Source organism: Patagioenas fasciata, chromosome 1 (genome assembly GCF_037038585.1).
Source record: "Patagioenas fasciata isolate bPatFas1 chromosome 1, bPatFas1.hap1, whole genome shotgun sequence".
Lineage (NCBI taxonomy): Eukaryota > Metazoa > Chordata > Aves > Columbiformes > Columbidae > Patagioenas > Patagioenas fasciata.
In genome coordinates this window covers 128,977,705-129,107,511 of record NC_092520.1, presented here as the reverse complement: position 1 = coordinate 129,107,511, position 129,807 = coordinate 128,977,705, and the positions used below count along the sequence as shown (strand labels likewise).

General features: G+C 42.8%; 3 protein-coding genes across 5 annotated transcripts; 2 read left to right on the top strand and 1 right to left on the bottom strand.

The window, feature by feature from the left end:
- Positions 1-11,100: 11,100 nt before the first annotated feature.
- On the top strand, positions 11,101-54,627 carry CLCN1 (chloride voltage-gated channel 1). The gene is made up of 23 exons (XM_071814855.1): positions 11,101-11,229; positions 17,316-17,463; positions 17,951-18,082; positions 20,022-20,150; positions 20,254-20,387; positions 20,761-20,838; positions 25,548-25,626; positions 28,284-28,409; positions 34,885-34,969; positions 38,117-38,218; positions 40,075-40,159; positions 40,576-40,725; positions 42,954-43,023; positions 44,588-44,698; positions 44,825-45,038; positions 45,775-45,908; positions 46,417-46,643; positions 46,765-46,870; positions 48,590-48,672; positions 49,426-49,464; positions 50,116-50,220; positions 52,126-52,212; positions 52,684-54,627. The coding sequence occupies exons 1-23, from the start codon at positions 11,170-11,172 to the stop codon at positions 53,074-53,076; spliced, it is 2,877 nt and encodes a 958-aa protein (XP_071670956.1). The 5' UTR covers positions 11,101-11,169; the 3' UTR covers positions 53,077-54,627.
- Positions 54,628-66,568: 11,941 nt separating this feature from the next.
- On the bottom strand, positions 66,569-116,013 carry FAM131B (family with sequence similarity 131 member B). 3 transcript variants are annotated; one of them, XM_065849773.2, is made up of 7 exons: positions 115,885-116,013; positions 74,419-74,528; positions 72,906-72,941; positions 70,393-70,486; positions 69,595-69,792; positions 69,131-69,274; positions 66,569-68,699 (listed from the first exon to the last, which is right to left on the bottom strand). In XM_065849773.2, the coding sequence occupies exons 2-7, from the start codon at positions 74,470-74,472 to the stop codon at positions 68,155-68,157; spliced, it is 1,071 nt and encodes a 356-aa protein (XP_065705845.1). In that variant the 5' UTR covers positions 74,473-74,528; positions 115,885-116,013; the 3' UTR covers positions 66,569-68,154. The 3 variants fall into 3 exon arrangements, with proteins under 3 accessions (XP_065705845.1, XP_065705832.1, XP_071670918.1); XM_065849760.2 differs by lacking the exon at positions 115,885-116,013 and adding an exon at positions 98,906-99,664; XM_071814817.1 differs by lacking the exons at positions 72,906-72,941; positions 74,419-74,528; positions 115,885-116,013 and adding an exon at positions 72,713-72,885.
- Positions 115,928-128,196, top strand: ZYX (zyxin). Its single transcript, XM_065849748.2, is given in 11 exon segments — positions 115,928-116,129; positions 116,132-116,158; positions 119,795-120,055; positions 123,047-123,237; positions 124,279-124,371; positions 124,669-125,163; positions 125,464-125,605; positions 125,690-125,859; positions 126,012-126,190; positions 126,452-126,572; positions 126,989-128,196. Coding segments are annotated over 11 exon segments (1,977 nt in total). The 5' UTR covers positions 115,928-115,942; the 3' UTR covers positions 127,100-128,196.
- The last annotated feature ends 1,611 nt before the right edge of the window (positions 128,197-129,807 follow it).

The window sequence follows — 129,807 nt, the reverse complement described above, 5'->3', positions numbered from 1 at the left end:
GGAACAGAATATGACTCTGATACAGATAGGCAAAAATTTAGTTACAGCCCAGACCAAGGGCAGTGTCTGAACAAGATGCCACAAATACTCTCAGTGATTTTTGCTGACTCTGAATACCAAATAATGCACATGAGCAAGACTGTGAGCAATGATATTAAACATGGCATCAAAAATCCGTAATTTCTCTGAGTTAGCAGCTTCTAGAACTTAATTCAGTTCTCAGGTTAAAGGAAAGTTAGAAGAGTTCCCATGATTTATCCTCTGCACCTTCTTTTTCATTGGCCTGTTATCCCTCTACCACTCCTGACTTTGGTCAATAGTTTCTAATGTCGATCTACAGCCCTTCCCTGTATTTCTGTTTCAGGTTTAATATTTTTAGATGGTGTGGACATTAAATGTTAGTTCTGGGACACAATACCATTTGTGGAACACTTTCTGCACTTTCTTCTGTTGACTTATCTTGTCCTGGGCTTGAAACACTAGGTTACCCGTCTCTTTGACATCTGAAGATTATTGCTTCTGCATGCCCCTGGGGTACTTTTTACACCTTTTTCCCCTTGTGACAGTCAAAATTGGCTCCTGCTGGTAAGTATACAGCAGCTTTAGTTTAATGAGTTCCACAGAGGAAATACTTTATGCAACCTGCATGCCAAAGTGTGACCCAGTACTTCAATCTGGATGCACTTGCTCGATACAGTTCTTCCCCCAACACTTGGCTACAAGACAAAGCAGGGGGCTGGTTAAAGAGGGAGTCCAGTGAATGTCATGTTGACTCTGACTATCATCCTTCTATCAGTAGCCAGTGATAAAAAGAAAGGTTATTGTCACAAAGGAATTGCTTTACCCTCATTTGTGATGGATTTATTATTCTGGCTGCCAAGAGAATGACTATTTTCCCACTGTTTACCTTCATCTTTATCTCATATTACTACCGAGGATTGTTTTATGGGAAACAGGCAAGACCCTAACTATGCAGGAGAGTTAGATGGCATTGTATGGGTATCTGCATTTGGATGGGAAAAGGAGAAGGAAAACAGGAAGCTTAGTCAAAACCGTACAAGATTTACTAGTATAACTTTGATAGTAAGTAAGGTATTTAAAAATCTCTAACTGTAGTGATAACGCATCTGTGCTACAACTTTTATATTGACATCATTCGTCTCAGTTAGCTGAGACGGGCCAGGACACACTAGTACAGTCAGCAACTAGTACTCATCAGCCATGGAGTTCATATAAGCAGTTTATAGCATTTTCTCTAATAATGGTGAACGTCTGAAATGTAAGCAAGACCCAAGTGCTACTGAGAAAAGGTTTATGGTTACTTATGTCTCTGCTGCAATCAGAAAAGATGGTCCCTTTCCTCATTTCTAGGTATATTCCTGACCCCTTGTTTTCTAACATCCATGTGGCCATGTGTCAGCTGGAATGGAGACCTCAGCTGGCTGAAAATTATTATTTTGTTGCATCACACTTCTTGATTACTAGTTCCAATACCTAACAAATTAGGATTATCCTTTTCAACCAGTCTGCTCCTTAAGTCCTCTAAACCAGTAGTGTGATAACCCTGTCAGAGAGATCAATACATTCTAGGGCCTCAAATAAGTGACTTTTCAAGCATTTGAAAGTTGAGCATAGAAAATAAATTATTTCCTTGCATACCTCTAATTCTAGCCATGGCCTCCTTGAGATATCTGTCCATACTCAAGGTCCCTTCTTCTTGCCCAACCCCAGCTAAAGTATATCCCTAACATGTCCTTGAAATCTTCCCTTTTCATCTCAGTCCAAATAATTTTGCTTCATAAGCCAGGCCTCCTCCTAAACTTTTCAGGTGTGACCACATCTTTTCCTAGTCCATCATGACTTATATAAGAGGCAACATTCTTCTCTTGAAATTAACCAAGTCCAATACAAAACTAACACAGCCTGTGCCAGCCCAGTTCCACACAGCTCACCACTGCCTTTTCTTTCCATCCTTGTGATGTCAGTCATGCTGCTGTGTAATTGCATGATTGACAGTGCAATTATTAATGTCACCTGTCTAACAAGCAATCTACAGGGAGAAGGGGAAGAAAGGCACTGCCTACCATCTCTCAAGGATGGTTTTAGCTGACAACAAAATGCAGGTCATGTTGCAGGTGACGTACTAGGGAACATTCACCATTTGGAATTGGAGTTCATTATGTAGATGAGCACTTTCCCAGAGAGCCTAGAATAATAACAAATTCACAAGATTAGAAGCATCCCTAAAATGTTTTGATCATTAGGGATGAATCTGTATTTCCTAGATGTTCTCTTCTGCTAAAAATGTCTTTAAGCTGATGACTTCGGAGAATGTTTGTGATGCAACATCATTCTCCTAAAAAAAATAGGAAATCCACTTAACACACTTAATTGAGTGTTTGCTAGTTCTTATTGACTTTAGCTGCTTTTGGATGCTTAATGCAGTTATTAAAAGTGTTCTGCCTCTCAGCAGTCTAGTTTCACTTTTATTTTTTAAATTTTATTTTCATTTAATTTTGATACTTGTTTACACACTGTGTATATTCGATTTGCCCTCAGTTTGTTCTAAGACAAGACAATCAGATCTCTACCCCAGCAGTAAGACACTTCTTCCTTTGGAAAGCTATTGAGCATATTTAAGGAAGAAATTATTTAACAGAGGCTACAGGGTGCTGTAGAGTAGAGAGTGAGTGAGGGGACTGAGGGTTACAATTTAAGAAGAGGGGCAGCTGTAGGGGAGGAGCTGTCCAAGCTGTGAAGGTGCAGAAACAATCTCCTGGGCAATGGAGTGTAAGCACAAAATTTTAGCACCTCAGAAGGTCATCAAGTTAATTGCAACCGAGGTGGCAGTGGGTGGGGGAGAGTTGTGTGTAAACTGTGTATTTCTGTGCTTCCTGACGTACATGCTTGAAGTTTTCTCTGCTTAAAAGTCAAATAATCATATTTTTATTCTAGTAAAGGCTGTTCTATTTTGAGTTTTGAAGCCTGTGTGTCCTGACCAGAGAGGTCACCAGGACATCTAGTCAGATCTACTTTAAAGTTCTGGGTGATTTGGAATCCATTTATAAAACCTAATTTTGCTGTCTTCTCTTTAAACTGATTTGCTGTGTCTTGCTCTTGCTGCTGTTTTCTTTCCTTTTTTTAAAATTTATTTTATTTTTTAAGTTCTCTCTGCTTGTTCTTCTTGCTCTCAGTTCCACACTGTGTCCATACTCTGATGTAAGATAAGACGACCTCAAACTAACAAGCATCAACATAGATGTGGCTTTGTTTCTTTTAATTTTGGGGTGAATACACAAAGTGTTCTGTGCAGACTGTCACAGTTGGGTTGTTTCTGGAGTAGAGACATAACCCTGCCCCTTTAAAGCTCATTTATTTTTTGCCAAGTCATGGTATATCATAATGTCATATCACGTCATACCACAATGTCATCATGTCATATTATGACCTGTTCAAGCTTTCTTCCAAGTTCATCTATTTCAATATCTGCTTCAATTTCTCCTTTGTGTCCCTGAGTTCCTGTTAAGTATTTATCTGCTTTCAGTTGTGAGATCTGTTTTTTTTTTCTATCCTGCCTCTCCTCTGGTAACATCATCATCTCCCTACATGTTATCAAAAGCTGATGATTCTGAAAATGTGCCCTGTTTCTGTCAATTCTGCTCTATTCAGTCTAGTATTACTCAGTACATGTCTTTTTTAATATCATCATGTTATCTTGTTATTTCTCCATGATGAAAGCCCTTTTCCTTTCTACTTTGTACTGTGAATTCTACAATTCTTCCAAGTGTTCTCTGAGAGTTCTGTGTCATCCTCTCCCCATATTCAGCCTTACTTGCAATGGTCTCTTGCACAACTTCAATTTCTGTCTTTTGCTACTGTTCAAGCTTTAGTCCACAGTCTATTTCTTTCTTTCACTATAAAAGCCATCTTTTCTCCCAGTCTCTCCCCCTCTTCCCTTCCTTGCCTTTTCACAGCATTCTTTCTCTCCCAAAGCTCCAATTGCCTCCTGTAGCTCTTTGAAGCCTCCATGGCTATCTTGCCTAAGAAAATGTCCCATTCAAACACCTTGTTCTCATCTAGAAGACACTGCCTTATGTCTACTGAAGTATTTTTCCTGCCTTTTTACTCTTTTTTTTCCTCTATCTTAATCTATTGCTTGAGGCAAAGTACACTTGCTGTGACTTCTTCCTGTCCTGCATCTCATCCCCTCATGCCCTTCTGCGCTTGCTTTGTCTCTTACCACCTCTGTGTTTCTTTTATAACCTCTGCTACTAAGTGGTCCTCCTTTTGTCACCTTTCTCCTCTTCCTTCTTCAAAACTCCCTTCTTCCCTTTCACCTTTACAGTTTCTTTTGTCTCATAGCTTATCTTTTATATTATCTCCTTCAGAGCCTTATGGATCCCTTGGACTGGATTCTCTTAAGCACACTCTTTTCTTTATTCTTACACAGCTGCTTTTGTATCCTGCGTGCATGGATCTGAGTAACAATAACTCCATGTCCACAAATTCAACTCCTTTCAGTCTGGGGTGGTAGAGGGCTCTGCATCACCATCTGCTATAATGTCTGTGTATGCAGTAGTGGCAGCAGTTGAAAAATATATATCTTTCATTCCAGTGGAGGCTGCAGCCTGGTGGTGGGCCATAAGGTTTGAATAGTGACGTCATGAAGTGGTCTAGGTCTTTCAGAAGGAATCTGCTAGAGAAACTAACAAAAATAATTTCTAGTATAAGCAGAAGGCTCAGAAGTCAGTATGATGTCTAATAATTGCGTGGGCAGGGCACAGGGAACAACATTAAGCTTGTCAGTGTTGACCAACAGCATGGGGATTTCAGGTGACAAATCTCCTCAGATAAGACCATGAGAGAAGTGTGAGTCTTCAGTCATCCCTCCTCCCATACTGTCAGAGCTTTCACTATAAAAGCAGTAGGATGAAAAGGCTAGGAATTACATTTCTGCATCCTGAAAGGCATTCAGGAGAAAAAACCACAAAGGCAGAGAAAGGGAGGCCTGAGAGAAAACTGTGAAGAGGGACATAGATGGCTGACTGCAGAAGAGACCCGTCTTGGGTGAGAGCTCTTCTGACTTCTATTCCTTTCTTTTTCCTCACCTAAAACCCTAATTTCGGTGGTAGCTGTAGTTTAATCCGTTGTGAAGATGTCCTGCTTGAAGGAAGTACCACAGAAACACACTTTGGAGTCACCATAAAGGCTGTAATGTGCAAAGAAAAAACTGGTGTATGAGCAGGTTGTATACCTTTCCTCTTGTGTGCTGTGGGGCAGTCTAGAAACTTTTGTGAGTCCTTTCAAGAGGTTTAGGTGCACCTGAGGATTTAAGCCATTCATACGGGTCATCTCTGTTTGTGACTAGTGCAAGATGTTTATTATGTCATCTTCTTTTTTTACATCTTCCTCCACTTCAGTGCTAGTCTCCTGAGTCTGTTGATAACTTGTCAAGTAACAGCAGTACTGCATTGCTGTGTCCTGGAAGAAGGGCAGACCCAGGCCTTGGTTGTAGAAAGCAGGACAGATGAGCAATAAAGAAAACATATGAAGCAGAACTGTGGGAGAAAATTACAGGAAAAGTTATAAGGGAGATTTGACAGCAGTTGCTGGGCAACAGCAATGCAGAAAGGCAGATCTTTCCAACTTGTGTTCAGTATTGTGTACTTTTGAGGCTCTACTGCTCTGAAAATATGGACAAGACAATGGGTAGACCTGGAACAATACTTTTCATTGGGTCAGCTGTTTCAGCTGGCAAAAGTGGACAAGCGGTTGTGTTCACAAGTTCTTCTTTGAGACTGAAATAGAAGCAGTAGATCTCAAAGCAAGTACAAGTTGAGAGTAGCTGCTTTGAATTTAGCAAGACTACTGTCAGTGAGACTGTGACAAGAGATTGTTGGTACCTTGTGGAATAGACGGGATGTTAACAGTGCCCAGAGAGTTGACCAATTGCTTTTCTCCCAAGGGAAAGAGGGAGAGTGTTGATTCATAAGCTGTGGAGCATGATAAGGTTAGTGTTCAGCAAACAGAAAATAATGTGACATAAATCTAGTATCTCTATAGATGACATATATTTATTTTCTCATGTACTGTAATGGTGAATTTCAGTTCTCTGTCTTTTCCTTGGTAGACAATATCTGGGTACAGAGATCAGAGGTAGAGAGATTGTTTGATGGGAAGTGGTCTCCCATCGGGAACTAGATAAATGCTAGGTCCTTAGCTGCAGATATCCTTAAAGCTAGGTCTTTGGAATGTACACATGTACCACTGTGTGCATAGTGATCGTTCAGTTTCCTGTGTATACTCATCAGTCAACCATTTGGCACACTGGATGAGGTGTATCACATTGTAAAGTACAAGTGAGCGTGCAGGGATAAAGGTTTCTTGTTTGAGTAGCATCTAGAGCCATTTGGTGAATGTCAGCCTTGGGGTCCTTCGTGTTTTTTGATGAGGTAAGTGCAGGGCCAGTCTGGAGGCTGAGAGTGACAGTGCTTAGAAAAGTCATTTCAGGGTAGGATCATCTTATTTTAGCCTTTAATTATATAATTTTTTTCCAAGGAAATTCCAGAACAGCAACATACAAGACAGACAGTAGATTTTGGTTAGCTGGCAGTAGGGGGTTCTTTTTTCAGTGAAGCAATTTCTGATGTGCTTTTCTTGTGCCTCTTAAAAAACGAGAGCTAGAAGAGTGCACATTTGAGTAAAGGTTCCCATTAGCTTTTTCCAGTGGCTGCGAGTGTTCTCCTCCAGTAAACATAATAGTAACTGAAGATCTGGTGCTGTATTACTGCTTTGATGTTTGCTGGGACTTAGTGTGGTTGGTCTTTAGGTTTTCTATATATAATGTACATTTGTATTCTATACAGGTTTTTTAAATATTTTATAAACTATATAGTATGTGGTACACATCATTTTTTATGCAAACCACAGTGACATTAGTCTTCCAAAAATATCTCAATAGGCTGGGTGCAATTAATGCCTTTATGATAGAAATCTATGAGGGTATCCAAATGTTCTCCTCTGATTTCCTAGACACGATCATGCAGAAACTCTTCTTTAAGGTGGTTCATTACAAATTTTGTCCTACTGAGGTGCCACAGTCTTCCTTCAGGAAACATTTCTTATTGACAGTAAAGTGAGTGGTGGTGAGAATGAAACAGATTACAGAATTGTTGGGGTTGGAAGGGACCTCTGGAGATCATCTACTCCAACCCACCTGCTAAATCAGGTTCATCTAGAGTAGATTGCACAGGAATGTGTCCAGGTGGGTCTTGAATGTCTCCATAGAAGGAGGCTCCACAGCCTCTCTGAGCAGCCTGTTCCAGTGCTCTGTCACCCTCAACAGAAAGAAGTTTCTCCTTGTATTCAGATGGAACCTCCTGTGCTTCAGTCTGTGCCCATTGCCCCTCATCCTATCACTGGGCACCATTGAACGGAGTCTGGTCCCATCCTCTTGACACCCACCCTTGAGATATTTATAAACGTTGATGAGATCCCCTCTCAGCCTTCTCTTCTCCAGACCAAACAGACCCAGCTCTCTCCTCATAAGAAAGATGCTCCAGGATCCTAATCATCTTTGCAGCCTGCTGCTGAACTCCATAATTCCTTGTCCTTCTTAAACTGGGGAGCCCAGAACTGGATGCAGTACTCCAGATGCGGCCTCACCAGGGCAGAGGAGAGGGGGAGAATAACCTGGACCTGCTGATCACAATTTTCTTAATGCACCCCAGGATACCATTGACCTTCTTGGCCACAAGAGCACATTGATGTCAACCTGTTGTCCACCAAAACTCCCAAGCCCTTCTCTGCAGTGCTGCTTTCCAGCAGGTCCACCCCTAACCTGTACTGGTGCCGAGTGTTATTCCTCCCCAGGTGCAGGACCCTACACTTGCCCTTAAATGATGAGCCCAAATGTTTTGAGGCAGCACTGATATTGCTGTTGTAAATATTCAGAGCTTGCCTGGCATGCCACCAGATGTAGTTTGCACATACTAACAATATCCATATGGATATTAATGCGAATGGATATCCATACAGATATTATTAGCAGAAATTCTGGAGGAGATTGGAAGGTGGTTTATGGAGGAAGTTAAGTGTGTCTTCACCTTGGAGACTTTCTCTTACCTCACTGTCGAGGACCATGCAGACTGAGAAAAGACAAAACGAGCCTCCAAAAGAAATGTTTTCCGGGGGTCTGCAAAATGAAGTAATGAAGCTACTGTTCTGGACCCAAGGGCTCTCTCTCTCCTCCATCCTGCCTGCAAATCTCTTATTCTGCAGCATAAGAAGCCTGGAAACCATTACTCTGGGGAGGTGATTGTGTATAAGAGGAGGAAGAGCGAGCAGCTGTGACTGTGTTTGAGGCATGTGGAATCTTCTAGAACTCACCGCTCTTCATTAATAGCCATCAACAGATAAATGGTTACAGGCAGCACACTGACAGTACTGGGAGGTGTCTCTAGACCATGTTGCTGGAACATACTTCTGATTACTGCCACTGGCTGGTAGCTCACTGGTGTTGGCTGAGCTCACTGCTTCTTTGCATGGCTGAGAAATAAGTGACTGAGTAGAGAGGAGAAGCTGTTGAATACTCCAGCCCGTGGAAAAGTGAGCATAAAGAAGAATAAATTTCTGCATATACCCATAATTGAATACCCACAGAGCAGTTTGGTAACATTCGTCAAAAGTATAAAGTGTTCCCCGTAAGGGTACATGGAAAGGCTGAGATCATGCTCAGAAGGTACAGGGATGCCTGCCTTCTCCATTAGGGCTTGCTGCTTCTCTCGTGGACCATGGACTTAGAAAAAATGTCTTGAGAATCTGAGTCTGCACCCATCTTGCTCTACATCACCACCATTGTTCCTGGCATCTTTATGATTGTCAGTTAGTCTTTTGGACACCTGGTGTCTGGAAAGAGAACAAGTAAGGCCACTGAATTCTGCTCTTATTACAAATATGGCTTGCTCAGGATGGGGAGGTGTGGGGAAAAAAAAAATCCTGGATAATAATTTCAGCTTCCTCCTGTCTGCTTTCTGTTTCTGTACCTCTAGCTCTGTCTGTCTAACTGCTGCCTTTCCTCCTACCCCCTCCCCCTTCCCTCTTCTTCAGGAGTTCCCCTCTTGCCCACACCTGATATTCAATCCCGTCAGTTAGTGCCTTTTGCTGAGATCAGAGATGGCACTGGGGAATCATGTGGCAAAAGTTGCTATAAATATAGTTAAACCTTGCAATCGCTGCCTTTGAGCAGGAAGGAGAGAAAGTGAGAGAAGCACAAGGACGAGAAGGAGAAAGAAGAGGAAAAGGAGGGACAGAGATGGAGTACAGAAACAGGACAAGTCAGAGTAGTCTGAGAAGAGAAAGAAAGGAAGGAGGGAGCAGAAGAAAGTGCAGAGGCCATGCTCTTAGGCAAAACATGAGGTGGTTCTAGGTAGAGGCACAGAGCAGCAGCTCCTTTACAACTGAGCATGAGGAAGAGTAGAGGCATAGAGACCTCAGAGACCATGACAGAGGAATCCAGATTGAAGTCAGCTTGCGGGGGATGGCGGAGGGAGGCACCACAATATGACTGTGTCTGCTTTGAGAAACGCACCTGTTACAGGATACCTTTGGAGCCAGGACGCAAGGCCCAGGGGACAGAGGATGACCTGCACTACCTGGAGAACTCCATCAGACACCCACTGGTAGCACTGGACAACTGGGACATTTGTGGCAGCATAGGTCTCCTTTGGATCACACAAGCTCTTCGGGCTCCCAAAATGGTGCTGGTAGAGCACATATCCTGGTCCATTCCAAATCCTAACAACTCTCCCCTTCATTTGCTGACTCCCAGATCAGGCATTGATGTTCAGATTTGTACTTACATCCAGAAGTGGTATCAGCATTTCAAGTCAGGCATCATTTTTACCTGCCATGGACACAAAGAGAGTTAGGGCAAGCTGGGATGGAGAAAATCAACCAGACAAGTAATGTATTTGTAATAGCAAAGAGAAACTGCAACTGCCTTCAGGTGCATAGTAATGTCAAGTAGAGCAGAAGAGTGAATAAAACCAAAGAGAAGAGTGATGTATATAAATGGGTATCTATCTGCACAGTTGTACAGGTGCAGAGCTCTGTTCTGATTTTCTCTGACCAAAAAAGCACTTCATAGTCATAGACTCATACATGTGTATTGATATTTCTGGTAACTCTTGGGGAAGCTTTAAAGTAAGGGATTTTCTAACCCTTAAACTTGACCTGACTCTTTCTCTCTTTCATACAAGCAGTGATTCAGAAAAATATCTGGGGCATAGATGTACTCTGGTTATGGCTTCTTGTTCTACTATCCTCTGTATCTCCTCTGCCTCCTCTTCTGGGACAGTCTCCTGTAAAGAGCAGGTTTTATAGCAGGATTCCTGGTGTCTTATTTCCTACCACTCTGCTCAGACTAAGCTGATGTAAGTGGGCTTTAGAGCAATGAAGGATCCAGTCAAAAGACAAGGGAGAGAGCATGTGAATGTGAAATTCATACAAAGTGGATGTTCCTCCTTACGCGAATGAAAGTCCCCTTACATGAATACGTAAATGAATGATTGTGGGATGAGGGAGGGGATATATTAGTCATCTCCTGAAGACTTTTGTGATTTAGTGATAGGAAAAAAGCCACATTTGTCACCAAGAAAAGCTCTTCCAGTAGATAAGCATCCCAATGAGGATTATAATATGTGCCATATTGCAAAATATTAGAGAATCAGTTCTACGGTCATATTCAGGAATTTCTCTTCTGAAACTGTCTCAAATGTCTGAGAGTCTGCAAATGTTTCCTACACTAAACTCTTCCAAAACCTGGCTTATTTGGAAGCAGCAGCCCAAACGGTACAGTGTCCGGACAGAAGTTTGACAGGAGCAGTTCATGCTTTATGTACACTGACGCAACGCAATGCTTGGGCTGCAGCAGTCACGCCAACGGAGGGGGTGGCACGAGGTGTGACGGGATGAAGAGCTACGTGCACCCCCCTGAAACTGAGCCCCGCCGCGACTCAGCCTTCGAGTCGCCGCCTGGTGCCGAGCGCCACCCCTGCAGCCCGGCCCCGGGCGGGCGGCGGCCGAAGTAGAGGCGGGAAGGAGACGTCCCGCCCGTGGGTCGCGCCCGAGTCCCCGGCTGTCCCTGAGTGGGTGTCACGGCTCCGCTGGATGGCACATGCCTGGCCCGTGGGGCGCGAGTGGAGCAACGCTGAGGGTGGGAGAGCTGGGGTGGGTTAAGGAAATGCACCTTGTGCTACATGAACCTTTAGTGAGCTGGGGGCAGGGGGGAACGGCGGGATGCAAACTGCTTCTCCAGTAAACCACATCCATGCACATAAAATTCCCGATTCACAGGTATCCGCCCGATTTGCTAGTCCCACGTGTCTGAAATCACTCTCACAAGCAGGCCTAAGTGACACAGCGTGGCAATACAACCCACTTCCATGCTCTTGCTGCCTGGCACTGGAGTGTCTTTGTCCTCTGCTCCAGAGGCATGCTGGCCAGTGCACATAGATAGACAACCTTGCACACAAACAAACAGGCCACCAAATACATTCCCGTGTATTTCTTCAGGCAATGTCCTCAAGCAAGCATGCATTTGTGAACACAATTTACAATCTATAAAGCAGAAAACCGTATCTATAGATTTACTGAAAATATGCTCCAGAAATACTTTTACATAATCACATACACATGTGCATGTATGCTTACATGTGAAACTTTGTATGCAGACATATTCTGGCAAAACTAGGCTTGCTGTGCATATGTATATTTTGCTAGCCATTCATGCACATGCAGATAAAGCATAAATACTCATGCTAATGTACATTTGTACAAGCATACACACATTATTAGCATGAAAAACAACCTGCTGCACATTTCAATTAAGAGTAATCATTCAGATTTCTTTCCCCACTGTCATGTGAAAAAAAAAACAGTTGGCAGAAAGAATTTTTATTTTGTTGTGCCCTTTTCTTTTGCTAGCTGTTGCCTTCTGTTTCATGTGTAGGTTGGAAGCTATTTCAGACTGGTTTTGTGATCTGATTGGGCCCAAGAACAGTGAAATCTTGGTCTTCAGCCTGGGACCTTCAAATAATTGATGGTCAAAAACCACACAGCAGTTAATAGATAATAAGATAGTGATAGTAGTAGGATAAAAATAGTAATATATACATAATTTTGGACAATTAAGAAAACAGTAGATATATGGTAGATGATGTAATATACGTTGTTAAAAATATACAGTCTGATACTCTGTAGGATTTTGTATTGTTTTCTTTCTGCATGAGAAAGCAGCTCCAGCTGGTCAAGTATTTAGAAGCTGTGTCGTTCATGACTACAGAATAGGTGTTCATGGTAGATAGTTCACTCAGCAATACACAGATGGGTTTAGTGGGAGGGGTGTCCAATAAGTAATTAGGCAATGAAGTAATATAGAATAACAGGCCCACAAAAATACATCAGTGGTAGATACCTCTGGAAGTCTCTAGCCCAAGCTGATTCCAAAGCTAGGTCAGGTTGGCCAGTGCCTCATCCAGGCACATTCTCAACACTTGCCAGACTGAAGGTTCCACAGACCCTCTGGGCACCTGTTCCTGTGTTGAACTACCCTCAAGAGGGGGTGGATGAGGACATATTTTCCTTTTGTATGGACTTTCCTTTCTTGCAAGTTACACCTTTTTCCTTTTGTTCTTCACTGTGTCCCTCCAAGCAGTCTCACTCTGATTTTTCTCTCCAACCCCCACTTCCTTCAGATAGTGGGCCCACCGCTAGATCTCCCCTTTGCTTTCTGTTCTTCAGGAAGAACTACTATTTTGTTGCTGCCACCTGCCCCTCACATGTGCCTCATTGGCTCTGTGCCTGAGCAGTTGAGCCTAGACTTTTTACTGACATTTAAATTTACTTATGAAATGAGTTTTGGGAGGTTTCATCTTTGAGACCAAATAGGACCACTCTTTTGTATTCCATAAACAACAACAACAATAATAACAACAACAAAAGAACAACAAAAAACAACAACAAAAAACCCCACAAAACTTAAGGAAGATAATTTCAGGAATAGAAGGATGGTTACAAGGCAGGAATGAGAGGGATGAGCAGTACAGCCTGAAGTTGCCTCAATGGCCACAAGCACCAGATTAAAAACAATATGGACTGGCAGTACCGGGGAAAGGGATTTCAGGACTGGAATATGCTGTGAAGAACATATTGTTCAGTCTGAATGTCATGGGAAATAGCTTAGGCTTTGGACTGTGAGAGGAGGGCAGTTTTATGCAGGTGCTGAGCTCTCAAAATAGCTCCCAGAAGAGTCTTGAAATTATGGTGCTGTACATATTTTGTCACTGAGATTCTGTGCAGCTCAAGCCATGAGACTTCCTCGTCTTTTTTGGAAAGACAAACCCTGCTGGTTTACAGTTAAACATTAATAAATGCTTCCTCCCTGAAAATGAACTTTACCCTTGTTGTGCTTTCTCTTGGAATGTTTTTTTGGGTTCCTTACCTCCCCACCCCTTTAGTGGTATTTATAGCTTCAGCTGGTTTTTGCACCATTGTCATGTTCTCTCTCATCATTTAGCCAAGTTAGGTATGATAGTACCTTTTCTGGCTCAACCCTTTAGGTGGTATTTGATATCTTTTAAAATTTTCTCTAGTTCCAGTTTTTCTGGTGCTCAGAAACCCTGTGTTCCTTGCAATAGAGAGGGAGCATCAAAAGAAGGAACAGTCTAAACCCCGCTGTGTTATATTTTTAGTTTTACTCGTCTTCTAATAGAGTGGATATTTCTTGCCTAAACTAATTTAGCTTTAAGGTCATCCTCAGATTTCTGGATTTTTTCTCTGTCCCGCAATCTCCTACCATTTTAAATAGTGTCAGAGTCCTGGAGAAGAAAAGCATGTGTATGAAGCTTTTTTAGCGAGTTGAGACTAACTTCTTCTCCAGGACTGAACTTCCATTTTTCTGTCCAGAGAATATTTCCCTTTTTATCACTTCCTGAGTACACCATTTTCCAGACAGATAGAAGTGAACTAGGATACTGTATGAGGTCTTTTAGCAGTCATACTATTATACTGTCTTGCTCTTCTACCTGGACAGATGGAAGACTCTAATTTGAACATCATACTTGGCACAGGTTTGAGTTTGTAGTTTGGATTAAGCTGTATTTGATATAAATCCATCTCTGGTGATGAAAAGGCAAGGACATATTAGCTGAGGTGATGTAAAGATACATTTGTCTAAGATCTGCCAGTACTTGGCATTTCTGGCTTGAAGCAGAGAAAAAAAAAAAAAAAGTGGTCTGCTATTTAGGACTGGATTCTGGATGTGACAGCTTACCTTGTATATGAAGTTCTTCAGCCTGATGTTTCACTCTCCTCTCTCTATTATGGGGGTCAGAGCATGGCCATTCCTTGCTGCAAAATGTCTGCACTGCTTAATTTGCCTAGAGTGTTGATAATCATGTGGTTCATAATTACATTAATTTTGTCAGCTTCCAATATAGTGATGAATGGAAGAATACTGTCAGACAGGATCAATTTGTTTAAGAGACAGCAGGTAAGCCGTTATTAAAAGCCTAGATGTGTGTACTGTGAGGAAAAAAAAAAAACTAGGGTTTTTGAAGGGAGCTCTCACATACGGTCCAAGTGTCTCTTGAGGAATATATGCAAATAAATAAACTACCTAGGACCTTCAGTCATATTTATTATGTGGAAACAGGTGCTCAAAGAAGCTGGGGAATCTCCACCCTTGGAGATGTTTAGGAGTTGTCTGGACAACGTCTTGAGACGTCTGATCTGTCTTTGGAGATCACATGCTGTGAGCAGAAGCTTGGACTAGAAACCTTCAGAGGTGCCTTCCAGTGTTAATCTTTTTGTGAGATTCTGAATCTATTTGATTTCAAAGGAAGAGGAACAACATCTCCTGTGTCAATTTGAAAGAAGACACAAAGCTGTCAAATAGAAATGTCTCCTAAGCACATTAGTGCTTTATCTCTTTCATATATCCTGTCATTCTCCACCTGAAGTGTTTGATTTTGCTGATAAAAGCATTGCTCATTCTCCTCCTGCCACTCAGAACATCTTAGAGAAGCAGATCTACTGCTGAGGAGGAAGGAGAGGGCCACCTTCTCATAGGTGGGAAGTGCCAAGGTCACAGACCATACATCAGCTGATAACCTGACATCAAGTAGAGTCAAAGCTGTTTCACTGAGGGACATGTGAGGAGGAGAGGCTTATATTCTGCTTCTCAAATGCACACAGTCCCCACCTGTACTCTGAAAGAGTGAGATAGGATAGCTGCTCTTCATGGAATCTGATAAACCAATGCAGGGGCACAGTCAAGATCTTTCAAGCTCCCGTGAGGTCTTTTTGTTGACAAGACAGCACAACTGCCAAGTTTACTACAAATTCATGTATGAAATGCCATTAGTAAGCACATGTAGCTAGGTGTGAATTGTATGTAACCAATTGCATTTCAAGATTAGTGTCTGAAGACAAAGACTAGATTAGGTAGGCAGAAAATTCAGAGAAACTGGAGATCCGTGAGGACTTAACCTGATGACTTAGGTAGATAATGGGAGGAGCTGTGCAGTACCCTGTGGTATCTCTGAGCTGGTGCTGATTCTTTTCCTCCACAGGCACCATCGATATCTGCGTACCCTGTTAAGCATTCCTTGTCAGCAGGAGGAACAGGTGCAGGACATTCCTGCAGCCTGTTTGACAGTGTAATACCTCTTGAAACCTTCAGAGATGTTTTACAGTACTGCTGAAATCTATGAAACAGCCCTGAGGGTGGTAGCCTCATGTGAACTATTTTGACCTTCTTTTGTACCTCCAGAAAGTCTGCTCAGTCTCTTCAGACTACAGCCAGCTTTTTCCCCCTGTACTCAGGGCTGATGAGGCCACACCTTGAATACTGTGTTCAGTTTTGGGCTCCTCACAACAAGAAAAACATTAAGGTGCTGTCCTTCAGAGAAGGACAACAAAGCTGGTGAGAGGTCTGGAGCACAAGTCTGATGAGGAGCGGCTGAGGGAACTGGGGCTGTTTAGCCTTGAGAAAGGAGACTCAGGGGACACCTTATTGCTGTCTACAACTATCTGAAAAGAGGTTGTAGCATGGAGGGTGTTGGTCTCTTCTCCCAAGTAACAAGTGATAGGATGAGAAGAAATGGCCTCAAGTTGTGCCAGGGGAGGTTTACGTTGGATATTAGGAAAAAATTCCTCATGGAAAAGGTTGTCAGACATTGCAATAGGCTGCCCAGGGAAGTGGTAGAGTCACCATCCCTGGAGGTGTTTAAAAGATGCATAAATGAGGTTCATAGGGACATGGTCTAGTGCTAGATTTAGGTTATGGTTGGACTTGATGGTCTTGAGGTTCTCTTCCAAACAAAATGATTCTATGATTCTCATGATGTTAAAAAGAAATTAATATTCTGTGATCCTGCCTTGTATCCTCAAAAAAGAGATTAAACGATTTTGGAAAAATGGCAGGAGTAAACCAGAAGGGAAAAAGGAAAAAAAAATATGAGCTGCATTTGTCTAAGAGTTTCTGTGTCTTTGTCTTCCTGCTTGGGTACGTTTGGGTCTGCATCTTGGACTGATAGTAGAACTGCCTTTTCATAGAATCATGGAATGTCCTGAGTTGGAAAGGACCCACAAGGATCCTCGAGTCCAACTGTTATCCCTGCATAGGACAACTCCACAGTTCACACCATGTGTCTGAGGGTGTTGTCCAGTCTCTTCTTCAATACTGTCAGGCTTGGGGCTGTGACTGCCTGGCTCGGGAGCCTGTTTCAGTGCTCCACCACCCTCTGGGTGAAGAGCCTTTTCCTAATGTCCAACCTCAATCTCCCCCGGCACATATTCCTGCCATTCACTTGGGTTTTGTCATTGGTCACTAAAGAGAAGAGTTCAGTGCCTGCCCTTCCACCTCCCCTTGTGAGGAAGCTGTAGACTGCGATGAGGTCTCCTCTTAGCCTTATCTTCTCTAGGCTGAACAAAGCAAGTGATTTTAGCTGCTCCTCATATGGCTTCATCTCCAAACCCTTCACCAACTTTGTAGCCCTCTTCTGGACACTCTCTTGTAGCGTAATATCTTTTTTATACTGTGACACCCAGAACTGCACACAGTGCTCCAGGTGAGGCCACACCAGTGCAGAGCAGAACGGGGCAATCACCTCCCTTGCCCAGCTGGAAATGCTGTGCTTGATGCACCCCAGGACATGGTTGGCCCTCTTGGTTCTTTCATCTTTAATGTTATTTGGGAAGTAGCATTTACCTTACCTTTTCCTTTTGATCTCTCTTTCTTTCTGTTCCTCTAGCTTTATGGCCAATACACAGAACAGATAACAGCACAGAAAGAAGCAGCAAAACTACTGAATGAGAAGCAGGCCCACCAGAATAATGAAAGATCCCTGAAACGTGAGAGTCAAGTAGAGATCAAAGAGGAGCACTATTCCAAATGTCAAGGTAGGGACAATTTATCTTTCATCCTGGGACTAGATATTGGATAGGCCAGCTAGAGAGATGGAATTTAAACAAGGAAAAAGACAAAAGAATTGTGATTGGAAGGAAGGAAGGAAGGAAGGAAGGAAGGAAGGAAGGAAGGAAGGAAGGGAGGGAGGGAGGAAAGGAAGAAGGAAAAGGAACCACAGCAGGTTGAAAAGGCTTCTTTATGTGAGTTTTCATCCAAGATCTGTTTGGTAAAAAAAGACCAGTCCCAAGTTAGTATTTTTTTCTACAACAGATCTCTGTAACAGGAGGAAAAGGACTTTCTTGGGTCAGATTTTTGCTGCTAGTGCACAAGATGTGTTTGAGTACCAGTCCTGCAACATGAAGACCATGATGCTTCCAAATAAATTCTTATTGTAGTCAGTTCTCAGCATAGGAGAGGAGAGGCAGGCAAAGGCTTCATCTATGTTCTCTCAGTTTTTCTGGTTCACTCTTCCCTCCACAGACTGTGCTAGACACATCCAGAAATATGTTACCAAGAAGCTTGGAGAAGACTGGATTTTCTTGGTTCTGTTGGGTCTGGTCATGGCGTTGGTGAGCTGGGGAATGGATTATGCCAGTGCGAAGAGCCTGCAGGGTGGGTCTCCTTCAGGTGTTGCAAAAGCACACCATAAATTATATGACTGTTTTACAAAGCCTGGTGACCGATGTTCCTCCTCCTTAAGGATCAATGTCTCATCCTCACCCCTCACTGCCTACAAAGTTTGAGGCACTTGCAACATGGTAGAGAAAAGGTTAACTAGGGAGAAATTCTTTAAAAGGGTGGCAGGGACAAGTTTGGAAGTAGTGGGCAGAAATGAAGTATATGTGTATGATAAGTCAAAGACAAACTGTTAATTTGTTATTTTCCGTCCTGCTCCCTTGAATAGGTAGGGCACAGGGAAGTGGTACTGTGGTCCTTCCTGCTATACTGTTTCCCAACCCCCGCAGGAATATTAAGCACATGGGAATGGGCAGGGAAAAGGGCTCTAAGATGCCTTCCTGACACTATTTCTGCTTTTTACCTCATTATTGTTCTTTCCAATTTTTATTTATTCAATGCCCTGCAGTTTCCTGCTAGCTGGCCACATAGTGCTCTCTCCTTTGGCTCTTTTCACGAAGATCTCCTAATTAGTGTCTTAAATCTCTTCCCTGCATTTTTCCTGTGGTCCCTCTCCTCTTTGTCAGCTGTAATAACTACAAGATCTTTCAGTCACCTTGCCATTCATCTCAGTGCACACTCACACACACAACATGGCCCACATCCCGTTAACTGCACAGTTCCTTTGTCCTGGCCCTCAGTGTCCCAGTCTTGGTCTGTACACACACACCAATCCTTTCCTCTTAGTGCTCTTGGCTGCTGATGTCCACCAGACACTGCAGTTCCTGAGTTCCTCCCAATACCCTTTCAGCCCAGTGTTCCTCCCTCTAGAGCTTCCCCATCTACCGGGCATCTGATCCAGCCTGCCAGTCTCAGAGAGCCCCTGTCCTATATCTTCCCGGCAGGTAAGCCTCATGCTGTGTCGGGAGCCAGCTCAGGCAAAGAAGATGAACTGCACAGGAGCTGCAGTTCAGTTTGGATTCTCAGCAGCTCCTGTGCTGTTGTACCTGGCTGAGCAATGGTACCACTGATGTCTTAACAGTTGGCACATCTTCCTGGATGCTGCTGCTCTAAAAGGCAAATCATAATCAGAGTTTTTAAGCAAGGTGTTACAAAGGAACAATTTTTCATGTGACCGAAATGGAGAAGAGGGCTATTGGTGGCCCAGTCTTTTTGTCATAGAATAGTTTGGGTTGGAAGGGACCTTCAAGGGTCATCTAGTCCAATCCGCCTGCAATGAGCAGGGACGTCTTCAGGTTGCTCAGAGCCCCGTCCAGCCTGACCTGGAATGTCTCCAGGGACAGGGCATCTACCACCTCTCTGGGCAACCTGGGTCAGTGTTTCACCACCCTTAGTGTAAAAAATTTCTTCCTCATATGTAGCCTGAATCTCCCCTCCTTTAGTTTAAAACCATTAGCTTTTGCCCTATCACAACAGGCCCTACTAAAAAGTCCATCCCCACCTTTCTTGTAGGCCCCCTTTAAAAAGGCTGCAAAAAGATCTCCCTGGAGCCTTCTCTTCTGCAGGCTGAGCAACCCCAAATCTCTCAGCCTGTCCTCATAGGAAAGGTGTTCCATCCTCTGATCATTTTAGTGGCCTACTCTGGCCCTCAGGCTGCCAATGAAAAGATCCTGTACAGTGATTCATCCTCACAACTGCATGTAACATGTCTCTTCATATGCCACATTTGGGCAGAGGTATTAGTAGTGTCTAAGAACAGAGAGCCACTCCTATCCATTCCCACAGAATGCCTGTTTTATTTGGGAACTCGTACTCAAAGTGTAACAAGGCTTGTCCTAGAAAATGGGGACTATAGGATAGCATTTCTCAGGGAGATTTAGAATGGGCAGGTTTAGCAAGTGTGTGTGTTTGATGTCTACCAACCTGTTTGGAGCAGCTATGGTTACTGACAACTTCTTTCTTTGTCTGCCTACAGCCTACAAGTGGATGTACAGAGAGCTGCACCCAAATGTTCCTCTGCAGTATCTGGCATGGGTCACATACCCACTTGTTCTTATTCTGTTTGCGGCCATTTTCTGCCACCTCGTGTCTCCACAGGCTGTTGGTGAGGGCAGAAGGCATGGCAAGATCTGTTTCTGTCTGTCTCTTTTTTCTTCTTTCATTTGCCTGCAGGTTTTGTTCACCCCCTGCTCTGCTGTTGTTTTCAGGGTCTGGGATCCCAGAGCTCAAGACCATTATGAGGGGAGTGGTCCTCAAGGAATATCTCACTCTCAAAGCTTTTGTGGCCAAAGTTGTTGGCCTCACAGCTGGGCTTGGAAGCGGCATGCCTGTGGGGAAAGAGGTAAATATTGCTGTTTTCATGTGCAGTTATGGCCAGGGTCTGTGAGGTAGGAGGAGTGGTCTGTAGAATAAGGGTCTGTAAGTGTTTTATTTCTTTTGCCACTATTCCTCTTCTCAAAGCTCTGCTTTTTCCAGCAACACTTGTCTACCATTGGCCATTTTTCTTCCACCTTGAAGAGCTTGATACAGAAAATATCAAATAACTCAAGTCAAATAGTCTTTGACAAGGAAAAAAAAAACAAAAAAAAAAAAAAAGGAAAATTGGAGGACTGGCTAAGATGGCCAAAGAGAAATTATGAGATCTTCAATGGCTAAATTGTTGTCAGTAACCAGAGGGTAACCCTCACTGATTTCCTCCTCCTCTTCTCTTGCAGGGTCCTTTTGTGCATATTGCCAGTATCTGTGCTGCGGTACTCAGCAAGTTCATGTCGATCTTCTGTGGTGTGTATGAGGTAAGTAACATGTCTCTGCATGCAACTCTTCCACAGGTTGAACTCCTAAGACACATAAGATAGTATTGGTAGGCCACAATACACAGAGGAAACATACGGATTGAAGTTCACTGTACTGCTATAGAGCAGTAAAATACAAGCCAAAGAAAACAGTAGTGGGAAGCCAAATATATAGACAAAAAACTGTGCAGGACCCTACCAATTACATAGAGGCTGGTTAGAATTATGCATTTGACAAGTTTTCAATCTCATGATGCTGATATCTGTGCACTGTGATCATTGTATAAAAAAGTAGCTGCAGATGGAAATCTATTTGTCTTTAGGCCAAATTCATACAGCATTGCTAATTATAGACATTGACACTGTCTCTAGGCTTTTGCTGTCGCAGAACAGCCTCTGCAGGCTGATCACTGTATTGACTAGTTGTATAAAGAAATCTATTAACTGCATATGTAGCTAAATGTAGAAACTGCTTTACATACAGGCTCTTAGTAGAAACTGGCTCTGTAATACAGCAATGGGAGGCACTGTTCTACTTGAGTAGATCCTGTCAGTGCATAAGGACCAGATGTCACTGCTGAAGACCAGATGACAGTACTAAAGACTGCATTAAAGTGTGTAAAGCCTGCTATTTGTAATAGCAGTGGTTGACTCTGCGGCTGGCTGTTGCTTTGTTTCATTGTTCTGGATCCTAACCCCCTGGCTTTGCTCCCTCTAACCCCAGCATGCCCTTCTCTGGCTGCACTCTGTTCCAGAATGTGCATAGGCAGTTCGACCTCCTGATGGCAGCTTGCGCAGTTGGAGTTGGATGTTGCTTCGGGGCTCCTCTTGGAGGCAAGTGTCTTCCTATACATGACATTTAATGTAGAACTCATTTGGCCTCTTGCTGTGAGATTTTCTGCTCTCAGAAAAGGTTCTCCACAGGTACCTCTCCCCTCTTAGCAGCATGATTTCTTTCTTTGCACATGTAGCTAGTGGCAGAGAAAGGAAATGTTATAGGAAAAATTACACCTATTAATGTGTTGATTTCTTATGGTGCGGCATGTTCAGGCGCTGCTCGCCACAGACATTGTTCAACCTGGAGAGCACCAACGGCTGTCCAGAAAATCAATAAGGATCAAATAGAGAACAGAAGTTAAAAAAAAAAAAAAACTTCATGTAAGAAGTAGCAACATCTAAGGGCAGGAGATGATGGCAAATATGACAGGAAGTAATAATGTGGACAGGAAACTACTATATAAATACTTCATCAGTGGAGTGGAGAATGGAAATATCAGTTTGTGAAGTTTTGGGCTCCCCATACAAGAGAGATTAGAAGGTCCAGTAAGGTAGTTGGCAGGTTAGAATAATGGCATATGAGGAGAAGCTGAGGCAGCTGAGTTTGCCCAGCCTAAAGGAGAAAAGACTAAAGGGGGATGGTCTAACCGATGTCATCAACCTAAAGGGGGATTTTAGTGAAGATTGATCCGGGCTCTCTTCAGAGTAACACCAGTGCAAGACGCAATGGGCACAACTTGCAACAACAGCAATTCTCACTTTGTGTAAGGAAAATATGTTCAGCTTTCCCAAGGGTGGTTCAGGACTGGCACAGAGGTCCAGAGGGACCAGGGAATCTCTACCCTTGGAGACATTCAGGACTCACCTGGACAAGAACCTGATCTAGCCTTGGAATTGGCACAAGTCTGAGCAGGGAGTTGGAGACACTTGCAGTAGTCTCTTCCAACTTTTCTATGATCCCAGTGTGAGGAGAAACATGGAAGTTTATCGCCGCCTCCCCCCCGCATTTGTACCAGTCTGATTCATAGAATTTCCTTAAGCAGCACATATACAAAGGGCACACAGTAAATTCTTCCTAAAACAGTGGCAATATATTCATAAGTAATTTGTCTTAAAATGTTATCCATTCTTTGTTGTGCCTTCTTTTCACTTTCTGCTCATGCACTGCCCTGAACCTCTCTCTGTGGTTGTTGTGCCTAGAAGTATAAGGAGTTTTTGAAATTAGATGTTTTTTCTAAGTTTGCTTTATTTCTTTCATGCACTAATTTCCAGTTAGTCTTCAAATGGATGAGTTAGCTGACAAATGCAACACGGTCTTGCATCAACAATTATGATCTTTACTCTGGTTTGCTGTTAAACAAAAGGAAGGAACATAGTTTGTCACCTACAGATTAGAAGTTCTTCAGTTGGTAACTTGAGAAAAAATGTGCCAGGAAGAAAATCAGGCTTAGCAAGAGAGAGGCTGAGAGCTATGTATGTGTGGGCAATATAGGAAGTTGGAGGCAGCCTGAGCTGAAGCCTAAAGTTTCAAGGCAAAACTTACAAGTCTGCCAGAAACCTTGAGAGAAAGCAGTTTCAGAATGAAGGATTAGACCACAGTCAGGTGAAACAGGTAATATGCAGGAGAATGGTATTTCTCGTAATGGTTAAAACAAAAACAAACAAACAAAACCAACCAAAAAACAAATAAACAAACAAAACCTGACCAAACAGACCAAAAAAAACACCAAACCACCGAAAAACCTCCCATGACACAGTCCACAATTCTTGTTTCTTTCTCTGTACCTGGAATTAATATAGTCTTAGAGACTGCAGGACACATTATACATAGTTCACTAGGCAAAGTTAAAGAGAACACTAAAGGGGTACTGGTCTAATTGCTGTCTTCTGTAGGTAAAGGAGATGTTAGAGAGGCAAACCAGATGCACTCTTACCAGAGAACAGTGAAAGGACAAGAGACAACAGGCACAACTTGCAACGAGGGAAATAGAAAAAATAGAAAAAAGCTCTCCCTTTGCCTCAGAGGTGGTTTGGGGTAGGCACAGGTGTCAAAAGACACCGAGGAATTTCCACCCTTGGAGGTGCTCAGAGCTCAGCTAGCACCCTGATTCTGAGCACCCTGATCTAGCCTTGAAGTTAGCCCAGCTCTGAGCAGAGAGTTAAAAAAGAAGCATTCAGAGGTACCTTCCAGACTAAAACTTGCTGTGATTCTGTGATAACACTGTAGTATGGGAACAAACTGAAAGTTATAATAGCTTTTGTAGCCCTACTTGAGTTATGGATTCACACCAAATTGCTGAATGTGCTTTCCATCACCTGGGAGTCACGTAATCTTCAGCTGACCTCAGACCAGGATTTAGTTTGTGACCTCGCATCATATTGGCCATGGTGTATAACTTCCTGGTGTTGTTGCTGGTGAACACCACCCTGTGTATTAATAAGAAGCCTTCAAAATGGATTTGAGAAGCCAGTTTAGCCTTTGACAAGCAAAAGGTGCTCAGCCTACTTTTTCTGAGTGCACTCTGGTACTGTTGTTCTTCTGTTTGTTTTGATCTATCTGGCTACTCCTATGCTGCTACACAGCATCAGCACTCTGACTCAGTGGTGAATCCTAGGAGATACCATATGACACAGGCTTTTCTCAGGGGTTGCTATAGGTCTCTCTATCTCATACTGCTCTTCAACATCATCCCATCAGGCTTTGCACCTTCAAACAACTCTAATTGCCTCTTGCCATACTGCAGGCTATGCAGCATGTACTCAGTTTCAAGCTGTCAGTCACCATGCTGATGGGCTATAACACAACCCTCCCACTATTCTAGATGCTTTGAACTGAACCCCATCCCTGTTCTGGACATGATTAGGTCTTAAGGCTATAGAGGTACTGATAGGGCCCAGAAGTTAGCTAGGACAAAGCTGTGGATAAGGACACATTGTTCTGGGTCCGTTGGGTAGTGCAGAGACAGCATTAAGACACCTTTTGATGGAAGCTCTATCAAACACCTGCTCAGGTAAACAGGAATTCATTACATTTTGGCTTTAGAATTCAGCCTGGCTGCTCGGATTCCCACCATAATACAGGGCCACCCTTTCTCAAAACTCTCATAGAAGATCTAACAGGCTACTTAGGGAACATGTGTTAGTATAATAGAAAGGACCAAATACACTGGCTTTTACCACTGATGTGTTATACACTACCTAGGATTTAGATAAATAAAAATAAAGTAAAATAAAATAAATCAAATCAAATCAATCTCACCTTTCACCATTCTCAGGCACTTCAAGACCAAATCTTCGAGAAAGAGTGGAAGAGCATTTTCTCCCTTTCAACAGCTCTATGTCTTCCAAAACTGTCTCGGGAGAGACTCTACCTTCAATTTCCCTTTATTATAATAATTGTTTTCACCAGGACAGCACAATGCTTTACTAGGTGATCTGTTATCCACTCACCTACCTGGAGTGACAGGACCTTCAGCACCTGTCCGCACTTGGATCTGGACATGCATGTGCCTTGTGCACACAGGCTTACAGGTGTTTTTTTTGAGGCACTCACTGGTACATGTGCATCCTGAAATTCCCTGCCAAAGTAGACGAGATGAAGTAAACCAGGCTTATGTACTCTCCACCCTCTGGAGGATTTTTTCTTTTACAGTGATAGAAGTGTGCATGTTTCAATGAAATATGAAATGCTGCCTTCTCCACATGCCTTGGAGATGTGATTCCAGGTATATGCCTGTCTTGTGCCAGGTCTTGGCTTCTGAATATTTTGAAACCATCCAGAAGAGAGAAGTAAGATAAATATAGCTATAACTCTGAGATTAGTGATAAAACTGGGTGACAGCATGTGGCCCTGCCTGCCAATTCTGTTACTTACTCTCTGCTTTCTTTCCTTCTTTCCTCTGTTTGTCTGTCTCTGTCTCTTTCACCAGTAGCAGCCATATTATTATACGGATGTCCTGACTGTGGGTTGCGCTGTGGGGGTCGGCTGCTGCTTTGGGACACCACTTGGAGGCAAGTGGCTGTTCTGTTTCCTTTTTCTCAGGTACCTAAATCCTCTCCTGCCTAGTCCTCTTCTCCAATTCTCCTTTCCTGTGCTGTATTTTTGATCTCTCACCTACTTTGAACAAATAAGCTTACCTTTAGTGTTACCAACCTCCCCAGCATCTCTGACACAATCTTTTTTCCACATGTTGTCAGCCTTCTAGAGGCAGGAGGGGAAGACTTTCTAGAACGGTGGTCTCCAAACCAGGGTGTGCATACCCCAGGGAGTGTGCAAGATGATCTATTGGGCTGCGAGAATGAAATATTGGATTTTTTTAAAATTAAAACAAAAAAAGATTTACTAATATTCAGTATACATATTGGCAGTGATGCCCTTACTCAGTCCTTATGTTGGTTGGCCACTTGTCACATGAGGTGTCCTGGTTATACAATTGTTCACAATGCAGAGGGTTGACTCATTTGCTCACTTTCAGCATATCACAATGTATTGTAATCCATGTGTGCTGTCTTAAGTGGATTTATGGATTATATTATCTAATGTTAACTAAACTAAGCCTCACAAAAAGGACAAGTGGATTAAAAAGATTCCTGAAAAGAGACTGCAGATTAGAGATAATACTAATAAATGCAAGCACAGATGAAAGACAAGAAAATGGCAGAGCTGACACTTCTCCTACTACAGGCTATTAATCAGCCTCAATATGAGGTACAAACAATGACCAGCTAATAGGTCTGACAAGAAGTTGGCCAAAAAAAATTATCAGAGGCTATTTTAAATATGGATTTACATCCGCTATTGTTAATGACGAACTTTACCTTAAGTATATATTGTGCTTTGAGAAATTAGATAATGATGGTATGAAGCCATGCAAATTAGCAAGATGTTTAAAAATCCAGAACATGAAGACAAACCTCTACAATTTTTTCAGTGATGTTCCAAACTATGTTATACTCAATCCAAAATTCTACTGAACTTAATGATAAATGTTTAGGAGCCTCCTTTGAGGTTTCTCACTTCATAGTAGAAAACAAGAAGCCACATACTGCTGGGAAAACACGTACGCAGAGAGCAATATCCAACAAACTAACATGCATTCCTTCATCAGCAAATACTGTTGGAAGATGCATAGAAAGCATTGCTGAAGATTCTAGGAACAAGTATCAGTACGAATTACGCAGTTTGAGAGGCTTGCTATGCAGCTGGATGAAAGTACTGCTGTTTCTAACGTGACAGTTTATCATATTTGCTAGATTCTGTTTTGATAGTAAAATGCATGAAGAACTACCTTCTGTGAGCCACAAAAGGAAAGATCTACCAGAGAAGCTGTATTCTCAACAGTAAATTACTTCTTTAATAAAAACATTTTATGGAAAAGCTGTGCAAATGTAATGATGGCTGGAGCAGCTGCTTTGAGTAAGAAAAGGATTGCTTGGTAAGGTTAGATAGGTAGCACTACACCTGGAATGCATTCACTGTGTTGTTTGTAGGCAAGATATTGCAGCAAAGAATGGGAGCCAGAAACACATGAAGTGCTACAGGACCTCATTAATTTGATTAATTTCATAAAAACAAGACTTTGAAATGGTAGAATCTTTACAATACTTCATAATGACATGGAAAGTGACCATAAAAATCCTTTGTACCATACAGTTATTAACTGGTTATCTCATGGCAATGGGCTTTTAAAAGAGTTGTTGAATTTAAAGACCAGTTACGCATTTTTCTTTTACAAAAAGACAAGTGTTCTGAATTTGCTGATTTTTTCTGTGAGGATGAGCGTCTGTCAGTAGCATGCTACCTAGCAGTTACTGTAGAAAAAAAAAGTGGAAGAAATGTTCTAACAGTGGGTGAGAAAGGAAATGCTTTTCAAAAGAAACTTGTGGAGACTTTGCGAATTTGTTACCAAATACAATGTGTGTCACTTACAGAAACTCTCATATGTGTATACTTAGAAAACTCAGAAACAGAAATTTCTAATCTGTTTAAAAATCTTCCAGATTAAGAGTTTCAGTGGGTTATGAACTCATTTGTTAAATATATAAAAATTCAAAACTTTGTGATTAGTTTGCAAGAACAACTGATTGACATCAGGGAAGATGGAAATTTACTATCCAAATTTCAACAAAGATCTTTGTATAAGTGGTGGATGCAATTGACAAAATAGTATCATGATTTAGTCAGCACAGCCAACGGTGCATTTCTTGCATTTGGATCTGTGTATCTTTGTGAGATATCTTTTTTGGCTACAACAGCCATTGAGACCAAGTATCAAAATAAATTCACCATAGGACCAGAACTTTGAATCACTGTATCACAAAGTGTTATGCCAAGATTTTGAAAAATAAAGGATATGAATATTTTAGCGAGAACAAAAGAAAAATCTTGTTCAATTAATATTTATTTATATTGTGTATTTCATCCTTTTAAAATTTCTAATTTTTGTGTATGTTTTATATTGTACATAATATATTAGTACAGTAGTGCATGCATATTTTAAAAAAATAAATATGCATATATTGGGGGGTATGTACTCAAAAATCTTTTATTGGTAGAGGTGTGTGATCAAAGAAGTGTGGAGATTGCTGCTCTAGAACACTATTTAGAAGCTTTTCTCATGCGTCTAATATTACTCTGTTTTTCACTTTACTCCTCTGACTCTTTCTAGGGGTCCTTTTCAGCATTGAGGTCACTTCCACTTACTTTGCTGTGCGCAATTATTGGAGAGGTTTCTTTGCAGCTACCTTTAGTGCCTTCATTTTCAGGGTTCTTGCTGTTTGGAACAAGGATGCAGGTAAGCTAAGAGCCATTCCTACTCTCTTTGTACAAAAATTGCTCTATTAGTTTATTATTTTCCATCTTCTGCAAAACCACAACTTTGTATGATGTTTGAAACTTCTGCCGTGACATGTGACTTCCAGCAGTACAGAAAGAAAGAGAAAGGGAAGTATCTTACATCATCAATTGTATAACCCAACCTACTCCTAGGTGTCATGGGAATATGGCTGAAAAATGACTGAATACAAGTCAAGGCAAGTAAGGGTGCCTCTGAGATAGGATTTTTGCCTCTACTCAGCATAATATCAAGGCTGCATCCAATCACAGAGGATGTAATACATACTGCAGTGTATGTAGCTGTGATCTGCTGGAAATGCGATGGTCTGCTTTGGTAATCTCTTGACTAGAAGCATGAAAACCAAACAGTCTAGTAAACTGAGATGATAAAATGAATAGGAGGCTACAGGTTTAGTAGGATCTGACTGAAGGTCCTGAAAAAATAACTCTCCCAAGTAACCAAAAATCATGAGTGCAACATTTGTTCAGGCAGAAATAGCACAGGATGAGCTTGTTCAGGAGAGCATTTCAGATACTGTGGGAATGGAGTTCTAGCTGATGCAGAAGGCTGCCATTTCTTTGTAAACTTCTTACTTCTAATGTCTTTATATTTTATTCTTACAGTTATATCTATTTTATTGATCTGAGCTCCATGCGGATAGTTCCCTTACTTAAAACTGCTATAACTTGTGTCTCTCTTGATTTCACGGGGTGGGATGTTTTTTTTGTGCTTGGCCTGAACATTCTCTTGAATATAGAAAGTGACTACACTTTCTGCTTGAATGTAAAACGTGACTACATCTTTGTTTGTGAAACACTACCTCATATTGAGAGGTATTCAATTACCAGATCTGTCACAAAAAACCACATATTTCTGTTCTTTCTACAAAAGACTATAAGAAAATCAAAGACAGACGACAGGAGATAATCTATCCTTCACTTTATCTACTTTAGCTCCCCTGCTGATCTCCCAGATAGTTAGAAATTAGCTTAAACCTGAACATCTTAATTACTGTCCCTTCTTCAAAATCATCCAGACAGCTTTAATACCCACATTAATGGGTCCTTACATTCTGCTTCATTAACTGTCTGGGTTAAAAAGTTCCATGGACCAACTGTTTATGTAAATGTGTTCCTTTTCATATTTGTGAGTTTTCTTTGTCCGTGTTGCCAGTCTTCTTGTCCTTGTATTAAAGAACTAGAAACTTTTGTCTAGCTAAGTCATTAATTATTTTATTATTTTTTTATCATGACTGTTCTTATTTTTTGTGTCTTTTCTTGCTCATTTGCTTCTGAAGGTTACAAGCCTGGTCTTTTCAGTCTTTGTTCTTGCAAGGGTTTTTTTAGGCACCCTCTCTGATGTCTCTCTAACGGCTTGTCGATTCCCAAAAGTGACACACTCATTAGATAAGCAGGTGTCTTTGCGCTAGTTTCATGTATAGCTACTCTTGTCACCCCGTAAGAAAGCCTTTGTATGGCTACTCTTGTCACCCAGTAAGAAAGCCTTTGTATGAGGCAGGTTACTGTACTTGAAAATGGAAAAAACTGCTTCCCTTCATGTGCATTATGCTCATCTACATGTAATGTTCCTATGCAATGTGTAAACTTTTGCAAACTAATACATAATATGTGAACTAACTTTTCTGCTTAGGCAAGAATTTGCCATCTTCTTCCAGAATATTTTTGAGATAAAATGATCAGAGTTCCAAGCAGGTGTGTCTATTGTATGGATCTGTTGGAAGGCATTACAACATTACAATGCAATACTGTGCATTATGATGCAATTTTTATGTAGATTTTGCACATTTCCAACAGCTGCAGTTAGGAAAAATGTAAAAAGACCATTTTCTTAGAGCTGTCTACACTGACTGAGATCTCTTTCTTGAAATACTATTGTTAAATTATATTCCTTTCTAAAGTATGAGGCCTATATCTAGCGGAGTGCCTCAGGGGTCAGTACTGGGGCTTGTATTATTCAATATATTCATCAATGATTTGGACGAGGGAATAGAGTGTACTATCAGCAAGTTTGCCGATGACACCAAGCTGGGAGGAGTGGCTGACACGCGAGGAGGCTGTGCTGCCATCCAGCGTGACCTGGACAGGCTGGAGAGTTGGGCGGGGAAAAATTTAATGGAATATAACAAGGGAAAGTGTAGAGTCTTGCATCTGGGCAGGAACAACCCCAGGTCCCAGTATAAGCTGGGGAATGACCTATTAGAGAGCAGTGTAGGGGAAAGGGACCTGGGGGTCCTGGTGGACAGAAGGATGACCATGAGCCAGCACTGTGCCCTTGTGGCCAGGAAGGCCAATGGCATCCTGGGGTGTATTAGAAGTGAGGTGGCTAGCAGGTCAAGAGAGGTTCTCCTTCCCCTCTACTCTGCCCTGGTGAGACCGCATCTGGAATATTGTGTCCAGTTCTGGGCCCCTCAGTTCAAGAAGGACAAGGAACTGCTGGAGAGAGTCCAGCACAGGGCAACAAAGATGATTAAGGGAGTGGAGCATCTCACTTACGAGGAAAGGCTGAGGGAGCTGGGTCTCTTTACCTTGGAGAAGAGGAGGCTGAGAGGTGACCTTATTAACGTTTACAGATATGTAAAGGGTGAGTGTCACAAGGATGGAGCCAGGCTCTTCTCAGTGACATCCGACAGTAGGACAAGAGGTAGTGGGTTCAAACTGGAACACAAGAGGTTCCACTTAAATTTGAGAAGAAACTTCTTCTCAGTGAGGGTGACAGAGCACTGGAACAGGCTGCCCAGGGAGGTTGTGGAGTCTCCTACTCTGAAGACATTCAGAACCTGCCTGGACACATTCCTGTGTAGCCTCATCTAGGTGTTCCTGCTCTGGCAGGGGGATGGGACTAGATGATCTTTGAGGTCCCTTCCAATCCCTAACATTCTCTGATTCTGTGATGCTGTATCAATAATCTTTCCCCCCTGCAAAGTAAGAATTCATCAACACGAAATATTGCCTTTCTTATGCAGTCCTTTCTGCTTCCAGCCAAGGTAAACTGCGTAAGTATCATGTGCAGATTTTGCTGTCTTCCACAGAAAATACTCAATCATAGAACCATAGGAAGATTTCATTTGGAAGAGACCCTGGAGCTCTCTGCTCCAAATTCTCTGGGCATCTGTTCCAGAGCTGAACCACCTTCCCAAAAAGAAGCATTTGCTCACTATATGTAGACAAAATTCCTTTGCTGGAAGTTGTGCCCATTTCCTCTTTTTCTTTCATTGTGTGTTTACAACTTCTTCCTGAGATAGGGGAGACTGCTGTTACAAGCCCCTTAGGCCGTCTCATTAGCAGGCTGAGTAGACCTGGTTCCTGCAGCATCTGCCTTTGTTCATGCCCTGGACCATCCTAGGGTTCGCCATTGGACTGTCTCCGTTTTTTTGAGATTTCATTTGTACTGGGTTTTCTAGATGTGTCTTCTTCTAGTGCTATATAGAAGGAAATAACCACCACTCCCAACCAGCTGATTGTGCCTTTGCTAATGTGGCTCAGTATATGTTTAGCTTTTGTTGCTGCAAGGGCACATATTAAGCATCGTTTCCACTAGGACCCACTGGCATAAGAGCAGAGCTTTTCCTGTTCAAAAGGCCCCCAGGCTGTACTGACATACCTGCCATTCCAGGGGCAGGACTAAATATTTGTCTTTGTTGAATTTATTATGTTCATACTGGTCAATTTCTCCAGTTTGTAGAAGCCACTCAGTGAAGCCCTCAAGGTGACAAACCACCCCTTCTCTCCCTCCCCAGCTGAATATGGTCACTGATGACTGAGTTTCATCCTATCATCTAGGATCTTGATGCAGATGTTAAACAGAAGCAGCCTCAATATTGACCTCTGAAGAAATAATTCAATACCACAGAGGTCCAAGACAACAATTAGCAACTCCTGCAACATGTGTACTATGACATGTATCATTACATGTATGACATGATAAACTCACTTTTTTTCTCTCTCTACACTGGCTTCTGATCCATGGTAATATTTTCCCTTTTGTTGTTTGATCAGTGGACTTCTGCACAAGGCTCCACAGCTTCATGTGGAACCTCTTAATAATCTAAATAAATACCATTACCTTTAATCTGGTTTTACTGTTTTGTTAAAAATCCTCCATATCACGAAGTTTTTATTCATTTGAATGATCTTTCTGGGTTTCCTCCTTGGCTTTGAAGTTCAAAATAGGTACTTCCAGAGTTGTACTTTCTTTAACCTACATGTATTTTACCAGTTCGCCAGGTGCTACTGCACATCTCTCTTTGCACTTCACCACATTGCTCCACAACCTTTTTAAACACCTATGCTACCCATTGGTCCCCCTCCAGTCCCTGGAAGCCCTGATGCTCATTAGAGAAGGTAAATTAATTTTTTAAATGGCTCATTCTTAATTTGCCTCAGATCTTGATGCCTTTTAAGTCCACAGCTTGTTTAACACCTCTTTTACTGTCGTTTTTTACCTCCAGGCTGCATCATTGCTACCAGTATGTAGCAGGTAGGGAAGCAATGACATCAGAGTAGACAGATGCAAAGAAGTTGTATAGGATCTCACCAAAATTCTTTTCTTTCTTAGACCCACAAAACCTTGCTGGCTTCTGGATACTGATGGCTTTACATCATTATCGGTACTTTCCAAATAACATCTACCCCACTGTGACTGGCTGCTGCAACTTGGGCCCCTGTTTGCTAATAATGTAAGACTGGAACTCTGCAATTTGCAGGATTTCTGTTTTACCATGTCCAGAGCCTTCATGTTATTTGCCATAATGTTTTACACCTCCTTCTGCTCCTTCTGATTGCTTCTACACATGGTGCAGTGTTAAAGTTCAAAGCTTTTTAAAGCAGACTTTCCCATTAACTATACTTTCTCATTTCCTTTTACTTCTTTTAGCTTTCACCTTGTAAGAGTGGGACAGATACTATAAACTTGTAAAGTTTGTAGCCAGTGGAGAAAAAAAGGCTTAGCTATTCAGTTTCAGGATGGCTTTGTCACTCAGGAAAGATGATGAAGATAGGTGGGATGAATCTTTCTGTAGAACTCTTTCTGTCTTGTGGAAGTAGAGATTTGAACCTAGAAAGACTCAGACTAAGTTCTGCGACTGTTTCCCTTTGCTCTGATCATCTATGCTGCTCTGCAGCAAAACTCTTTGAAAGTGAGCCCACTATACATCTGGTGTCACTGTCATTTAGTGGCTTGGACTGTTTCCTAAAGCTAAGCTGAGCTTGGGCTGCTCTAACAAAAAAAAGAGGACATCCTTCTTTTGACCATCTTCTGTCTCTGACTGTTCTTCTATGTGTCACTTGTACCATCTCTTTCTTTGTTGGACCCCTCCATTAAACTCACTTCCCTGGCAGAGGACTAATCCAGGAGAAGTGCAGATAGGTTTTCTGGTAGGTTTTAATGAGGTGAGAGAACTAAGTGAAGGCTTTGACACAGGTCGGAGTGGGCCTGATGGGAGGGAAAAGCAGTGCAGCTGCGAGGGATGGAATGGGATGAAGAGGCAGGGAGTAAGATCTTCCCATTTTGGATAGTAGCATGTGGCTTAGCTATCTTAGGTAATGTGACCCACAGACATCTGGCTAAATTATTGTTCTACACCCCGTCCTGGCTGATCGATTAAAAAGTAATTAATGGCTCCTGTAATTATCATATAATACCAGATCTTTACTGCTTCTTTTCTTTCCTCATAGTGCAAATAATTCCTTCATCCAGGGCAAGCTGGAATTTATATCCATCCTCATTCAGCTGTATTTCCACTCTGCACTAGATTGCTAATTCGTACTTCACCTGTTGGCATACGTTTACTTTTTACACACAGTTAGGTACATCCAGGTAAAAGCAGAACAGGTTTCAACATCTGAGTCATTTTAGCAGTGCAACACTACCTGGAGAGGTGAGCTGAAGAAGATAGGGCCTAGCTGATCTTTTGCATCTCTGATTTCTAGGACTTTCACTCTTTTGGTACCAGTCGAAAGTTTTGCAGATCTAAGTTCAGAGAGGATCTGAGTTTTGTTTCTAGAAGGCAATCACAACTGTGCATGACACAGCTTCTCCAGATATGTAAGCACAGCCTGCCTTAGCAAAAGGGTGTTCAGAGTCAGTGAGTATAGTGGGAAGCGTTTTTCTTTCTAGAGAATGGATGGTAGAAGAAAATAAAACCCTTTAAAAATCTGTGATTGTAGCTAAAAATTAGGTATACATTCTCTAAAAACAAACCTATGCCACCTGGAGTGCTAGAGCTGCAAGTGCTGAAAAATAGGCACTGCTAAAATCAGAGCAGTTTGCCAATCTGTAATATTGTATATAATGTCACAAAACCACACAGGAGCATGTATAAACTAGTTCCTCTGTCCCTGTGCCAAGCTTTCATGGCATGTAACTTCTCACTTCATTACTCCCTTTCTTCCTTTACCTCTTTCTTCTCTCACAGTTACGATCACAGCCTTGTTCAGAACAAATTTTCGCATGGATTTCCCCTTTGATCTGCAAGAACTACCAGCATTTGCTGTAATAGGGTAAGTTCCCAGGAACCCAGCTCTTTGCTCTACAAAGGTTATCATGTGAGCTCTGTTAGGAATTCTTTTGCAAAACAATTACATACGTCTCTTTTAGACATTTTGATTGTCGCAAATAAGGACTGTGCTTGTTGGGATTCTTCCTTCAGAAATTGTGCCCATGTAGTGCAATGGGTAAGGAAGGAAATGTGGGTATTATCAAGCTTTTTGTTATTTCCTTTCCATGTAATTTTTTCAGAAATGAAGTTCTGGGAAAAAAAAAAAAAGTCTAAGTTGGTCTAGGTTCATGGTATAGATATACTGAATGGTACTTTAACTGTTTCAAAGGCATCTTCAAATGAACTGACCCAACAAGTATGGCCTTTTCACTTGACAAAAATAGGACAAAAGATTTAACATGAAGTTTCCCTTTAGCTAGGTATGAATGGTTATTCTTGTCAAGAGAGGTTGGTACACTCAACATGGCAGTGAGCGGAACAGAACCATGATTCAGTGAGCACAAGAGTTTATTAAGATGAGTGTCAGTTTTATTTATGGAGATATCTGAGTTGGTTTCATTTGTGGAGGAAATTCTGGTAGATGGAAGAATGAACTTAAGAAAAATGAGAAGATAATTTGGAAATAATAGAGAAGATTTGAGTTTGTAATTTCTTTGAGGAAAAGTCTTGGGTTAGAGTTTGAGAAAAGCTCCAAGGAAATCACTGCACAGCAGTAGTGAAGGGAACAAATACCTATGCTGGTGTTGTGAGCATATTCTGTTGGAAGAGCTAGATCCAAGACCAGAAATCTATTTGAGATTTTCCAGCTCCTTTTAGTAGGCCACCCTCATATTCTTTTACTTGAATATGAACTTGAGTAGGATTTTTTGGAGACATCAGATGTGTTGAAAATCTATTAATGTACAGGAGCTTTTCTAGTAATACAAATCCACTTCATTCTTCTTAAACAGACTTGCATGCTGAACTTAGAATAATAGAACCATTTTGGTTGGAAAAGACCCTTAAGATCATCAAGCCCAAACATAACCTAAATCTAGCACTAAACCATGTCCCTAAGAACCTAATTTTTACATCTTCTAAACACCTCCAGGGATGGTGACTCAACCACTTCCCTGGGCAGCCTGTTTCAGTGCTTGACAACCTTTCCTGTGAAGAAATGTTTCCTAATATCCAATCTGAACCTTCCCTGGTGCAACTTGAGGCCATTTCCTCTCATCCTATCACTCGCTACTTGGAGAAGAGACCAACAGTCTCCATGCTACAATCTCCTTTCAGATAGCTGTACAGGGTGATAAGGTCTCCCCTCAACCTCCTCCAGACTAAACAGCCCCAGTTCCCTCAACTGCTCCTCATCAGACTTGTGCTCCAGGCCCCTCCCCAGCTTCATTGCCCTTCTCTGCACTCTCTCCAGCACGTCAATGTCTTTCCTGTAGTGAGGGGCCCAAAACTGAATGCAGTATTTGAGCTGCAGCCTCACTAGTGCTGAGTACAGGGGGATGATCACTCCTCTAGTCCTGCTGGCCACACTACTGCTGATACAAGCCAGGATGCTGTTGGCCTTTTTGGCCACCTGGGCACACTGCTGGCTCATATGCAGCCAGCTGTCAATCAACACCCCCAGATCCTTTTCTGCCATGCAGCTTTCCAGCCACTCTTCCCCAAGCCTGTCGCATTGCCTGGGGTTGTTGTGATCCAAATACAGGACCTGGCACTTGGCCTTGTTGAACCTCATACAACTGGCCTGAGCCCAATGATCCAGTCAGTCCAGATCCCTTTGCAGAACCTTTCTACCCTCCAGCAGATCAACAGTCCCACCTGACTTCTTGTAATCTGCAAACTTACCGAGGGTGCACTCAATCCCCTCATCCAGATCATTGATAAAGATATCAAACAGAACTGGCCCCTAGTATGGAGCCCTGTGGAAGACCACTCATGGCCAACCACCAACGGGATTTGACTCCATTCGCCGCAACTCTCTGGGCTCAGCCATCCAGCCAGTTCTTTATCCATCGAAGAGTACACCCATCCAGGCTATGAGCTGCCAGCTTCTCCAGGAGAATGATGTGGGAAAAATTTGGGAGAATCTATTTGTTTAGATCGGCAAGGAAAAGAATAATCCTTATGATTTACAGCTGATAGAATGCAAAACTTCTTGTCGTGTTTTGAACAGAATTGTTAGATCTGTTTTTTTCAATACTGCACATAGGCTAGGAAAGGAGTATATGACAACCATGAAATGTTTTCAAATGCCTGGGTGTCTAACATAGTATTAAAAATAAAAAAATAAAAATAATTAAAAAGAAAGGCTAAAGCCTTGGATAGTCTTGGTTAAAGTTCTTTGAATGCTCCAAATTCTCTTAACATTTAGTCTCAAAGTTGAACCCTCTTTCTATCCAAAATATTTCTTCACTTCAGGCAGGACATAAAGACTGAGCCAGCCCAAGCACTATCAACAGGTAGATCTCATTCTGGATCAGCAAATGTTGTTAATTTGCAAAATATATACAGGAGGAGCACTTCTATTTTATTGACAAATTGATAGGCAAGAATGGAGGAATGTACTTTATAAAATATAAATTATTATAAAGAAATTCAGTTCATTGTGTACAACCCTTAGGATTATATTGCCTAAGAGACTGGTCTATTTTAACATCTGCTAAACAGCGCTGGCTCATAATATTTAGTGACAAGAGTTGCTATTAGTTTTAATATATGATGTAGGTTATTTTGCTGAATCAGAATTAAAATAATTTTATTTTTTACTATGTCCTGTTCCATCTTGATGTCTAAGTTCTGACAATACTGTTTTTTGCCCAGTTTCCCTTTACCAGCCCCCACCAAGATCTGTCAGTCTTTTACTATAGATTATTTTATAGATTTTTATATATATGATTTTTCCCCCTCTAAGCAAGAGAAAACGTGTGGTAAAATGGCAGCATGTGTGACAAAGAGGTCCGAAATAATCTCTCCCCTTTCATCAGGGAGTCAATGTCTTCAAGTGGGTTGCTGTAGGAGTAACCCTGTAGGTTACATTTAATAGACTTCATAAGCAGGTGAAGATGAAAAACACATAAACTCATTTTCTTGGTTGATGGGTTTTGTATCACCTGTTGTTTGGTATGATTTTTTTTTTTTTTCACCTCTTTAGGATATGTTCTGGATTCCTTGGAGCATTTTTCGTTTATCTCAATCGCCAAGTGGTTCTATGCATCCGGCGTCATACGGCTCTGAGCCAGTTTCTCACCAAATAGTGAGTACCTTTGAAGATACTCTCTTTAAGGACCACATTTTTATTCCCAACTGGTATTGGATAGCAAGAATGCTTTCTGGAAGCTAGTAGAACTCTTTCTAGTGTAAGATAGTAAAAACATGATAAAATGAAATTATATGAGGATAATATATATGCAAACATCAAAAGAATTTGGTCTGCACTGGATTTTCTTCTTGATCAGCCCCAATAGTTTTAAATTATTTCTAGATTTAGAATGGAGACTCTGTAATATTCATTAAGAGGAAAAAGGGAAGTATTGATTGGACAGAAAATGGTTTTAATTAGAAAATCAATGGATGTGCTTCTTAAGAACCTGCTGCTTCTGTTTATTTTTTTTTCAGAAACTGTAATAAATAAATTTTAAGAAAATTAAATACAATTGAAATCTAACTATGTCTTTAAAAATCTAAATTTGTTAAAATCAAAATGTAGGCAAAAATGGAAAGAATGTGCTGCATTATTTCAATTACTGCATAGTTACAAACCAAAAGCTGAAACTGATAGTAACTAAATGGTGTGAATTGCATCATGGAAGAGAAATGCAAGACAAAAATATCATAGCAATAAAGGTTTTACAGGGCACCTGAATATATTTTTTTCCCCTCTCAATAAAGTTATAACTTCCAAAGTTATAACTTGAAGAAAATGTGGCTAACTGTAAATGTCTTCGGTCTCTTTACAGAAGAAATCTGATGCTATGAGAATTTTTTTAAGCTGAGAGGTGTGGAGGACCTACATTTCTTAGCAAGTTGTACATCTAGGAGAAGAAAACCACCAGTTAAAAAGAAGTTCAAACTTCTTTATTATGTGGGGGAAAAAATTGTCTTTCTTCATTATGTATCATTACCCACAAGCATCAGCAAAGCCATCAAACAAAGTCAACAGAGAAGTGGATCAAAGCCTAAAAAGTGGGAATTTACTTTAAGTTTTTGACCAATTTCTCAGAATTTTGTGGGTCCTTCAACTGAAAGAAATTAAAGGTTATATTTTGCCTTCCTGAATACCACAGCATCTCAGTCAGAACTTCCCGTAGGGAGCACAATAATTTGTCAGGAGAAACCTGACTGGATTAGTCCAGCATGTGGAGGAAGATTAGACTCATTTTGTCTTAGTGCCTATGAAGTGTCAGTATGTACCCAGAAACCTATCCTGGAATTGGAGACAGCAGTAGGAAAACACAGGTTGCTGTCCAGCTACACCCCAGTGGCCCAGCACAGCTAAACCCACTGGCCACTAAGGACACCTTCCCCAAAATTGTGATGGTCAGCAATTCAGTGGAAAGAAGAGCAGTTTTTCTCATAGGAATTAATGCAATGGGTGATACATGCAGACATGTAAAAAACCAACCAACTGAACAAAACAAACAAACAAAAATCCACCAAAAAAAAACCCAACAAACACACACACACAAAACCAACAACCTGCATTTAAATCCTGGGAAATGATACATTACACGGGGAATGAAGAAGTAAGACTATCATAATCAAGACAAATGGAGGAGGTGCTGACTTTTGACAATAGGTCAACACATCACTGTAAATACATCTTCTCTGCCTACCTGTTCAAATATGTGCATGTTGTACATCCCTCTCTTCCTCCATCCCACCTATTACATGAATTCTGGTGGTAAAAAAGGTTTTGCTGACAGCTGAACTCTCTACAAATTATGACGATCGGTGGAGTAGGGCATTAAACTTCCAGTAATAGAACTCCGAAGCAATGGATACAAATATGGCAAAGAGCTTTCATGGAAATAGCAATCATAGTCCTGAAGTGATAGGGCTACAAGAAAAGAATATGAAGTTATATTTTAATAAACTTTTCCTTCTTTTTAGCCGCCTCATATACCCTGGTGTTATAACCTTCCTTATAGCAACTGTGACCTTTCCTCCTGGATTTGGGCAATTCATGGCAGGAGAGGTGAGAGTGGGATGGGTATTTGCAATTCTGTGCAATTCTGCAGAACAGTCTCCCCTTACTCTGTGCCCCAATAACCTTATGTCATGGAAGGGGGAAGAAAGATATGGGAGGAGTTTGGACTGAGGAGGGACTATATCCTGAGACTCAGGATATCTGCTGTCTACTTCATATAAAACTTGAAAAAGTCAGCTCTCCCAAGCAAGTAAATAAGGAACATATTACCCTATGTGTAAAAGTAGTTATCCTTTCACCAGTTCAGATAAAGTCCTATCTCTCTTCCTGAAGATTAAAAATGTGAATTAAGTCTCACAATCATGAATTACTGAAGTAAAAATCCCCTCCACCTTCTTGGAACAGAGGTAGAGTATTTAGTCTGTCTAATCTCATGGCTCATGCTTGTTTTTTTTGCTGTTTAGTTGATGCCACGGGAAGCCATCAGCTCTCTATTTGATAACTATACCTGGGCAAAATACACAGGAGACCCTCAGATCCTAGGGAAATCTGCTGCCTGGATCCATCCTAAAGTCAGTGTCTTCGTGATCATCCTGCTCTTCTTCCTCATGAAGGTGGGAAACCAGCTCACAATAACCCTCCACCACTCAGACTGAATGTTCTTGATCCACTGTAAAATAGTCTGTGAACTGCCAGTGAGTAGTTGCTGGATACTAAATGAAGCACTACAATTGCATTGGGTTCTTACATCTTTTGATGTGATGTTTGCACACTCTGAATGCAAGATTACCAAAATTATTAGGGAATAATAGTTTCCTGGCCTTAATGTAGTGACATCCTCCACTGCTCCCTAGGTCATCTTCCTCATGCAACCTGCTGAATGACATTTGATACTCACTGTGTAGTAGTTGGTAGGGAGGACTACATCAGGAAAGATTTCTTAGTTTCCACAAAGATACATAATTGAGTAAAAAGCTCTCAGATAATTTGTATGTTGTCTAAATAAAGTCTGAAATACTCTATTTGATATTCCTGACTACAGATAGGAGACAAATAAGACTATGCAAGCACAATCTATAGTCATGTGAAGCTCAAGGATTTTTTAGCAGTACTGTAACTTGATGAAGAAATGCAGCTAAAAACAGTTTTCTCACTTCTGGGGAAGCAACAGCCGATTAAATTGTCTGTGGAAGCTGCAGCTTCTGAAAGGATCAGCTGTGTAACTGGTACATGACAGAGCAAGAGAAGAGATTTGAAAGAAGAAAACATTATATTCCAGTGGTCAAAATACAGGTAGCAAGAAAGAGGTTTCCCTATGTTGGGGGGGGAGGGAAGTAAAAATATCATAGAAATTATGATTTGTTGTTGTTGCAAAGGAGCAAAATTGCTGAGGCCACCTTGCAATATCAGTTGAATTTTTTGGGAGATCGGGAATGGACATCAATGATTGATTGACCCAGCTGATTCCATCTAAAGGAAGACACACTATCGAATTTCTGAGAGGCAGTTAAGTGTTCTGCTTCTGTGATAATTCTGATACTGTCTCATTTACCTGAATAAAGGAGGAATGGACTACATGGTGGGTCCATATCCTGAGTCCATTTGTTCTGCTTTGGAAGAGCTGTCTCTTCAAACACTGGAATAATTGGCCTTGTCCCATTAACTAAAGGCTCTCTCAACTCACTAGATAACTGTGATATCAGCTAGATAATGCCTATATCTTGGGTTCATTTTCTCTTTTATGCCAACCATCCTATAAGAGTTACAGTGGAAGAGCTGTCTTGAGTCGTTTTCCTCCCAACAAACCAACTGTCTACAAATTAGTCTCTAATCTGTCTGCAGCTACAACAGTTTCTGCAGAGGCATCACCTCCTCAAAGGTGGACCTTGAAGATGAAGGATTTGCCCACTCTGAGGAGAATATTGTCCTGAAATACTTGAAAGTTTTGCTCCTGATGTGCTGGATCATGGTTGTCTCTCTCCTGCGGATGATACTGCTGCAGCAAGGGACATCCTACTAGTATACTTCTTTGTACGAGCTGTTGAAACAGCAGCATTCTCTGTGTTTCCCTCAACTGTGGAAATCTTTTGTCATATTGCTTGAGAAAGTCTGACCATATTGGCCTTTGAGATGTTTGTAAGATGAGGCTGTTGCCTCCAGAAGAAGTCTGTATGTGCTGGGCTGAGTCAGCATTTGAATTGGTCTTAGCAGCACCAGGATGGATTTCATAATTTTGCCCCAAATAGTGGTAGGACAAGAGGCAACGAGACACAAGCTAGAATAGAGGACATTTATGACAATTGGACTTCAAGAAAAAATTCTCCCAGTGGTCAGTGGTGGCACAAATACCCAGAAAAGCTGGGGAATCTCCACCCTTCTAGGTGTTCAGAACTCACCTGCATAAGGACATGAGCAACCTGGTCTTACTTAGGAATTAGCCCTTTGGGGAGCAGGGAGCTGGGGGAGAGACTTCCAGAGTTCCCTTTGCACCGAAATCTTTCTGAGTCTGTGAAATTTTTACAACATTCTATGAAAAGCTGTGCTGTTTGGAGCAGCAGGAAATCTCAACTTCAAGGTCCAAGGCAAAGGAGTTTGCATGTTCATCCATCCCCTTGGTGATTCAGCTTCCACAGCAGTCACCCAGATGTCCTCTGCATCAGTGTGATGTGTTGGCAGAGTTCCTCCAGGTCATGTTCACACTCCACGGCCCCTTTACACTTCACCTTCTGGCTGAACTGCCAGATCCCTCAGACTGTATCTCCTTATGGATCCACAGTAAAGTGGGGCTGAAGGAAATGCTATTGCCACTCAGTAACAATGATACCTTCTGCCTCTTTTCTAGTTCTGGATGTCTGTCATTGCTACCACGATGCCAATCCCCTGTGGAGGCTTCATGCCTGTTTTCGTTATAGGTGAGTTTCAATATTGTGCTGCAGCATATACGTCCAAGTGGATAGGGTAAGAAAGATGTTGCATACATACCCAGTAGGTTTATTCTAGTGGATGCAGAGTCATCATTTGATGTCTATGACAAGCTCAATTAACAGTCCACACACCAGCCTCTGAGTCTCTGCCTTTGTAATTTTCCCACCCTCCAAATCCAAATGCTGAGGAAGAAATCCCTGCCCTTTTACATAAGGAAAGCCACACTGTGGGAAGGCATGCTGAGCCATGGCCTTCTAATTTCTCTGCATCTTCACCTACGAAGAAGCTTTCATCCTGCTACATCCTACTTGTAGGATGTAGTAGTTGCTCCTTTTGCCCCTGAAGACCAACTAGAAGAGATGACCTCAAACTAGTACCTGCAATGTAATCCACTACTTACTCTTTTCCTCTGACTGGAATATGGTAACATATGGGAGTTTATTGGTTTTTAACTGGCTTTAATTCCAAGAACAAAAAAATAAAAAGAACACGATGCCAATGTTTAGAAAGAGAGGCTATGTTAGACTAAAGTGTACAAGCTCATGAAGTTCAGCATTAAGTACCAATAGCTCTTAAATGATGATGCTAAGGACCTCTGAGTTCTGGGAGGCAGTAACTGAACATGAGTCAGTAGTTACTGTGATGAAGGCTAATCACAAACAAGGCTCTGTTAGGAAAAACCTCGCCAGCCTGGCAAAGAAATTGGTTATTTCCCTGCATTCAGCATTTTGGACACAATTCTGGAATATTGTGCCAATACAAGAGATTTTGAAAAAGTGTAATGGGACACTGTGATTGTTAGGGAGCTGGAGCACAGAACAAGAAGAACTGGAAGAAGTTTGGCTTATTAAGCCTGCAGAAGAGAAGGCCTAGAGGGGGTCTAACTGCAGCCTTCACCACATAATGCACCAGGGAATAGAGAGAATAGAAAGACTCCTCTTAGAGATACACAGTAAATAGGAGGTAAAGGCGCAAGCTGCAACAAGGGAAATTCTGATGGGACGTAGGAAAAAAATTGTTTCATTGTTTAAGGTGCCCAGAAAAGCTGGAGAATCTTTTTAAAAGCTTGTCTAGATAAAGCCCTGGGTGACTTGATCTCTCTTTGAAATAAGTCCTGTTCTGAGCAGGGGTCAGAACAAGACCTCCAAAAGACCCTCACCACATAAACTCTTCTGTAAACTGTCATTCTGGTGTTTGGACATTCATAGAATGAGTGTGTGAAGGGCCTCAACTGTAATCTGGACTGATACTGTACATATTCTGAAAATATTTCCTCTTACGCAGGAATCACAAATATTGCTGTGCCTGGTTTGCCTAAGTGGAAGAATGAGGGGTCAACTCTATTGACATCTGAGTACCTTTTTATCCTCTTGGAGTCTAATTTAATATTTAGTGACTGAGAACTACCTTTTAGTCTGCAGTGTCATTTTAATTTAAGTCTTGATCTTGTTTCTGTTAGAAAATACTCAAGTGGTTGCCCAGCATAGCTGCACAGCACAGACTGGGTGTTCTTTAGATGTTACTTCCATAATTGTCAGTGATATTTTCCAGGTGCTGCATTTGGGCGTCTGATTGGGGAAATCATGGCATCACTTTTTCCCAATGGGATTCTCTTCGATGGTATTGTTTACAAAATCTTACCTGGAGGATATGCTGTCATTGGTGAGTCTTCATGTCTTCCTTTTTCTTCACCTGGTCCCATCCCCATGACTTTCCTGGTTGACATGATGTGCTATTTCAATATGACAGTCTTCTCTCCCTATTCTTTTTCCACCCTACCTGGGAAAGGTGCAGCAGCTCTGACAGGAGCAGTGAGCCACACTGTGTCCACTGCTGTCATCTGCTTCGAGCTGACAGGTCAGATCTCCCACATCCTCCCCATGATGGTGGCTGTCATTCTTGCCAACATGGTGGCTCAGAGTCTGCAGCCCAGCCTCTATGATAGCATCATCCAGGTGAAGAAGTTGCCCTACCTGCCAGACCTGGGCTGGAATCACATAAGGTACAGTAGTAAAACAGAGGTGAGGAGTGGCAAAGAAATAAAGCAGAAGAGGATGAGACCATGAGAAAATAAAAGGTCACGAAAAGAGGATAGTACTACAAAGATAATAAAAAGGCAACACAGGCCTGCAGAGAGAAGAAAAAACAAGTGGTGTAGTAGAATTAAGATTCATACACAGAAATGGAAAAAATGTTATCTTATGTTTTTCACTAAAAGCACAGGTTTGAATAATCTGCAATGTTATTGAATTTGTATTAATATTTCCAAATTGCTTCAGTTTAAAAATTTAAAAATCAAGTGTCTTGTTTCCTTTTTTTTTTTTTTTTTAATTCTGTGGGCTTTGGATTTTTTTTCCCCCAGTAAATGACTGAAATATCATTTTATTTGGATATTTTGCATGAAACAAAATTCAGTTATTCTCACACGTCTTTCTCACTCTAGTAGATATAACATGTATAGGTATGTATATATAAAACACCTATACATACATGTATCTAAATGTGTGTATTTTTATGGTGGGGAGTAATGGAGTGAAACATAACTGTAATGAAAATCCAGTTGATCTGTGTTAATCCTTTTGAAAAGTTCTCTTTGGTTACTCTCACAGAAGATTATTTAGTAGCTGTATTGTGGATACTTTTTAAAGAAGTGGTCATTTATATATTTCTTTAAGGAATTTGTCTGCTAGACACTTTTAGTATGCTAACTCTTCCACTTATTGCCTGTAAATTCACAGCAAATACAATATCTTTGTTGAAGATATTATGGTTCAAGATGTGAAATTCGTCTCCTCCAACTGTAAATACCGAGACTTGCAAGCTCTACTTCAAAGCACCACTGTTAAGACTTTGCCTTTTGTGGACTCACCAGGTAAGCAATATAGAGAAACCAGTCGTTCCTGAAGACTGTCTCAATTTAAAGAGCCAAAGAAACTAGCTTTACTCTTACATGTTGTGAAGGAGACAGTGTTACCCACTACATAAAAATCTTCCACTATGGATGATGTATGACAGAAGGCTGTTCCAGCTGATCAGACAGGTAAACTGGAGTGTGGGCAGTGAAGCAGATAGAGCAGGTAAGGGACATGTGGGGAAAGTTTGTGGACTGAACTGTGACAACAGGGAGGGATCTTGCATATGTAAAGAAGCTACTTCTGGTGTGGTGCTGAGGGGTGGCACAACTTAAGGATGGTGAGCTTCCTACAGCCCCACAGTGTTTTAGCAGCAACTAGCTGGGTTGGTCAAAGACTCCTTTATAGCTCTAGATAGTGCTAGTCCAAGCACTTTGAAGAGGTAGGAGGGAGGAGGGGACAGTATGTGGCAGGGGATATTCAAAACCCTTAAGTGGCTTAATGTCTTCTTTGCTCTGTGTTATGCAGAAACTATGATCCTTCTGGGGTCTGTAGAGCGATCTGAACTGCAGGCTCTCCTCCAAAGACATATAAGCCCAGAACGGCGGCGGCTCCTCAACAGAGAAATGCAGCAGAAGCTGTCTGAGGCACCCTACGATGGACACAGCAAGGGACCGTGGGCAAACCTGCCAAAGCTGAAGCATGAATCTTTTGCTTATGTTGATGAGGATGAGGATACAGATGAGAAGGGAGAGGTGAGGGAGAGAAGTGATGAGATTGCAACACAGAGGCTGCTTAAAAAGCAGTAAGACATTTGGAGAGACTGAGAAAGAAATAACACGTGGTGGACTCTGTTTTCTCTCCTCTCTTTAACAGCTGCCTCGACCCCCAAGTCCCACTGCCAGTTACCCAGAGGAGCTCAACGGCCCAACAAGTCCTCTTAAACAAATGTCTGAAACTTTGGAGCCGCAGCAACTCTCAGGTATGGTAACATAATGGCATGCCTCAGCAGCATCCTAACCAAGTTGTGGAAGCTTTCAGGCTGACTGTGTGTACATGCGTGTGTGAGGTTGCTGAGAAGAACTCTCTGTGCTGATCCTGTAGTAAAGGTACTTCGTTAATGCACCTCAACAACAGTGTGACCTACCTGGAAATATCTTCTGTTTGTGATCCCTCAGAGAGCACAGCAAAAGTAGGCCCACTCAGGCTGCTCTCTCTGCCAGTACTCCCCACTCCATCCTTTGCAATAACATCTCCTCAGACATTTTCTGCAGAGTCTGTGTGGAAGGGTGCCATCTCTTGCCTCCTTCACCACATTAATTAATTTCCCTGGGAAAAGCGGCATGAGACCTAAACATCTGTACTTGGTTTTTGAGTAGCTTAGGCTTTTGCTCAGCTGTCTCCAAAACTGAACAGCTCCTCCTTTGAACATACATCTATTTGATTCAGCTACATGGTGGACAAATATTGATTTATTGTGTTCTTTGTATTCCACCCCAGCCTATATTAGCTTTGCTTCCAAGACTGTACTCATAGTTCATTTCTGATTCATATATCATGTATACTTGATGAAGGATGGTGGCTTTTTTCCCTTTATGTGTCTTGAAATATGTAGAGAGTGAGTAAGCACAGAGGTATAGCCCAGTCCTGAGAAGGAATACAGAGGTTAAGGCTCTGGCTCATGCTTTTAGGCATCCAAATGTTAGCATGTAATATAGCATATAGCACATGCTGGTTCCACAACAGCACTCATGTATGACTAAACTTCTAAGGCAAAGGAATATCCTCTTTATGCTTCCAGGACAGTAAAGTGCTGGGGCAGCCATCCACTTCCCTTAGCAAAGCAGAAGAAGAATCACATGAAAACAAGGACAGTGTGTCAGACATTTTACATTAAGCTAGTACTGATCCAGAAGTGACAAGAGGAGGTGGAGCAGGAGTGACTTCATGAGGCTTTCCCTGCCATAATTTTTAGTTTGGTTTGCAGCTGTCATTGTTTCTGAACAAACCTTCCTCTACAGCCTTGTTCACTTCACAACAGCACCAAACCCTACCTCCTCCTCTTTCCTAATTCCTGACTGTCCTGCCTGGTAGAATAATTCTGCAGTTTTTTTCATTCTCACCATTGCACTGCTGCCACAAACCATGGACTAGTCACCCCTTTGTACCTGTCACATTCAGGCTGTTGATATATTTTGTCTTTGAAGTAATTTCCAAATTCTCAACCCCCTTCCTATACTCATCCTCCAAACCACTTCCTCTTTGTGGACTGCAGAAACTGTCATCACAGCCGTTTACCCCTTGTATCAGATTTTTTGCTATGTTAGTAGTCTTGCTTCTGTTTTGTTTTTGTTTGTTTGTTTGAGATTTTTTGTTGCTTTATTTTGGGTTTTGGTGGTTTTATTTGTTTGTTTTTTTCTTCAGGGCCACTGATCTATTAGTATTATCTGCAAGGGTTACTTCGTGATGGTTTGTTTCCTCTACTTGAGGAAAAGATATTGCATGGGAAGATTTATTCTGGCATGTCCCAAACACCATCTTACAAAGTGAATGCTAGATTGTCACTGGCTCATCTAGCATCTACTCTGTTCCTCATATTATTTTCCAGTCTGCCTTAGGCAAGGAGATGGGCTTGAGACTTTGTAATTTTGGCTCTCATTTGTTCTTCTTTCTTATACATGTGTTTTTTTTCATCCTTCAGGCAATTTCAGGAGTCTGAGGCAACTGATCCAGCATCTCTTGTGCCATTACAACCATCCACTTGAAGCAGAGAGTGTCGTCCAGGTTAGGGGAACAGAGACGTAGTAGTACCCTGAAGAGGAAAGGGAATGTGATAGAATAGAATCTGCTACTCAGAGCCATTCAGCGTTTGGCCAAAGCATGTACACACTTATGCTCCTGAACTCTGAGAGCATCAGGGGGGAACTCCATTCAAGGAGAAAGGGTGTGATTACTGTAATTACACTCTTCCTAAAGAGACACCTGTGCTCAGGTGTCAAGGCTACCTACCTTCATGACTGAGTGTGGGCATCTATTTCTCAGCAAATAATGCTGTTTTGACCATCCTCGAATGAAGTGCAGTCCTATTCCATCTGGCAAAAAAATTTGGCCAGATAAAAATGAAAAAAATGCTTTTGCCTTGTGCCATGTTAGATGTCCTCAGGTATCTGATATATCTGCACAGGGTTAGTGGATATCATACAGAGCCTACAGTAAACCCGTCCACTCTAGAGCAGTGGTTGGACACCACGTGGGATATTTGAGAGCATCTAAAGCAGTACTTAGATGACCATGTTTAGGCAACTGAATTGCTTCACCAGCATTCCACAGTCAATCTTCATGGTCAAGGGAAGCACAGCAAGTACAGAGTACACTTTATAATGCATGACTATAAATAGAATCTAAACACTCAGTAATATACCATTAGGAACAAAAAAGGGATCATACAGGGTAAGGAGGCTGTGCAATTTTTTTCTTTTCTGTACTCTGTGAAACTGTGGGCTCCTTACCTGTCATGAACACTGTTTCCTCCTACAGGAGCCGGCAGACGTCATTGAAACAATGAGGCCAGAAGAGGTAAGAGTGCAGAAAGGGAGTGAGATTAATTGAGTGCTTCTTTTGCTCATTTCCTATAATTTGCAATGCTTCCTGAACTCCAACAACATCAGTGATTGCCACAATAAAAAAGCTATAGCTAAAGCCATTTTCTTCTTAGAATTGCACAATGGGCAAATCTCACCCAATAAGAGAAGAAATTGTTTTGCTAAATGTGCTGAGTAAGGCTCTGGCTAATCCAATCTAGCTTAGAAGTCAGCCCTGCTATGAGCAGGGTTTGGGACTAGAGACCTCCACAGGTCCCCCCTCACCTAAATCTTTCTGTGGGTCTATGTTCTTTCTTCATTTCTACACAAAGGAACTATTATCTTGCAATGGCAAGTGGAAGATGCACTGAGAAAGGAAAGCTAAGATGTTAATTCCCTCTTTAAGCAGGAAGGAGCAAAATCTCACCTTTCTCAGAAGACCTCTGAGGTTATGGAATTGCTCTGTTTCCATAGGGACTTCACCTCTGGCATGGAAGTAATGGGAAACCTGAGGGGTGTGATATAATGGGCAAGATGAATGATCTACATAGGAAAGAAGAAACATTCTTCTGGTACTAGTTTAGGTATAGAAGACAGCAACACTGCTGATTGCTGTAAGAGTGATTCCTCTTCTTTACTGTGTCAGATAGATGCTTGGGAACAGGAGGAGTTGGACAAGAATGTGTGTTTTGACAGCTGCCACATAGACCCTTCCCCGTTCCAACTGGTGGAGAGAACTTCCCTGCATAAGGTGGGTGCAGATGTCTCTCTGAGGCATACACTGGTTTTTTCCACCCTATCTATCATTGCAAATCTAGTCTATGACTTATTTCTTCTCCTTGTCTTCACCTACAACTATTATCACCAGCTACTTCCACATCCAGCTACAGAAGTCAGTTTGTTCCTATGACATTCTGCATGTATGACATTCTTGCATTTCCTGCAAAATGAAAGGCTACATGATAAGTCTGAGTGCATTTATTAAAATAGCTTTTGGACACGACATAGGATTTTCCAGTCACTATATTAACAGAAGTATTGTCTGCCCTGCTGCTGTGGGCATCACACTGAGATTTACACTCTGCATTGTCAGTGTGCAGCTCTGGAATGAGTTCATCTGGATTTCTCAGGGTGTTTCTGTCAAGGTGTAGCATCTGCCTCAGTGCATGAGAAGCGTCGCTTGAAACCACCCTATATCATCAGCTCTTCGTTGAACTGAAGGGCAAGGAAAGAGGAAGCTGGATCATACAGCTTCTAGTATTAGCACAAATGACAAGGAGTAAAAGTAATGACTATATCAGGAGTAAGAGAGGACTGGGCTTTCGCTCGGTGGAAGGGGAAAGCAGTCTACTGAAGCAAAAGTGCACAGTGCATATTTTTTATCAATATTAACTTAATGTGAATGGTCAGTATATGCCTTGCACAAAATTAATTAGTTATCAAAGGGGTAAGATCTCAGCCTTGAGCAAAATAAGAACAGGTTAGCATATACTTAAGATGAGCCTGGTGCTTTCTAAAGGGCTGGCTGAAGTTACCTTAAAACCACTATCTTTAAGAATACAGGGGTTACATGAAATTGTACCTGAAGATTGCAAACAGGGAAAGTTTCATATCTCTCAAAAAAAAAAGAGCAAATGAGAAACTCTGAAATAACAGAGAAGTCAGCTTAACTTGGATGCACAAAAAATGCAGGAATAAATAATCAAACTATCTGAGGTATGCATACATAGGGCTAAATGTGAGACTACTGACAGTGGCAGGAGTATCACAGCTTATCATGATCAAATTGTATTTAACGAGTCTGATTTGCTTTTATATCAGAGTAAAATGTCTTGTTCCTAAGAACAGAGATTTCTCCTAGTTTATGCTTGACCGTGACATTCAATATCTCATGTGATGTTAAAAAAAGAAAAGCAAACACCAGCTGTGAAAGAATGACTTCATCTAAGGCCACAGGTAAACTCCAGCTACAGCTCAGCTTAAAGAACTTGGAGGTTGGAAATACATCACAGATGAGCACTGAAAATGCAAAAGCTTTAGAAAGTCTGATTATGAAGAACATAAAATGGGGTATATTTAGGCTGAAGAAGACTAATGGCAGTGTGATATCTGTCCTTTGAAGAAGGCTTTGTAAGAGAAAGTGAATAACTTGTTTTTGGTGTTCCCACTGCACTGGATAAGCAGAAACAAACTTAGCTTCTGACAGAAAATATTCTGGAATGGGAAAAAAGAAATCTTCTGGTGTTAAGGAATCACTGGAATAAAGAACCTAAGCAGGTTCTGACTTTGCATGTTGCTATATGATAGTTTAATTTTCAGCACCAACATGAAATAGGATCTGCCTAAGTCCCAAAATACATAGGGTTCTGCATGTGAATCTCTGTTTGCCACAGGCCAGATGACAGTGACCTTGAGAATGTACATGCTCTCCATCACCAACACACTCCCAACTATGGCTGTACAGCAAAAGGATGAAAGTGTAGTACTTGTTAGCTACAAAAGGGGAAGGGAAGAGGTAGTTTCTCACTGGGGTAACTGAAGACTTGTGAGCTTTTGTGATTCCCATTTCTAAATCCCAAGTCCCAGCTCTAGCACCAAGTATCATGTTACCAGTTTCCGAAGTCCCTAAAATGGTCTTTTATATTTTTGCTCATAGACGCATACATTGTTCTCATTATTGGGCCTCAGTCATGCCTATGTAACCAGTATGGGAAAGCTGAGGGGAGTGTTGGCTTTGGAAGAGGTAAGTACAGATCCTTTCATCTCCTCCTGATCAACTGCAAATGTCCTATGGATCATTGCAACAACCTACAGGTGCTGGAGGATCCAGCTGGGAATATATATAACTGCAATTGCTAAATTTTCAATCCAGTGTGGAATTCTGAGTCAGCCCTTTGGAAGACACGTAGAGGAAAGGATGAGTGTATTTCAGAGGAGGCAGCAGGTGTTGTTTACGGGGTTGTTAGATGGTTCATTCTTTTCATAACTGAGTGGCTAGTACTGTCTCTGAAAGTGGCATGGAATTAGTTTTTTACCATGGAACGAAAAATAACACCACCAGTGTAAAAGATAATCTCCACAGGCCCTAGAGGTAGAGCTGTAACTCTCTCTATTTGTGATCCCTTTATCCTGGAAAGCAGGTGAACTTCGGCTTTGCAGAGCTGGGTCAGCCTCCCTTTCATCCTTTTTTTCTGAACTTTTTCTCTTCTCATAGCTCCAGAAGGCAATAGAGGGCTCCACACGGTCTGGGGTTCGCCTCCGCCCACCCCTTGCCAGTTTCCGTGACACCAATCGGACTTCCATCAGTAGTGAGAAGGTCAGTCAGGCCACTCAGGTGTGGAGCCAGCAGGACAACTACATGGCAGCAGCACAGCAAGCAGCAAACTTGGGCACAGAAAGCCCACTGCCTCCCTGCTCACACTCCCCCCAGCCCTCACACTTGAATGAAGAGGGGGAAGTCCTGTGCTCCACTTATGCCACTGACACTGAGTTGGAAGAGATGGAGCTGACAGGGCCAGTTGCTGAAAACATCTCGGACATCCTCAAGGACATAAGCCTACACTCCACTGACCTGGATGAGGATGAAGATGAGTATGTCTCCTTATAGGTGGTGTGAGGGGAGTAGTCCATCACATTCTTCAGTTGAGCCAGTCTTCTTGTGTTTGCTCCTCAAAGCGAAACTTTTGGATGTTCTTTGCAATCCCCAAAGAGGATTAATCCAGCTGGGAGAAGGGGCATTGGACTGATCTTTATTCTGTGGCTTTCTTTCTGTGCAAAGCGTGTTAGGCTGTTAGACTGTGTGGGTGTGTGCAGCAGTCAGATGTGGACTGCAAGGTGGCTAAGGGCAGGCTCATGTACATGGCAGAAGTGATTGTAATGGGACACAAATATTGCTGGACACAATCAGGATGCTTTGGGTCAATCTGCCATGTGAAAAGTGGAGGAGGAGCATTCTCCATTGGTGTCATTGTTCCAGTAACACTTGGCCTGCATGACACAATGTTAACACAGCCAGACCTCCAGCCTAGAAGCATATTGCTGTTTCTGACTGCAATCATGTCCATGTTGCTGCAGCTCCTTTTCACTGGGCTCTTATCTTGCATCTCCCCCAAACATTCCCATGTAGAACATTTTTCCTCTTTCTCAATTTTTACTCTGGGATTTTCCTGGATGGGGATGTAGTTAGGAGCTTCTCTGTCCTTCACTGAGCTGTTCCCTAAAAACAGATGGGAGGAAAATATTTGATCTATCTCTCATGTCTTCAATTCAGCCAGTGCTCTAAGAAAAGCACTGGGAGGGAGGAAAGCCTCTTTGTTCTCCCACGATCTCTGGATTTTTTAAATAGAATGGGAAAATCTTAAATGGGGACATCCTCAGTGTTGGAGGGAGAGGAGTAAAACAGCATGTATGCACCTATATTTCAAATACCTGTGTTTTTCTCTGAATCACTGTTCACAATTTCTACAAAGTTAAAGTCTTAAAATACAAGAATTCAAAAAAAAAAAAAGAAAAAAAAAATTGAGTCTTAGCAGGCTGCCAAGAAACACAGCAGAGGGAAGCCACATTTTCTACACTTTGAAAACAGGTTTCTCTCTGAAAACTCCTGCTCTCTTTCCTGGTAATTCTATCCTGCCTACTTTCCACATATTTCTGCATACCTCAGATCTGAGAATTCCAGCTCTCACTTTTGTCAGCTTGTCTCTAACAGCAGAGGCCTCAACCCTTGTCTGCAGCATCCCTCTCTATTCCAGTTCTAAATCTGGAGTTCTTGATCTGTATCTGGCAAAAAGCTGTCCTGTCAGTTTGTGTCATGCATGCTAAAGATGCTGCTTTGTTTAACTCATGGTCCTTGTGAGGTTTTCTCAGTAAATAGGCAAAATCAAATTCTGAGTATTCTGCAGCTTTCCTCTAACATTTTACATTTCTTTCTAGCTTATTTTTGGTGTGTCATGAGACTTGGATGTAGTGGATATATTTCCACTTATCAGCAACAGAGAAGAAATCCAGGCTCTGAGAATATGTTCTTGCGGGTATTATCCTGGATGTTGGGTCACAACCCCTTTCCTGATATTAGTTAAGTATTATATGACTTATAGTGACCTGTTTCAGCTTAATAGGTGGTTTTTCATAAGCTGTCTCAGGAGCAAGTGAAAAATATCATTACCTCTAACCTGTTCTCCCTAGGAAAATTCCCTCCTGGCCTTAATTCCAAGAATTGACCTTGCAGCACCTCCTCTCTGATGATGCTCATGGATGGGAGAGTCTGCGACAAGCTTATAGTAGAGGGAAATCTCCCCAGCTAGTCTCTTTAAGAGGGAGAGATTTATTTTTGCTGTCTAGAATTCAGAGCCCACCAGCTCTGTATTGTCTTAACACATGATCCCGCTCTATAAGCTAACTGGGGACAGCCTTTTCCTGCTTAAGTGATCTTCAGTCCTCGGAGGGTCACCCTGTCCTTGTGAGAAGCCAATGGTGATCTGAGGGCAAGTCTCTCGTGCACACCAGCTGCTTGCATCCACCAGAGGTTTGTGGCACATTTCTGGCTGCCAGGCATTAGCACATAGCTTCCTTGCTACTTTTGTGTCACCTTCCCCTGCAGAGAAGAGTCAAAACAACTGCTGGTTTTTTCTCAGAGAACTGTAATAGACCTTTAAGTAAGCATGAGACTTTTAAAAACCTACAAATGTGCAGTGAGTGGCAATACTCTGAGACCAAACCTGATTTGAGGGTCCACACACAGTCAGGAAGAACAAGTTTCTCCAAGTCAGCTCCAGCAAGTACTAGCAAGTACAGGCTCACATTTTGCATCTTAGCCAAACACTTGCACTGAGGCAGATGAGACATGGAGAAACTTTGAAGCTGGAGTCAATACACCTCCTCCTCCTCCTCCTCACTCCTGAATACAGATATATGTTCTGCTCAGTCCCACAAATTTTCCTACAGTGTGTTACAGAAGAACTGGGATCTGACTGGCTGAGGAAGCAGATGGAGTCTAAATCAAAGCCAGAGAGCATGTGAGTCATGATAGACAGATTGTGAGCTTGGAAAGATGAATCTGAAACTAAAATTATGGAAATGGAGAGGCTTGGGGAGCTCTAAGTAAGACACAAGCTAACCTGTTAAGTTTCTTGAGTTTGTCGCCTGAGAGTACAAGAGCACACGTTTGCCCACACATCCACACACACATATCTCTCCATTCCTATCACATTTAGCTGTCTGGAGTTACTATGAGGAGCTGGAGTTCTCTCTGTGGGGAAGCCAAAAGGTGAGTGTTACTGCTGCTCTTTGGAGGCATTACTCAAGATCCGTTCCAGGTATGCTGTCACCCTTGGAGCAAAAGCAGCATTCATCTGCACCATTTTCTCACCTGAGAAAAAGTATGCATACATGAATGTGTATAGGGAGCCAGGAGGAGACAAAATACATATTGCAAAGATGGTTTGTGATGGCTGAAGATGTTTCCACTTTCATTTTAACAATAACATCTTCACTGAGCTGATACCAAGTACTTCAATAAGTGTAAAATGTGCAGTGAGCTGACACTGAGCCTAAGCTTACACCCTCTCAGGCAATCCCAGTATGCCCCCTCAAAGTTTAAATTTGAAACCTTTGTCTAGCAAATAAAGTCACACTGACGCCACTCTAAAACCTGCATCCTACCCAAGTAGCACAGACTTGGCTATCTACACGCAAAAATACTTTTTCCCCAACCCAAAATACTCCTAGAATTTGTATCAACCCTGAGGCTTTCCGATTCAGTTAGAAAGTCAAATCTCAGACCTGCTCCCAAAAATCCAAGCACAAGCCTTGAAAAACAAGAAGCCCTTAGGCTGTTTTGAAGGACAGAAGCTTGCTTTTCTCCCAAACAGCATGCAAAGTTGCTTAGAATGATTGTTTTGGGCAGAGATTCATGTTACACCAAACTTGCCACTACCACTCAAAGCACTAAAATAGAGCTGATTTTGTTCAGTATTTTCAATTCCAATCACCTGTTGAACTGCATTTGGGATCCAACATATAATAGTCTGAGAAGAATATGATAGGGAAAAATCTCCATCACAGCAGATAATTCTGGGAAAACACCACCACTACCATCACCACAAAAAATATTTTAAAAATCCTTTGACCTTGTATCTTCAAGATAAATGTACGTCTTAATCTCAACTAATTGCCAGTTTACTGATATTCAGTTAATGAAGACAAGAAGTTATCTATTAAATTTTAATCTAGCAAAAAGTTGAACTCTTCCTTTTATATGGCATTTAAATGTGAAAGCAGAAGTCCTGTTTTTAAACTCATCAATATAAAGAACTGAAAAAATAAGACAGACCTAAGGTTTATAAGACAACAGATAGAGCTTTGGGTAGTTACGACAAGGCTAAGACACTTGGTCATGATTCAGATGAAGGAAAAAATACATGGAGATGGGCTACTGGACAATGAGAAAAATTTGCCTGAACAATGTAACTTTTATTGGTTGGCAAATTATTTCAGACTAAAAAAGAAATCTTCTTTGCTAACCCTATAGACAAAATGAGGTGGTACAAGCAGAAACAGAGACACAGACTCAAGAGTTCATAAAAAATCAACTGCTCTCCACAGTTATGCAAACACTGTATAGACGTGTGTGTTTTGTGGGTGAAGACTACAAGACAGGGCAATAACCAGCTGAGCAAGTAAAGATCCCTCTTTGTCAAATTAGTCCAACCCCAGGAAGCGTATAATTAAAAACACACTATTAAAAATAACTGTCATAGCAAGAACTAAGTTGTTCTTGGCCACATAACCAAGGATCTGGGCACAGCTCTCATAACAATTTAAACAATACTGGTGACCAATAAGTATTTCTACACAAAAGCCATGCCTGAGCCTTAGTACTCTCAAATAGAGAAAAAGATATTTTACCTTAAACAAAACTATTTAAGGCTTTAATTGTGGGAGGCAAGCTAAAACTGGTCCTGGCAGTAAACTGCAGGCTCTCATTGTGTGCCTGCCCCATACAGCCAACCCCATGCACATGTACACACACACATGCACACACACAAACATCACCTTTTCCAAATCACATGTGTGCAATAGTAGATAGCTCTGCAACTGGGTTGCCTGTGCCTTGAGCCATATCCCCTCCCTCAGCTTGCTGGAAGTCAGTAGTCCTGATGTAGCTTCACAGCACTAAAGACACTACCGTGAACACTGCTGGGATTAGTGTACTAGCTAAATGAAAGCAGTCTCAGCCAAACCTACCCCTAGTTCAAAGCATTTGCCTTTCAAATGGGCATTTGCTTGCATCCCAGCAGTTTTGGTGTGCTGCTTGTAAAAGCAGTTGCTGAAATGTATCTAGCCAACTTGAAGGATTGCACGTGATATGGAGGACAAAGTATGTTATGGAAAAGACCAGTAGCAAATTTATAAAGGAAACAATGTAGAGAAATGAAAATGCAAATTGTCTGCTTTGTATGAGCAACAATCTAAGAGCTGCTAATATCTGGCTATTTACTGAATAGCTACTTAGCTTGAAGAACAGAAGGTAAAAATACAAGACCTACCATAATATGTTCAGAATTACAGTCACACAAATTCAAGTTAGAAACTTTTCAGTTTTTTTTTTTTTTTTCCACACAGAAACAAGAGCAAAAGACAGTAGTGGAAGGTTTATGAAGAACACATTTGCAAAAAAGATAAATCTGCTTCCTCTCCTACTCCCCCCCCACCCCCGCCAAACTTCTGTAGTACACTTAAGCAAACAGGCTCTGAAAATAAATGGGAGCTGTGAGGTAGTTGAATTATGACCAAACGTCACAGAATCTTATCATAGAATCAAATTTGCAGTTTCTCTGGCACAGAATATATGAGCTATCTGAGGGACTGTATAGAAAATACCCTTGCAGCTGCTAAAGTGCCGAACCAATGAAGTGTGCAGCAAGTGGTCTTACGCCCTTTCCGTTTACTGTTTTCATTAATGACTTGAAAGTAACATATAAGAGCTTGTAAGATAGTATAGAGAAGTATAGGATAGATTTGCCATCCAGTCTAAACAGAGAAATAAACAGAAATTAGAGATCAGTGACTGGGGCAGATACCACAGAATTATGTTTATGTTGGGGCTAAGCAGCTAAATCCAAAGGAGGCATACTTAACCAAGGGATAAATCTAGACTAGTGTGATGGTAAAAGATTTCTGCTAGGTGAAGCACTCAGCAGCTGGACACTGTCTTTGTAGTATAATGCGAAATTAAGAAAAACAGACATTTTTCCTATGCAGAGGTACAACTTCCAGGCCCAGAGACATGATATTTTCCCAGGGACTCAAGTCTTAAGCACATATGGAATAACTGATTTCATTTGACACACTACATTTAAAAAAAAAAAAAAAAAAAAAAAAGTAACAATTTAGAAATCATTTGGGAAAAAGAAAGAAAAAACATAAAAAACAACAGCAACAACAAGAACTAAAAACCAACAACAGGAATGAGTACTAGGGTACTTACAGGATTGACAAACTAAACAAACTAAAGGAGTTAAGTATGTGTGCCTTATGTAAGTCACAATTAATTATAGGAACATAATTATGCAGACATACATACCAAAGAGTGGGTGGGAATCTATTCAGTAGCAAAGGCAGGTAAACTGGAAGGAAGTAAATTACTTCAAATATTATAGAACACAGAAAGCAAAGATCAGCTAAATAGGCCTGATTGTGAAATATACCACTATGCCTTAAGCAGGGCCAGCGACACTGAGTAGTCCCTGTAAGAAACAACAGAAACGTGCAAGTATCTTCATAAGGAAATAGGTATCTTTTATGGCTAGAACTTAAAATTCTTGTATGGTAAACAAAGTGTTACTGTATCTAGCCTAACATTCTAAATGAGAAGCAGATGATACAACAACGTTGGAAGTACAGAGATGCTCTTTTCCCTTTACCAACTAATTCCTCAATCTGCTATGAGGGCAGCAGGCTGAGAAACTCCGATTTAAAACTGAAATGTGAATCGATAGCCTTGCTAACCAGTGTCAGTGCCTTTTACAACCCCAGCATCAGACTCCTTTTTGTGTCCTGTCTTAAACTGCTGTTGTGAAACTTCTGTCCAACTCTGTACCAGATATGTCTGCATGTCACCAATATCAGGACAAAAGTCACATGTATGATGGGGAAAACACTGTTTCAGTGTAACAGGAAAATTCATTCTGCTAAACTAGATGATCTCATCTATGGGATGCTGTCTGTCATCAAATCTGCCACAGTGGCCTGGGATTTGTGTCATGGTAGCCACAGGCACACATGAGATTTCAGCCCTGGTATAGTCAAACATGATGTTCTTATCTTCTTAACATGAAATATTGCTTATTTCCTACTCTGGGATGCTTCTCCAAGCGACCATGGATGCTTTTTCAACTATTTCATTGAGATCCACCCCCTCTTCCTAGGATTCTCCTTCCTCAGACACGACGCAACTCCCCTGGAACCAGTCCGCAGAAATAAAACACTTCCACCAGCCAGGACAGCAAGACCACATTCTGTTTAATAACAACTCCATAAAGGACTGTACATGCTATTTTGAGCTACCTCCCCTCCTTTACTGTGGTTGCTGCCACATACAGGCATGGAGGTGTATAATGCAATACAGTTTCCTAAATCTATATGTAGTGTGTCTACATGTATGTATGTGGTTGCACATGTATGTATTTATATATATCTTTGTAGAAGTGTTATCTCATAAGTCACATTATCAAAACATGCGAAGTATATCGAACAAAAATTTTCAGGCAAACATGTTTTGGATCTGGAAGACCAAAGGCAAATCAGACTCATTTTAGTTATTAAGGGCTAGTGTGTGACAAGGTAAGGATGAAAGCTTTCAACAGTGGGTCCCTTTCCCTTTTTGTTTTACTTCCATTCAGTACTTTTCCCCCAAACATCAATGCACCTCTGTAAACACTAGCTTGAAAGAATATATATAATTGCCATGCAGCCTCCCCTCTACAGAAAATTTGTACAGGCTTGGGGGAAGTTCTTTAAAATTGCTTTGTGGTAACCTCCATTGTCTCATACACTTATGCTAGAGCAGTTTCAGATACTGAGAATACAGCATTTGGAGATCCAAGCCTTTAGTTACTTTTAAACATGCTTCAGGAATCCATTCCACATGCCACCCCTGAGACTACCACCTACCACCCTTCTACTTCTCAAATCCTCAGTCTGTACCCTCCCATATCTGAAAAGAGTTGAAAAAAGAGAAATCCTGTTCCCTGCAATATTACTTCTGGGTCACAGTTTTATAGTGTAGGGATTCCCAGAGACCTCCAGTCATGCACAACATCCACAAATGAGAGAAGAAAAATTGAAGTCAAACAAGAATATATGCCTACAAATGAGCTTTTGGCTTGCTATATTGCTCACACATGCAGTATCTGAAAAGAGGGCAAGTCCACCTGTACTTGCCTCATGGTAACTTGGCAGAGCTCTGATTATTAACCTTTTGACTACTTCCAAATCATGACTGGATTTCCATGCCCAATGAAAATGAGTCCAGAAGGCCAGTGAATCTGGACTAGATGCCTTTATCTTATTAGAAGTAAACCTTAGTGCACTGTCTCATCTCTATAACAGAGAAAAGTCTTTTTAGATGCTTTTGTCTTGATAGCATGGACATTTGATCCCTTACGGGAAAGCAAATACAAAACTAAGTTTCAGAGAGCATTTAAAATGTCCCCAGGCAAAGCAGATGAGAGAGATCCTCAGTAGCACTCTTTCCACAGAACACTGCAACCTCTCCCTTCCTAGAAGAGAGCAGCTATTACTCATCAGTAGGTAAGTCCTGCCCATGGCAGGGGAGTGGGCACCAGATGATCTTTAACATCCCTTCCAACCCAAACTATATCTGCACTGAGAACATTCTTTAACAAGTCTTTGCAGTTTTAGTAAACATACTCTTTCTCTGACAGTTACAGCCTAAATTTTTCTTCTTCCAACAATCTGTATCTGCAGTGGAAAAATATATCACATATTTATTTTGCTTTGCACAGACCAACACTGACAATCATAGAGTTTCTCCTGATTTCCAAGGGAAATATAACACTTTGTTCTGCCTATGCTGGGGCAAAATGTCAGTGTAAGGATGTAAATAGACCCTAATGTTCTAAGCACAGGTCTTCTATGTCCATTTGTTAACATGGTAACCATTTGTCTTCATCCCTGCCCCAGTCAATTCATAAAGCTGGCTTTGCTGCTGAGAGAATATAGTGACCTGAAGAGTCTTGCCCAGGCTCCATGACATCATCTGAGACAAAGAGACAGTGATCTGGCATGGATGTCCAGCTGTTTTCTTCTGCTAATGTGCGGGTTCACTACTACTTAGCCTGCAAAAAGCCTATGATACAAAAGAGGCACTTGGCATTGACTTCATAGCTTGCATTCATATTTGAGACTGGGCTTTAATGACTGTAGGCTGTCCTACACATACGTTCAGTTCTAAAAAGTACTACTTTCCTCACATTTTCCCTGTTTATCAGTCCTTTCCCTGAGCCATGACACAGAAGTCTTTCCCCGTCAGATTGCTACAGGGCAAGAGAATCAGCGATGAAACTGTTACTCATTTATATTTTTTCTAGATGTAAGAACACCAGCTGCTGATAATCTCTGTATTGGAAGGGGCTCCTTCCTTCCTTCCTTCCTTCCTTCCTTCCTTCCTTCCTTCCTTCCTCCCTCCCTCCCTCCCTCCCTCCCTCCCTCCCTCCCGGATGAAGGCAAACAGTTAGTTTAAGGTAAATGCCAGATTATTTAGAGTTGTCTGAACAATGAACATGGCAAATTACATCTGGGATAAGTTAGAAGGAAGAGCTTAGATTACGCCAAAGTTGTTCTGCTCTCTAAAACATTTAAAGGTGTATTTATTTTAGTTTGTTTCTCCTTCTAGGCAATTACCAATATAACAGAGCAAACTGAGCTAAATTTAGTTCTTCTGGGTTTCCAGTGAGAACAGAACTCACATTAAATTCATCTGGACAATGACTAAGTTCTCATTTGGTGTATTTCTTACATGATTCCCCTGAAGAATTAAGCATATTGTGAACTGGTTTTCAAAGATGATGAAAAAGAAGCCAGTACAGGCCCAAATTCAGAGAAGTCTCTTTCCTATCACACTGACTTACAGAAAGAAGTGTGGCTTGGACTAAGGAGTACCATATGCTGTACCAATCCTGGAACTACAGCTTGTGTAGCAATTCTACACCTGAGCCCATTCTGCCTGGAGTCTGCCATGAAGCTTCCTACCTGCGTTGTGTGAATATAAGACATCAAGCTTTGTTGATCTTTTTCCCAAGCCTTTCTCTCAATGTCTTTCCATCTCTGGCTAGACAACTTCTTGATATTGCACAGAGCACACACAGCTGTCTACAAGCCTGTACTGTTGCACACCAGCTTGCCTCACCACCACACCTTGTACTTCTGTCAAATGAAAAGAACAGTTTGCTTCTCTCCAGTTCTCTTCTCTGGGGATAGAACTATTGTTTTCTAGGTGTTGTATGCAGCACATCATGCACAGACTCTGCCTAGCTGTGAAGTGCCATTCTGGGTCTCACAGTAGATTGGAACTGGCTTAAGAGAGAGATAAATCTCACCTCCAAAAGCTGTGCTTCACTCCTGCACAAGGCTCTGCCTCTTGCAATTACAGGAGAAGACTTATCAATATCTTTAGCTATTATGGAGTGTAGTTGCTGAGTGCATACGAGATTTGTGTATGTCAATTTTATTAATTCCAGGCATATATCAAGTTACTCATCTTCTCTTGCCCAATGGAAAGAGTTTATCTCAAAGGAGCCTGTGGAAGAGGAGGAAATAGTGAGGGAAATAACAGGGCGTTAAATAACAACAAAGACCAAATCAGAGAAGAGCATACTAGAAATTCTAAGCAAAACATTAGGGAAGGAAGGGGGGAATATGTCCTACCTGTTACCCCAGCTGGGTTTATTTTCCTCAGACAGATATTTCACAATCAGCTGAAGCCAATTTAAGTCACATCTGCAACCAAAGAAGTATTCTTCAACATGACCATCTCCTTGTTTCACCAGCTCTCAGTGATGCCTGCCCTTCCAAGTGAAATAATACAAGGAACTGATCCCAATGAAACACTTCTTTTGAGAGGGAACTGGATTAGTTTTCAATGGGGCTAGTTCCTAAGCAGCCAAATTAGTGTCAGGACTGGTGCTTCTTAGGCAGTAGAAGTATACAGCTCATGGTGATGGGTGAAGGCACAACAGCTTATTTTAGCAGCTTAGACTCATCATGAGGATGCCATTTCAAACTGCAGTTTCCCCTACCTGATATAAAGGCCAACTGCTCTCTTCTTCTGCTCACAGCTGTTTCTCTTTCACTTTTATAGTAGGGTAAAAGTACACTGGCTTGCTCTGGGGTCAGCTGTGCATCAGCATCTGCACAAGGATTGTGGGAGGTGAGCACAGTCAGGGCAGAGGGTTGCCTCCTTCACAGCAGCTCACCATCTGATCTGCTTAGAGGTATGGTTAAACTCAGTTCTCTGTTGCAAGCCTATCATAAAAGGTGATGTTAAAGTTTTTAAAGGGGAAAAGAAAGTGGGTGACTTGTCAGCAGCTTCCCAGAATAAGATGACTTAGAGACACAGAAACTGAAAGAAGATAGATTTCTCCAACACATAGCCTGAGGTAAGGGAGTTGAAGAAAACTCATAAGGTTTGTAAAGAAAGCTTAAGATTTGTATAAAAGAAAAACTTAAGAAACAGTGTAACTGGTCAGATATGAGCAATTATGGGAAAAGGAACAAGGGAGAATTTCCTTGCAGTGAAATCTGAGATCTTTTTCAATTAGGGTCACTTGTGTTTAAGTTTTCTTTTGTGACCAGCACAGTATTTTCAACAAGTTCCTGTTGAAAATAAAGGCTTAGGGGGGGAAAGATGAGAATCTTCTATCTCTGCTGCTTCAAGAAAATCCAAAATCTTTATGTAGTGCAGCTGTGTTTTACAAAGGGTTTGTGTAAATGATACAGCAGGGCTCAATTTGTTAATAACTGTAGATCAGGGATACTGAGCTTACATTTCTTTCTTGTTTTCAGCCTCTCAAATTTTATTTGGGCTTTGAGTATTTAGCTGGCCTCTCTCCAGCTCATTTCTCCTCGCTAGGATAACGGAACTGCAGGCCAAATTTTGCTCACAGAGCACCTGTGCCTTCCATATGCTTGAATAGGTGTAGCTATTTAATAATGTATTTTCTGGGAAATCTACTGTAGGCCCCAGGTCCCTCTCTCCAATATTGGATATACATAAGCAGCAGGCCTGTTACATAAGAAAAGGCCAAGTTATACAAAATGTTTTCAATTTTCAAAGAGATTCAACCGCCTTTCCAGTTCAGCTCCAGATGCTGACTCAGGTAGCAAGTGTGGATGGGCAGACCTGCCCTCTCCAATCAAGCTCCTAGCAAATGTAGATACATTTCTCTTTTGGATTGTGCAGTGGTCATGGAAAATAGCCTTTTTTTTTTTTTTCCCAGAAAAAGGCTGACATTTTATTATTCACAGGAAGTTAAGACCTTTATGAAAAACCTTTATAGAATTTAGTAAACTTGAAGGTTTTTATGGACAGTAGTGTTCAACCAGTCTGAATTCACAGAGAATGAGAGTCTATCTACAGCTTTCTAGAGATCAAGTTATGGATATAAGCAAGGTATAATTCTATCCAATTCCACAGAGGTTAGAAAACTCTACAGATAGGTTTTGTCTTCCTAATGAACTCAGTAGAATTTTCTATAAGATCAGTTTTTTCCACACTTTTTCCCAGGTAGGTAATTCCCTGACACTGCTCTGCATATGGAGATAATGTACACCTTTTAGACATCAATCAAACAGCTTAGTAAATGTACCACATGTCCACATTAAAAGAAAAAGAAGCCCTGGACAAATTTACTCACTTGTCCCAGTCCTGTAAACAACAGAGAGGGATCATTAGAAGCTACTCTGAAAGGTACCATAAACATCCAGATTGGTCCTGGAGAGGCACATGGGAACAAAATGGTTTGGTGAAAATAACAACAAGCCAACAAAATCTTCTTCCACAAAGGAACATACCTGACCATTTTTGTTTACCTGAAGGCTTTTTTAAAAAGAAATAAGAAAAGGTTAACACTTACTCATTTGTCATCTGCTTGGCACTTGCTCCATTTCCCTGTTCTGGCTAGTGTGATTTTCTAGGCCATGCTTCATGGCTAGACCCAAATCAGTTCAGGACAATGAGCTAGGACTGGCCCTATGAGAACCGTAGGAGATCATCTTTATCAAGCCTTCCTGCCCAGGGGACTTTAGCACCTGAATGTGTAAACATCTTTAAAGAGATATTGAAAGGTCATCATTCAGGAGAAAAGCTACCTCCTTAGAGAGATGTAAGCAAGCTCAAGCAAATGGGTAAAAAATGGTCACAAAATTTTTTTTCTCTTACCTACACTAAATTACCAGTCTTATGTAAATATTCCAAAGGTCTTTAGATGTGCAATGGAAAGGGAAAATAGATCTGCTTGAAATGGACTTGGCTGGAAAGGGCTCGGGGCTTACAGAGGAGACCCTCTTCATGCAGATGGCTGTGTAAACAGGAGAAAGCTGAGTGGGGTAAAGTTCTACCTAGGAATCGCATTCTTACTTTTCATAATGCCTGGACATCATTTGCTTTGCTTGCCAGGAGCTGTCTGAACTCTTGATGATATTACTTTGGTCATATTTTATTCTCCTCAGACATTCTTCCATGCAAATGTGCTGGGACTGAATTTGAATCAGGAAAGAAGTATGTATCACTCTCCTGTCATCCAAAAAATACACCAAGCCTGAAGAGGAGGCAAATAAGAGACAAATGTATCATGAATTAAACAGAGTAGATATGAGTCGGAGTAAATGAGAATGAGTTGCCACTGGGACAGTATGGCAGTGTCCAGGCAAATACCTTTATCAAGCTCCTCAGATGCAGTGTCTGATCTAAACCCATGCTTTGCTCATGATTCTTTGCAAGAGGTATTGCAATTAAAACTCAGCACGTGGCTAATATCTGCTGATTCTGTTCAGCAAAACAAATAGTCTTGTACGATATCTTCCTTTTGCTTTTGCCCTTGTTTATTTTCTGGTGAGAACTTGAAAGGAGCCCATTTGTTCAATTTCCTTTGAAAATGCCTCTTGCCCCAAAGGAAGTCTGTAGAAACATGACAAGGAATTGCAAGAGACTGAATTCCACCTAGTCAATGAACCAGGTTTTTTTAACCAAAAAATACAGAACCTGTACAAATAGGGGAAACTCCTGAACTCAGCTTTCTCCACTCCTAAAAAACAGATGGGAGGGAAAAACAAGCAGACCAAGTACTGAGCATTATTTAAATTGCTTGGAGGTAAGAAAACAAAAGAAGAAAACATAGGCAGGAAGTAGAAATAAATAGAAGAAAACTTCTCTTATCCCTTTTCCTCCAGTGATATTTGGCACTGCAGGAGTGGCAGAAATGGAAAAGGTACGATATTTCTGTTAAGTGATGACTGTAGTACAGGCCTTTCCCACTATTAACTGCTTCGTTAGGAACACTTACCCAGCAATATAAAAAAAAGTTTAAAAAAGCAAAAACCGAAAACTCCAATTTAAACTGGATATCTGTTATCTCATAGCAGTACACACTGTTCCTGGATCTCCTGCCTATTCTCTGGGTCTCCCCATACTGCTGGCAAAGGAAAAGACAGAAGGATACAGCAGCAGCACCAAGATGGACAGGTTCTCAAGCCCCCTGCAAGAGTCAGCTTTTTATGACTGTCGCTGTAGCTGAAAATGTCCTTTCCACTGGCATCCAGTGCCCAATGCCAAAAAGACACACAAGTCTTGCCAGCTCATGGGAAGGCAGAAATGTCAAAGAGATAAACAAATAAATGAAATATTAGAAAGAGACCAAAGCATGAATATCTGCGAGCGGAGTTAGAGTCATATCTACATGCATTGTTCCATGCCACAGCAGAGCCGTGCCCACAGAAAAACACCATCTGCACTGCAGCACGGTCCACACCCACGGAGCACAGTTTGTATCCATCAAGCCTACAATTTCATATCAAGGTGCTATTGAAGATCTGGTTACACAGTGAATCTTTCATCTCAGTACAGTCCATATTGAATACAGCCTTCTCCTCTGTATCGGCCACAATCACAGTACTAGTGCAATCTATATTTGTAAAGCCATATCTTCATTTTAATCCAGTTTATATTTATATATTCTATCAAAGGGGACCATGTCCACAGAGAAACATCCATTCTGCCAAGATATAGTCTAGCAACATAGCCACTCCCTATACCAAGCCTGTCTCATCAGCCACATCCCTAGTACCAGAAGAGTTTGTATTCACAGCCAAGACTTTGTATTAAACAGATTTAGAAATTATTTACCAACCCAGATCTCTCCAAGCACCTCACATGTGTTGCCCAGAGTAATGAAAATCAAAAATACATGTCCATGGTAGAGAGGAAGAAGAGGTCTTCATTTGTTGATCACTTTGAGATTTTTCTCTCATTTAAAAAAAATAATTAAATGTCAGGAATGTAAGGTGTGTCTGCTCAGAAGTATGGGGACCTGGAGAGAAGAATCCCTGTAATTTCATTCCTTGCCACCCCTCTCCTTGTTCAGCAGTGATGTGAACTTCACAGAAAGCATCAGTTGTTTGTTTCTCCCTCTTCCTCATCAAAGGATTGCACCCCAGAGGAGGTGACATCTGAGACTTTGCGGCTCAGTGCAGCATGTTCCATCTCCTCTCGAGGAGACAGTGATTCCAGGTCCCGGCACACTGCATCATCCTCCTCTGGAGAGGGTTTCTTGTTTAGGAGAGGAGCCTTTTCCAGCTGTGTGTTCCCTTCATCCTCAATGTGGTCCTCCATGTATGTGCTGGACTCAGCGCCACCCCCACTTTGAGCAGTCTGCATGGGCCACACGTGGACCAGCCCCGTGCTCTGGATGAAGTTCTGGTCCTGCCGCTGGTGCTGTAGCTGTTGCTGCTGGAGAAGGCTGCTCTGCATCAAAATGCTTTCCTGAAGATTTGTCTGGGACTCATCAAAATTCTGGCCTAAATAGGAGCCAGTTGCTGGGGAAGCGATGAGGGACTGGTCACTGGTCTCCCAGGCATCGGATGAACCTAAGCAATACATGCCCTGTGAGACATAGGAATGAGGCCAGCTATCATACTGTGTCTGGGCCATATGCTCTGCAAGTAAAGGAGGAAAAAACACACAGTTAGACACTCTCTAAGCCAAGCTGTCTCATTCAGATAGCTTGTATGCCTGTGCATGGCACTGTACTGTACAAGGTAGATAATTCCTTTAGAGGGGAGAAGGGTGAAGAGTGGTAGGCAGTTCTAGGCAGTAGGCAGACAAACTTGATTATACCCACAATTGACTGCGAGAGCTAGTAGCTTGCCACAGTTGTGCCCAGAAAAGGCAAAGAAACTGGGCTTGGGAGCCTCCCTGTTAAGCTAAGATTCCTTGGACAGCTCCACAAATAGGTGATGCCTCTGCCAGATCCCAGTTCCAAAAATTGAGGCTACAAGAATAGAACAGGGTAGAAGGAAAGAAAGCAACATGACCACAAAAGCAGGAAAGGGGTATTTCAAGATTAACAAGAGGCACTGGAGCTCACCTTGGCTCTCCATTAGCTCCTGATAGTTCTCAGAGTAGTTGCCTGCTGGGTTCTCCTGGTTTGAGTTTACACTCACATCTTCACCATCCATGGAGGACCAGGCCATAAGAGTTGCCTCAGAAATAGCAAATTGCTCCATCACTCCTGTGCCAAAGGAGACAGTGAGGGGAGGCAGGGATCTGTGAAAGTCTCCACTTCTCACCACTCTCTTTAACGTCATCTCCTGGTCACACTGTCCTACTCTTATCCTATCTCTGCAATACCCATCACCCACAATTGGTCCTCACCCTCTGCACTATGCATGCCATTGGCAAGACTTCAACCACAATCTCTCTCTCTTTTCACTGAATGACCCACAGGCTCTCCTGAGTGTGTTTTTCAGGTTACTACACTTTTGTCTCTCAGTGATTCTGCTCTGGGACATCCCAACCAATCCAATACACATGCCAAAAAGTTAACGCTACCTGCAAGGAAGCGAGCCTCCTTTTCACCATCACTCAGGTCGGAGTAGGCATCAGCGTCTTTGCGTGCTGTCTCATGTGTGTGCTGCTGCTGCTGGCTGTTACCTTTGCCCCAGCCTTGCCATTCAATCATGTGAGCCACACGGCCTTGGCCCATAGCCGTTGGCTTTGTGACATGGTCCTTCATGCTGCGAGATATCCCTAAGGGGCCAGACATTAGAAAACAAGGAGGGGCTATTACACAGCTCCAGGGTTGTCTGCCATGCTGTTTACTTGTCTTGAAAGTGGAGCTTCTCCCTTCATTTCCTAACAGGGTTCAGGCCTGGTGTTGGGTGTCTCCCACCTTTCATTGTATCACCCTCCAGGAGAGTTTCTCTATCTTTCCTTGGACTGGCTCTCAGAAGTGAGGGGAAAGGGAAACCCCAAATATGAAAGACCACTTCCTTCCTTGCCTAGAATCCATTTGCACAGAGTTGGGCATGAAGGATGAAGCCTGGAAGTGAATAAAGTAATTAAATAAAAACAGGGTTAAACCCAAGACTGTTTGAGGGGAAGCAATTGAAGATGTCTGAGTTGGGGTGCATGGTAAGAAGCAAACAGCAGTAAGACAAATCTGTTCTTTTAAAGAGCAACAACTAAGAGATTTCTGTATCTAGAACCATGATGGTGTAGATTCTAAGGCCTCAAAAAGTCAAGAGTCAGAAAGGAGCAGCTGGGAGAGCAACAGAGAGCTATGGGAAGAGGTATATAGGCCCACAGAGAGAAGCTGCCAAGGATAAACTCAAATTTTGAGGATCTCACCAGAGAAAGATGATTTAGCCAAAGCCCCAATCCCATAAGCATTGGAGTTGCGTTTCAGCTTGGGGAGGATGGAGGTTGTATCTTCCATGGAGAGCTGAAAAGAGATAATATGAGGAAAAATTAGAGGCTATGTAACCAGGACTGGATATTGCATAGTGTTGGTGTTGAGTGAGGCAAGGTCAGTGGGAGAGGCAGAAGCAGGCTGTGAGCAGCCTCTCTTTGGCTGCTGCCAGATCTCCATAGACATGCTGCACTGTTTCCACCTCTTTGTTAGATCTGCAAGATATGGCTGATGGACAATTCAGGGAGCTTACAAGGGGGAACTGACAATGTTATAAGCAAGACACAGTAATGTATCATACTACAGATATTAATTTTTATATGTTCTTTTTGGTTTTTGTTTCTTCTCATATGATCTTAATAAAACAAACGTGACTGTATCAGTGATGCCTCCTGTTTCAAGCACCTACAACTACCTGTAAAGAAATGAGGTCTACAGTTCTGCTTACGTTCCCTTTACTCTCTCTGTTAATCCTTAGTCCCTGAACAACAAGTACAGGAAACTATTCGGACAAGCAGCAGTCACAAACATCATCATAAAACACAGACCTTCAAGATTAATTCATCAGGCTTCTTCAGAGATGCCAGGCATTGCATATGAGGCTCAATTTTCACAAGGGCTAAACAAGCATTACTTCTGCTCTTCATTTCAACCTCTCTGAAAATCAAGTCCAGCATGTTTCAAACACAAAGATACTCAAAAATAGTGACCATGACACTTGAAATTTTGAATCCTGACATGAAGCAAGCATTTGGTCATAGGCACACACCTCACAAAAGGCAAGTGGAGCAATAACTGGGGAGTCAAATAGTTGGAGGCAAAGGAAGGCATCGTAAATACATCAAACTGCATATAATCCCAGTCAATTGCCAAAATATGATAGGTGACTTTCTCTGGAAACTGAGTGTAAACGGAGCAGCTAAGGCATCCTGTAACTTTGGACCCAGGAATATCTGTGTGTAACATGTGAGCTGAAGAAGTCAAAAAGTAGGGGAAGAACAGTAAAAAGTGAGAACAGAGCCCTTGTTCCATGATGCATTTCCTTTGGTGATGAAGCTGGTTGAATAATGTCCATCTGTGCCCCCACTAGTCATTCCTACCTGAGCACTGCTGTTCAGTACCCACGCATTTCAAGACAGCCTGGGGGCAGTGCTGTAAGCCACCTCATGGAAATGGTCCAGAAAAGAAAGTGAACTGTGGAAGGTCTCTACCACTACGAGGTTGGAGAGCTATGACACGAAGGCAGGAATGAATGGGAAGGGAAGGAAATTCATGAATCAGCTTTGATATCAAAGAAGATCTATGGAATTACACTGAGAAAGAGCTGCATTATGAAAGAGCACCATGGATTCAGAATAGGTTGGAAAATGTGAAACTGCAGGTGAGGAAACTGTCTTCTACTGTCTTTAAGGAAACATGACTTTGTGTACTTTGCTTTCAGCTTGGGCAGAGGTGCAGGGAGTAAAAAAACTGACAAATTTCTCCAGACAGTTGCTGCATGCAGCATTATTTTCCTGTACAATTTGTTACTCTAACTGAGCCTAGGCAAAAGATCCCAAGCGATAAGTGCCACAATGAAAGAGATGTCAGTAGGGCGAGGGTTAGTTAAAAATATAAGTCCCCTTGATACTCAGCGTCCCAAGTGCTTTCAAACCACAAAGAACAAGAAAATGGCAGGCATTTAAAACTTTTGAAAGTATCTGGAATTTGAAAATGCTTATACTACAAAAAATGTAGCTTCTAATCCTGCCCTTCCAAGTGTACAAAACTATCAAGCTAATTTATATGAATGCATTTTTTAAGCCTCCTGAGCAGAAAAAATAGTTTGGGAGCACTAATATACATTATTCCCTTTTCAGGATGCTGGTTTTGTATTAGTGAAAAAGAAAAAAAAAACACCATATTTTTATGGCATAGGCATTAAGAGCAACAAGGACCATGTGCTATGAAAGTGTTTGCTTGTTTCTTCTTCCATTTGTTAACTGAAGTTAATTGGTACTGATCATGTCTCTCAGGAGACATTAAGAATTCTTTTACTTCTATATGCAAATGAGAAAGAGGGATACATTTCCCCCAGACTCCTGGAGAAGATCAAATTATGCTGTAATCAAAGACTAGTGACTTTTTAAAACATGCTGGACAGACACCTTTTTTTATCTAGCAGTGCCCATAAATCTCAAAAATAGAACATATGAAATGACACACAATTCTTCTAAACAGGACAAAGGCAATTTAATAGCCACCTGCAGATGTAAATACCTGCCAGACAGCAAAAGAGCCAGAAGCAAACAAAAATTCATCACCATCCTCTGAATCATAGACATTTCCCAGAAATTCAGTGATAGTAAACCTTCAGTTATGTTTCCATTCTGGTCTCTGCAGCATCCAATGGCAGACAAATCCTGGTCTTCCTATGACTAGAAATTTGAACAGTGATGTGGTACATACTCACATTGATACCATCCCAGGAGAAATCTGTCCGTGTTTGCTAAAGAAAGCAAAGAAGGGCATCATGTTAGTGTAACAAACAACTTGCAAACAGCCATGCAGCTCTTTAGTAGTTTGTCATAATCAACAGCCACTACTTCATCTGATATATTTAAAAAACTTTGTGTCTTTCAAGCTGGTTTCACCCCCTGCTGTTGATTATAGTGTCTGTAGGTACACAGTGTTTGAAGCTACAATAGCGAATAGGATGATATAAAGAGTAAGAGAGATAAAAATAAACACCTTTTTATAAGGGTTCCCTTTAACAGCTCTTCGCTAAACGTTGCAGTGCTGGGAGTTGCATCACTTTGAGGCTAACACAAGGAGGAGCTACAGTACCTATGTATTTTGAGTATAATACAGCAAGTTACAGAATTATTTTCTGCAGAAATTATTTTCTCTTGTAGTCTTTCAGTTTTTCCATTTTGACCCACTTTCCCCTTGCAAACTAGATCCATTTCCCTTATCAGGCATTACAGTACAAATTCATAGAGCATTTCTTTCTGCTGGGACAACTCACATCTCAACACCTTGGTTGAGGGATGTGGACACTCAGGAAAATTTAGATGAATCAATTACACCGATGGTATCCATTCACATAAATCAAAATGTTCATTGAGGTATAGTTCATGTTCATTGACTTTTAGATCTGCATTTGATCTAACTGAATCTTCCATACAAGGTTGGGGCCTACAATTTCTGCCAGGCTTCCATGAAACTCCCAAGTTTCTTGAAGTTGCATTCCAAGCCAGCAAGGTATAATAAGGAAATAAAAATACCTGCACACTAGCATTTTTTAAGCCTTTGCAAATTGTATGTTATTTGTTAATATTATTTGTGAATATCATTTGTGACTCCTCAAATATTATGTGTTTAAAATAGCTTTGATCTTTTTATTAATCATGACGGCATACCCTGGACCTTAGAGTTGAAAATTCAGGTACCTAAGATTGCAGAACCTGCAATAATTCAGAACAGCAAATGAACCAGCCCTGAAGATACTGCATGGTATGGTAAATCAATTGACAGTGAGTTACTACTGAATGCATCCCTAAAATTCAAAATGGAGACAAATGTGTTTCTTCAAAATATTTATGGCTGTGCTGTAGAAGCTGGGACAGGCATAGTGCTGGACATTTCAATTAATCCATTATTCAAGGAATGCAGACCTATAGGCTTGTCAGAACTGCCACAGTGTTTTCCATGTTCTGTTCCACTCCAGTCACGAGTAGTTAAAAGCACTTTCATTTGCAAATTGTTACTCACTATGGATATTGTGAAGGGAGCGACTCAAGTCTATACAATGCAAGCCAAACTGCACAGCTATGAAAGTCTGATCCTTGGGTGCACACTGGCATTCTGGATTCTGGTCCTCTCCCAGATGATGCCTCAGTGATGCACAACACCCATTTCTGAAACCAGAAGGAAGTACAACTTTCTGATCCCCCTGGGTAAATGCATCTGGGACAGGCACTCACCTCAGTGGAAGGTCGATGGAAGCTGCTGCCATGCAGTGAGCTGGTGCTGTCCATATTGATTTGGTCCACATCTTTCAGTCCCTTCCAGTCTACTGCAATCACCTCATTTCCTGTAGGAACACATCTAGTCAGGCTTCTGAATGCCACTACAATTTGTTCTAGCAGTCTTAAGCCAACTGAGCTCAGTGTACAGGAGAATAACTGAGTTTAAGGCCACAATAGCCTTAAATCATTCAGATTTTACTCAGACCACCTATACATCATCATCCATTATATTTCATACAGTTACCTCCATATAAAGACCAGTCATTTGTGTTTTTTCTCAAGCATAATGTATGCTTGGCTAAAGCGTAGACCTCCCCCCTCCAAAAAAAAAATAAATCTAGTCATTATATGTGACTGAGAAAGAACTAATTATTTTGATATTTTGTTCCAATATTAAACCATCATCACTTAAAAACAGTGTTCTCAGAAAGATTAAAGACCTTTTTAACACCTGCCATTACAATTCAGGAAAATTATTTATACACTTACTTTTCTTCTTGACAAACTAAATAGACTGAGATCTCTAGGTTTCTTACTGTAGAATGTGTTTTCAGTCCCCTTAATAAATCTGTGTCTCTTTTTAAAAGACATCTTGTTGCTCCTCTTCACATTAACCCATTGTGCCATAACCTAACAGTACATTCTCACATTTGGTTGTTTGTTCACTCAGATCCCTATGCACTTTGCACAGCTTTCTGGGATTGTTATCCATTAAAAAGCAGAGTATTAATAACATAAAATCGAAATTATAAAACTGAATGAATAAAGATAAAAAACATTATTAAGTAAGACTAAATAGTAATAAAAGTGAAACTAAATGCAAAGTAGCACACTTTAAGTAGTCAGCCAAGTAACCAGGACTTCTCTGTGTGACTGCTCTGTCCAGTTAGTGATTTACTATGCTTTCAGCCTTTGTGCCACGCTCAAACTCTTTTAAAAGTGATTTGCTTCCATGTCATGGAGGAAAGGTTGTACTGTCTTTAAACATGAGCCTTTTGGAACCTGGCAAGAAATATAGCTCCCAAAGTGACCATCTGTTCCTGGGATCGATTCAGCAATATCTAGTCTATTTGGAATACATGCCATTGAATGTAAGTGGTTCTATTTTCATTAGCTTTTAAGCTTTTTATTTACTCTTAATAGCAATTTTCTTCTCCACAGACATATTCAAACCCCCTTGCTTGTTCTAGCAGCTCCGGCACATTTACACTGACTCATCACTGCACTTCCCAGGTAAGAATCTTCTGAGAGGCAAGAGATAGTGTGCTCCACCCTACACAGGCCTGCAGGAGGCATGCAGATGATTATGGATGGGAATGCTGAGGAACACATCAGCTAGAATTCAAAATGCAAAAAGATAATTTGGTCCCTTAAAAAGGCTAAACATGGCAAGATGAAAAATGGCAGAAAGCAAACGCTATTCGAGTTGGTATCCACCACACCTTCATAACTCATCATTTTCCACTGTGCAAGAAGGTCACTTTCTGAAAGAACCAAGGCATATTTTCCCCTTCACACTTGATGTTTCTGTTCATCAGGATAATTAGAATCAAGTGCTTTAATAGCATACCCCATATGCCTCTGACTAGACTGAGTAAAGTTGCTGTTCCCTGAGTTGCAGTCTCCTGCAACTCAGGGAACTTAAAAGAAAAGGGAGGTTCCTATACCGTCTGCTACAAAGGTGAGTATAGAGGTCAGACACGGCCAGATTTCAGGAGGAGGCAGGACATGGCTATGATGAATATGACAAAAAAATACCTTTCAAGGTTGTGATCCTCTTGACTGATTTTCTTGACCAGCACCTGCATGCATTTGGCGTTACTGAGCTCAGTTACTTTTCTATAACTGTGATTGCTACTAACCATGATCAAATCAGCTATGAATGTAGAGCTGAATTTGTGTGCAGGTATCCACCTTTGCAGAGCATAACGTTCAGTTGTGTGACAAAGGCTCATCTGCACACCTACAAAGGAGTACAGGGAGACAACAGCAAGAGGGGAAGTCCAAACAGCACCCTCCCGGGTTGTTCCCAGGAAACTCCCAGGAGCCATCAGCCCACCAAAGGTCCATCTCCACATGCCCAGAGGAGCACATGAGCACAATGACAGGTGGAAGCCCAGCTTATGGACTCATGGGAAGGAACACCCTGTCTGGGCCCCTCTCAGGACTGTTCCAGGAAAGTCTCAGCCCCAGAATCCAGGGAAAGACCATCAAGATCAGTCATGGGAAGAGGGATTCAGAAGCAGTGTCACGACTGAGGGAAGTGGTTACTGCCCAGGGGTAGGGAACCCATTATGGAATGCAGGAGAAGAATATTTGGGGATTACACTAGATTTATGTGATGTTAAGGGGAAGAACCAATGGCAGGGAAAGCAGATGACCTGGGTGGTGTGAGGCAAAACAAATCTGAGAAAATAGATCAAGTGATAAAAGGGCCTGGTAGCATGTAAACAGGTTGCTGATCAATATGGTAGTCTACCCATGTCCTGCACTTATTTTGTGCATTCCTCTTGTCTTCTTCTTAAATTCTATTTCTAACTAACTCTTCTGGCATGAAGGGTGCTCTGTTTTGGGTGCATGCGTTTTGTGACTGAGGTCTAAGTGCCAGGAATTGGAGAGACAGGAGTGAGTGAAATCAGTTGGAGCAAGTGAAGACATGTGAATGAGTGCATGATCACTAGCTAAAATGAAGGTGAAGTGATCTGGGTGCCAGATGTGTGCCCTGTGTGCCCCTGAGGATGAGACCATAGGTTGAGTAGGCTACCAGAGGGATCAGGGGAGTCCCAACCACCTGTCACAGAGCTCTGTATTTGAGTTTATCTACGAGTGAGAGGTCTGTACCAGCAACCACAGCATGGCTGTGGCCTTGGGGGCTCCTATGTCCAGGTGCTGGCACTGGGGAGGCTGGATCCAGGGGCAGCTAGTGGGCAGAGAGGGTAGCCTTGCTACAGTAGGAATCCATGCTGTATATAGTAGATCTCACAAAATCACAGAATGGTTAGGGTTGGAAGGGACCTCTGGAGATCATCTAGTCCAACAAACCTGCTACAGCAGGTACACCTAAAGCAGATCGTACAGGAATGTGCCCAGGTGAGTTTTGAATGTCTCAAGAGAAGGAAACTCCACAACCTCTCTGGGCGGCCTGTGCCGGTGCTCTGTCACTCTCAAGGTGAAGTTCTTCCTCATATTCAGATGGAACCTCCTATGCTTCACTCTGTGCCCATTGCCCCTCATCCTATCATTGGGCACCACTGAAAGGAGTCTGGTCCCACCCTCTTGATATCCAGCCTTGAGATATTTATAAACATTGATGAGATCCCCTCTCAGTTTTCTCTTCTCCAAGCTGAAAAGACTCAGCTCTCTCAGTATCTCCTCATAAGAAAGGTGCTCTAGGTCCCTAATCATCTTCATAGCCCACCACTGGACTCCCTCCAGTAAATTCTTGTCCTTCTTAAACTGGGTAGCCCAGAACTGGACACAATACTCCAGCTGCAGCCTCACCAGGGCAGAGGAGAGGGGGAGGATAACCTCCCTTGACCTGCTGGTCACACTTTTCTTAATGCACCCCAGGACGCCATTGACCTTCTTGGCCTCAAGGGCACATTGCTGACTCATGGTCAACCTGTTGTCGACCAGGACTCCCAGGTCCTTCTCTGCAGTGCTGCTTTCCAGCAGGTCCACCCCTAACCTGTACTGGTGCCTAGGGTTGTTCCTCCACAGGTTGCACTTGCCCTTGTAGAATTTCGTTCGGTTCTTCCCTGACCAGTCCTTCAGCCTGCTGAGGTCTTGTTGAATGGCAGCACAGCTTAGCTCTGTTCCCCACCCAGCAGATGTCAGGGGGATTGAAGTCTCCCATGAGAAGCAGGACATGTGATCGTGAGGCTACTTCCAGTTGTCTGTAGAAAGCCTTATCAACTGCCTCCTCCTGATCAGGTGGCCTGTAGTAAACACCCACAACAGTGTCCTCCTTGTTAGCTTGCCCTTTAATTTTTATTCATAAGGACTCAGGTCACCCATCATTGCCCTCTAGGCAGAGTTCAAGACATTTGAGTTGCTCTCTCACATAAAGTGCATCTCCTCCACCTCACCTTGCTGGCCTGTCTTGCCTAAAAAGTACATAGCCTTCCATGACATTCCAGTCATGTGAGCTGTCCCACCTCGTCTCCATAATAGCAATGAGGTCATGGCCCTGTGAACGCACACAGATCTCTAATTCTTCCTGTTTATTCCCCATGTTACATGTGTTGGTGTATAGACACTCCAGAGAAGTACTCAACAATGTGGGTTTCTCATGAGGGGTGCAGAAAGATGTACCACAGCCGTGTGTATCCTTGCGGTGGCTTGCCTTCTGGTTCTCATCTTGGGAGGCAGGTAAAGAATATTTGTCACTTGCTCTGATTGCTCTGGCATGTTCCCCAGTTGCATGTGATTGTCATCACCACTTTGGACCCCACACTCCAAGCTCATCAGTTTACAGCCCCTCTATGCTTGCTATCTCGTTCCACAGCATGTCACAGGTGAGCCCAATTACATCCCCCTCCCCATTATATCTAGTTTAAAGCCCTGTCAACAAGCCCTGCTAGCTTGTGTGCAAAGACCCTCATCCCCTTATTTGTAAGGTGAACTCCATCCAATGCCAGCAAACCTAGTGCGTGTAGGCCATACCATTATCAAAAAAGCCAAAAATGTGGCAGTGACACCAAGCATGGAGCCAGGTGTTAATAGGGTGTACCCGTGTGTTTCTTCTAATGTCACTGCCCATGACTGGAAGAAGAGAGGAGAAAATAACCCATGCAACTGATTCCCTCACCAACCATTCCAAGGCCCTGAAGTCTCTTTTAATTGCCCTTGGGTTATGGGTCACAACCTCATTGCCACCCACATGGAAAACCAGTAATGGATAGTAGTTTGAAGGCCGTACCAGGCTGAGAAGTTTCCTGGCAATGTCCTTAAACAGGAAGGCAGCAAACCTCCCTAAAAGGAGGGTCCTTCCAGCATATTGGACCCTCTGCACCACCCGGAAGGGAGTAATCTGAAACTATAATCCTCCTTTTCTTTCTTGTGGACGTGGTAGGGAGCAGGCCTTTCAGATCATGTGAGCACCTGTGGTGTAGATGGTCTTTTGTTTTCATCAGCCATTGACTGGCTTTCCACTTCCAGAGCCTCATACCTGTTCTACAGAGGCACCTGGGAGGGTGGAGTGGGCAAGGGGGCGTTCTCCAAGGGCAAGGGGATGATCTCCATCACGCTCAACCAGAGATGGGAGCAGGATGAGGCTGTTGATGTTGTTTGTATGAATGCCGAGTATGTCTATCTGTGCCATTCTGTGTGGCTGGCATATTTGTGCATATATGTATGTATAAGTGTTGTCCATGCAGATACACAGAGGTCAGCGGGACGGTGAAACTGGAGTTAGGAGCAGAACAGGAGCCTGCCCCTGAATGCTGAGATCCAGCTGCCTCTTCCTGTAGAGGCAACCCCTGCTCCTTCCCTCCATCTGCAGCCCTTCACATGAGAAGGAGAGGGCTGGGGCATTACTAGCACAGAGCTGATCAAGACAGGGATGGTAGAGAGGTAGGAGAAATGCCACCTCCCCAGAGCAGAAGGCAGAAGACTTCAGTGCAGGTAGCTGTGTCATGACTGTTTTACCTCTGTTTACCCTAGATCTTTTTCGTGTACTCTCAGCTACATAGTACTGTGGTCCTTCCGTAAGTCTAGGTAGACATCCTGACACACAGTGCAAAACAGGCTGCAGCTCTGTGGACGCGCTGCAGAGATCCTTCCAGCCAAAGAGAGAGATCATCCTTAGGGAGTCTGGTGGTCAGCACATGGGACTTGACAGCCTGTCAGCCTTTGCTCTCAATTCTGTTAGCCCAGTAATGGTTTCCATGAAATGTTAGACTGTTGAAAATATTAATATTATTCTGGCAGATGATGGCATCAAATGGTTGAAGAACATTAATATCAAACATCAAAGTCCACACCTGTTCCATAATAATAGAACTGAAGGCCTATAGAATTTATTTATTACTGTTTTTCTCCAGTTGCAATATCTCAACTACCTAGACAAGGGAAGAGAATGAGTAATATGTGATCTTGCATGCACTATAGTCATAAAGACAGAATAATTATTGAAAATTCTTGGTCTAAACAGTTTCAAGAAAGAAAGAAAGAAAGAAAGACAGACAGACAAACATCAGGAGAAAATAACTCCTTAATATCTGCTAAACTCTTTTAAATGCAGTAATATCTGCTGAAGAGTTACAGCATCACACACTGTGGTTGAAAACGAAATCTCTGGCATTGGGCCTGGGGCAATGTTACTTCCTCTTACTGGAAGTTGGATAAAGGTTAGTGGGTTTGTTTCTCTTCTGCTAGAAACAGCAAGAGCAACATTAATCCACAGCACAGACATAAAAGATCAAGTTCTGCTCTGAGAGACGGAAGGAAAAACACACGGAAAATCACAAAGAAGTATGGACAGTGAAGCGGGAAAAGAGAGACTGAAAGCAGAACGTAATATTTTTGGTATTGTTTTAATCCAACTTCTCATTGGTCTCTTTCTCCTTTCAATTGGTATGTTTTTTTTCGGTTGTAATGGTACTTCCCTTCTCCAGTATAATTTCTTTTCTCTTACCATCTTCCATTGCAGCTTCTGCTAATCATTATGACTACTCCATTTGTAGTTTTATCATCAATTTCCTCTTACAGAACAGTATTTGCTCCTCTCCATATAGAGCTGAAAAGCATTTTACAACACGAGTGGGTCACGAAGCTAATTATAAAGTGGGATTTTTACAAACACATGATACTGTATTTCTCATTGAAATGTTCTGACACGAAATTATGAAAGTTGAAAGATTTCTTATTTCCTCATTATTGTTTCTGTATTGTGTGTATAGAAAGGATACAGAAGGCTTTCATTTTCATTGAACTTTTAAGAGATTTACTTATTTTTTTAAAAACATTTTATTATATGTTTTGGGTTTTTTTAACATCATAAACTCCATCCTTGCTCTGGAAGACTCAGTAGATGAATTAAGAACCCATAGGAACTACACTACATAAAGCAGTGAGAAAAAAACATAGCAGTTTAAATACATAAGTACATTAAGCCACACTGTTCACAGATCATGTTTGCTTTGTATTTTTAACAGAAATTTGATTTAAAAGCTCTGACAAACACTCATCAGATAAAAGAAGTCTCCATCACAACTGCAGCAATGTTCCAACTCAAGTCCTCTAAGCCTTTGAGGGAAAAATACCAGCCTTCTCTCTGTTTAAGTACTGTTAAGGTAAAAATCAAGATTTATTTTTAAGCCAGGCCTTTCTAAATAATAAAGATTTAAAACATTTAAAGAGGAAAAAAGATGGGGGAAAGAGAATACCCTTTTCTCCACTTTTTTTTTTTGAGCATCATAACTTTGGACTCTCAGAAATTAGAAAATGTGTGTACTAAGCATTCCCAAGCAATATGAAATAATGACCATTTTTATTAATGCACTGGAAAAATCCAGGAAAGCATCTGGATGACTGTATCCCACCTTGCTGATCCAAAATTACTACTTTTCCCTATTTCAGTAGTTCATTTTGCCACAAACTTTAATTTATCATGGAGATACAGAATTTCTTAGTTGGAGATATTTTCAGTTTCTTTGCATTTCTATGATCATAGGAAATTCAACTTGTTTTGAATTACTTATTACTTAATCCAAACAAGTCCATTCTCCTTGGGTTTCCTCTTGACATTTTCTCAATTCCTGTTACTACTGTCTATTCATTGATACTGTATTTGATACCTTTGCCTGTATTGTGTTCATTTAACAAGGTACATTCCTCTGCATCTATGCAGAAGCCATTAATAATCTATTTTGTTGTAAATTCTGTGCTGGAAACTAGACATCTCTAATTTATCTTCTCTATTTTGTTCCACACTAAGTAGATTAATACAGTTTTAGAATCTTAAATTCTGCTTTTTTTCTTCCTGACATGATGCTGGTGAGGATGTACACCATATACCAAACACGTATTTGTGTCAATTGCATTCTGATGTGCCATGCCAATTAACGTAAGAGGAAACATGAATTAAACAGTGAATTTCCAATACTGCTATTATCCACTGTTAGCAAACTTTTTTTCTGTTTCTCAAGTTTTACTTTCCAGCAGAGAATAGAAACATTATCATTCGATATTGGTAGCCAATGTTAATGTTGGTAAAGACCAATATTTAGAGTAAATGGTTCAATTACTCTTTTCCATTCCCTTCTTTTCCCTGAATAACTAAGAAAACAAGAAATGTAATTGCAGTAATTATGATCAGTCTTTAAATTGTTCTTTCCCTGACATCAATTTTCATGATTCCCCTTGGGAGTGTAGTATCTTTGTCAAACACGTCATCATGTGCTGTCAATTGTGGTTGAAATAAAAGCAGTTCAGGCTGCTGGGAAGGACTGACAGGTGGATGGATAGCATAATCACAGAAACCTTTTCCTTCCCTGCATGTTTTACAGAGATCTGTTCAAAGCTAGCCAAAAGGTCAACATGAAGGAAATGAATAAACCTTGTTAGGTGAACTGTCCCTGCAGTGAACCTTATATGGAAGCATTCAAATTCTCCCAGGTACAGCTAATAAACCAATCAACCTGAGTTACTCACACAACTGTGTAAGTATTCTAGCTTGTACTGCATGAGAAAACATAGAAATTAGTTAGTTGCTGTTGGCACCTAACAATAGACTCACGTGTGGAAGATGAACAGAAAAAATCTGTTTTCACGGATGAGACAGAGCTGAACAGTTTGATGTTTATCAAGGCAGAGAAATGTCTTGGTCTCCACAAAACAGATGTCTTTGAAATTTTTTGATCAAAAATGAAAATACCTACAGCTTTGAGATGTCTGCAAGATTAGGAATCAGATGGACAGTTCTCAGGATCTTTGCTTTGGATTTGGGTAATCCAAATTCTTTTCCAGACCATTCTGCCTTTTTCTGCAAGTAGGTCCCTTTTTAGAGCTGTTTATGAAATGGAATTAATGGATAAACCTCCAACACCAACATTTTTCTTCTTGATGGGAAACACTTTCAAACCAATACTAAAAGCTACTTGTATATCATGTCCTTGCAACTAAAAGGAGATGAGCAGAGAACATGTTAGACACAGCAGTTCTGTTCTGAGAAACAGTCATGTAATTTAAGCTAAAGAGGTACTGCAAAATGAAACACATCCAATTAACACAATTAAAAAAAAATCTCATAGCCCTGTCTCATTTGCAGAACAAGCATCAGCCAGTATGAACAGCAGCAATGGGTTTATCCTCGTTCTCCACTGGTTCTCTGAAGTGCAGAGAATGTGTCCCCAGGGGCCTCATTCAGCACAGTAGGTACAAAAATGTCAATATGAACCAAGGTAGCAGCCCTTTTTTTGCTGGCCTATAGCCAACATTACAGAAGTAATATGGAACAGGCAATTTAATGTGGTGCTATCCATATGTGTTTAAATTTTAGTCTCTGTGGCCAGCATGTCACACAGGCACTGTCCTAGAGCATAAGAATACCATTAGTTGTGACATCTATGTCCCATAGTTTTATCTTTACCAGTGGGAAAGAAGAACCATCCCAAATACTCCTCGGGAGTCAACAAGCAGATCACAATGCACCTTTCTCACCCCAGGGATGCCGTTGGTCCATCTCCGTGGGGTGGGCAGCATCACTGCCAACATGATGTCAACAGGCCAAGGCAAGAGTCCACCACTGCACCTTTGGTCCCACTACCATTCCCCAGCCAGCAGGACTAGTCAGAGCGAGAAGCAGAACAAGAGCCTGCTCAAAACACCAACACATAGGGGCAGCAGCAGTTTGTCAGCTCCAGGCTCCACTCTTCTTACCTGTGACCCAGCTGTGGGCTGTCACTCTGGCACCCCCGGAGTATAAAACCAGGTGGCTACATCCTTCCCCACCACAGCCATCATATGCTCAGCCACAGTGCCCAGCAGCAATCATCAGAATCAGTCAGGATGCACCAAGACTGCTGCCTCCTTCTCACCATCCTCCCCAAAAATCAAAGTGTTGGAGTTTCCAGTGGCAGTGATGCTCTAGGCCATGACAGTGGCCTCCAAGTCATAGCAGGTTTTCTTCCTGGCAACACAAGCTACTCTATGGGAGGCAATGGGTAAAGGGCTCTCAGTGAGGGGCTTTTCATTCTCCTCAAGCCCCTCCAGGTGGTGGGTATAGACGTGACACCAACTTCTGTCTCACCCCTCTTCCCAATGCTGCTCTCCTCATTATCATCCCCTTGTTTGCCCTGATGAAGCTGGTATTTCCACAAGCCCTCTCCTGCAGGGCTGCAGATGACAACTCCCTCCGCCACTGAGTCCCCATCCAGATAGTGGGGGCAGAGCATGGCATGGAGAGCTGTAGAGTCCTTTATCATTCAACATCAGGAATCTTCTTGTACATCCACAGCTCTTCAAGGCATATTCAGGGCTTCCTTTGCTGAGCCTGGACATTTCTGAGCTGACTGCTTTCTGGCCCAGGAAAGAGTCATTACCCTTCCAAACAGTGAAGGATGGAAGCGGTCACAACAATACCCTCCCCACTCAGGGGAACCTCACACAGAGAGGCAGCAGGCTGCTTACAGTGAAAAATTGTTACCCCCTCATGCCTCCCTCCTCTGTACATTGTTGCCTGGAGATCAAAACCCTCTCCACTGACAGCCCTCATCTTATGGACAGATATGGAGAGCATACCTGTGGGCCCAACATCTCCCATCCCTTGAAAGAAAACAGATCTCCTCCACATCCCCAGAAGAGGCCACTTCAAGCCACAGCTGGACCCTCAAAGGCAGCCAAGAGGGCAGAGCTGGCCATAGCTAGCTAAGAAGAATGAGGCCAATGCTGTCATTCCTCTGTGAAGGCTCAAGCTACGGGATCTCAGAATGGTTCACCCACTTTTGCACCTTTGGTCACTCCAGTCAGCACTGTATTCAAGATCCTTGGCCAGTACGGGGACAGACCACTATTTTTGATGAGACGAACTCTGCCTGAGGAACTACTCCCTTACCAATCCATTCTTTTCCATGCCAGTGATCCAGTGCAGCTGCCAAAAGTGCCTTGGTTCCCTTCAGATGTACAGGCCAGTGAGGGAGAAACTGTTCTTAATCCTAGAAAGCCACCAGCAGGACTTCAGGTCTCCTCACCAGACAGAGAAACATAGCTCCATAAGCAACTGTGAGAAAGACATAGCTCCATAAGCAACCATGGGAAGACATGCAGGGGTTGAGCTCACCAGGTGGAGGTGCCAGCACCAGCTGGCAGGCCCTGGACTTGATTGCCCAGCCCTGTACCTGCCAGGGTGAGGTCACAGCTAACTATCGCAACCACCATCATCCCCATTCCTAAGCCCACCCCATAATTTTCTCAGCTGCCCCATCCACACCTACATGGAGCAACCTTCAGGGGGTACTTGCTGTTCATGAGGCCACTCTGATCCCCAAAGGGCTACCCCATTCCCTCTCTTGCTGTCATCCAGGGGAGACTCGTTGCTCTCTGCCAGGTGCAGTGGCTGGGCTGGGGACCTTTACTTGGTAGGAGAGGGACAGAAATGTCCCAGGCCACCACGGGCTTCTGGGTACTATAAGGACCAGGGGCTCACACAAGTCCACAGGTTCCTCAGACCCATCATGCCAAGGGATGAGCTGGGCCACCTGCTGAAGACTCATTGCTCTGGAAGAAGATGCAGCTTACCTTTGCTATGGCAAAGTACAACCTCATCCTCATCAGTGAGGACCCTGTTCAAGGAGGGAAGGGGACCCAGAGGGCAGAGTGCTTCCCTGTACCATGGGAACCACAGCTCTGGCTACAAAACTTGCTGGTATATAGCACTGCTGGTACCACTGACACCAACACTGCTGGCCAGAAGGTTCCACATGCCCCTTCTCTCTGCTTCCAAGTGAATCAGCTCAAAATCCCATCATTAAACCCCATGGGACAGAGATAAGGTCCCTGTAGGGGCAGAGTACTCTGCTTGCTTTGGGCAGCAGGGTTCTCCATTGTGTTCCTGCAGGAAATATTCACCAATATAACTGCCAAGCCTAGTTGCTGCAGTGGTAGACAAATATGGTCTACTTTAGCTGCCCTGAGGATAAAGTCTTATGCCACTACCCCTGATGGACCAGCAACCCTTTTCACCTTAGATATGCAACCCAAAGTGCTGGAAGTCACCAGGGACATCCCCATCACCTGATGCACCTTTCGCTTTGTATAGAATGGGGGTCAGTAATTCAGTTGATGTCTGTACCCTAAAATGATACACAGTACATTTATAATTTTTCTACCTTATATTTGCCTTCTTTCTTGGTCTGGTTCCTCCCAAGTGCTATTCCTGGACAGGGTCTTTAAAATATCCCACTGAACTGGACTGGTAGGGGTAGATATCAGGCCACAGCAGGTGTCCACATGAAGATCACCCTGCTGCAAACTCCATACACGTGACTACGCTCTCTCCATCTCAATCTGAGTAGCAGAGCATGAGCCACTCATGGCTGAATGGCATGTTTCACACAACAACATGTTGTAAGCTTATTCTTCTCACATCACTATGCATGATGCTTGCAACATCACCTCCTGTAGGATGAGGCTGGCCTACTAACAAACTGTTAAAGAATATAAGCTTTATAGCAGCCTCCCAGGACCTCTGGATCAACACAAGAAAGAAGAGCCATCCTTTCCCTTGTCTCAAAGGTGTTAAAAAGTAGAGCAAGAAGTTGTGGGCCAAGTTCTTCCTCTACAACTACATGATGGCACCAAGGCAGTAGAGGAATGTGGCAGAACAAACAGGATACACTCAGGCTGGAGAGGCAAGCTGGTCTCAGGAATTCAGTGGGTGCCACATGCACCAGGGCAAGCTGTGGGTCCTGAAAGAATCCTAGAATCATTTTGGTTGGAAGAGACCCTCAAGATCATCAAGTTCAACCGTTAACCAAATATTGGCACTAAGTCATGTCCCTAAGAACATCATCTATGCATCTTTTAAACACGCCCAGGGATGGCGACTCCACCACTTCCAATGTCTGACAACCTTTTATGAAGATATTTTTCCTAATATCCAATCTAAAACTCCCCTGGCACAAAGTGAGGCTATTTCTTCTCATCCTATCGCTTGCTACTTGGCAGAAGAGACCAACACCCTCCACACTACAACCTCTTTTCAGAGAGTTGTAGAGAGTGGTAAGGTCTCCCCTGAGTCTTCTTTTCTCCAGGCTAAACAGCCCCAGTTCCCTCAGTCACTCCTCATATGACTTGTTCTCTACACTCTTCCCCAGCTTCATTGCTCTTCTCTGAGCTCACTTCAGCAGCTCGATGTTCAAGAAGTTCAGGTCCAGAACACCATTGTCCGGTTGTGGACCCAGCTCCTTTGTGAGATGAATAATGGCACTGGCTTCTTCCATAAGTGAGGTGACAAAAATACATTACTTGCATCCTTACAAAGGGTATTGCTCCTCATGTTGGTCCAGAGCAGAAGTGAGAAGAAGGAAGGACTTCATGTACAAGCCCACTTTCTGTTTGGGTAACATTTATTACTGCATTTTCCGTATTCTGTGCAAAAGTGCCCCAGGACCTACTGAAGCTCCTTCCTACTGTGGCTGAGATCTCAAAAACTCTCCACCATATGCCCAGTAGCAAAATCACGGCCTCTCCCAAGGCTGCCAGGCTGAGCCTCTCAGGAGTGAATAGCTTTGCTTCTCATGAGAGAGAAGCATGAGTGTTCTTCTGCCAAAAACGCTGGGATCTCTGCAAAGGGAGGGACTGCTGCACAGTATTTCTCCTCAGCACAGATTACAGCAAAAGCTCTCATGTAGCTCAAGTCTGTGCTGGTGTATGTGGCCCACTCAGACCAGAGCCACATGATTCCAGTCCAGAGTATGAAACTGTGTATGATCTAAGACCACAAAGAGCGTTTGTCATTAACTCTCTTCCTTCCGGTCCCCCAACCATTAGAAAGTATTTAATAGAAGAGAAAATGGTTATTTTATGGGGACTCTGAAAGCATTCAGTTTCAACTCCTGCTTCATGGGCTTTTTCCAGCACCTGTGTACAATCGCAGAGTGCTTGTTAAAGCTCAACAGGGTACTCTTAGCTTCAGAAGTGGGGTGAGTCAGGGCTGCCCTATTCCAGCCAATGCCCTTCCATCACCATAGAGTTCTTCCCCTGTATTGTGTGTTAGGGCAGATGGGCCTGCTGTGCACAGAACTAAAGTTGTGTGTAGTCATGTGGGTTTGATCCCACCAACATGCCTCCTCACACTCTGGTACCCAGAACACCTGGCACACATGGGTCAACCACATCATCTTTCTCTGCCAAAGTCAACTAAGTCAAGAGGTCTCGATAAGAGGGAAGTCAAGGTGTCTGAATAGCTGCAGAGGTGGTCAGAAATGATGCAGCAACTTTTCATTCAAGGATGGTTCTGGTCATGATCAACCAATGAGTGCTGAGCATGCTTCAGTACTACATCAATACCTTTTGCCCTATCCCTGCAACATGGCCCAGCCTCCAAGAGAAAGTACTGGACTTGTGGATGGTCTTCTATGCTTCAGACACTCCAGCCTGGATTGTGCTGGCATGTGCCTTCCCCCACAATCTCTGAGATGTCTGTAATTCTATACCAGTGACCTAAGAGGTCTCTGGCAAGACCTTGAACTACTGGTGTTTTACAAGGCCCTCCTCAGAACTTGGAAGCTCTCTGGACCAATCAAGTCCCTCATGATCACCAACAAGGGGGAATCTTCCAGCTCAGCTCCAGCTGAACAAAACTCACCTCCGAGTTCAGGCAGAAACCTCATCACTGAGGTCATTCCTGCACCATCACTAAAACTGGGATCAGGGAGTCTGGGTCAACTCCATACTGCTTGTCTCGTATACAGTGTAGAACACCCAGATTATACCACCTTCTCCTACCTCAGGCAAGTCACACAGGAGGGTAGTCCCCTTCAACACCTAGCTCCATTTAGATACCTCTGAGGATTTGGCCTGTGACCCTCTGTCCAACTCACACACCACTTCAGTTAGTTCTGAATAGCCAGATGACCTCCCTTGAGAACACCTCTATGCATTCGTGCATCAATTGCTCAATTTTGCCCCCTAACATGCAACCACAATACGTGCTTGTAGGACTACTCATTGTCAGGAGAGGATGAGAAACCCTTGTGGCCAGTTTCTACTGAGAGTTACTTGCAAGGACCACTGGGAACATCAGCTGGAAAAACCCTCCATCAAGCAGAAGGCACATGTTTGTGTACAGTACCCCCTGACTCATGTCTCTTATGCAATGAGAGGGAGACTGACAACTCTGTACTGTAAGCACACCAGTCTTCTGACTCCTCCAGTACTTGTTATCAAGATTCTGGTTGCACTTCTCACATCTTTACTTGTACAGTTCCCATCCCAAGATCTACTAAATTCTGGGCCCTCTTTATCAACTTCTCCACCTCTCACCAAGCTGGCTATCTCCAGCTTCAGGAAGAGGAAAACCCAAGATCCCAGAAACTAGCAGTGCTATTTCTATTCCCTTGTTCTGGGCAGGACATCACTACATCACCTGGATACCATAGAAATACAGGTGTGCTTTGCTCACTGTTCCTCTCTGGTTCCCTGTTTTCCTGAGTTTAGCCTGTCTTTACCCTGTCCTCTTTTCTCTTATGTTTTTTTTTTTTCTCCTCCACTCCACCACTCAATCTTAGTGATTGTCTTTTGTCTTTTCTTTTTTTCTCTTTGTCTTCACCCTCTTCTTTTTTTTTTTTCTTCTTTTTTTTTAATTCCCCGGGGGATGGGCACGGTGGGAAAGTAGGCATTTAGCAGTCGTTTGGGAAAGATATCAGCTTGTCGCTAAAGTGGGAGTGGATGTGTAAGAAAGAGTATAAGAACAGGAAAAACAGTAGTGATATTTTCCCAGAAAACTTGTCCTAGCCTGCCCAAATTTACACCTAAAGTAGTTCCTGAGACAGAGCTGTTGCATCTGTATTTAGCCATCTTTAAAGGAGTTTTCTTCTTTTCATCTGTTCACTTCTTAACCAATGTAAAACTTTTTGTACTTATAGAATCCTATGTCAAGGAGTTCCACAATTCATCTCTGCGTTATATGAAGTAGTACTGGCTTTTGTTCATTTGAAACTCGCCACTTGCTAGTTTCATTTGATGTCTAGATTCTGTTTTGAAATAGATAATGAAATATTCTTCCTTCTTCATTTTCTCCATGCTGCTCATATCACAAAGAAAATTCATTATTTTATAGATATCTGTCATAATTTTCCCTAATGATGTCCTTCCCACACTTGAGAAATCCCTATCTATTTAAATGGCTCCTCACATATAAGCCACAGCATACTTTTGTTTGCCTTTGCTGCCCTTTTCTGAACCTTTTCCAGTTTGATTCCTTTCTGAAATGGGAATGGGCAATTAAGGACAACAAATTGTATTCTAAATAAGGTTGTAGTATGATTCATGCATAGCATAATGCTGTTTCTCATTTAATTCTCTGCTCTTTCCCTAATTACTAACATTTGATTGGCGTTTTTACTGGTACTGAGAATTAAGCTACTCATTATATCCCCAAGATCTCATTCTTGCATGGAAATAGTAAACTCAGAACCTCCATCATTGCAAATGTAACACTAGAATTGCTTTGCCTATGTGCATCATTTTACATTTATCTACATCAAATTTCACCCATAATTTGAACACCAAGTCTTCTGATATTGTGAAATCCTTTTGTCAGTCTCTGCATACACTTTTTTGTTTGCTACCCCAAATAATCACTGCCATTATCATACTGTGTTACCTCATAATTTACCCCCTTTTTCATATACAGCATGGATACGCACAAATCTGAAAAAATGTCCCCATGAAAAGTGGCCATTTTGTGCTAATCCTTCTTTGCTATCTTTACTGAGCTACTTATTAATTTCAGGAACTTCCCCTTGATTCAACAGCAGATTCATTTCTTTAACAGCCTGGGCTGAGTAACCTTCACAAATGTGATTTGCAAATCCAAGTAGACTATAACCATTGGATGTCCTTTGTCAATATGCTTGTTGACCCCTTTTAAGACTTCCAAGGTGTGATACCCCTTAACAACAGTAGTGTTAACACTTCCTCAGTATATCTTATTTATCCATGCATGCACTAATTCTGTTTCTTAGAGTAATGTTTTTAGCTTGCCTTCTCGGAGTATCTTGTTTACTAGGCTATAGTTTCCCAGAGCTCAAAAACATTTCAAAAACTGGTATCACATTACCTACTTTCCAATTTCATGTACCAAAGTAGTTGGAGGACATTACAAACCATCATAAGTAGTTCAGCTCTTTCAGCCTCAGATTTCTCCAGAAGTCATGCTTGAATACCATCTGATGACTTGTTACTCTTCTACCTACCTGGTCTGCAACCTCATTTACAGAGGCTTTGATTTGAAACTCATCTTCCAAAGCATTCCCAACAAGGAAAAGTTTCCACAACTTCCTCCATAATGAACAGATACAAAAGTGTTCTTTGGTTTTTTCTGAGGCTGGGGAAGGAGGAAGTGGTGGTGATGTTCTGCTATAATCTTAATCTCTCTGAGTCACTTGAAAACTGAAATATCATGCATTAAATCCTCCTAATCATTGCACAGGGCAAGTAAACATTAAATTTGCCACCAGCAACTGAAGTCCTTGTCACTACTGAATTTCCTGCCTTCACAGCCTCTTTGATTTTCCTCTGACTGTCACAGCCTCCTGCCACCATCCTGGCCAGTGACTGTAAATGGTCGGTAGTATAATCCCTAAAACTATGTTTCCCAGGAGGAATGTCACATGCAAGGCATTGGGATCACCAAACTATTTCCCCCAATTTAGTAAATCAATTTTGCACCGAAACTTTATGATCAGTATCTGTGGATACAACTACATCTTCCCAGGGTATACTATGTTTCTTTTAAATGTCTAGTATAGTCCTGGACTTGAGAATTTGAGACTTAAACTCACAAACATCCCAATCATCTAATCTGACCTCCTTAAAATACGAGAGGTTAAAAGTATTTATCTGGTTAATTATACTTTCTGCTGCTCTGCTTGAACTATAGCATTATTTTTTCTTAATTTTGATTTTTATGTGCTCAGGTGACAGAAGACTCAGTATAACTCTTCGTAAATTGTTCCAATAGTTAAGTATTTTTGCCATTTGATTTTATCTGCCGTTCTTCCATCACATCTTAACTATTTTCTGCTAAGTTGAAGAGTCAGATGATTTGAGGGTTTTTTTGCTTCACTCAAACACTTAGAGACTGTCATTGAGTCACTTCTGTAAGTTTTTATTCATGGTGCCATGCTTATTTTCTGGCTGTTCTTCACTTTAGCAGTACTTCTCAAAGCAATTAATTATAATAGAATTAGACAAAGGAGACGAAAACCAATTTTTTTAATGGGACCAAATGCAGAGAAAACATAAACTTCTCTCCTCCTGTTCAATGTTCAGCTCAAAGAAACACATGATCTTTTTCAGCTGTGGCATCACAATAATAGCTATTGATCTACTGGTTATCTGTTCAAGTATCTATGATCTTTTTCAGTGTCACTGCTTTCTAACATAGGGCCCTGGTCCAGCAAATATTGTTCTCACTCTGTTGTTAGGTATATGAACTTGTATTTGGTTATATTGAAACACACACTGTCAGTCAAGATCCAGTACTCCAAATGAATCAAACTATTCCATATCAGTGATTTAGCCTTTTCATTTGTATTGTAATTTTTTAGCAATTCTTCCAGTCTTTGTAGATTCTACCAAGTTTATCAATATTTTAGATTTCCCTCAGGATTTTAAACAATATGTTAAAATCACATGGTACTGACAACTGTATTACGAAATGTGGGACCACATAAGAAGGGCAAGCTTTTCAAAAATTATTCTTTCTTTGTTGCTATTTTGCTATGTATTGAATTTTGATGCACTTGAAATGTACCATATTAATATATGACTAGTCAAATAATCATGTGGTACTAAGTTGTTTACTAATTGACCAGTGTTTTTGTCTTTTATGAATCTAATCTTTTAGTTCCACTACCATGGTTGTAGGTAGAAGTACTTCTGTCACAGACGTACTTGGCTTCAGGGAGCTTCATAAAAGTCACTAAATGAAGTTAGCTTGACCTGTCAGTTTTGCATAAACCCATTCCGACTGGCAAAGTTTTGACTTTTTGTCCAACTGCTTAAAAACTCTTGAGTGCAAGTTTTCTTGAATTAGCTGTTGTGTCAGTCTAAAATCACGGTTGTTTGCTGTTGGAGACCATATCCTTATGAAATGAGGTGGAAACTATTTTTCTCCTACCTCCCCCCAAGAAAGCAGGCCTAAAATATTTATTGATTAGTTCACTTTTTCTGCTTCAATACACATCAGCCTATAGAAGTCAGACTCCCAGCTCTATCATGCCAATTAAATACTATTCAATACTTCCATTTTCCCCATCAGCTCCTTTGTCATAATTCTCTCATATTACCATTCATAAGAGGTCACAAAGTCAATATGTTGTCCTTTAGTTCTGTTCCTCAAAATCACATCTGTTGTGTTATCATCATCATCATCATCATCATCATCATCATCAACAACAACAACAACAACAACAACAACAAAAGTCTTAGGTCAGTCAGCAGCGTGCCAAAAACTGTTTTCTTAAACTAATGACCGTTGCTCATACACTTACCTTGCAGAAGTGTTTTATTATGGTCTCCTTATGTAGCTAGGCTTATACAGTCATGCTGGTTTTAGCACTCTCCCCATAACAACTTTGAAACCACTAGCCTATTTCAGTACCTTGACAAGAGAGAGAGGGGTCTCAGAGATCATCACTTCATGACAATTGGCTGCTAGGTCCAGGAGACAGTCTCTGCTCAGATCCTTAGTGGCAGAAATAAATTCTTATCCCAGAGTGCTTTAGATGAGTTTTTAAAGTGATCAGGTTGAGAACTGCTCACAAGAAGAAAGGCCAGACTCAGAAGAAGTAGGAGGGATGAAGTAAGACTAAGCACAAAGCAGTCTGATCTGGAAGGAAAATTGTCCCTTCATCCTTCTGCATGTCCATTCTGCTTGCCTCTCACCCAGATAAGAGAGGAACAAGATATCCGAATGCCTTTCTTCACGTATTCCCACTCTTTTACCCACATCACCTACAAAGTGGAGGTTTCTACACAGAGCTCTGTGCTCCTTCCCCTTCCAGCCATGTGCATGCAAGTAAATTAACATATCCCTAATGCCATGGCTCAGTTTCCTTCTGCATTACCATTTCCCCTCCTAGGCTTCTCCCTCTATTTCTTTTCACTGACTTGCTTATATGTTGCAAGTGAAGGAGGGAGGAACTGGACACTGGGTCCCTTCATACGATGTGTATATGCAGACTGGATGTCTCACTTTTTCACACTCCAAGTCCACAGGCTACACTTGTCATACCAGATCTCACCCCAGACACCTTCAGATCTGTCTAGGGGGAAGAGTAAGGAGAAAAATGAAGGAGATGTTCACCAATTGCTCCAGCTGCTTACCCCATCTCCTGTCAGTCTCCTATCCCGCTCCCCTGGGGTCCTCTGGCAGAACAGAACTAAAGCAACAGGTCTAATCTAACTCAGAAAGGCAACCAGTCCAGGCTTTAGATCCTAAGCATAACATCACAGGATAATTCATGTTGGAAGGCACCCATCAAGGTCCAAACTCTTGCTCAAAGCAGAGTCAGCTATGAGGTTACAGCAGATTACTCAGGGCTTTATCCAGTCTGGTCTCGAAAATCTCAAAGAATGGACACAGCACAACCACTCTGGGAAACCCCTTCCAATGCTTGACACTACTCATAGTCAAAAAGTTTTTCCTGATAGCCAGTGTGAGCACCTCTAATTTCTCTTTCCTCACACTCCAAAAGTACTGTTAGTTTTTAATTTCTTGGAATATTTTTCCACCATTTTATGTCACTTCACAAAAAAAAAAAAATGTTTGCTGCAGGCTTCTGTGCAAAGACATGAGACAAAAAAGAGACGTCACACACAAAAAAAAAAACTGAGAGCAACCTTGAGCTTAATAGGCTCAAGGATGGATTTAAATCCATACATGGAGAGAGATCTTGTCACACTAGTCAGAACAGCCAATATTAGATGTTTAAGCTGTGGTCAAAGGTACACTTGCAATGCATTCAGACCTCTATGGAGGCCTGAAATCTTAAATTTGGCTAATTCATTTGCTGATGGTCATCAAGCTGTTCTTTGCATTTAGTTTGCACTCAAATATTTACAAGTTCCCAGCTGGATTTTGCAGCCTTAACTGACCAGCAAACTCAGTGAAAACCTCCTTTACATTCACTGAAACTGTCCCAGCTATTATAAGAACCACTAGGCAGCTCTCTCAGAACTATAATAGGGTAATTTTTACTAATATATAGATCTGACTTGTAGCTATTATCAAAGGCAGGTGCAATGCTCATTGCATAATTGCTATCATGCCATGTAACAGAAAGCACATATATGACACTGAGGTGTGAGTGGATGCACCTGTGAAGAAGGTGATTATGTATCAATTTAGCCTTTTAAGATCACTTTTCAGCTTTTCATACACCAGGAAATCCCAACCTGATCACTGTCATTGTGATTTCTGGTGTCCTCTGTGACTAAAAGATATTATGACTCCATTTCAATTTTACACATATGGAGCTGGTCTGTTATGACCCTCTCAATTACTTTTCCCCAGGGAGGAATAACCAGAAAACTCATATTTAGGAAATTAAATGTAAACTTGCACATCACTAAACATGTGCAAACTATGACATCTGACTAGATCATAGTAAAATGCCCTGGCAGGATATAGAGAAATGAAGTGGCTTGCTTAAAAATGGAATGGAAAAAGGCCTGGAGCAAGCTCAGGGCACAATCCTGCACTGGCCATTGTGTGGTGAGTAAACTAAATGTGACTGATCACAAACTTTCTGTCACTAATTAAAACCTCCCAAATTCTGAGTTCAAATCTGCTACCTGCAAATTCCAAGGTAAAGCCAACACAAGCATACCACCCTTCTTCTATGTTTAGGACCTACCTGGTCTTTGAAAGGCCATACAGAACCTGTATATTGAACTAATTCTGCAAAAGTCTAACCAGATAACACTGTACAGCAAGAACCCAAGTTTCTATTCATGTTAGGATGCTAGTTTCCAACCACATCCTGGAGCTCAGACCTAGCACTTTCCCCAACATAGGTCTGAAGAATCTTTCCAATAACTCCAGGAAGGCTGAAGTGAAAAATCTAGGTTGCCGAATAAGAATGGTTCTGAATAAACCTCCTTAAGTGGAGAAATCCAAGTCAAACTCAAGGATCCCACCTTTACCCTGTCCAACTTCTAGGACTCAAAACAGATGAAGACCCTACTGAAGAAAAACAGTGTAAAAATTTCACAGGAAGCACTATTACTGCATTCATATCTGACTCCCATAGGGATCAGAATCACGGTTGTGCAATCACCCTTAACACACACCTCCATAACATGAGGTCAAGGAAAATTCCTCAGTTAACTGTATAAATAGGCCCTACTCTCACCATCTAGAATGAGCATATGCAGATCATATATTGCATAACCCAGAAGTCACTATAGTACGGAAAGTCCAATATCTGTACCATTAAGGTCTATATTTAAGAAGTGAAATTTGCAGACAGAGTGAATTTTCAATTATCATTATGCCATCATCATTTTAATGCATAGATGCTCTTTTATATTTTCATCTGTACCCATAGATCTGTATGACATTTATACAAATATATATGTATAAACATGTGTTCTCATATATACATATGTATGAGAACGATACTTGCAATAGCTCAGTTATGCAAGACTTTCTTGTAACACAGATTCCAGGTCCCAAATCATTAAAATGCTGCCATGCATGGGAACAAATACCTGTGTGGTTAAGTATGACAGTTTAACCACAATTTGGAGTGGAGAGTGGATACTATTAGATGCGTGTTTGTTCTTTATTTGTGGGGAGAGGGACACAGAATTAACGCTGCTAGTTCAGACACATGTTGATAAAAGAGGTATAGATAATTTGCCAGCTAACAGGATAATAATGCCCTTGCTAGTGTGTACGTGTAGAGGATATGGGAAAGGCAGGAGATGGAGGCAATACACATTTTCATACACTATAGGACACAGATCCACATGAGCTTGAAGGATCTTAAGGGAAATATTGAAGTGATCTTTGCCATGTGGACATTACAGAAGACATAAGAGATTTCTTTAGGTCATGAGGATATTTGAGACCAGTGAGAGATACAGGCTAGATGTGGGAATTAAATCCCAAAGTAGAAACTGGAGTCTGTAGTTTAAAGTTTGCCGCTGCAGGAGTAGATGGTTCCCTGGAAGTGCTCACAAAGGGCTTTCCAAGAAAGTGTCACAGCACCAGGCTTTGTCACAGTCCCTCAGATTTATTCAGGGGAGGTGGTTCACTTCTCTTGCCCTCAGAGGTTTGTTTTTCCCACAGATGTCACAGTGTCCATGTGCTTCGTGGAAAGGCTTGAGACATGTATGACCAAATTTGCTGTGTTTTTCTCTCAGAAATTGTTTTAGTGGCTCGAATGACACATCCCTATGTAACTGATGGCTGTACATGTGGTTTGCAAGAAATTTTCGTGTGGGGAGGAAAGTGTGCCACAGGACACTGCTTTTACCTGTAGAGACCTGCGCTTAAGGATCGAAGGGTTTCTTGGTATCCACGAATGTGTAGGGGGGGAGAGCTAGGTTACACAGCTTAAAGGCTTGAGATCCTCTACTGTAAAATGTGCATGGCCCACTGGAAAGATGCAATTCCTCCTACTGTGTCCCTTCTGTGAGAGGGAAGGGATTCAGTTCTGTTTGCTGTTCTCCATTGAAGTCTATGCAGGGGCAAGCGGGGGTGGGGGGAGGAAAAGACGTGCAGATCATGCAGTGTTATGTATTCTCGGATAACAATAAACCACTACCGAGAAAAGAAGGCAGCCGCCGGCCGCCTGATCCCGCTTACGGAGGCACGCCCCGCACCCACCCCCTTTTCCAGGGGCATCGCACTGCCCCACATGTTCCGCTACCTTCTGTTACGGGTGACACCAGGAGATGTGCCCCCAGCCCCGGGCACGACGCGCAGTCCCGCTTCCCCTGTCCCCGCTACCAGCACCTAGGCCAGCGGCCGGGGCTCCGCGGCGCTCCGCGCCTACCGGCGCTGCCCGCCGCACCGCGCCACAGGGGAGCGGGGCAGGGGGAGGTGGGGAACGGTCGAGCACACCTAATGGCGCTGGACGGGCCCTGGGCAGCCGGAAGGGAGGCTGTGAGGGGCGACCCGTCATACGCTGTAACAGGGGCCGTCGTGCCATTACCCGGGCGGGGACCGCGACTGCCCCAGCCATCCTCGCCAACGCCTTACCCACAGTGCGGGATCCGATGCAGCCCATCACTCCGGCAAGCCTCCGGGAAGAGGCGACAGCCTCAGCAGCAAGGAGGCGGAGAAGGAAGGGAGGGGGGGAGGTCGGAACGGAGCCGGTGTCTTCAGCGGGAAACGCCGGGGTGGCCCAGCCGGGACCGGCGCGAGGTCATGGTCAGGTACGAGCGCGGGGTGCTCGCCGGGGCGATGTAGGTAGGAGGGGCGCCCGCGGGCCAGGCTGTCATCTGCCCCCGCCGCGCCTTCGCGCTTTGTTCCGCTCCCCTTGTGGCTCCCTCGCCGCGGTCGCGTCCCTGCCTCCTCCGTGTCCCCCCCTCCGCCCTCTCCCCCCTCGGCGACTGTCCGACGGGGAGGCGGGCTGAGATTGGGTAAACAGCTCCGGCCCAGCAGAGCCGCCCCGATTGGCTGCCGGCCTCCGCGGCCCGGGGAGGCAGGGCTGGACCGGGCCGGACCGCGCCGTTCGCCCTCGTGGGGCTCGGGACGGGGCCGGCGGCCGGGTGGAGGTGAGGGACAGCCCGGCGAGCGGGCGGCGCGGTGTCCCTCCCGCTCGCCGGGGGAGCGGAGCAGGGCGGGAGCCGGCACAGGTGAGCGATGCAGCAGGCCGGGGACGGGGGGTGTCGAGCAGGTGGGGACGGGAGGAGACGAGAGGGGAGCAGGAGCGTGCCCGGAAGAAGACGCGAGGGGCGCGGGGGCGCTGGGGATGGAGGTGGTGACGGGGCGGGCGGGGCCCGGCGCGGTTTCCCGGTAACTACACTTGCCGCCCCGACTCAATTACCAGCAGCCCCCTAGCGGCCACGCTGCGCCTCCCGCGGGACGGGCCTGGCGCGATCGCTCGCTCTCGCTGCCGGCTGCGCTGGGGCGGGGGGCCCCGTTCCCGGGGAGCAACTGCGCCGCGGCCCTTCGGGGACTGCGGGAGCCGCCGAAGGGCGGGCAGCTGCGGACCGCGGAGCGGCCCTGATAACAGGCTCCGCCGGGAGGACGGTGATCCGTTGTCTGATCTGCCCTTTCCGGAGCCCCAGGGAGCTGGGGCTTCTTGCGGGGCGAAGGTGTGCGGCGCTGCCCTCTCCCCATCGTCCTGCAAAATGGTGAAAGAACCAAGCTCAACCCTGCAGAAGATCGCTGAGGCCTTTCCTGTGTGCTCCCCTCTAACACAGCAGTGAGGAGGGATCTCTGCAGCTGGAGAATGTACTGTTGCACCTGTTCCTCTCACAGCTCAAATTTTTCCTTACCTGGATAGCAGCAGCAGCAACAGGCAGCATCCTCCTGGCCCACTTACCCAGCACCACAGACTCTCTCCAGTCTGCTCCTTCCACCTTCACCCCCTGAAATGTTCATGATTTCTCCCTGTCTCTTTGTGTTTCCTTCACCCCAAAAGCTTCACTGATCTCACCAGCTTCCTTCCACGAATTTCTAGTAACAGCAAATTAAATTTTGCTCATCCCAAATGAGCCATTTTATTCTTGGGCCTGGGGCCTGGAAAATTCAGTTTCTGTTAGCATTGTTACAAAGTCACTCATGACAGCTGAACAACCCTGATTAACAGTAGTAATGAGGAATAGGTAAGTTCATTTGTTTTTCCATTTACAACTTACAGTCAGCCTAAGGAAGGAATAAAAGATGATTTAAAAAAAAGGACTTAACATAAAGCATATTTTGCCTGACCCCCTGAAACAACAGGCAGGAAGTTTACTCACACAAAGTCAGTTTACAAACTAAAATTTACATAGGAAGAACATGGGCAGAAAAAAAAAAAAAAAAAAAAGATAGCAATGTCTGAATATAAGCAGCTATCATATCTTTTCCCTTCTCCATGGTATTGATGATTTACTGAGTGACTACAGTGAACATGACACTGCTGAAGTATAAGAGATTATAATCTCCTCCTGTCTGGGTGCCTGAAGCCAGTGGAAGTCTGCTGTGGTGCTATAATGCTTATCACTGGGTACAGCACATTAGATCTCTGAGGGTGAAGTCTTCCACAGCTAGAATTATTTCCCTATTTCACTGCTCCTTCCACATCCCTCATGTATATCCAAACCTATTAGTTTTCATCCAGTCTTTTTGAATAACTCACTAAAGATATTTTTCCTAATGTATCAGCACTCTTGAAACCCAAGTTGTAAAAATGCTGAGAAAATATAGATCTGGTGGAACTTTATGTGCATTAGAGGTGTTTCAGCACCTCTGAAAAGTGAATCTGTGTTGACTTCCAGGTCTAAATGCAAGGAAAGGGAAAACAAAAGCATATTGGAATGAGAAGAGTGGTATACAAAGACAGAAGGCCTCTCTCAGATACATGTTTTGTAAGTTAGTGGCTGCCCAGCCAACTGTTGGCATCCACAGTCTTGTGTCAACAGATTGATCAGGACAGCTGTCCTCAGTAGTTTCACCACAAACCCCACCAAACAGCATTTGCATCCCATCCTAGCCTGATAAGATGTATTACTGACACAGTTGTGGGCAATTTTTTTTCCTTTGTTCAGAGAGAGCCTGGTTTCATCTTAATCCCCTTCTCCCCCTCACCCACCCAATTGAAAACTGTTTCTCTGTGAATCTCCTTCTGCACTGTGAGTGATCTCCGCCCCAGTTGCCTTCTCAGTGAAGATTTCAAGTAAGTCACATCACTGACTCATTTTATTCCCCCTACATGATGCTTTAGCTTGTCTATCACTTTGTCTCAAGCTCAAAGTCATACCCAAGGTCCTAGGAAGTGCATAGTTGATTTAATCAAAGGATAGAGTCTTCACTATCTTGGTTCTTACTCATATATTTATTCATTATGGACCTTGTGTACATAAATCTACATACTTAAAGTAAATTTCATTCTCATTAGAAGTTGGGAAAACTTTATTAGACTATCAACTATCAGTTTTGACACAGCTACTTGACTCTTCCACACAGTAGTTCCCATGCAACAGGGAGCTCATAATCAGTGGATAGTTTCTAGTTTTTAATAAGCCTATAACTAAGTTTTACTTCCTAAATTCAGTTCAAATACAATGTTTATCATACAGTAGCATAAGGAAACAGTACCTATTTTACATTCGGAAGAAATGTGTTATTTCATTAGAATTATCACGTAGTAGGGAAGTGACAGGACTGAATCTTTGAAGAAGGGACTAACACAAACCACAAATCTAACAGTCCCATCCCAGTTTCTGTCCTTGCTCTTCCTGAGCAACAGTATTCCCACTGCTGCTGCAAGGAACAGGAGGTAAATGACAAAACATGAATTTCTGACAGGCTCTGAATAGTTTCTCTAATCATTGCAAGTACTTTCTTAAACAATTTCATTAGGAAAATGTGTACAAAATATGTTTTGTATAGTGCTGATTTAAATGCTGGTCTGAAAGATCTTTGTAAATGTAAGTTTTCCTACAGGGTTAGGAGATGGAAACATTTAAGTACCTAGAGAGGGAAACAAGGAAGGAGCAATAGGAGACAGCCATTTGCAGCCTCCTAAATTATTTTTATGATGGGTGCGATTATGTGCCCCTCTGTTTATCGTAGCGCTGTTGACCTCCCCATCCACACACCCTGTGGCGAGAGGCATGCTGGGCAAGAAAGAAGGAAGAGCATGCCTGTGTTTGAGCTGTCATGGGTCGCTGCTGTTAGGAACTTCTGTTTGCAGAGAAGAGCTTCAGGGCTGCCTGAACTAGGTCAAGGATGCTGCTGGTGGAAGGTCAGCATAAAGCTCTCTTGGCCTTTTTACTCACCTCTTCTGCACCTTTGCCATGAATGCCACAGAGCAATTGACTGAGATGCCATAATGAACTCATTAAGCCTGTGCTCCTAGGTGCGTACTAATTGGTTTTTGGGCTGAATGCCAAGGTGAGTTGGGAAGAGAGAAGGATCCAGGCTTCCAGTGGTCCCTTCCTCCCACACCCTGCACACAGGCAGAGTGGTCACTCTGGGTCTGAGCAGAGATGGGTGGGGGAGGAAAACATATTTCCAGCAAAGCTAAAGATAGTGACCTCTTGCCTGGTACAGGGTCTAGTAGCAGGACAGAGCAAAGCAGTTTCAGAACAAGCTCTGATTTTTAACATTTTGTTCCAAATCCACATTGAAGCACCTCCACTGTAACCCTGAAGACAGGCTTATGCTGAAAATTGTTAACTTTGCTTTTCAAGAGAAGCCCGTTCAGCATTATTTTTCTTTTCTATAAGCTACTGATTAATCTAGTAAACCTATTTTTCCATATGTTCCCTATAGTTATATATAAATATACATATAAATATAAATATATTTTAAAATTTAAATACTGGAACAGCTTCATCCTAAGAAACACTGCTTATAAAGTACAGAGCTATCATCACTGTCATATCTGCTTAGTAAAATTATTCTTTTCATCAATCAATTATCAGGGATGCAGATTAAATGACAGTGAGTAGTGTGCACCTGTCGCCTCCCATAGCTGCCACTTAAACCAGTTAAAATGAAAAAAATTACCAATATAAATCTTGCCGCCTAATGTTCCACTTTCTAGTAAATATTGCAAACCCACAAATAATTAAAAATGTCTTCCTTCTGTCTATCATTCGTACTAACATTACTTCCTGTCCCCAGAGATATCACCGGCAACCATGCCCATCCTCCCATGAAAGGCTCTGAAAAATGATTGTTCGCCTTCTCTGATCCTTTTAAAGATCCTTATTTAAAATCCTGTGGCCCCACCAACTACTGTTGCAGAAAGACATGGAGAAACTTTGTACATGCATCTTGCAAGGTGTGTCTTCAGCTGTTGAAAATATACAGAGGCCTATGAAGTTCATGAGTAGGAGATGTTTACAAAAATAGTATCTGTATCACAATGTCCTCCGGGGACTGTTGCTCCAGTATACTTTTCTGCTGGCCTCTTGCCACTGGCAGTATGGATTCCTCAGTAAATGCTGCTTCTGCCAGAGATCTCTATAATTGCTTCATAGTAGTGATGGAGTAGATGCCATAAGAGTTAATTCTACATCAAGCTGTATTAGCTACTCACACAACTCATAGGATTTTCCTGTGGACTGACAAGAAAATGAGAGAGCAAAATGACTCATAGAGTTGTTCTTTCTTGTTCAGAGCTCCTTTGGTGCAGGAGACAAACAAAGTCTTTTTATGAGGTTCAGGGAATGAAAAAAAGCAGTGACAATTTAGTTCAGATCCTGAAAGTGGTGTAACTTATCTGACATGAGGGGAAAGCTGCATCTTTTCAAGCTGGGAACATACTTGAGGCTGTGTGAATCAACTGAAGATTAGAAGGGACAATAACTGGAGATATACATGTAGGATATGTTTGCATTACATGTTGCAACATAAGCTCATTATTACCTACACTCACATCTGAGCAAATGTGACCTTGTTCTGCCTGCACCCAAAAGTCATAAAAAAACTTTATGAGAGCATATTAATTCAATGCTAAGACAGAACAAATCAATCCACCTTCTCAATAGTGTATTTATCAGAAAATCCCCCAGGGTATTTTGTCCCATGTCACAGAATCACAGAATGTTAGGGATTGGAAGGGACCTCGAAAGATCATCTAGTCCAATCCCCCTACCGGAGCAGGAACACCTAGATGAGGTCACACAGGAAGGCATCCAGGCGGGTTTTGAATGTCTCCAGAGAAGGAGACTCCACAACCTCTCTGGGCAGCCTGTTCCAGTGTTCTGTTACCCTCACTGAGAAGAAGTTTCTTCTCAAATTTAAGTGGAACCTCTTGTGTTTCAGTTTGAACACATTACCCCTTGTCCTACCATTGGTTGTCACCGAGAAGAGCCTGGCTCCATCCTCATGACACTCATCCTTTATATATTTGTAAACATTAATGAGGTCACCTCTCAGTCTCCTCTTCTCCAAGCTAAAGAGACCCAGCTCCCTCAGCCTTTCCTCATTAGGGAGATGCTCCACTCCCTTAATCATCTTTGTTGCCTTGCGCTGAACATGTTGCTGAAGAGGTAACGGTGAGCACCAAAAGATTATTTTTCCTCTTCCTCCACATACTGAGTTCTGAAATTGGCATGTGCTGCCAAAGTAGAGGCACATGCTTTGAATATCCTGGCATCAGCTACCGGAAACTGAACACTGATGGAGTGTCACAAATTAAGGACAATCTTACTCAGAGGTATGAAAATTGTTGATGTTAGACAGACACCTTAAAAACACACTCATTTCAATGCAGGTCAAATTAAAAAAAATATATCTGAAACAAATTTTAATAATTTCTACAGTGAAGAGGTATGTCACCCCAACACATAAAAAGCATGCAAGCAGGGGGCTAGCTGTAATCTAACAACAGACAGTATTCCTGTATCTGCTTTGATGCAAAATCCCTGCTATGTGACCTTACTTATTTGGCAGTATTCTCTTAAAATACAATCACCTTTCTTTAAAACACATAGGTTTGCCATATCGGTACACAAATAAATGTTCAGTGTTCATCATTCTTTTCTCACCTTATCTTGATATTTGCCTTCTATTAGTTTCCATTAAGGATTTGTAGCTTCCTGTTTTTTTCAGAACAACATTACTGTTTTGCAGATTTTTAGCAAGTGTAGTATTTTCACAGCATCTTCAGCCATGTTTGATTTCTATCCACAATCAGGCAGAAATGTCATGTTCCATCCTATATATGTTAAATAAAGTCTCATCTTTCATGCCATTCCCATTTCAAGACTCCACAGAAAACAAAGAAAAGGAAATTACCATCTGGAACTGTGGTGGTGCAGTTTGTTCTGTTAGCATTTCACTGATGCCTTTATAGCACATTGACCAACTGCATGTGATCAGGCATCACCTTCCATTTGAGCATGGAGAACCATCTCTCTGAAACTGCAGCTCAGTATCAAAGAATTAGCAAGTCTAGGCTGTTTCATCTGTCACAAACTTCACCCACTCAGCAATACCATTCTGGTGAGTATCTTTCATAAATCTGTTCTGCATCCTCCTGTGTCCTTACCTTGCATCTGAACCAGCTAAATGCCTGCTTATATGAAATTGCACTGTAGGTGGACTGGGCCATGCTCTGAAATTCTGGTTTCTTCTGCCATGGCCTGAGGTTGTTTCCAGTGGCACATGCAATGGGAAGATGAGTGAGTTCACAGATAAAGGACTCTCTTCCATTCCCTCCCTGCCAGGAAGGGCTCAGCAGGTGCTAACAAATGTGGAGGAAAAAAAGAAAGGAAATTCTGAGAATGTAAAAGAAAGGGAACTTGGTGACTCTCTGGCAGCCGCACTAGAAGCGGATGGGTTCCTCACCATCAAGTAGGTAGTGCTGAGAGAGGTGGGGGGGTCTGAGGAGGTTGCTTTGGAGGCTCAAAAAGTATATGTGGTATGCACTAGGAAAGCAGACACCACCAGTGACATAAATGTGGTGTATATTAGGGTGCAGGCATTTTTTGTGCAGTCTGAGTCTTATTTTGCCTTTCTAAAAATGTTTGCTTCATTCGTTACTGATTGTCTGTTTTCCAAACAGTGAAACATACAGCAGTTACCCCTCCTAAATGTCAGTTGAATTTATACTAGTGATGCTGCTCAAACTGCATTTTTAAAAATAATCTGCAAACCGTTAATGCGCTTTTTAAACTCCAAGTGTTATGTAAAAAGGGACAATATTTTTAGCCTTACAAAATATCAGTTGTCATCTCCTCTCTCTCTGATATATTTGCTATGGGGGATGAGAAGCTTGCAGAAACTATAGATATTGACTCTTCTAAAAATAGGGGGATTTTTTACTGTATTATGATTTTAGAGTCATAAAAATCTTAATAAAAACATACATAAATACCCAAAAGCTTAAAATCAAGTCTGAAAACTACTTTTTTAAAAAGCTAGTGATTCTGTCCTCACTGCTGAATTCTTACATCTGAAAGGATAGCATAATGCGTACAGAAGCAAAATATCAACTTTAACGGTTCATTCATGCACTGACAGAATGGCCCTCATATTGAAAAAATGTCCAGAAAGTACCCTCTGCCATATAACGTAGAGCACACAGCTGCTGTCAGCAGGCTCTGGCAAATCAACACTGACTCAAACTATTTTTAGAATCAAGTCAAGCCTGCTGCTGTTTCTGGAGGATCTGAATACATCTGCATCTATGCTGCACTCCATAAGCAATATGGTGGGATCTGGATTGCTTGCCTCTCTGCTCATTAGAGATGACTTTTCCATTTCCATCTGTGTTTACAAGTCTTCTGAGGTCAAACATTTTCACCTACTGATAACCTCCTTATACATTTGGGCCTTGTGTCTTTCTCTGTTCTCCACTGAAATTTGAGGAACAGGATCTCAGAAGAGGCTGCATTGCTACCTGCTCTTATTGTCTTGCAATCCTTGACATCCTGATGATACCCTCAGGTGCTTCTGGCTAGGAGGCAGCCCTTACCAGAGGCAGGCCAGGAAAGGAGAGCATCCCATCCTCAAACCTGCTGTGATCACAGCTGATCCTTGAAAGATATCCCCTACCCTCTGGGTTTTGTGGCACTGATGCAATTCAAGAGGTAGCCATTAGAAACTGCAGGAATAATAATGTTAATGTTGCACCACACAGTAAATGGAGGCATATGTATTGGTGCTGGGCTAAAGCAAAGGCTCTGAAGTCCATGTACAGGAAAGTTCAGGAAAGACAATAGCCAATAGTCTGGGCAGCATTATGTCCAGCAACTGGTAGCCTTATCACCTCCCACATATATGAAGTAGTGCTAGTACCTTGGAACATCTTTCACTAGATCAGGTTGCTCAAAGCCCCGTCCAACCTAATGAGCAGTGACTTGTCCTTACCCAGCATCTTTAAGATTCAGCCAACCCTGTTCTGTCCATGTTTTTGACAGAAAAGCAATTTTTAGGGTAGACATGCATTGATTCGATATATGTGTTTTTTCACAGTATAACACAATGATCAGCCATCACAATGTTTTAAAAAGTTTCCTATTTCTCTCATATAGTAAGGGTCTGAAACATAAGGTGCAGTTAATGCAAGAGCACATATGCATTTTAGGGGACCTTAGCTTTTCTCTGCTTTCACAAAAGGCTGCTCTTCCTTTCTGTCTCCCCAAAGCTGGTTTTAATCTGCAGTAGGTAAGGTAACATTTATCATACTTTCATATTTACTAGTCCTTCCTCCGTTTACTGACAGCTGGAAGAAAGAGTTGAAACAGTTGTAAATGAGAAGAGTTCTAGTCTCATGGTCCCTCAAATCAGATAAATAATTGCTATGTTTAGGAGACTGCAATTCTTCAGGCACAGGGCACCAGCTAGGTAACATGAAGTTTCATTCCTTGCTTGGAAATGCAGGGATTGTTTCCAAATCAAAAGCAAATACAAATGGAGACTCTGGGACTCTGGTATGTTCTGGTAAGAGAGCAGAGCAGATAGGATGCAGCAGATACAATACAGGCTTCTCATCAGTGTCGGCTTAAAGACTCTAATGAGGGAGTCATTCCAGCCTGTATATCAAGCCAGGAGCCTGAGAATATGGAACATGGAAGATTCAAAAAGAGTCTACAATTCAGTGTCCTAATCTCAACTGCAAGCTAAGGTTGTTAAGTTGAATTTTGGCTTTTGGCACCCAAGGGCTGATTGTCTGCAGTGACATCAAGTCTTGAGGAGCTAAAGACAATGAACAGCATCAACCAGACCAGACTTCCATCCATATTCTTCAGAGCATTATGGTTCTCAGTACTGACCTGCACCCTCTACTTTTCTCTGTCCCAGAAAAGAAGACTCATTTGCAGTGTGTAGTGTAGCCCTTGTGGAACACCTCCTTTTGAAATCTAGGAAGGAGTGGATACAGACAGTACAGAAAAAAATTGAGCCATTTTACTGCATTGGAGAAATGCAAACTGTCTGATGTGTCCCAAAGCAAGTAGGTGTCTGGAACTGACTGAGGTTTCTTCCCTTTCAGGTTGTTACAGTTGAGGATGCTGTCACCTTGCAACACTTGCCTATACATTGTTTCAATGTAATACAAGGCTCTTGCACTGTTTCAAATTTACCACACCCTTGCACAAATCCACAATATTTTTTATTTTGCTTTAAAAAAGGGATTCAATACGAATACATCCTTTTTTATCAAATCTCATTTTTATTTTATATTCTTGAGATAAGAGGCTTCACGACCACCTTGGGAGTACACAGCTTTGGAGACCATGACTGTAAAGGCCAAATGAACAGGATGCAAAAGTATTATTGCTGGTGGGACCCAGCAGTTATTTTCATGACATTGAACACTACGTACCAAGGTGTTAGGAAGAAATATGTTGGTGAGAAGCCCAGGAAAAGCAACACTGATCTGGGGAAATGGCTTTGTAAATATCCCATTTATTTCTTTTAGCAGCGGCAAGTCTTAAACTGCCTCTGAAACCTCCAGTGACTGCAGAAAATGGTTTGCTAGGGCTTTCCTCATACCTGACCCACCTTATTTTCACTAGCAGCCTTATGACTCTGCTGGCTTAGTTTCCAGACATCTTTCACAACCTGCTACTCCCAACTTTTAGCCAGGGAATATTTCCATATGAAGCCTGAACAGAGATAACCTTCATGTAGACTTCAACTGGCCAAATGCACACCTGAAGTTGTTTACATGAAAACTGAAGTGTTTTGGATAAGAATAAAGGTTCCAAGTAACTTTTTTTCAGAAGCCATGGAAACAAAGGGTCAGCAGGTTTGCCAAGAATCTAGGAGATGTGGTCATCATATTGGCCTTCATCAAGGGAACTGGAGAGTGCCTTGGTTTCAACAAATGCATCTGCAGAAATCTACGTTTACAGCTGAATTCTTTAATGATATGTCTCTAGCCCTTGCCCAAGCATCTACTACTGACAGGCAGGGATGGTTCATAGTTAAGAGAGGAAAAGCCCTTTGCATTGGTATAAAGTGGTGGTAGTCAACAGATCCAGAAATTAGTCTTTGTCATCCCAGCACACCTCTGGAGAACCCAACGTGCAAATTGTCAATGAGTTGTTGATATGAGATTGAACACTTTTTGAGGATCTCTCCTGCATTCTGAACAATAGCTGTGGCTACTGATCTCTCAATATCACTTAGACTAGCTACAAAACACTGGCAATGGTGGCCTGTAACTGCTACTACCCCATCCTCCCCAATCAGTGGCTTTCGTACATGGCTTGATCACTTTACTAGATATAGAATTAAATTAACACAAGTCTTCATTAAGGCCTGTTGCACTCTTATATTTTCAGCCTACTGAAGATAATACTCTGCTTGAAGAGCAAACTCTCTCCCATGAGTTGTCACTTGTCACAGACTCCTACCTGCCACTTAAAGGACAGTGGCTTCAGTGTAAGGCCATGCTAATTATGCTGACAACCCCATGAAACAGTGATTTTTATCTGGTCTATAGTTATCCTCTTATTTGTACTGGTAATAAATTAACCAGCAAACATCCTATGGGAATTGCAGAAAATTTAATATAGCTCCACACCTCCTGCTTTTGGAAAGCAAGGGCTTGAGGGGCTGCACCTCTTAAAGTTGTACTCAAATTGTGCTTTGCTGTGCAGTTTGTAGATAACATAAGTAACAGCAGACTGTTGGACCATATGCCTATATTGTCTATTTGGTTTGTTTGTTGCTTTGCTCCAGGGCCTTGGTTCCTTGATCATCTACACTACATACATACTAGGTTTTGCCAGGACTCCATTCTGGAGTTAACCAATTATTTGGTTTTCTGAGGCTTAAAAGAATTTGCTTCAGGATACATACCCTATAGATAATGCAGGTGTGGACTACACCAGGCTTCATCCTTCCTGATCAGAACAATCTTTTTATGTATTCCTACTGTGCTCACGAGTCCAATATGCCCTGGCTTATGCATGGCACATCTTTGTAGGCACACTTCAAAATAGCAGTAGCCAAAGCCTATCCCTGCTGATTTGGCTATCTCACTCCTTACGCAAGAAAATAATAGCACTGGCATAGTAAGGAGCCACATGAGGACTGCAGTGACCAGGATCCCGTTCCAGGTTAATGTTACTGACAGTGAAGCTCAGCATCTCTGTCCTTCCAGTACTGAGCAGCTGCACCAGATGCTTCTCTGGGAAGCCACAATGGAACTTCTATTCTATGACATAGGAGGGAGGCTCATTATGAGAACAAGGAATTGAGAACCTGATTTTGCCTCTCAGCTTTGTCACAAGGAGGATGTGGGAGAAGAACCCTTTTCCAAGGACATAACACCCTCCCCCAACACATATATACACTGAAATTATTCCTAGAACTTTTTGTCAATATCCCCCAAGATGCAACAGCTCTGTTGAGTACATCTGTTTGATGACACTCATTTGCAGATCGGAGCATGGCTTGCTTGTGCCATGCTTACAAGACTACTCTACATAACAAGGTGAAGAAAGGACTTCTACCTTCTTCCACGAGAGCATGGCACTTCGGTGGAGAGTTACACACAGAAACTCTTTAATTAGCGGGCTGACAGATCTGTTTCTTTGACAGTTCTGACAAACAATATTTGCCACAGAACAGTTGAATACATTACAGCTTGTCTTCCCGGTGGTATACAGTTGAAGAAATGGCAAGGGTACCCTGGAATGTGCAAATGGCTGCTTTCCAAGCAGAATGGGCCCTGGTGGCCATCCATACTCAGCCACATACACAGGCATGCCCCTGTCACCCATCCATGCTTCAGCAGCATCCCATTGCCTTCTCCAGGCCTTGGCTGACTGCTCACAGTTTTCAAGAGCTGCAGAACAACTCATGCTCCACCTGGGGGAAGAGAGATCTGCCAGGACAGCCTGGTTGCTTCCCTCATCCCTCGAGCACAGAGCCCAACAGCAGCAAGCAGGAGGTGAGGGACAGCAGTTGTGAGGGGGAGGAAGACTGCCAGTCAGCAAGCCCCAGGAGCCATGGAGTTGCAGTCTTGGTACCCTGCCAAGAATCAGATGGAGGTAGCAGCTCATCAGGAAATCTTGGTGGCAGGAGACAAGGAAACAGCAGTGCTAACTCATCTGGGAGCTGCATCTCCCACCCGGGACCCCCTGCCATAGCTCTGTCTAGGAAAGACATGCCAGTCCTGCTGGAAATGGATTTTCTTCTCTGGACAGACACCAGCCCAGATCCCTGCTCCCCGGCTTCCTAGCTGCTCTGATGGCCTGTCATGTGCTGGCATGACTAAGGTCATACCACAGAGACACTTTGTTCCCTCTGATTTGCTTCACTAAAAAAGTCTTTCTTGGTACAGCAAGGGTTTGGGTTTTTTTTGTTTACAGCTTATGGCCTAGTCTAGTGTTTTAGTCAGGGTAATCTAATTGTATGTGTATGGCTAGAATAGCCTTTTGAAGTATGTACATATGTGTGTGCGTACCATAGTGGGATTTGAAGATCTGCAGCAACACTTCTCAGAGATTACATGTGGAGGCTCTCTGTAGCTGCTCAACAGCTCCCCTTCTTGGGGAGGGACACTTCCAAAGTGTGCTTTGTGCAGCAGACTCAGTTTTGAAGGGAAAGAGCAGAGAGACACTAGTTATCTGTCCTGGGCAGTTGGTTCTAACAGGATTTCTCCAGGAGAATTCATGACTTTTGCAAGTAGCATTCCTGACTGTGTGCCAGTTTCACAGATGCAGGAGGATGACTAGGCTCATAAGGACTGGAGGGAGGCTCTGCCGTCCCCAGTGCAGCTCCCTATGTTTGGCACCCAGCTGTCAATACGCATCCTGCAATGGGACTGAGGCACCCCAACTGCTGTTTGGTCAGGAGAAAGACATCTCTGCATATGTCACAGCCTCCATAAAGAGCGGGAACAGCAGCTGTGGCAGGTATCAACCTGTCCCAGATGTAGCCTTTTGCATGGAGAGCACCCTCGATGAGGGAGGGAGTGAGGAACACACCAAGGAAGGGCTGTGCTCTGCGAGCATAACAGATCTCTGGAGACCTCTTACCAGGGTTCATTACATCTGTTGGTCCATACAATTTGCTGCAGAAATATCAGAGACGCAACACAGATGTGAGCCAGAACTTCTCATTGGTTAGGAAAAACATGGACTACTATGTGGCATCACTAATTATTAACTAATGCTGAGATAAAATGGCACTCATTGATCTATTGATATGGATAGAAATATACAGATGCAGACATTTTACATTATTAACACAAGTAAGGCATCCTGTCCAGCATCCAGATTACTTTCCTCTCACCTTAAACCTATTTTTAACACAAAAATTGCCATCTGCAGCTACCCAAACCCTCTTAAATCTAAGTGAAATTTTCTGCCTGACAAGTTTTCATTCAAAGACTTATTTTTTCTTCTCTTACGCCATTTTTTTAAATTTTATAAGCGCCTAACCACTGCTAGTGTACTCCTCATCTCAGTGCAGTACATTAATTTGCCATATTACTTCTGTATGGCATTATTTTTTATTCATTGCATTATACAGCTGAATTACTAGTGAAGATTCTTTATATCTGTCTTCAGGAAACTTAGTTTCTCTGAGGTGGGCTCCTTGAACTCTTAAGAATTTCTAAGACTTGACAGCCAGTAATGGGGCTTGCTTCTTGTCACTCATCTCAAAGAAGAGCCCAGCTCGAACTGCATATTCTAAATCCCTCCAACATCTGCTTTGTAGTGGTCTGTCATTTTACCCATGGTGCAGAGTAGCATTTACATCACAATCTACTCCAAATTACCAGATCACTTTTTCCATGGCATGGGACAGCTGAAGTGATTTTACGCAGAGGACTGCTGCTAATTCTAGAAATGACAAGGTCTGGCACAACAAGGGGAGTATACCCGATGATCCATCTCTGTATCAGATAACTAAATGCCTATTCAGGACTAATATTTTGCTTCAACTAATGAGACTGACTACAACTGTGTACATCTCAAGGCACTAATTTCAGGTTGCAGCAGAAAAATGTCTACTTTTCCAAGCAAAGAATTACATGAAGGAAGGCTGCTAGCATAAGGAGATGATTATTATTTTCTTTCCAGAGGAATCAGAACTAACACAGGGAAGTTAGTTCATCTTCATTTCCAATTACAAAAGCACAAAGTTTAAAACCACTATATTGCAAGCACAGAATCAGATTAAAGTTTCCCCCTCTGTATTCTGATTTGAGAATTCTAGCTTTCACATGTCTAACGTGCTAAACACTTATCTGTTTCATATTTGTTTCCCCATAGTGAGGAGTTAATACCAGATGTCTAGGAGGGTCTGCTTTTCTTTTTCTTATTCCCACTTTGCTTGATCTGCCTCATGAGCTTTTAACATCACCATGTCGGTGAGACAATCAAACATGCACGCATCTGGATTTATGGGGATGTGGCCAGGAAGTATGAGAGCACATATTTTTTCATATTCTCTCAGTGCTTTTTTAATCTCAGTTTGAGACATTCTTTGTTTTTTCTGGAGTCCAGGTTAGCCCAGGGAACAGTGGCAGAATACTCTGACATCAGGCTGATTGTGCTAGGTGTGCTGTGATGTTCCAGAATTTGCTTAGCAATTCTACAATGAAATCTTTTTAGCTCTACACTGACATCTTTACCTGAACAAGAAGGAAAAGGATTGTCTGCACTAGAGAAGCGACACTGTTAGAAGACCCAGCATAGAGATACCCTCCTTATTCTATATACTTTATGTATTAATTCAGAAAGGTAAAAGGTCTTATGACATGGCTACAAAAGTGGTGGATTATTTAGCATCCATACAAGAGCTACATATCTCTAAGCGCTTCACAGCTATAGATAAATAGTTCAATGGTTGTAGCTATGTAATGACTGAGATGCTCACTGCTATGCATTGCTATAGGTGACATCTTCATACAGTATGTAAAAATGAAACATTTGGAAAAATTTGGCCCTGTGTGAGGTGTATCACCTGGTTAAATAAAAGATATTGACTTTTTGTACAAACCTTGTTTGTAAAATTAAAGATTTGTTTACACTGGATTTCTTAAGCCTTGATGAACCTCTTTGCATAGCTCTCTAATGTGAACATTTTGCAATAGTACACACTTGGAGTCTAACTAGTTTGGTTTGTGGCTGGCTTACCCACCTGTGAGTAAATTACCAGAACTAAAAGGTACCTACATTGATAGGTAGGTCCTAGAAGCAGATAAACCCCACATCTCCTGAGCATTACTACAGTAATTCTCCAGGGAATTTGCAACAGTAGGGGTATTAACCCCAATATTAAGGCCAAATTCCAAAGTACAATGCACAAAGCACAGGAACTGCATCTTTATTGGTATCCCTCCTCCCTGAGAGGCCTAGAAGTGAGGAGAAGAAAAAAAGACCTGAGTTGGAAGTTACATGCTCTGTTGTGCTGGGTCAGGATGTCCCTGATCTAGAGCAGGGCTTGAACCCTCAGCCAGTACTGGGATAAAAATAAAACCAATGTGCAGCACAAGCAATCCAACAAAGAAATTCCACTGGCTAGCATTTGATATAAAACAGTTCAATGTTTGCCTTGCAGCCAGTAAAAGGACAGTAAGTCGCTTTTTTGAACGGTGGAGTCATCTGATATTTGCTTAGATTTACGAAAGGCTGGGGGAGCGAGTCAAATGTTCTTGCAGCTGGTTCGTGTGAGGAAGAGACCAGCAGGGACCATGACTCATCAGAGCTGCTACACTTCTTCCCCACTACAACAACTAGAAGTAAAATCATGGGCTGGGGCCAGCCCTGGAGTTAGGGAGGGCGTTGAGGACAGAGGCTATGTGATGGTAGAAGGCAGCAAGCCCAGCCTGAGCTGGCCGCCCAAGAGGGACAGACAAGGCAGGCACCGTGCGAGGGACCGTGTGGCGAGTCCGCGATACAGCGCCGAGAGAGGACCGGGTAAAACTCCACAAAAAAACACATTTCTTCTCAGTGACCACGGGCAAACAAAGAAACAAACCCCCCCCTTCCCCCTAAAGCTGAGGAGAGTGCACAACAGACGCCAGTCCAGAGCTTCCACCTCTGCCCCCACAAGCACAAACCCCGGCAGCGCACACCTTCCCTTCTCCCCCTCCCCCTTACCTCATTGCCACATTCCCCAGCGAGTGAGCTCAGCTGTGCGCGCAGCCTCTCTCCTTTTATGGTCAAACAACTTTGCCTGGGCGAGGCTTTTTTTCGCGAGTTGGTAGAAAGCGTTTGCGCTCAGCAGCTCCCCCATCTTTCATTTCTGCTTCCTTTCGCGGTAGGCAGGCAGGCGGGTAGAGACAGCCGGCTGTGCAGAGGCAGGGGAGCTCAGCCCCGCCATCTCCAGCACTGGGAGCGGCATTTCCTCTTCTCCCGAGTCTCGTTTCCAGAGGTAAGTGTCTTTTTCTTAGCTTAGGGAAAAAGCTTTTGTCTGCAGCCCTGGGGCTGACGTTGAGCAAGTAGGGGTGTGTGCCTGTGTCAGGGGGTGCGGGTTTCCTGCCGCTCCCGCCGGGAGGGTTGTTCGCCTCGTACGAAGTCTCTCGGTCTCTGCGGTTAATCTACGGTCGTGTCTCGTGGGGTTTTTTGCCCTTCAGCCAAGAGAGGTTCACGTGTGTGTGTATTCTGGTGAGTTTTCCTCTCTCCCGGTGAAATGGAGGCAGCTAAACCATCCTGTATAGCTCCAGTAAGTGGGAAAGGAGGGGGTGTTGCCTGGTTTTACTCAGGACAAGCTTTCTTTTGTGTGTACGGATGAGTGAAACATCTATAGAGCCTTTTTCCAGATGTGCTCGAGAGAGAGGGATCCGGGGCTCTTTGTGCATGAAATGTGTTTCATTTATTAGTTTCTGTCTCTCTGGAAGTGCCCTGAGAAAGCGAAGATGCAAGTGCTTGCAAAGTCGTACAGCTTCCTAAAGTTTTAAATATGTTTGCATAGCTTTTTGGAATTTTTCCTCTCCCAGTCCCCACCCCTGCACAAGGAGGAGGCGAGCCAAGCAAATGTGAGACAAGTTTTTTAGCTCTGAATTGTCTCCCTCCCCCAGACTGGTTGTTTTAAGGCTCTACCTTGCATAGCTGATAGGACTTTGCTCTCTTTGAAGCCTTGCTAACTTTGGGCCAGGCTGGGAAATCTTTCCGGAATTGGCCTGTATCAAAGGGTAAAAATAAGCATAACTCCTAAACCTGTCTAATCCATTCACTTTGTATCCCGGGTTTTTTTTTTTTTTAATTTGTTTTGTGTTGGGTTTCTTGTATTATCTTTCATTACTTTCTCCCCCCCACCCCCGCACCCCGTAGTTCTCCTTCTGACCCCCCCTCGGTTGGGCGGAAGTTGGCAAATAGGGGAAGTACAGATACGGTGTGTCAGACTACAGTGCTGGGCTAGCTTTTATGGGGGCTCCCTCTGAGGCTGAAGACAAGCTGCTTTCTACCAATAGAAGTAAAAAATAACATTCATCTCTCTGACTCCTCAGGTTTCTCCTCTTTTTGCTGCTGTAGAAAAGGAGCTGAGCTTTTGGAAGTGGTGTCTTAGGGTCAAAGAACTGGAAACTGGGTGCATAAGAGGTGGCAGACTCACCATGGGACCTTCTGAGAGGTGAACCTGCTGCTGAGAGAGGTGTCACTTGGTTCTGTCCTGCTACTTCTTGCTCTCTGTTAGACAGAATCAGTGTATGAGGTAATTAAGTATCTTGACCATGGGCTTTAGTGATATTTTTCTTCGTAGCTCCATGTAAGCCATCTTAAATTCTGTTACAGCAGACAGGAAAATCGCTCCCCTCAGGGAAAATGTGAGGACGAGATGATTTGAGATTAGGTCTGCTGGTGTGACACTCCCTTTCCAATAGCTTTTACAATTGGTGCCACAGGACTTACATAAGCTGTGTGTTTCTAGTACAGTTTAGATGGTATTGGCAATGCTGCAGGGCTGATGGGAGAACTCTCTGCAAGGCCAGTCTTTCTCTGCCTCTTTGCAGCAATAAACAGAACTGAGGATGAGCGGGGTAGCTGCTGGATGAAGGCACCTCTGAGTAGAAAGGGCCTTTAAGTGCAACGTAGCATACCAGGAAATGTGCTGCTTTGGGTTAAAGTGGATAGCAGCTGCTGGTAGCCAAGCCAACACTTTTTTGTGAAGCAGCTGATGTCCCAAGACTGTCTCTGTGTTGACTAACCCCAGTATGGATCATGGTCAAAAGGGACATTGTCACTGTGGTGTTCTACTCATAATTCTGTTAATTCTGGTAGAAATACTACCAAGTAGTTCATTAAACCATAGTAAAACAGTGGAGCACAAGGCAGAAGTCTCTAAAGAAAGCTTGGAGGTCTTTTTAGTATCTTCTGTAGCCTGGTGGGAAGCTGCAAGCTGGATGGAGTTGGTCAGACTTGCAAGTGTGTCCTATAATTCTGGGGGACTGAGGACAGAACTTGCTAGTTGCTCCTCTGCCTTGGCCCTTTCCCACTATGGCTTTTTGGTGGCGGCTGCTGCTGCTGCTCACTGTTGCAGCCTCTTCCTCCTTTTGAAAAGCCCAGAAGAGTTCATCAAGGTGCATGCAGCTCATCAGGCCTACACAAAGAGAACAAAAAGTGCAGCAGCATGGACTTAACAATTGTGTTGTCACATTCTTGTGACCTGAAGAAGTTGTTACAGGTTACTTATATATGGTATAAACGTTACTATGTCTTGCTGTACCGCACTGAATTGTGGAAGTTCTTAGAACTGTGCATGCAGGTCTTACCAGCAGCAATGGGTGTATTAGTGTTGGGCAGATGTTTGTGGCACCAGGACTGTCTGTCCCAGCAGCTGTTTTTGTCTGTGTGAGAGAGGCTGGCAGTGTGGAGGGGTTCTGATTGGAAATTGCCAACTTGAAAAGCTGGCACAGGGCCCCTGTGATGGTGGAAGTGCTGTTGTACTGGGGTGTTAGAAGAACTAGAGGCATGCCAGGCTTTACAACAAAGCATCTGGCTTAATGGAGATTTCTATGGCGGATGAGATTTCTGGACTAGATTGCAAGACTCAGGGAATCCTGAAACTGTTGCTCTCATGAGATCTGTGGCTCTGGAAATGGCCAACTTGGAGGGGCTATCCCTTGGCTGTTAAGAAAGGAGGGAGGGAAGAGGGTTCATGTGCCTGCATGCTGCGAGCAGAGCGCTCGCCCCCTCCCAGCCCACAGGCTGGCCTTAGGCAGGGCAGGGCCGCGGCTGCACTGCCCAGAGGAGCCCCTGCTGCGAACGCCCACAGGGTCGGGTGGCGGGGGAGCGCCGGCCGGCAGCCGCCGAGCGCTTCCTGGCAGGGGCGGAGCGGGCGCCGGCGCAGCCGATGAGGGGTGGCGAGAGCGGCTGTCACCTTCGCCAGGGCCAGGAAGGAGAGCAAGTGGAGGTGAGATCCAGGAGAGCAGGTATCTGTGCCTGGGTATGTGACACCTCATCCCCTCTGGTCTTCCTCTGCTGCAGCTGCCTGTGCTCCTCTGGCGTGCAGGGGCCTGGAGGTAAAGGATGGAAGATGGCAGTGGGTGTGCTGGGGTTCGGGGAGGGGGGGTGAAGGGGGACATTCATTGGGCTGTGACAAGCTGCGGTCAGGAGGAACCGGCTGGCGTTATCGAGTAAGTGGGAGAGTGGAAATGCTAATTCCAGTTCTAGAAGAATGTGTACAGGAGCACCCTCCTTAGGGTGTGTGTGGCTTGGTCTGTGTAGTGGATAACACTCATTCTGGTGGCCTGCTGCTGTCCTCTCCAGCATGAGTGCGTTGCAGTGTTCTTGTGCAGCAAAGAGCTTAGTTTTTTCCCTGGCAAGAGGCCCTTTGCAATTTAATGCCCTACTGAGTTGAAATGGTGAAGTGTGCTGGATCATTTGAGCTGTCTGCAGTGTTTTTTCCTCCTTTCTCCTGTGGTGGTCCTGGAAGAGCTCTGTGCTCTCCTTGGGCCCCTCAGCCTGGACTTAAACTTCTGTATCCCTCTGTTTCACATGTCACTCTCTATTAATTTCTATGCTGGCCCAAAGCTGACTTCATATAGGTTTTCTCCATCTCCTCTCCTGCCAGGTGCTGAGAAGATGGCTTCCCCAGGTGCCCCAGGGACCCGTATGACATCTACAGTCAGTATCAACATTTCTACTCCTTCCTTTTACAACCCACAGAAGAAGTTTGCACCTGTGGTTGCCCCTAAACCCAAGGTGAACCCCTTCAAGGCTGGGGGTGTGTCAGAGTCGTCACTGCCCCCACCTCCTGAAGCTGACAGCCAGCGTGCCCAGATAGGGAAGGTGGGGGAGATTCCATCAGCATCTGTGTCCCTGCTGGCAGAAGGTAGGTGAGGGCTGGTGTGGCAGATGTGAATGTGTGGTTCTAAATTTTCAGAGTATGAGATCTGTAACTGGTCTAAAAATGAGAACAGGGGTATAACTGCTGTAAGCGAGGGATGCTTTTGCTCTAGAGGCGGGCAGGTTCCAGAATGAGATAAAACAATTGTGAAGGGATCTCAAAGTACATAACATAGTATCTCCATTAGGAAAGGAGGTGGGAAGGCAGTCCTGCATTGCACTGATGCTGGAGGGATGCAATGGATTTTTCATAGTATTCCCCAAGTGCATAACTTTGTGACTGCAGCCAGTTTCTGGCCAGCATGTCTGAGAGCAAATGTGTTGCTGGGAAGTTGATCCTGATGGTGATGAATCTTGCTATTCTCCTTGTTGATTCATCTTTGCTCAAGTTGGTTCTCTCTGAATGTAAAGATCCTTCTTGTGGATTCTGCAATTGCCATCTTTGCTGCTGGAGAAAGGGAAGAAGAAATAATTGTGTGAAAAAATGGTGGAAGCTATCATAAGCAGGAAGTAAGATGTAAGAGTTGTGCAGCCTATAGAGTTTTATACTTTTTTCCTAGTGGGTTGGGTTTGTTTTCCTGTGTAAAGTGACTTCTTGCTTCATGTGGTTTTCTTTTTTTTTTTTTTTTTTTTAATTTCCTGTGGTGGTGTGTTTTTCTTGTTTCCTTATTGGTTGGTTGGTTTTGTGTCCTCAAAGAAGCAGAAGCTTTGTGGTTGAGGGGCTCCCTAGTTGGATTTGATCAGCATGGGACCACCAGAAATTTCCCTAGGGACCTCTTGATAGTGCTTGATGCTTCATATTATCCCAAGACTCTATCAGGATGCACCTCAGTCAGGATACGTGTGTTCAGAGAATACTAACTACTGTTTAAAATTTCTGTCCTTTCACTGTCTAGCATAGACTATGCAACACTGATGTGTAGGTTAGTATGCTAAATTAGTGGGCAGCTGACCTGGTGGTAGGAAGGCTGATTCTGTGCTCAGAGGAGACTGTTGTTTTTTTTGTTTTCCCATTTCTCAAGTCACAAGGACCTTAGCATGTTGGTGCTTTTGTCTCCTAGAACTGTAGCAGCTAACTCTAGTGACCTTTTTGTCATATGTTGTTGGCTGGAATCTTGTGTCTGTAATTGAAGGACCCTTGTTTTTGGATTTTAGGCTTTATGATTTTCTGCTGTAGTTGTGTGGATTGGGGATGTGCCTATTGGAAGGTCTCAAACTGACACAAATATATTACCTGAAGTACAAAAGTAGACAGATGGATGTTAAAAATTATTTTTCAATATACACTGTGAGTTAAGGATGGCATGTTGCTTGTTCCACTTCTCCCTTGCTTACAAAGCTTGTCAGGGAGCAATTAACTTGACAGAAAAATTAGCAGAAGAAATGTTTGGCTTAAGCTGCTGTGTCACCATCAAGTGAGGGCTGCCAGCAAGACATCTGAAGTACACATGAACCACCAAAACTCTGTTACAAGAGAAGTGCATCTGATTTGATTCTTCTCTGATGCATCTCTTCAATCCTTCTCTCCCTTTCTTTTTTACTCCCCAAACAATTAGTAGTATAACATAAAGCCGTAACAATTGGTCTCTTTGTCTTAAATGGCAGAGTGGCTCAGTTAGTATTGCTGTAGGAATGTCATATTTTGTTCTGATCATTCTATAAATCTGGTGTACTAACTTTGTGGGAAACTGTATTGTTTGTATGAATAATTGATAGAACAGGCTTTCAGTACATCTGAAACAATGTGACAGCAGATCAGGGCTTCATTTCTGCAATGTTCTTTATCATTTCAATAAACAAGACAAACATATACAAAGTTGATCTCAAACTGCAGTTTCAAAGAAAAAAATACTGATATATTGTTACTTCCCCTCCCAAGCAGAATTTCTGTGACACAAGAAGGCTTGGAAGAGGTGCTGCATACCAGCACAGTTTATGCATTCCACTGGATAATAAGATTTCAGCTTTCATTTTCTGAAAGGACAGTATTGTCTCCCTGAGGTTACAGTGAAGAATCCTTACAGTCTGTTGACAACAGCTGGATATAAAGATAAAACACGGAGTAGCAGGAGTGAAAACCATGGTCTTTCACTCTGCTGCTGCCTAGGGCTAGTTAGGAAGAGAGGTGGGTGTCCAGAAGAAGGGAAGTTATGCCTCCTTGTCTTCAGTGTTCCTTGCTGCTTGGATGATAAGAGGACAACTTCTCCCGTACATGTTGAAGAAAAGAGAATTCACATTTATTTGACTGTGGTGTAATGTCTCTTTTGCCGTGTTCCAAATCTTCAGCAGATATGAACAGGCGGAAGCAATGGGGTTTTCTGCTAAGAGATTAAAGCACTCTTGTGCTTTTCAGCTTGCTTAAAAGGGTTCTGAAAAATATTTCATGTCCTAATCTCCATTGGGTATGAGGACATTATAGCCTCCAAAAGGAAAGCTGTTTTAATTTCCCAGAAAAATAAAGCAGTTTTGAAGATTCCTCATATGCATAAGGGTTGGTTCAACTTGCTTTTCTTCCCCTGCTTGTTTCTTGTAGTGCTCACTAGCCAGCTGCAAGGCACCATCTTATTTTCCTGTAATAATACAGGTTCTTCAGGGTCCTGGGTTGTCTGCTGGCATTTCTTCTAATCCTGCTCGGTATTCAGCAATCTGAACCATTTACTGGCAAGAGAAGCTTATGCTAGGGACCAAAGAATGAGAGAAAAGAGTGGGAAAGGGCAGAAGAAGACTTGCTTCCCCATCATACAATGACTATTCTCAGTGACTTATTCAAGCAGCTACTGAGAAAAGTTTATATGATGGCAAATAGCTTTGGACAAGGTGAAAGCTAGCCTGTGGAGTTCTGTTGTCTTTGATGAATGCTGAGGTCCCCTGAGTACTGGGGAACTATTTTCTGTAGTACCTTCAAGATCCCTCCTGGGGTTTGTACTGGCAAAGAGTAAGGAATTATCCAAACTTGCTTTTATTCTCATCCCCATAGACCTGCCGCTACCACCTCCTCCCCCACCTGGAGAGGATGCAAGTTTCTCCTCAAACTGTGCTTTTCCCCCACCCCCACCGCCCTTTGAAGAGCCATTTCCACCAGCACCAGAAGAAGTTTTTCCTTCTCCTCCTTCTCCTCCTCCACCAATGTTTGATGAAGGGCCCGTGAGCAAGGTACCCGCCCCACAGGTGAGTGAGGTCAAGGGAAGTATGGTTTCTTGTCATGCTCTGTGACTTGGGATAGCTTCTTGCCACTCTCTGAACTCAGCAGCAGGAAGCTCTCAGATCTGGGAAAGCAGAAAATGACTCCACCCCATGGACCACCATAGGTTAGGGTCAACTGGCTGGGCTGCAGGCTCTGCAGATGAAGGACCTGGAGTTCCTGGTGGACAGTGAGTTGAATGTGAGCCAGCAATGAATCCTGGTGGCAACAAAGGCCAACGACATGCTGGGCTGCACTCACAAGAGCGTAGTTGGCAGGACAAGGGTGATGATTATGCCCCTCTTCAGTGCTAGTGAGGCTGCACCTTGGAGGACTGTTTCCAGTTGGGATCCTCAGTATAATAACCCTAGAGGACTACTGAAACAGATGCAAACCAGCAAAGAATCATAGCGATCATGGGGGGTTGGAGCACATGGTATGAGAGTTGGGTTTGTTCAGCCTGCAGAAGGCCAAGGCAGGGATGTCACTGCAGTCTGCAATACCTAAAGGAGGACTGGAGAGAAGACAGATTCTTCTTACTGAGACACAAGAAGAGAATGAGACACAATGGACACAAATTACAGCAAGGAAAATTTCTGTTGGACAGAAGAAAAACCAGTTCCCCTCCAGGGGTGGCTCAGCACTGGCACAGGTGCCCAAGAGAGGCTGGGGAATCTGCATCCTTGGGGATGTTCAGAAATCACCTGGACAAGGCCCTGAGCAACCTGTTCTAGCTTGGGACCTAACCCTGCTGTGAGCAGGGTGTTGGACTAGAGACTTCCAGATGTCTTTCCCCACCTAAATCTGTCTGTGAGTTTCTTTGGGCTGTGCATTTTCCCACTATTTGTAGACCTTCGAGACCATGCCATGTTCATCCTCAGCAACTTGCTACCCCTTCTCAAAGCAAGGAGTACATCTGTACCACAGTCTAAAGTGTCAAAATCTGCTGTTATAAGAGGATATACTCAGTTCTCTGGCTGTTCCTGTAATGTGCTCTGCTCCCTCTTTCCTCATGGATGGCGGTATAGGTACGTGGCAAGATGAGCAGCATTGATCTTGAGATTGACTCACTGTCCATAATGTTGGATGACATGGAGAAGAATGACCCCTTCAAATCCAGGGTGAGCTTCCCAGAATGTCGCAGGTGGAAGGAGAGATGCCTGGTTTACTGAACAGATGTAGTGAGAAGGGTGCTACTGAAGATTAAAATGTCTGGATAAACCATAGCATGACAGTGTACATGAAGGACCAGAAAGCATAGATCTTGGAACTTGTCAGAACTGCTAAATATGTAACAATGTGGGAACTGTGAGCATTGTGGGTCTGGGATAGCTGTTGATTAACTGCTATAGAGAGCATATTTTCTCTTCTACCTTGTTGATGACTTGCCTGTTTTTCTCCACTGCTTCCCTTTACAGATATTCCCAGGATCCACAGGTTTTCTGGAGAAACCATTGGCCTCAGAAGCCCATGTAGAAATACCACCTGCACCCAAAGATACTCCTCGTAGCTTTCCTTCCAAGTTCACTCCAAAGCCAAGCGGAAGCTTATCTTTCAAGCCCCCTGGAGTGGATTTGACCCCCACCCCAACGCCATGGGCAGCCCCACAGCAACACAAGGAACCTCTAGCACCTGTTCCTCCCTCTCTCTCTCCTGCTCAGCCTACCCCTAAATTCACCCCACCTCATGTTGCTGGCTCTCCTGTGTCCAAATCAGGTGCCAGTGTTCCCATGGTTCACTCAAACTCTACAAGATATCCTGCCTCCCTTCAGACTCAGTTCACAGCAACTTCACCTTTAGGTTCCTCCTCTCGGCCACAGCCTCCCAGTTCCACCAATAATCAGCAGAGGGAAAGACCCCAAGTGCAAGAGAAGCCACATCCCACAGAACAACCTGCTGCTGCAAAAAACATGGTAAGGGATAGAGCCATGGCACCAGTGTCTTCAGATGTCGGTGGGAGTGATCTTAAAGGATGAGGACAGAGGGTCTGTTCAAGGCTAGGGGAAGTTGTTATCCATCTGAAAGAGAGACGTAACTAGAGATAGTGGTGGAGATGGATAGGACTTTATGTAAAGGTGGAAAGAAGCAAGCACAGTGGATATCAGATTGTTCTCTAGAGAGAAGAAATAAAGGTGAGAGGTTTATTAGGGACAGGGTGGGAAGGAGTCAGTCTGTATGTGTCCCTTGAGATTGAATGTTTCCTCTTCCTGCAGCACAGACCCACAGGCCCCAGTGCAGATCCACCTAGGGGAAATTCCTGTCTGACCATGAAGGAGGTAGAAGAGCTGGAGAAGTTGACCCAGAGACTAATGAAGGATATGGAACATCCACCCCCAGCAGAGGCTGCTACTTCTGGTGTGTTTCCTCAGTGGACAGCAGTAGGACTAGAATTGTGGTGTGCTTTCATCTCTCCTAATCTCTTTCTTCATCCATTGACAGATCTCTGTGGCTTCTGCCGGAAGCCCCTATCACGAACCCAGCCAGCTGTGAGGGCCCTGGACTGCCTTTTCCATGTAGAATGCTTTACGTGCTTCAAATGTGAGAAACAGCTGCAGGGGCAGCAGTTCTACAATGTGGATGAAAAGCCATTCTGCGAGGAATGCTATGCTGTGAGTCACTAGGATGAAAGCTGCTGGAGAGAGCTAAGCTTGCTGTGATTGCTCTGTCTTGCTTTCCTTCTTCCATCTTGCCTGTCTGTGGTGTAGCCTCCCAGGGGTGGAAGATTGTATTAATGTGTCTTACTCATTTCCTTTGGGTTCAGGGGACTTTGGAAAAGTGCAGTGTGTGCAAACAGACCATCACAGACCGGATGCTGAAAGCTACTGGTAACTCGTACCATCCTCAGTGCTTCACCTGTGTGATGTGCCATACACCTCTTGAAGGGGCCTCTTTTATTGTGGACCAGGCCAACCAGCCTCACTGTGTGGATGACTATCACAGGTATGGAGAGAGCACATGTGGTGTCTGAAAGGAGGCAGATTCCCACACATCTGCTTAATGTTGCTGCAGTATTGGATTTGGGTTGCCCATGCAATGTGTTGGACGTGAAGTTAAAAATGAGTCAGCAGTTAAGGTCTTTTCCCACCTAAATTTTCTGATTTATTGTTCCTCTGCTGCTAATACGATTGTATGGCAGTGCAGAACTTGCACTGAGGGTCACCATGGTGGTCATCGTCTCCTCCATATTTTTTTGTGTTGCAGGAAGTATGCTCCACGCTGCTCAGTCTGTAGTGAGCCTATCATGCCAGAGCCTGGAAAGGATGAGACAGTGCGTGTGGTAGCATTGGAGAAAAATTTCCACATGAAGTGTTACAAGTGTGAGGTAAGTCTGGTGGCCCCACTCCTTGTATCTCTCCCATGCTCATAATCAGCAACTGGGCACCTTTGTTGTCTATCTTGACCAAACACTAACATTGTTTTCAATGAATCTGGAGCATTTTTGAAGCAGGTTCAGAAATAGATGAGACGTTCACAGACCACAGGTCCATGAACGAGGACTGTGCAGGGTTGTGGTCTCTAATGTCCCTGATACAGCTTCCCTGTATACTGGAGGGAACATGCTGCAATCACAGAAGGGGCTTGCTCGTTCCTCAAAATAGTGTTTCCCATCAGCACCATCAGAGCAGTGGGCTGTGAGCCATTATCTTGATCTGGTGGGGCATTTCCTACATCCTTGAATGCGTTTACCCTGCTGTTGGCTGTCATTGAGCTCCTTCCCTCTTTTCTTTCCCTGTTTAGGACTGTGGGAAGCCCTTGTCTATTGAGGCAGACGAGAATGGGTGCTTTCCACTGGATGGGCATGTGCTGTGTATCAAATGTCACACCATTCGTGCCAAAACGGCGCGCTGAGGAGCTTGGAGTGGGCATACCCTTGAGACTCCTGCACTCAATAATCTTCCTCTCCCCACCGTTGTCTTGTCCCTCTGCCTGACGAGGCAGATTGCTACCAATGGAGACTACACCAGCGCAGTTCTTTACTCATGTAGGATTCGCAGCTCCTAGACTTCACTCTGCACACCCACCAAGAAAGGACTTTTACCTATCACCACTTCCTGGCCACAGTGTATTCCAGGCTGGGGGCTATAATCAAGATGAGTGCACAATCTCTGTTCCCTCAAGACTCTGGAGGGGAAAGACCAGGCCTCCACCACTGCCTGGTAGAAGTAGCAAGAATGGCCTGGTGGCAGGTGCTAAGAAGAGCCGAACATTTTTCTGTTCCATGGAGCCGAGAATGATGATTTGACCTTAGAAGGTTAAGCTTCCATTTCAGCACCAGATCTGTCTTCATTTGGTTTTTTTTTGTTTGTTTGTTTGAGTTTTTCTTGTGCCACCTCATTATAAGGGTGTCTTCCTTTGCCCCCTCGTTCACTCCTGGCTTAGAGTGTGGAGGCAGAACATACTGGGAATCTCTGTTATTTTTGCTGGAAAAAGCTAACCTACTACAGCTTTTCTGTCTCTAATGGATTTTACTGGCTATCTAGTAACTTCTTTTTCCTTAGCCAGATTAAACTGTTGAAGTTTGGAATCCTACTCTGTATCTGAGTTTGGAACCTTTTTTTTTCAAAAACTTTTTACCCTCCCCAAACTGAATTGTTTCCCAGTGTGGGTTCTGGACAGCCAAGCTGGGCACCAGAGTAGCAAAGCAGTCCAAAGAATACACGTTTACAAATAAAGACTGTCATAAGGATGGGCAGCACATGATAAGGATGTGTCTCAGTGTGTGGATGAAGATTCAGCAGACTGAGGAACATCTCCTCATTCCAGTCGGGATTCTTTCACTGCTGTTATTCAAAGCTGCAGTGTAACTGCGATATACGGTCTGGCTCCTAAGTGCTGCTGCACTGAGCCTCATTTCCTGGACTAGAAACTCTCAACAAACCTTTTCAAATAGCTACACCATCCAGCCACTTCGCATTCAATAAAATGTTCTAGGTTTTTTCCATTAACATGCGTCTGCTGTATTTGTTCAACTACCCATAAGAATTGCTGTCTTAGGCAGTAGAGAATGTATAGTTGCTACTCCAGCTAGCCTCCAGGGATAAGGAGTCTGAAAATGGCCTCTCTCCACTTCTTGGTCTCCTCCTTCTCACAATGTTCAGTTTCCTAATTTTCTGCTCCTGAAGAGTAGCTCTCATTTAAAGCAGTGGAAGACTCCATTGCAGTTCAGCAAGATTGTAGTCTACTTGATGTGTCACTGGGAGGTGAGTTATTACAATCCACTTGTATCAGATTGAAATAAGGCAGAAGAGGTACATTGACCACTTCAATTGTTGCTACTCAAAAAGCGTTCGTGCTTGATGTTTATGGTTTTAAGCCTGGCACTGTCTTGGTCACTGCAGGTGAAACTCCTCTTAGTGGTAAGCATCAATACTCCTACTCTTCAAAGACATAAAAGCTACTGTTGTTCTTGGTTAGTAGATCGAGAGAGGTCCTCCTTCCCCTCTACTCTGCCCTGGTTAGACCACATCTGGAATATTGTGTCCAGTTCTGGGCCCCTCAGTTCAAGGAGGACAAGGAACTGCTGGAGAAAGTCCAGTGTAGGGCAACAAAGATGATTGAGGGAGTGGAGCACCTCCCTTATGAGGAAAGGCTGAGGGAGCTGGGTCTCTTTAGTTTGGAGAAGAAGAGACTGAGGGGTGCCCTTATTAATGTTTATAAATATATAAAGGGTGAGTGCCATGAGGATGGAGCCAGGCTCTTCTCAGTGGCAAACAATGATAGGACAAGGGGTAATGGGTTCAAGCTGGAACACAAGAGGTTGCACTTAAATTTGAGAAGAAACTTCTTAGTGAGGGTGACAGAACACTGGAAGAGGCTGCCCAGGGAGGTTGTGGAGTCTCTTTCCCTGGAGACATTCAAAACCCGCCTGGACATGTTCCTGTGTGACCTCACCTAGGTGTTCCTGCTCCAGCAGGGGGATTGGACTGGATGATCTTTCGAGGTCCCTTCCAATCCCAAACATACTGTGATAGTTTTGGGGAAATCCTTAATGACTCTGCAAATTGATCCAGTAAATGCTTTGAGCTTTCCTATAGGATGAGCAGATAATAAACAAATTGTACATTTGCTTTCTTTTTCTTATCTGTGTTCTTGCTGGTTTGTAGGCATTGTTTTGAGTGGCTGTTTCTAGATAATATGATTAAAAGCTCATGCTCACAAAGACTAAGTAACCCAGAGGAGAGAAACAATGATGGGGAGGAGAAGCATGCTAACCCAGCTCCTCCCAGACTTATCAGAGGATAATAGCCCTGCCGTCTGGGTGTGAAACCTGTCCAGTGGTGTCAATGGGAAGGCCACTCCGCATCACCTTGCAGATTAAGGGGATGTTAGTACCTCTGAGGGGCATGGTGTGCAGGGGAAGAACATCTGAGGACTGAACAACACTTGTTAGGGGATGTACAGGGGCAGGATCAAAGGGAAGGAAAGGGAGTGATCAAGGAGAGGAAGCAGCATGGGAAAACTAGGGGGAAAGTGCACAAAATGGGCTAGCTACGTGTATGCAGTACATATGTGACCATACAGTACGTGTGTGTCATCAGCCCGGTCTGTCCTGTCTT

Coding starts and splice junctions, on each gene's coding strand:
- CLCN1 (XM_071814855.1), top strand. CDS start 11,170: ATGGCACATGCCTGGCCCGTGGGGCGCGAGTGGAGCAACGCTGAGGGT. Junction 11,230..17,315: donor CTGAGGGTGGGAGAGCTGGG/GTGGGTTAAGGA, acceptor CTGTTCCTCTAG/CTTTATGGCCAATACACAGA. Junction 45,909..46,416: donor GCCTTTTGTGGACTCACCAG/GTAAGCAATATA, acceptor TGTGTTATGCAG/AAACTATGATCCTTCTGGGG.
- FAM131B (XM_065849760.2), bottom strand. CDS start 98,933: ATGGGCTGCATCGGATCCCGCACTGTGG. Junction 72,942..74,418: donor TCCATCGACCTTCCACTGAG/GTGAGTGCCTGT, acceptor TGCTTTCTTTAG/CAAACACGGACAGATTTCTC. Junction 69,275..69,594: donor GGAGGCTCGCTTCCTTGCAG/GTAGCGTTAACT, acceptor CCTTTGGCACAG/GAGTGATGGAGCAATTTGCT.